The sequence below is a fragment of the Castor canadensis genome, chromosome 7, assembly GCF_047511655.1.
Source record: "Castor canadensis chromosome 7, mCasCan1.hap1v2, whole genome shotgun sequence".
Classification (NCBI taxonomy): Eukaryota; Metazoa; Chordata; class Mammalia; order Rodentia; family Castoridae; genus Castor; species Castor canadensis.
In genome coordinates, this window is record NC_133392.1 from 22,237,874 (window position 1) to 22,382,052 (window position 144,179).

The following is a 144,179-nucleotide window of genomic DNA, read 5'->3' on the forward strand; positions in this document are numbered from 1 at the left end:
TCCAATGTAAATGAAGCTCATAGCTTATGGAGTGCTTTCATAAATACAGTCTCTCTTAAACTTGAGAAAAATCCTATGAAACATGTATTATTATTAAATTTATTTGGCATATGGGAAAAAATGAGAAAGAGGAATCATTTGGTCAGAGTGAGAGAAAGGCCAAACTCAAATCCAGCTGGGATTCAGAGCCCTAAACTTTTCTCATTGTAAAACATTCTTTTCTCATTTTTTAAGACCTCATTCTCTGAAAGCATTCAGATGGCAAATTTTATATGCCTAGTTACCCTTTCATCCCTATATGCTCTCTTCTACATATTCCTCTTCCAAACCCAACACATATAAATATATGTGATTCTTTATTCAGTGACCTAGAAAAAAAACAGAGGCTTATTTATTTGCACATATTTTATTTTTCAGTCGTAGGGAGGTGATCATCGAAGTTACCATGGACTATATGCTTCTTAGTTAAAATAATTGGCCACTCAGCTTATCAGCCAAGTGTTATATTCATTCTTTCTATTCACTCTGGAGAAACCTATGACTCCTTGCCTCCTTAACTAATTCCATCCACCTACCAGGTCAGAGACCACATAGATGTCTCTCTGTGACTTGAGAATAGAGCTTGAGCATGAAGAAATAATTAATTTGGGGTATAGCTTCAACAATTAAGATTGGTGATGTGTATCTTCACTAAGTTATGAGCAAAAGACAGTTGTCATTTTTACTAGCACTCATTGTTAATGTCATGAAACTGAACAGCTTCAAAACCTGATCTTAAGAATGAAAAAAGGGTAAAAGAAACAAACTAGTGAACAAAATAATGCTTTTACTAATAAATACATCTAAGAAGATAAAATTACCCCAATAAACTTTTTAGTGAAATCCGTTGTCAAGTGGAACACCTCTGCAGGAGCACAGGCTGGGAAAAGGACTTAAGGAACTTTATGGGGAACTAAAATTAGTCCATGTTAGAGCAGATGTTTACACTACCTGAAACAATATGTGGAGTTTGAAAAAATTGTGAATTTTATTCAATTTTTAAAATGTATTTCAATGAAGAGGGATAGGGTAGAGAGGAAAAAGATTTTTCATATATGTTGAGGATTTTGTCCTATATGAAATGGAAAGCATTGATATCTATTAAGCAATGAAGTCATTGAATTTGCATTTCACAAAGACTACTTGTTGAAATTTGTAGCATTTATTTAGTAATGTACTTTAGAGGTAATTTAAATAAGCAAAATGAGAAATGATGTTACTGGAAAGTTAAGTGCTGGTGAATACCTCAATTCTTGCATCTAGCAAGAGAAGATTTCAGGCAATTACTTACATTTTCAAGACACAAAAATATAGTAAAAGAAATACTAATGTTTATTAAGAAAGTATAAAAATGAGGAGAAATGGGAAAAAGAAAGGAAGAAACATTTCCTGTTCCCCACATAGAAAATGGGAGTAAAGACTCAAAATGGTGGACCACATCTCTTAGTCTTGCACTTTTTGAGCTGGAGGAATGAATACACATGGTCATTATGATGTTGGAACTGGGTGACTAGGATGGGTGCTAAAACAAGGAGGTGTCATCAGACCTACTCAAGTCCCAGGGACAAAAGGTTGCTTTAGAACTTTTATTTCCTAGACACGTTTTTAGTTCTTTTTGTCTCTCTACTCGTCCAAGAAGCCTTGGAGCTTATTTACATCTGAAAGACAGTCCTAGAATGTAGATAGCCCTATTCTTGTATCTTAAACATGCAAAAAGAAATGTGCAGGGTCAGCTAGTTGCTCTGGCTTTTTAATTTTTACTTTCTAGTTTCCATGTCTGAGCCTGGCCTTTTTAATATTTATTAAAATAGTATAATGTTCCTGTCTCCTCATCTATCCTGCCTATCCTGCCAGTCATGGCTAACTGCTACTTAACAATGAAAACAGAGAAAAAGAGAAAACCATGACTATTAGGAGGTTGAGTAGACAATGCTGAGTGAATATTTGTTTTTGGTTTTGGTTTTTTTGGGGGCTAGGGTTGGATCTCAAGGCTCCATTCTTGCAGTAAGTCACCTTCAAGAGTGAGGGGTCCAGTTCTAACATGGCTTCCTTTTGTTTGTTTGTTTTTCTTGTTATTTTGTGTGTTTGTTTTTTATTTTATCATTTTTACATTTACTTACATGTGTATACATTGTTTAAGCCACCTTCCTCAACCTCACCACCTCTTCTTCTGGGCTTTTTAAGTAGCTTCCACATTGTTTTCCAAAGTGGTTGTACTAGCTTACACTCCCACCAGCAGTGTATAATGCTTTTTTTTCCACATTCTCACCAACATTTGTTGTTGGTGGTGTTCTTGATGATAGCTATTCTAACAGGAGTGAGGTATATTCTTAGTGTGATTTTGATTTTCATTTCCTTCATGGCCAGGAATGGTGAGCATTTTTTTGTGTGTTTTTTGGACATTTGGACTTTTTCCTCTGAAAAAAGTCTGTTTAGTTCAGTTGTCCACTTCTTTATTGGGTCATTGATTTTTGAGGAGTTTAGTTTTCTGAGCTCCCTGTATATTCTGCTTATCAGTTCTTTGTCTAAAATATAGCTAACAAATATTTTCTCCCAGTCTGTGGGTGGTCTCTTCAATTTAGAGACTATTTCTTTTGTTTTGCAGAAGTTTTTAATTTCATGTGGTCCTATTGTCCATCCTTTCTCTTGGTTTCTGGGCTGCTGGAGTTCTACTGAGGCTGTTCTTGCCTCTAACTATTGCTTCCAGAGTATTCCCTGCTCTTTCCTGCACTAACTGCAAGGACCTTATATTAAGGTCCTTAATCCACTTAGAGTTAACACTAGTATGGGGTGATAGGCATGGATCTAGTTTGTTTTCTGCAGGCAGATAAACCACTTTTCCCAGAAACATTTGTTGAAGAAGCTGTCTTTTCTCCATCGTATGTTTTTGGAAACTTTGTCAAAATAAGGTAGGCATAGCTATGTGGATTCACATCCATGTCCTCTATTCTGTAACACTGGTCTACATATCTGTTCTTGTGCCAGTACCATGCTGTTTTTATTGCTATGGCTCTGTAGTGTAGTTTGAAGTTGGGTATTGTGATACCTCCAGCATTGCTCTTTTTGCTCAGTATTGTCTTGGCTATTCACAGTCTTTTGTGTTTCCAAATGAAATTTAAGGTAGATTTTTAAATCCTTGTGATAAATGTCTTTGGAATTTTTTATGGGAATTGTATTAAATACATAGATTGATTTTGGTAGTATAACCATTTTTACTGTGTTGATTCTGCCAATCTATGAGCATGGGAGATCTTTCCACTATCTATAGTCTTCTTTGATCTCTTTCTTCAGTGGTTTGTAGTTCTCATGTAGAGGTCATTTACATCCTTTGTTAAGTTTATTCCTAGGTATTTGATCTTTCTTTGAGGCTACTGTAAATGGAATTATTTTCCTGTATTCTTTCTCAATTTGTTCATTGTTGGTGTATAGAAAGGCTACTGATTTTTTAACTTGATTTTGTATCCTGGTACATTGCTGAAGCTGTTTATGGTATCTAGGAGTTTATGAGTAGAGTTTTTTGGGTCTTTGAGATATAGGATCATGTTGTCTGCAAATAGGGTACTTTGATTATTTCTTTACCTATTTATATTCCTTTTGTTTCTTTTTCTTTCCTTATTGCTCTGACTAGGAATTCCAGACTATGTTGAATAGGGTTGGGGAGAGTGGGCCTCCTTGTCTTGTTCCCGACATTTAGGGAAACAGTTTCAGTTTTTCCCCACTAAGTATAATATTGGCTATAGGTTTGTCATATATAGCCTTTATAATGTTGAGTTACATTCCTTCTATTTCTAGTTTTCTTAGAGTCTTTATCATATGATGACATTAAATCCTATAAAGGTTTTTTCTGCATCTATTGAGATGATCAAGTGGTGTTTGTCTTTGCTTCTATTAATGTGCTGAATTACATTTATTGATTTGTATATGTTGAACCCTCCCTGCATCCCTGAGATGAAGTTGACTTGGTCATGGTGAATGAGCTTCCTGATATGTTGTTGGATTCAGTTTGCCATTATTTCATTGAGGATTTTTGCATCAATGTTCATTAAGGAGATTGAGCTATAGTTCTTTTTGGATGTGCCTTTGTCCAGTTGTGAGATGAGTGTAATACTGGCTTCATAGCATGAGTTAGGCTATGTTCCTTCCCTTTCTATTTCATGGAAAAGTTCAAGACATGTTGGTATTTGTTCTTTAAAAGCCTGGTAGAATTCAGGTCCTGGGGTTTTCTTTTTTGGGAAACTCTTTATTGTTGATTTAATTTCATTATGTGTTATAAATCTATTCAGGTGGTTAATGTCCTCTTCCTACAGTTTTGGATGCTCATAAGTAACTAGAAATTTGTTCATTTCTTCAAGATTCTCCAGTTTATTTGAATATAATTTCTCAAAGAAGTCCCTGATGATTGCCTGAATTTCCTTGGTATTTGTTGTTATCTCCCCCTTTTTCCTTTCTGATTTTACTAATTTGGGTCTTTTCCTTCCTCATTTTAGTCAGATTCACCAGGGGCTTGTCAATCTTTTTTATTTTTTCAAATAACCAGCTTTTTGTTTCATTGATTCTTTGTATGGTTTTTTTTTGGTCTATATTTTATTAATTGTTGCCCTTATTTTTATTATTTCTCTCTTGCTGATTTATTTGGGTTTTACTTGTTCTTCTTTTTCTAGAAGTTTCAGATGTAAGCTTATGTCATTTATTTGAGATCTTTCTGCCCTTTTAATATATGCACTCATGGCTATAAAATTTACTGTTAGGAGGACAACCTTTGCTGTGTCCCATAGGTTATGGTAAGTGGTATTTTCATTTTCATTAACTTCCAGGAGCCTTTTGATTTCCTCTCTTACTTCTTCTATGATTCACTCTTCATTGAGCAATGTGTTATTAAGCCTCCAATTATTTACATACTTTCTGCTGCTGTTTTTGTTGTTGAATTCTAGTTTTATTGCATTGTGATCAAATAGAATGCAGGGGGTTATTTTTATTTTATTATATTTGCTGAGTCTTGCTTTGTGTCCTAAGATATGGTCTATTTTGAGAAGACCATTCTTCTGAGAAGAATGTATATTGTGCTGCTGTCAGATGAAATATTCTGTAGACATCAGTTAGGTCCATTTGACCTATGGTGTCATTTAGTTTAGAATATTTTTGTTTAGTTTTTGTTTGGATGACCTATCTATTGGTGATGGGGGGTATTAAAGTCTCCTGCTACCACTGTTTTGGAATCTATATGTGCTTTTAAGTCCTTTAGTGTATGTTTGATAAAATTGGATGCACTGATATTGGGTGCAGAAAGATTGATAATTGTTATTTCCTTTTGATGTATTGGCCCTTTTATTAGTAAGAAGTTTCCTTCTTTGTCTCATTTGATGATTGTAAGTTTGAAGTCTACCTTGTCTGATATAAGTGTTGCTTCTCTTTTCTGTTTTCAGGGGCTATTGACTTGGTAAATCTTCCAGCCTTTCACCCTAAGCTAGTTTTTATTTCTGTCATTGAGATGGGTCTCTTGTAAACAACAGATTGTTGGATCTTTCTTTTTAATCCTGTTTGCCAAACAGCATCTTTTGATGGGACAGTTGAATCCTTGACATTCAGTGTTAATATTGATAGGTATGTGCTGCTTCCTGTCATTTATTTGATTGTGTGCAGCTGAATCAATGCTACTCTCTTATTATTTGTCTTTTCTTCTCCTGTGGTTCAATACTTCTGTTCTCTCATGGTTTTGTTTGCTTTCACCTTCTGTGTGCAGAATTCCTTATACAATCTTCTGTAGTGGTGGCTTGTTGGTCACACATTATTTTAGTTTCTATTTATTGTGGAAGATTTTTATGGCTCTGTCAATTTTGAATGATAGTTTTGCTGGGTAGAGTATCCCAGGTTTGAAATTATTTTCATTCAGTGCCCAAAATACCTCATTCCATGCCCTTTTGTTTTTAAGGTTTCTGTTTGGAAATCTGATGTTATTTTGAAGGGTTTACCTTTAGACATTATTTGTTTTTTTCCCTCTTACAACCTTCAATATTCTTTCTCTGCTCTCTGTGTTTATTGTGTTAATGATTATGTGCCATGGGGAGGTTCTATTTTGATCAAGTCTGTTTGGTGTCCTAGAGGCTTCCTGTACCTGAAAGGGAAAATCTTTCTCAAGATTTGGGAAATTTTCTATTATTGTTTTATTGAATATATTACCTATCCTTTTGGCTGACACCTCTTCTCCTTCTTCAATGTCCAATTCTCAGGTTTGGTATTTTGATGGAGTCACTTAGTTCTTATGTATTCCTTTCATAGCTCTCCAGTTGTTTGACTAGAATTTCTTCCACTTTTTTCTTTAATTTCTATTTTATCTTTGAGCTCTGAGTTCTTTCTTCCACTTGTTCTAGTCTACTGGAGTGGCTTTCCACTGTGTTTTTTGTTTGACTAAAGGAACTGTGTATTTGCAGAATTTCTGTTTGATTCTTTTTTCTGAGGTTTTCCATATCTTTGTTCAACTCCTATTTTATATTTTATGTTGTCATCCTTAATTCATGTTTTTTTAATAGTGTCCTTTGTTTCACTTTGGTGTTTGTTGAAGTCCTCTCTGATGTCATTTATTTATTTCTGTGTCTTCTCATGTTCTTTATTTTTGGTATCTTGAAATTTCTTGAGTGCATCTTGTACATTCTGGTTAACCATGTCTTGTATCTTCTCCATGATGTTCTCAGTGATTTCTTGCAAGATTTCCTCTTTGAGGGTGTTTTTGTGGGCATCACTGGGTTGCTTAGTGACATTTACTGTGTGAATATTTGTCTGTGCAAAATGATCCAAAAGAAAAAGTTTATTCTCAAGTAACTTGTGATGATGTCATCTGACTTTGTTTGAGATGATCAAATAACTCAACAAATTTAAAGATGATTTAGTCATCTTTCTATACTTACTTTGAAGTGTGTAAATGAATATATGTGTATGATTCATCATGGAAATGTCTTTGCTGGCAAGGTAAGTTTGTGAGTCATTAGAATGTACAAATTCCAAAACTTCACCATATGAATGATTGTCCTGGGATATTACTTGTTTAAAGGGGGAGGTAGAGTAATAGTAATGAGAATTTGAAAAAAAAACATTTATTTAAAAATTATCAAAGCAATAAAAGTTAGAATATGAGGAAAGAAAACCAGAAGGGTAAACTGGAAAGGCCAAAATGATCCAGGTGATTACAAAAGTCCAAAAAGGAGAGTGTTTCACTGATGAACTGGTCAATGATGTCAAAACTACAAAGTAAAAACTGTGTACAGATTTTACATTATCCATCAAATTTGTGTATTAGAGACTATAGTTGTAAGGGAAGAGAAGTAAACAGTTAATGTCGGTACTGATGAATAAATGCAATGAATCATGAGTGGATTTGGAAGAGAGATATAGAAAAATAACCTCAAGGAAGTTTGAATGCCAAAACAATTAAGGTTAAAAACTAGATCTTTGAGATTTTTAATTAATGCTATATTTAGAATATGAGAGACTTGAGGTTAAAATGCAGTTGAACAAGATAATGAAAGAAGACTGAAGAGTATGAGATACACCTATATTTATTACTAAGTTTTGTCATGGAAGTTGTTTACATTTCCTTAAAACTTCCATACTATAATGTCATTGTGAAAAGAAATACTCTCTTATACTAATTGTTGCCAAATATTAGAGCATGAAATTATTTATACTTCCCATAAAGAAATTTTGATTATATCATATTCCCAGATATGAAGTATCCCTCTTCAAAGATTGATGACAAGTCACCTTAGGGAGAGCTGGCGTTACTCTGGTCTAATCCTCCATACTGTTATTTGTGGCCATATGAAAGATACAACTGTTAAGGTGCATTGGAACTTTAGCTTATGGGAATAACAGGCATCAGGGACTTACAGATACTTTGTAGAATGAAATTTCTACTTCTAACAAATAGAAGTAGTATCACCACTTTAGTTCCTCTCCAAGAGAGAACACAACAGAGATTTCTAAAGTATTGTGCTTGTTTATAGTACTTAATGGTACAACTGAATCTGTTAAAATTTTAAGACTAGATAGCCTTATATTGCAGCCCTATGAATGTGAGATGTTTACTACACAGTGGGGAATCCCTACAGGGTTTTTGCTTTTCCCCAATTTTGTCAGGCTCCAGACTGACACTCATGACACATTCTGTTATTTAATAATGAGCTCCATGACTAAAGGAAAAGGGAAACCAATGAGCAGTCCATCCATGTCCAGTGCCAGTGATATTTGCCTTCTGGCTCTCTCTGACCCTCAAAATCCCAGATTTAGCTGCCATGCTTCTGACTCATATTATTAACATCCTTTACCCAAGTAACAGTGAAAGTCAGAAAATGCTGTTTAGAACTGCCTGTTCTCCTCTCCTTTTTTCCAGATTTTGTAACTGTCTGCTTAACAGAGTAACTGTGGAAGAGTAGCAAGGGAGTTAGGATTATAATTAGGACATCTTGAGGTCTAGTCTCCACTGCTTTTGTGATACTGAGCATAGCATATCATCTCTTCAGACATCATTTTTCTTCTCTGTAAAAGAGAGAAAAGTTGAATTAAAAGATTTCAAAAGTATTTTTTCAGTTAAAATGATATAATTTTATGATTACATAGAGATCAGTGAACTTAATTTTCTCAAAGAAGTTTTGCTTTTGGACGTTTGACACCTTAAATATGCCCATGTCATTAGGATTTTAGTGTCACTACTAAGGTGACATGACAGCTACTTAACTTTGCTATTAATGCCTATTAATATACCATCAATTTATTTGTGTGCATAAAGTCAGCAAATCTCACAGACCTGGATTAACAGAAGAGCATGACTCTGTGTGTCAAAAAAATCAAGGAATCAAATCCACATCATATCAAGATTGGTTAGTATATAATTTAACAACTGTATGCCTCAATTTCCACATCCATAAAATCAGGGCAGTCACATCGACTCCCAGAGCTGTCATGAGACTTACATGAGATGTTAAATGTGCAGAATGGAGCATGTTGCCTCAACCACATTTAGTATCCATTGATAGCTTCCTTAGTATTAAATCAAGCCATGTCCATAAGATCAACAATTATCCAGTTTTCAAATAAAATTTTTATTATTAGAATTTAGGTTTAATGAACACCCATTCTCCTGATTTTCTATTCCAGGATTCAGTCATATAAAATCACTGAAAAACATTAGTGGCATTCCTCCCATAAACATGCAAACAGTAAATGCCTTTTAATGTTTTCCATGAAATATGATTAAAGAATAATCTTTGGAAAGCATATATTTAGAATAATGGAATTCAGAAAATTTGATGCAACATTATAAATACTATTCCTCCTTGACAGTTATTAGTTTACTAATTTTGAATATCATTTTTGTTTCAAGGGTCTGTATTTCTCAGATATTACCCAGAGACTCTTTATTTTTCCAATATTCAAATGCATGTTGCATTAGGACATATATTGAAATCGCCCTCTTTTTTATATAAATATACATTTACAAAAATTGAAAGGTATGTGTCAGTGTCTCAGTTGTTAAGTTCCATAGTCACTTTGTGTTATTTATTTTGCCAGGTGGCAAAACTCAGGTTGTGTGACCACCACTACTGAGATTACAATCATCTGAGCCTTCATAACTAAGCCCATTAACCTTGGTTCATGATGTAAATGCATGCATTTCCCATAGCTCTTCCTTTTACACCTCTTTATTCTTGACCGTGGTCACTAACTAACGAGCAAGTAGCGGCTCACAAGTCTGGATGTCAAGTGCAACAAAATTATTCCTTCAAGGGTTTTAGAACCACCTTCACATTGGATTTAAATGTCTTTGTGTCAAATGTTTAGTTGCTCTGGACATTCTCCAGAACTGAAGTTTTTAACTTAGATAACAAACTACTGAGAAAGGGACTGGCAGAATGGCTCAAGTGGTGTAGAGCCTGCCAAGCAAGCATGAGGTTGTGAGTTCAAACTCCAGTACTGCCAAAATAAATTATAAAAAAGCACACTATTGGGAAGGAATGTCACTTTCTATCTCAATCTAGTCAAGCCAATGAAAATAATCTGTTGGAACCATATGGGTCCAACAAATTCTTTCACCCAATTATTTCATTTTTCTCATCAGAAACATAAAGGAACTAGATCAAGTCAAATTGAATCATTCTCTAAAATTGTATAACTCAAAACTAGAAAATTGATAGCCAAGAACTCAAAATCAGTAGCCAAGAACTCTCTGCATGCTAATCCCTGGAGACCAGGACCAGGGACAGGAGACGTTCCAGGAGCTCATTCAATTCAGCACTTCCAGGAGGTCTACAAAGCCCCGGGCCTGACTTGAGCACCGTCCACGTTCCCAGGCCACTGTGATCCTCGACTGGTTGCTGTTTCTGATGATGGCTACTCCCCAAGGCGTGACAGGTGCCAAGGAGTGTGTCTTCTTTGAGTTGACCTACTCTATGAAGTACCAGGGCACACACATGTGCTGTGAAGATGATGAGGACGGCTGCACGGGTCATGGGGTGGCCCAGGGTGTCGGTCCTGTCATCAACAAAGGCTGCATGTACTCCACTGGCTGAGGCCAGAAGGATCCTGTGCAGTCCACGGGACTCACCTACAGCCTCACCACCACCTGCTGCTATGGCTACTTGTTTAACAGTGGCTCCAGCCCCTCAGAGGCCACCACCAGCCTGGCACTTAGCTTCCTGCTGCTCCGGTATTAGCTGTGACCTGCCACCTGGATTCCAACTGCACTACTTTATGTACCTCTTGCCTCCACCCTCTTCTGCCATTAAATGGCCAACCTCTGTGGCCCTAGCTTCTCTATTCAAGGGCTGTTGCTCAAGCATCCAGTTCCCACGTGACTGGTCCTCTAAGTGTGTCCCGGGATGGGCAGCATCAGCACTCGTTTGCCAGGAACTGCGTAACTCTTATGTACCTGGATCCATAGGTTTTTCAAAGTAAATAATGCCACTGGCCAGAGATAAGGAAAACTTCTTACTCAGTGAATATGTAGGGGTACTGAGGTCTTTGTACAGTCGGCCAGGACTGAACATAATGGATGGAACTGGAGAACATCATTCTGAGTGAGGTTAGCCTGGCCCAAAAGACCAAAAATCGTATGTTCTCCCTCATATGTGGACATTAGATCAAGGGCAAACACAACAAGGGGATTGGACTATGAGCACATGATAAACGCGAGAGCACACAAGGGAGGGGTGAGGATAGGTAAGACACCTAAAAAACTAGCTAGCATTTGTTGCCCTTAATGCAGAGAAACTAAAGCAGATACCTTAAAAGCAACTGAGGCCAATAGGAAAAGGGGAACAGGTACTAGAGAAAAGGTTAGATCAAAAAGAATTAACCTAGAAGGTAACACCCACGCACAGGAAATCAATGTGAGTCAATGCCCTGTATAGCTATCCTTATCTCAACTAGCAAAACCCCTTGTTCCTTCCTATTAATGCTTATACTGTCTCTACAACAAAATTAGAGATAAGGGGAAAATAGTTTCTGCTGGGTATTGAGGGGGGGGGAGCGGGAGGGGGTGGAGTGGGTGGTAAGGGAGGGGGTGGGGGCAGGGGGGAGAAATGAACCAAGCCTTGTATGCACATATGAATAATAAAAGAAAAAAAAAATTAAGTAGAGAGTAGCTCAGTGGTTGAGTATGTGCTTATTATGTGCAAGGCCATGGGTTCAATCCCCATCCAATACTCTTCCCCAAAAAAATTAAGGTCAGTGCCAAATAAACGGTTAAAAAAAAAAAAAAAAGGCAGAAGTAATTGTTCCAATAATGTATCTTCTTTTAAAAACATTTTTAGTAGCATATATTAGTTGTACAGGGGTGTTTTCTTGTGACATTTCCATACATGCTTATAATGTACTTTGGTTAGGTTCACTCCCACCATCATTCTCCCTCATTCCCCCCCCCCTTAAAACAGTTGCAGCCAGCTTCATTGTTCTATTTTTATACAAGTACAAAAAGTACATCAGCCATATTCATCCTCCTTCACCCTCTCCATTCCCTCTCCACTCTCACTAGTAGCTACCCCCTAACAGGACCTGTTTTACCTTCTCTCCTCCATTTTTTAAAAGTTTATATTCATATTCAGAGGAGTTTTGCCATAGTGTATGAATATATTGTACTTTAATCAGATTAACTTCCTGTATTACTCTCCCTTACCCTTTCCCCCTTACCCTTTATTATTCAACAGCTTTTAGTATATTTCGTTATGCCATCTTTCTACACAGATGCAATGTATTTCTATATTATTCACTTTCTATACCTTTTTATCTGACTCTTGATTTGAAAGCCACAATAGTACTTAAGTATGCTTGTCCTGTCCTCACAAATAAACATATTTTTATTACCTTGGTGAAAATAGATTGAATAAATTGTCAACTTGAGTGTGAATTAGAGGAATTTAAAGTCTAATTCCCAAATCTAAATATCTTCATTACTCTCACCAATCTCCCTGATTCAATAAACATTTAATAAGCAACAATTTGGACAATTTAGATGATACAGGGCAATGCAAAGTGAATGAGTTCAAAATCTTATTCAAACATTATTCTTGAAGTGGAGTTGGTTTCTGGAAAAGTTAACAGATTAAGCTTTGCAAGTTGAAAAGGCTTGAGAATGTCACAACTTAACACTTTTTCACCTGTATGACTTGAGAACAATTATTGAGCTCTCTTTTATTTTCTTTTTTTAAGAAAGGGAACAAATCAATCTACTTTAAAAGACATTCATTATGCTTTCATACGACGTGGGTATCTTGTAAATTCATCTTGGAACTGAGATTTACCACTCCTGAAATCTAAAGGTAAATGGAAAGTTTGCAAAATATCCTCTACTTCTTTAGGAAACATGAGACACAAGTGCCTGTTTGTCCTCTGGGTTTTATTTCGTACCCTCAAGCTGGTTAGTCACTGCACTTTCTGGTCTTGGAAGGAGTCCTCACCCCTTATGCTCCCAGAGAGGATTAAATGGACATATAGGAATGAGAAAGGGGTCCAAATTTTTTCAGCTTAAAAAAGTGGGCATCAATTTTTCATCACTTTAATCCTTCTTTTGATGAAGTAGCTAAAATTTTCCCTTAACTGTCCATAACTTCTCTACCCTTAGGACCTACATGTTGGTTAGAACTGAACTTGCTTATCTACTGCAAGATAGCTGCTGAATAGATATGATTACTTCTCAAAGAGTGGACTGTGAACTGTATATGAGTATCTCCTGGCAACTATTAGAAATGTAGTGTCTTGGACCCTGAACAGAACCACCAAGTCAGATGAATTGTAGAAGCATGAATTATAGCTCACATCTGAAATGGTGGTTCTTAATTCTGTATATCCACATAATTTTCAAACCTTTGCAGATGATTTTAATTTGCAGAAAATATTTTAAAGCACTGGTTTCCTTCCCACCATCCTTGCCTGCTCCCGTTTCAGTTATTGCTTCAAGTTTAGGAATTCAATCTAATCTAACCAATGGAAGGTGGAGCCTAGATATTTGATTCTCAGTGAAAGCTATTTTCTTTCTCTCTCTCTCTCTCAAGCTGAAGGTAAAGCTAAAGAAATATGAAATTCAGAACTGCTATATACATCCTGGGACAAGGATCCTATATGCCCAAGAGCCAAACAGATACACGGAAGAGAAAAGAGCTAAATGAAATGGAAAAATGTGGTTCTTGATATTTTCCATGCCCCACTCTGAGTCATTCCTGAATCCATTTAACCTTTGCTTTTGTACTTGTATAAGATGGTAAATTCTTTTTGGGTTTTCAACTATGTGGTCTTTTGGTTTTGTGCAGCAGAAAGTGCCATAGTTGATACACAGGTATTGATCTCAGACAGTACCTTCTCAATTTAATCTTCACAACAGTACACAACCTCCCACAATGAAGTAAAAGAATTTTAAAGTTTGGGAGGAGCCGACTGAGTTTTGAGTTCTTAGACTACATATTATAGTTGGTTTCTTACTTACTATGAGTAAAAAACATGGTTGATTGGTAGGAACTGGCTGCAGAATCACAGGAGATTTTTCATTGTCCTATTTGTAAGAATCTTCACCTCCTTGGAATTCCTCTTGATATGAATTTCTTGAATATTTTAAGTACATTTTAGAATCATTATAAAATTGTGCTAAAAGAATCACTTGGAAGATGACTACACAGCAAAAGGAGTCCTTTGATCAAGAAAATTTGGAAAGTACTTTTCAATAAACTTTAACTTTTCTGGGATCATCTCAATTTACTTAAGATTCTGACAAATGCTTCAGTTAAGAATCTTGTTGAAAGTCCCCTTCTCTATAAGTAGACATATAACATAACAGCTCTTTAACTTGGAGTTTTAGAACTTGGTATCTACTTACTGGTTTTAGAAGAGTTTGAGTTGGTAAGAGAGGAAATGCTTGAATTCAGTTTTTCTCCAAGCAGGCTTTGAGTAAAACATTTTGATAAGATGATAGATTTATTTAGGAGATGATATCTGAGAGCAGAGCATGAAAAAGGGAGTGGGTAAAGAAGGTGTGGGAGAAAAAGCCAAGAGTTTATGCAAACTGATGGATGAATTACAACTGTTGGCAACTGAATTCCATTCTGCTGGGATGTTGGGAAGTGGGACTGCAGGTTAGCTCAGTGAATTAAATGTCCTGTGATTCTTGTCCACACTGCAGATTGCTGATCAGGCTCCACATCACCAGGCAAAATCCTCAGCCAGATAAGCAGAAAGATGCAGAACTTAGAAGCTTCCAGTAGTTCAAGAATTGTCCTCTGAATGTGCTGGACACCTTATTAGTATGGGAAAAGAGAAGTGACTGAGTACCAGTATTGAATATTACAGGAAGTGCCATAAAAGATCATATACATTCTCATCTATTTTTGTGTAAATGCACCCCCAAAATAGGTCCTAGGTAAAAGTAATGAACTATTTGAAAATAATGGAAAAAGATTAGCAGGTGTATCTAAAGAATGATAGAAGACAGAGAACTAACTACATGCTGACATGCTGAAATCTTATCAAATATGAGCACTTAAAATACTAAGCCAAATATGTTTTCACAGCTCATTTCACAGTTAGAGGCACCAGGAAGCAAAAAAAAAAATCCTACAAATAATTAAGCATGTTGCCAGAAAGTATTTTTTTCCATTTATATGTTACATTGTGAGAACTGTGTCTTTGACATGAAAATGTCTTTATGAGAGCATCTCTCATCCCTGCAGGAGTTTATTTTATAATAAGTTCTATCAGAAGATGAAGGATTAATGGTCTTCTCTTTATTGCCCAAAGGTAAACTCAGTTTCATTAGTAATGTTCACACAAATTGTTCAGCAAATACTCATTAGTTTACTAACATCATTTCTTTTACCTTGGGGGATATGGTTCAGAGAATAATGGTTCTTTTCTGTACTCTCCACTTGGCTTGGCACATTTTCAAATAATTAGTAGATTCCAGTAGTTTTTGGTGAAATTGACTTGAGATTATTTTAACCCATTTTATAATTCTCCCTCAAACATTGAGCTAAATTATTTTAGAAAAATTTAAAACAAATATGAAAACAAAGATCTATAAAAGCAACAGGGAGAATTGAGGTTACAAGTAGCATTTGTCAGATTCCCTATAGTTTTCTTCAAGGCTCATTTTGGCATGTTTGGTATTATTAATAACATAAATTTAAATATGAAGTATTATGAAGAGTCTACACCAACATCATTTAAAGTTAACTTAGGCAAACTATGAAACTACCCATATAAATCGAGTGGATCATTAAAATAGAGTATATTTACTGAAAGAAAAACTATTCAGTACTGAAAATGAATACTCTACAATAAAAGGTAAAAAGAGAGTTGAATTTCATCAAGAGTATTGATTAAAAGAAGCCAAACATAAAGCAGCATATTTTCTAGCATTCCACTTATATTTATTAAAAATAAACAATAGTTACAACTAATTTATTCCAATTCAAGTGGTTACCTATGGTAGAGTTGTAGTGACTGGAAAAAAAGAACAAGCGGGACTCTGGGTGCTGGTAGTGTTCTGTTTACTGATCTGAATGTTGCTTACATGCAGTGTTCATTTCTTTCGTACCAATGTTGTCTACTTGCACATAATTTATACATTTATAAATGTATACTTAATGCTTATAAAAATACATTTATATTGTATATAGCTAAAGCTGTTTGCCCCTAAATATCCTTGGGGGATTAGTTCCAGGATGACAGATCTTTGGATGCTCAAATCCCTTATAAAATCCATGCTATTTTCATATAACTTATGCATATCCTCCTATATGACTTAAATCATCTTTATATTATGTAGTGTACCTAGTTCAGTGCAGACATATAAGTACGTGAATTAGTTAGGGATGATGACAATAAAATGAGTTTGTGCTCAGTACAAATGCAATTTTTCCCCAAATATTTTGGAGCTGCAGTTGAATTTACAGAATCATGACCTTAAGAAGAAGAGGGCTGACATACACACTCTCTCTCTCTCTTTCTCTTTCTCTCTGATTCATAAAATAAAAACTACCAAATCATGTTTTACAGCCTTCACTATGCATCTGCTACAACACCTTAAAGGACTAGAAATGTCAACCTCTTATCTCTCCTTCAAAAATGAGCAAATACTTTGTCTTTAGTCTCTTACTGCCTTGCTTTTTAGTTCTTGAATCACAATCACTACTAGTACTAATTAAAATTAGTATTTCTTTTCTTCTTAAATCACTAGGGCAGAGATTTTTTTTAAAAAATCTATTCTATGTTAAGAACACTGTATGAGATGAACTATGTATACACTCTTAAAAATTGTAAAATGTATGATATACAACTGTTGACTGTAGGTACCATATCATACAGCAGATTTCCACAGCTTATTTGCCCTACTTGACTGAAACTTTGTCAACCGATTAATAACTTCCCATTTTCCCCTCTTGCTAGCCCATAGCAAATGCTATTTCACAATTTGATTCTGGGTTGAACTATTTATTTAAAATAGTTCGGATAAGTAGAACATTGTAGTATTTGTTTTCCTTAACTATTTTATTTCACTAAGTATAATGACCTTAAGATTCATCTCTGTTGTCACATTGTAGGATGCTCTTTGTAAGGTCGAATAGTATTTTGTTTCATGCATATACCATGTGTTCTTTATCTACTCATTTGTTAATAGACATTTAAATTGTTTCCACATCTTCACTAGTGTAAATAGTGCTGCAATAAATACATGTGTACTAATGACTTCATGAAATCCTGACTTCAATTATATATATATGTGTACATATATAATTTTTATTTATATATATGAATATAGATATATATAGACAAAGAGACAGAGAGGCAGAGAGAGAGAGTGGAATTGCTTGGTCATATGCTAGTTCTTTTTACAATTTTTAGGAGCCACAAAAACCTTTTTGCATTCTCACAATAATATACAATGCACAATTTCTCTACATCCCTGGGAGCACTTGTCTCTTGTTGTTTTGTTTAATAACAACAAATCTAAGAAGTATGAATTGGTGTCTCATTGTGATTTTGGTTTACATTTCCTTAATGACTAGTGACATTGAACTTTATTTAGGTATATTATTGTTCATATTCCTCCCGTATGACTTCTTTCTAAAAATGTCTAAAATCAGGATTTGGTTTTGTTTATTACTATCACATTGCATGAGTTCCTTACATATTTTGGAAAGTAACCCTTTAGTAGATATGTGGTTTGCAAATATTTTCTGTCATATTTTTCCCTCTCACTCTGCCCATTATTTCTTTTGCTGTGTAAAAAAAACCAAATCCCACTTGTTTGTCTTTTTTTCACCTATACTTTTGATGTTAATCAATTTAATTAACATATTACTAAAACATTTGTAATAGGTTATCCTTTCTTATATCCTGAAAATAGACATAATCCCCCCATTTTGATGATAACTTTTATTATAAATCCCTTAATTCTAATTTAAGCCAGGTATAAAATTAAAATCTCTACCTTGAAAAGGATAAGGTTACTAATTTTTATTCTTGATCATATTTAAACATTATTCTCAGCTGTCAGAGGACCCACAATGAGTGATATAACATCTCTTGTTTCTGCTTGATTTCAAGTGGATCAGATTTTGTGCATTTTGGAATGATAATGTCTGTGATGCCAAGAAAGGTTTCTGTCTAGTAATGAATATTATATTAATACAATTGGCAGTAGAAAAAAATCAATGTCCATTTGTTAAGTATGCATGGATAAATACTAACTTTTGGGACTTCTTTCAATGTAAACTTATTATGACATAGACTGTCGAGCATAAAAAATCATCAGTTGCAAAGATGATGTTTCATTCATCCTAATTTCAACAAATTCTAGTATTTGTGTTGTTTGCCTGAGGCCAAGTTGCTGAAGAGATAGGTTTTGAGCACTGGAAAACTCATTTCAAGACATGGATTGTGACCTATAATGACTAAGAGGCATATTCTTGGGAGAGCACTGAAAAGTTGGTATATGTCATTGAAGGGAATAAAAGTGTGGGTAAATTTATCTTGTAAAACAGAATTTCCTGCTTTCTTATCAGAATTGGAGATGGCATTCTCACTTAGAGGCCCTGGTTATCTTTCAGTGACATGACATGGTATACTCCCAAGGACGTCTATCAATAGAGACTGTTTTCAGTCCCCAACAGTGAAGCAGGACTTTACTCAATTTCAGAGGTCCTTGGTGAAAGTTGATAAATTATTCACAGGAAATTTGTAGACAAAATGTGCCTTTCTTACCAAATAATCTTAAAGATTTTTTATTATATGTTAACCCTCAGTAACCTACATATTTTTCTTAAGTACAAAATATAGTAGTTTGTTCATGACAAAAGAGATCAAATTATTATAAAACTAATAAGTGGTATAATGATAGTAAAAATAAGAGTAAAAAGAAAGAAATAAATATTCTATCTGTAAGAACTTTGGTAATTTATGATCAAGAAACAAGTGACTAGGCACTGGCATGGTGGTGCATACCTGTAACCTCAGGTACTCAGGAAGCAAAGATATGAGGATTATAGTTTGAGGTCAATCCAGGCAACAATTAGCAATGCCCTATTTCAGAAAACCAAGCTGGATCCTAGCTACTTTGGAGGTAGAGGTAAGAGGATCCCTGTCCAGCACCAGCCTGGAAAAAAGCAGGAGCTCTATCTAAAGAATAAAGACACTGGGGGTGTGGTTCAAGTGCCTAGCAAACTGATGCCCAGCAGTAGTAAAAAGAAATAAAGAAAAGAATAAAAAAGAAGAAGCAAGTGGAACTACTAGGCATGGTGGCAAATTTCTGTAACCCCTCCTGAGGAGGCTGTGGCAGGAAGATTATGAGTTCAAGGTCAATCTGTGCTACATAGTGAGTCTGAAACTAGCCTGGGCTTTATAGCACAAACCAGTCTCTATTTAAAAAAACAAATAAAAGCAACTGGGGTAACTGCTGTGAATACTAACAAAATATTTTGACATTATTTAAAATTTTAGAGAAAGGACACTAATTTTCTCCAACATTTTATATTTAAATTGATTTGATTCTTTCAGATATAAGGTAGCGTGGAACCAATGAATCCTGTCAATAATTAAATGATGCTTAATTGATTGAAGGGTTTACTAAAATTACATTAAGTTTGTGGTTTTCTAAATTTAGTAATCAAAAGGAAAATTTCAGAAAATCATAAAGCAGGAAAAAAAAGAAAATTCTATTAAATTCAGGGAAAATACCAAATAATCTTCAAAATTATATTAAAAATTTCATTATGGGTGTGAAAAAAAACCTCCTTGCTTTTATCTCCTTGCTTTTGAGAATGGGATGCAGAACTCATGAAGTCATGAGGTGGTATACTTAAATTTACTAAAAATCAATGCCTAAAATGCTCAGATTCCAGGAGGATTTATCTTACTTTAGAAGACTGCATACATTAAAAACTTGTTCTACATTACAACAAACACAGATTTTAAAGTTCAGTGAAAGATATGCTTGAATTTTAAGAGGTAAAATTTTAAAAATATAGAAATGTATTGATACAGAATTTTTAGTTAGTACCTGGGTTCAGACACTAACTTATCAGAGGATTTGCTTTAGAAGCACAGAGAGATATTCTAGTCCTCTGTCCACATTTTACATCAGCAAAAGGTGGAGCTAGGAAATCACATTGGCTGGTCCAGGCTACATGACAATTGTAGGGTCTGACTTGTACCCCATTTCTTTACCTCTACGGTTCTTCCCCTACTGGGACTTTGAAAGGATGCTGAATCTCATACCTCTGAATGCTCTTTCTGTGGGGAAATTGATTGTGGGTAAATGTTTTCCATCTAAGCTTTTAAATCCTTTGTTTCTTCACAATCCTTTGTTTCCTTTGTTAATTTTCTTTTCTCAATGAGCAGTTTGAAGTTGGATATTAGAGTTTTCACAATATCTAGACTTCCATTTTTGTTAATGAGAAATTCTATAATTTTATAGCAGCAAGATGGAAACAGCTCTGTCAAAGAAATATTATTACAAAAATAACAGACACAATTGAAATGAAAATTTACCATTTTTAACCTGGAGTTTTACTCTTAAGTCATGACTTTAGCCTTAATATATTTTATAACATGGACAAACTGGTCTTTGAATGTAGTCTAGTTTAGCAATTAATCTCCTTACACTTACTCTCAAATTCTAAAGGAAAAGAAAGCAACCTTTCTGAAATCAGATCATATGTTAACTAAGCCAGGGTTAAAGTAATAGAGGGCAGGCAATTTATAAACAATAATGTTTAATATATTACCACCACTGGGCCAAAATTGGACTGTTGTAAAATAATATGTAAATAACATTTATTTAACAAGGAGTTCAGTAGTTCAGATTTATAAAGCCCTCTCTGAAGCAGACAAATAAGAGTAGGCTCTTGCCTGTTGTTTATAGCTCAGTTCCAGCTGTTTTGATAATTCACATATATTTTATTAGGGACGGCATCTACTAGATTTATATATAGGGCTACATAGTTGTTTTGAAGCTGCAAGTAAATGTCTGGAATTGTTTTGTTTTGTTTGATCAAGAGATTTAATGAACCATTGCTTTGTTTTAAAGGTTGTATGCTTAATTGAAATATTTTGGGGGGTCACTAATGCAGCTTGGGCTGACCTAACTAGAATTCTTCCAAGTTAGCCACATTAACAACACTGACTGGAGGCCAGTTTTCTTTCTCTCACATAGTAAATGCAAGAGTCTTCTTGGTGGTTAATCACTTACGGTAATTGAGAAGCCATGTACACATCTTATGTAGACTCCAACAATAGGCAACACTTAGGCTTACTGACAATTTTACATTAAAATTCAGTTCCAGTGTCTCCCTCCTGGCTTCATACTTTTCCTGTGTCTATGGAGGACAAACATATTTGTTTGCAAAACTAGATGTCTGCTGTATTGACTGATGGTTTAATAAACTAGTTTCCCCTATGAAGGAATCTGAGACTACCAGATTTGAACACACACACTGAGATAGCTTTGACTATAATAAATTATGATTCAAAAGTTTCCTAACCAATTACATGTTCTGGGATGTAATCCAATAACTTCCACAGGAGAAAAGGAAAACCACTACTAGAAATACCCCAACATAGTTCCTCATGGACATAATAAAGGAATCCTACTGAAATTCAAGTAAAATATAACCTATATGCCGTTATTCTAATCAACTCTGAACAAGTGGCCCTCAGTTAATAAAGGACATGGATTAGATATTGTAGGTTAAATATTAAGAAATCTTTCTTAGCAGCTTCCTGCAAAACAAGTACCTACTATGAAATATTTTAACCCATTAAAATAAATCCCAAAACCATATGAAAAAGGGATAAAAATCGATATGGAGGTAACTCAAAAAACTGAAAATAGTCTTACTTTATGATCCCACTATTCCACTCTTGGCCATAATAAATAATTAATAACTTTATTATATATTAATAAATTTATATTAATATATAATATATATCATATATTAATAATTAATAAATTTATTATATATTAATAAATTAATATATAATAGAGATAACTTCATACCTATGTTCATTGAAGTTCTATTCACAATAGCCAAACTGTGGAATCAGTTGATGAGCTGAGGTGCCCCAAATCCTATGAATGGATAAAGAAAATATGATATATACATATTAAAACCAACCATAAAGAAAAATGAAATTATGTCCTTTGAAGGAAAATGAATGGAACTGGAGACCATTGTGGTGAGCATGATAAGCCAAGCTCAAAAGGCCAAATATCAAATGTATAACCTAGCTCTAAAACAATGATGATGACAGCAAAGATCATAGTAATAATGGCACATGAAGGTAAATGGGGGACTCAGTAGGAGGATGGAGGAAGAAAGTGATACTGTGGGGTGAAGAGGATCAAAGTATGCTACATATATACATATGAAAAGCACAATGAGACTCAATAAACACTTTAAAAGAGGGGAGGAGGGAGTTAAGGAATGAGAATTTAAATGGAGGGATTGAACTTGTTACAAGTACACTGCACACAAGTATGGAATTATCACAACGAAATCCCCTTGTATTATTAATGCTAGGTCAAAAATAAAATAAAAAGTTCATAAGAGGAAAATAAAGAGACAGAAACTACTAATTATTGTTAACAAATTTAAGCTATACCCATACTTATACAGAGCACCTTAAGATAGCATCTAATTTAGTTCTCACCTCATACTTTTTTTCATTCTCTTATCAGGGGTCATTTGCAGAGCAGACATTTTCTTTTTTTTTTTTTTTTTTCAGAGCAGACATTTTTAATTTTGATGAAATCCAACTTACCAATTCTTTCATGGATCGTGTATTTGTTGTCGTATCTAAAAAGCCAGCACCAACTTCTTGAGATTATCTCAGCAATCCACATGTTATATATGAGAAATTTAAGATTTTTAATCAATTAGAAACTGGCTAAGAAATGCTTGTTCAATGACCTGGTTTCAACAGAACTTTACCCTGAAAACATTTTACCACAAAGGCCTTACTTTTAAACAACAAGAAAACATGCTTCCACAGAACATAATGTTTGCTTAGTTTTACTATATAATTTGAAATTCTTGAGGTTCAAATAGATGCAACATTTTTATAGCTTCTCATTGTATCCAAGGCATACCTGATAAGCATTTCGGACATGGAAACATGAACAATCTTGATGTACCAAAACAGTATTATTTTGAACTTAAAAATGCTCTCTTTAAAAAGAGTAGTTGTCCAGTAAATGCCGAGTCTAGTTGTTTTATCAGATTGGGCCCAACAAATTGACTATGCATCTAAATCACTCAGAAGATTTGTTCCTTGACTACAGAGCTATGTGCCCCACCCTCAGCTTCAATGTCAATATATCTGGGCTGTTGCCTCATAATTAGCAACTCTAAGAAATTTCTCAAATTTGCTAATGCTGCTGGTTCAGAACTCACTTTGAAAATTCTGCTTCAACTAATAATTTATTGAACTGGTTCCCATGATTTATTGAACGACTAGCAGCTTTTGTACTTGATAGAAAGGAATTATTATGGTTTAAAGAACATTGCAAGGTAAGGTAGGAAGTAAAAATACACTGAGGGTTTGAAGTGATGGAGAATGAGGGGAAGCAGTGTAAATGGACAGCAAAAGAAGAATCATTCTCCTCAGCTGATAGCTGTAATCCTGGGCCTCAGTTCTCAGTCCTCTTCTTCTTCTTCTTTTTTTTTTTTTTAATATTTTGATGCAGTTATCTCTCATTTTTATTGAAGGGTTGGAATCCAGTATCCTGAACCTTATGAGAAGACAGCAATCTTAAACTAAGTACCCTGAAGCCATGAAGATGATTTTAAATTCAAATAAGACTTTTAGGTAAAAATAGGATATGTTGGTATAGCCAACAAGAGAAATGAAGACTGACAGTTTAATTTCTCTGAATATTGTAAGCAGATGGATTTTAGCTCCGTTGACTGGTAGAGTTATTTAGGTTGAATGTAATAGACAGTGGTGCATAAATTTAATATTAAACATATACTTCTAAGATTTTACCTTCAGAAACTCTTCTGGGCAAGAATTTCTAGCTGTATTTTGCTTCTTACCCTGATCCCAGTCTTTATAGAAGGCTAAAGTGGGTTGATTTATTTACCACAGCTTAAAACCCTAAGCTAATCTTTTCTGCTTGTCAATTTAGCCCTTTGTCTTCTCTATATCACTACTCATACATTTCATATGAAAGGTGCCTGAAAAAAGTGACAGAAGTATACACAGAGCTCATGTCTTTTCTACTTGGAAGTATCACAATGTACAATCTATCAAGCACATCAGTGGGAATAAGAGTCCTGATGTTATTGAGTGAGATAAAGGCTACATACCATGTGTGAGTTTTATTTTTGAGGCAAAGATTGGAATCTTGTAATTAATTTTATAGGCCAAGTTTACTCAACACAGAGAGCACCATGTATTCTACAGACAGAACACCAGAATCCACATGGTAGGGGAAAGAAATAAAGTGAGGAAAGTCAGAGTTTATTTTTCTTAGCTTGAATTTAGCATCTGAGTATAATTGGAAGGAGAATTTTACTTTGAGAATGAAGTAATAAGTAGGAGTATGTTTTAATTTCATGTACATTAAAGTACATAATATTGTCCTTCAACTCAGGTATGTTGTACACTATAATGATAAAATAACTAGAGCTACAATTTATTGTTTTATATCAAAAATTAAGGTGGGTACTTTACCTATGTTAATGCTAATGTTTGCATAGTGGTCAATCTATTGTCATATATACATAATGACAATGAGAGGAAATTAAACAAGCTTATTCAGGGAAAAACACTTGTTTACCACATTTATTATGGAATTGATACTTACTAAAAAAATCTCATTATTTTGAGTTATGCTACTTACTAATGAAATGGCTTAAGAATAAGGATAAAATGTTTTACAAATTACAATAGTTCATTTTAAATGTTAACTCAACTGAGCTAAAGGATGTTTACATAGCTGGTAAAATATTATTTATAAATATAGCAGTGAAGGTATTTCTGGAATATATTAACATTTAAATTAGTAGATTAGGTATAGCTCTACCATTACCAAAGTTGGTGGGCATTGTCTAATTTATTAAAGACCAAAATAGAACAAAAAACTAATTTCTCTTCCTGAGCTGGAATATATATATGTCTTCTCATTTCCTACTTAACAAATGGATGACAATATTCTCAGAAGTTAAGAGGGTGATTATTGTTTAGTCAGGTAAATTACTTCCATAGAAAGCTTTTCTTATTTCCATGGGGGTATGGGGATATGTTTGACTTTTATTCCCATTGCCTATTATACTATTTAGCAGTAGTAATTTCCCATTAAATGTTTTTAAATTGGGAAATAAATGTATTGATTACTTATTTAACAGTTTGTTAGCTTTTTAGCATTGACTAACAAATTATCACAAACTTTATGTTTTAAACACCCATTTATTACCTTTCAATTTCTGTGGATCAGTAGTCCAAGTCAGTTTAACTAGATACTCAACATAACAGCAGAATGAAATCAATGTGTTGGTCAGACATTCAATTCTCCTTTGAGCCTCAAGATTCTTTTCTAGTTCAAAAATTGTTGGCAAAACTCATTGCCTGACAGCTGTATTACCGAGGTCCTATAACTTCAATCTCTAGCCTCATGGCTATTCTTGAGAGTTACAGAAAGCTATTTGTTTCCTTCCCATCACCATTCTACTCAGTGTGCTGCAAGAAAGTCTTACATGATGTCAAATGATCATGGGAGTACTATTCCATCATCATTTACCAAATATAACATAACTTATCATATCCACAGGTTCTTCCTGCAGAAATGAAGAGGGCTATACAATATGGGGTGAGAAACATGGAGACATATACCAATTCCAACTACCCAAAGTGAGATGTATGCATCGCATATCAAGAAGAGAAACATATACACTTGATTTGTATATAAATTTTGCATAATATAATTCAACTCAGTAGTTTGAAGTCATGGTTTGATGTTAGAATCATCTGAAGAGTATCAAGATCTATGTTAAGACCAATTAAATGAGAATTTGTGAAGGGTGCAGTGTAGACATAGATAGTTTTAAAGCAAACAAAAGTGATTTAAACTGGGCATGGTGGCACAAAACCTATAATTCAAGTTACTTGGAAGATGGAGATAGAAGGATTATGGATTTTGGTATGAGGGCTGCCCAAGCAAAAGTTAGCAAGATCCTATCTCAAAAAAGAAAAGGACATGATGGTGTATGCTGTAATCCCAGATACTTCAGTAACAAAGATAAGAAGATCATGGTCTAAGGCCATTCCAGGCAAAATATTGAGACCCTATCTAAAAAACAACCTAAAAGCAAAAGGACTGGAAAGTGTGGTTCAAGTGGTAGGATACTTGCTTAACAAACAGCTGGCTTGAGTCTAAGTCCTGTACCTGAAATAAAAACAAAACAAATGACCAAAACAGTGACAAATGAATAGCCAGCTTTCAGACGAGTAAAAAAGATGATTTTGAGATCTACTTCATGTCTAATATTTTTGCTATCGGAATACAGTAGCCAAAAGAATAAATAGGGCTACCACAGAGGGAACTGAAAAAAGATCAATGAAAATAGTGCACCCCAAATAGTCTAGTTAGTTTGGGAACCATTTATGAGACTGAGCCTAACCTAGAGAAATCAATTTTAGAAGCTAGAATTGTTAATGAACTTAGAAATGATTCTGCTAACAGATTAATTTAATACATTGCTTTGGTAACTATATTAGGTTACCATATTGGGTATTATAACAGTAATAAAAATACATTGAACATTGATCCTACATAAAAAGAACCTAATATTTGATGATGGCTCATTGCATACTTAAGAGAGGTATTAAATTTCTCCCTATGGGCATCTGATAATATTTCATGGAAGAATGAGGAAATATTTGAACTAAATCTATAAGAATAAGTTTAAGCTGGCTGTGGTAGCTCATACCTATAATTCCAGCTACTTGGTTGGCAGAGGCATGAGGATTGTCAGTTCAAACCCTGCCTAGGAAAAAAGGTAACAATATTCTTTCTCAAAAACAAGCAAAAGGGTGAAAACACAGCTCAAGCTCAACACCTAGCATGCACAAAGCCCTTGGTTCAGTCTCTATTAACTGCTCCCACTAAATAAGTGGACACACAGGAATATGTGGAAGTAAAGGCTGGGGGTTGAGGAGATGAGTAGAAGAATATAAGCAGGAGAAGTATATAATTAATGTTTTTCACCTTGTAATCAGTGGTAATAAATTTTGCCCTGTCACCTCATGATGTTTTATAATTCTGTACTATTAATCAAACGAGATGCCATGTTCTCAATACCCCTTACCTATTTCATGTTCAAAAATCAGCAGAGGACTACTTCCTCCAGTAAACTTTCCATGTTACAGCAGGTCTTCTCTTTCTATCCATTCATCTCTTAGTCACCTGCACCATGATTTTTACAATGTAATATTTCAACTAAGTTATAAGTTCTTTAAAGTCAGGAACTTGTTCCAAACTTTCATTTACAGGCCTGGCTCAAAATGATGAACTAGACTGTAGTAATTCTGTAATATTTAAATATATAATTATAATGGCTCAATTCCTAGCTAATCCATGTATTACTTTTTATATACTTAAGATTAAACCTACTACCAAACTTCATTTTTTTCCAGGTAGGATTCATCTCCTTTTCTTAGCCTGTAAAGAACCAAGAAAATTGTCCCCTGAATATATTTCTACTATTGTGTCATGTCCTTTTGCCCATTTTAACTCTGTATGCTGCCTTGTTCTCCTTTCTTTTCTAGATCTAAAACTTGTTTCTTTGCTCTTTCTACATCCTGAAATGATTTTTCTTTTCCCATTGTTCTTATTTCAGCTTACACAACATCTACCCCCAGAAGCATACCTGGACTACCACTTTTCCTTTTTCACACCCAAACCCTGTTTTTCATTATATGCATCATCTTGTTGTGTCATCAGTTTACTAGTTTGCTGTTGATACTTCCTGACTGGACTATAAGCAATGTGACAGCAAAAATATTACTGTTTTATTTACTCTTGTATCTTACTTCTTGACAGGATATGGTTGGTATTGGTATTTATTTTATTTTGATAATTAAAAATAACCATACAGAATAGAACCACATAAGTTTGCCAATTCATGGTTTAGAAAGGAAAACAATAAAAGAAAGAAATGGAAAGTTTCACTCATGACAAATTGGGTCCAAACTTAGATGCTAAATCTCTATATTCATTATAGGCATAATTTACTGCCTTTGACAAAAATAATGACCCAATATGAAAACTTGAATGTACTCTAAGAAACAAATGTAAATTAACTTATTTTCCAAATGTTATACTTCACAAAAACAGTAAACCTTCCTTCTATGTCCTGATTGTGAGGAGGATGTCTAAACCTCAAATGAGTAAACAAGCTAGTTGGCATTTAAACAATGGAAACAGAATCTTCTTTCAAAAATAGGAAATAGAGTAGAAGCATGGCTCAAGCAGTAGATGCCCTGTCTAGTAAGCACAAGGCCCTGAGTTCAAACTCAGTACCACCAAAAAAGTCCAAAAGGAAATGTATTTGTAAACTATAGAAATAATTAAGTATAATTGTCTCTTGGCATTAAATTAATATAGAAGTTAAGATCAGTGTTGAGGAATGTTAAGATAGAGTAATATAGATGGGATGAATTTAACCATAGTACATTATATACAAGTTGTAAATATCACAATGAAATCCCTTTGTACAATTAATTTATGCTAATAAAAATTTTAAAAAGAATAGTGTCACATTATAAAATGTAAGTATCAGAAGATATCTCATATTTTTCCCTGTGTTATTTTTGACATTGCAACATATTTTTTTCAGTGGTCACTATGTTTGAAATTACTGATATTAAAGAGATAACAACATAGTAAAAATTCACTGCTTTTGTCATGGTTTTTATGAGGCTGATAGCAATCTCTTATTTCATAAATGTTTAATATACTTAGCCCTTGAAATATGCTAAACACACCTTTTATTCATTAAACATGACATAGGAAGGAAAACAAATAGGAAAGCTTCAATTCATATTAATCAGTAGGTTGGGGAAATGTTGATGTGCTTCCATTTCCTAGAGGAGAGAAATCAGAAAAATCAGAAAGACAAGTCAGATTTTGGACATAAATCTGAACCCAGCCATTCCAATGAATGGTTAAGTAAACCTCTTACTGTTGTTGTACCCCAGTAGAGGATAAAAGACAAAGGATTTGATTGTGCTTAAGGATGTGGGCTACTGTTGGTATGGTAAAAATGCTTAGGCCCAAGAACCAGTCTGAAATTTACTCCTGACTCTGCCAGAGATAGTCACACAAACATTCTAAGCTACAGTGTTCTCCTCTTTACTATTCTTGAATTGTAACATTGGATTCCCAAATCCTTTCTAGTTTGGGAATTTCACAGGTATGGTCATGCATATTCCCCAAATCCTCATCATTTTTAAAATACTTTATAAAATGTTGCTTGTTTTGACTCCTACCACTTTTAAAGAAATGAACAAACCTGCAGCCCCAAAGGTATAATCTTTATTTGGCAGTTGAATAAATGGAAATTTAAGCTAAAGGACACATGCTAGAAAAGAAAATGGTGGCTCTGTTCTGGAATCCAGCTTGTTTTTATCAAGTTTTATGTAAGAGATAATAAAAGTGATATTGATAATGGAACATGTTTAGAAAGCCCAATTGGTAGAGAACTTTTAAGAAGACCCTTGGATGTATCTAGCCCAAACTTAAACTCTGTACTGAAATCTCTTCCATTTAGTTACTGACAGATGGGTGTTTTATTTCTTCACATTATTCAAGATGAGGTAATACTTATTGGCTGAGTCTTTTATTATTTGTGGGTATCTCTGGATTTTCTTTCTGGATTTTATAATTGAAGGGCAATACGTGAAATTCAGAGGTGAAACATGCCATATTGATGTGAGACTGGGGAGGATTCTAATTGTTCTTTAGTAATGATGTGTGCCTAATGTCTATTTAGCTAAAAATCGTAGAATGAACAAAAATCACCAAAAATAGAATACATTAAGAAGCGTTTATTCACTTTTCAGCATGCAGACCTAAGGTTAGCAGGGATACTTCCCATATATATGTAGGAAGGCTAGCCTTATTAGATGATGCTTTGAGCTGTTCTTTGCAGTGGTTATCAATTGTGTTGATTGCTTTTCTGTTATCTATCTTTTTATATCAGGTTTACCAGTGATTCTTCATTGCTTACACAGGAAGAAAGCAATGCCAATTTGAAGCATCTGCATATTGTCACTTTGGCTCTTTGAAGGAAAGAAAGAGGTTATTAAGTACATTTCTATTATTGTGAAAGAAGGAGGAAATTAGTAAATTGGGAATCCTATTGCCTCATTTTAAAGTCTTATTATATGTATGTCCATGCATTTTTCTCACTGTCTTTACTCAAACTCTTGCTACCTTTATGGTATTCTTTCTCTCCATCTTTCTAAGATCTACTTTCTGATTATCATAGCTGTTAAGGATTCTTTTTGAATCATATTAACTTTTTATAAATATTTAACTAGTATTTATTAGGATATATTCATTGTATAAGGGAGATTCATTGTGAAAATTCTAAATAAGCTTGTATTGTAAATTGGTAGATGACCCCCACTGTCTCTCACCCTAGATTCCATACCAACCCACTTAAGGCTATTGCAAGAGGTTTCTTTGTTCTAGTTCATATAAGTATGTGAAATCCATCAATCATATTACCTCACCTTAATGTCCTTTGTTCATCCTCCCCCTTCCCAAAAGTATTCCCCATACACATTTTACCTATCTTATAGTCCTGTCTTTTGTTCGTAATAAAATCCCTTTGAACGTCCAAATTGTTTTTTCTCATATATTAAATGGTACATTTAACTAGGACCAGTTGTTTTTTTACTTTTTTCAGAACATGAAGTTAGGAGTTTGAACGAACCACCATTGTCTAAACCACCATCATGAGAGGAGACCCTGATTGATACCTTGATTATAAAAGCATTCTTGGACACTAAAAGTTTAAGGCTCAAGTCTTCAAAATATAAGGTAATTATAGATTACTAGTTAGAATCCTTATTTACTTTTCTTTGAGATAACCATGTAATGTACTATTTTTTCTAATATCAAAGCACATTTGTAGCTTTTCTGAGGATACTTTCTCCATATATTTATACGATTTTCTCCTAAAGAAGAAGAAAAGAAAAAACAGGGAACATTTCTAATACTGTATTCCTTCCATCTATCAGGAGGACTTGGCCTTGTTCCTAAAGTATGAATGAAAGAATTAATGTGATATACCTTAAAACCTTCAAAATATGCTTTGTCTGAAGGCAGCATTTTTATTCTGATGCTTTAAAACGTCATTCAGCTAAATATTGAAACAAATACTTAATCATCACACGTGTTTCAAGGCACAGAATATCTATAGTGCTGTGCCATAGATAGATAGAGTACACATTATTCACTCTACGTTTGATAAACTATGAAGATTTGAATTAATGCTTTTAGATAAGCATGTTACTGCAAAAAGTAATACTTATCTAGATATTTTTCATTGAATTTTGAAAAATGCTGTTTTTCTGCACATCTCTCAGAAGATAAGAATAAATCTAGGTGTGGCATACTCTGGCAGCCATAAAGCATCTTCTACATCTTGGATGAATTATTCGTGTACAGGTAATAGTGTTAGGCTGCTCCTTATGGGATATGGCTCACCCTTAAAATGATACTTCTGAGTAACAACTTACTAGATGAATAAAGTGATTTTTCTGTTAAAATTCACAAAGTTTGAAACAACTCTCCTCTACTGTTTTGATTCCTCAGAGGAAGTGCCGATTACATCAAGAACAAGCCAGAAGATTTTCTGTTATTGATTCCTGAAACTGCTTTTTACTTTTATCTTCTATTTGTTTGTCTTTTTAAACTGTGCTTCTGAGGCTTAAAAAAAAAAAAACTGTTGTCTTCATGCAATCCAGTATTCTTATTTTTGTTTTCTTCTCTCATGTTGATCAATAGTTACTTCATTCAATGGCAGATGATCAACTCATATTTATTGAAGAGAAAGAAAATTATTCTATGAAATGTTTTTTTAGGTGATAATTACAATACTGGGAATTAGACATAGACATAGACTATTGAAAACTAAGCATGTTCCTGTAACTGTGAATTTGGTAGTCCATGGGGAGGAAATGCCTTAACAAAGTCATGAAAAAATGTAAGAGAATGTTGTTAAAAATCAAGGTAGTGTGGAAGGAAAGTTTCCGGACCAGAATGTCAGAAGAAAAGGATTAACTGGAAGGTACTAGTGAGGTATATCTACTGAGTGGTGATTGGAAACTAGTTTCTGCAAAACTGACATACCTGTCACTTTTAGTGGACCTGTCACTTTTAAAATGGACTTTTAGTCCATTTTAAGTGAACCCCATGTTCACTCTTTTTAGCCCAATATCTTGTACTACTGATCAGTGGGATGTCAGAGATATTAATTTTCAAAGAAAATAACAAAACAAACAAAAAACAAGAAAGGCAGAATAATTGCAAGAAAATGGCCAGGCTTTTGAAATTTGTTGAAAATCCCAGTGAACTAATTCACTCAGTAAGAGTTTAAAAGATTACGTATGATGAAAACTTCTGTCAAGATAGGAGCCATCAGTTTCAAATAGAGCATACCCCAGCTCCAAACCATACTGCAATCCAGGGTAACCATTATGCTGAGTTGTGCCAGGATATCTGCTGATATTGTGCTGCTCTAATGCTTACAAAACCCCAACAGCATTGGTTTTGCAAAGAGAGAATGCTCCATTTGCTTATCATCAGGAAAATAAATACATATATATGGATATATATAATTATATATGCAAACATGTATAAGTATGTATTTATGAAAATATCTTTTTAGGTATGACTTGGAGACTATTCCTCCTAATTTCTCTCATTTTTGTTTGTTTAAGTTAGCTGTACAGGGAGTTTCCTTGTGACATTTCCATGTATATATGTATTATAACCTGAATCAATTCATCTACTCTATTTTTCTTCTTTCTACCTTACTCCCCTTCTTATGGTGATTTCAACAGGCTTAAAAATTCTATATTCATTCTTGTGTAGAGGATACATAAGCCATATTCATCTTCTTAAATTCCTTCTTTTACTTTCCATCTCTTGTATGTGACCTCCCCTTAGTGTGACCTGTTTTTCATAATATTGCTGTATTTGTATTAGGTCTATATTCCACATATGAATGAACCTGGTTAACTTCACTTACAACAATGTTCTCCAGTTCCTGCAAATGACAAAGTTTCATTATTCTTTGAGTTCATTAAAATTCCATTGTATGAAAGCACCACATTTTCTTTATCTATTCGTCAGTAGTGGGGCATCTTGGCTATTTACATGGCTTAGTTATTGTGAATAGAGCTGCAATAAACATGGGTGTGCAGGTGCTAACTTTCCTGATATCCCCTCAGGTATATCCCTAAGAGTAGAACTGCTGAATCACATAGTAATTTTATTTTTTTTTGAGGAACCTCCATACTGTTTTACATAGTGGTTGTACTAATTTACATTCCCACCAGCAATGTATGAGTGTTCCTTTATTCCACATCCTCGCCAACATTTGTTGTTGTTTGTGTTCTTGATGGGAGTCATTCTAACAGGATGAGATAGAATCTTAATTTTGTTTTGATTTCCATTTACTTTATGGCCAGGGATTTAAAATATTTCTTCATGTGCTTTTTGACAGCTTGTACTTCTTTCTTTGAAAAATTTGTGTTCAGTTCATTTACTATCTCTTCATTGGGTCATTGATTCTTTGGGAGTTTACTTTTTTGAGCTCCCTGTAAATTCTACATATTAATCTTTTGTTAGATGTATAGCTGGCAAAGATTTTCTCCCATTCTGTGGGCTGTCTCTCAGTCTGTTGCCCACTTCCTTTGCTGTACAGAAACTTTTTAGTTTCACTAGTCCCATTTGTCAGTTCTCTCTCTTAATTGCTGAGCCATTGAAGTTCTGTTTAAGAAGTCATTGCTTATGCCTATATGTTCCAGTATATTCCCTACTCTTTCCTGCAGTAGTTTTAAAGTTTCACACTTTATATTGAAGTCTTCCATCCACTTTGAATTGATATTTGTACATGGAGAAAGACATGGATTTAGTTTTAGGCTTCTACATGTAGATATTCTGTTTTTCCCGCAACATTTGTTGAAGAGGCGGTCCTTTTTCTGTTGTATGTTTTGGGCACTTTGTCAAAAATCTGGTGGCTGTAGCTGCATGGATATGTCTGGGTCTTCTATTCTGTTTTTATGTCTGTTCTTGTGCCAGTACCATGCTATTTTTATTGGTTCCGCTTTGCAATATTTTGAATTCAGGTATTGTGATACCTCCAGCTTTGCTCTTCTTGTTCAGTACACGTTTGTCTATTCATGGTCTTTTATACTTTCATATGAATTTTAGGGTTGAATTTTCACTCTGTGAGGAATGGCCTTGGAATTTTGATGGGGATTGCATTGAGCATACAGATGGCTTTGTGTAGTATAGCCATTTCATTATCTTAATTCTGCCAGTGCTTGAGAAATCTTTCCATCCTCTGATGTCATCTTTAATTTCTTTCCCAGTGAAAACTGTTGACTAATACAGAGTAGAAGGAAAAGGATAAGACAGAGGATTTGAGAGGGTTTGACTGATTGAAGTACAGTATATTGACAGGTAAAATACCAAGGCAAAACCCCATTGAACAATCAACAGACACTAAAGCAATGAAGGATGAGAATGTAATACAGGTCATATTAAGGGCAGGATAATAGTGGGATGGAGAGGGTTAATAGAGAGGGTAAGGAAGATGAATGTGATTGAGGTACTTTCTATACCTCAATATAAACCTTCCAAAGTCATTTCAAGAGGGGAGTGTAAGAAGAGAGAAAAGAATGGAAGGAATGAATTAAAAAGGGGTATAATATGTAGAAAGAGATATAGATATAGATATGTCACCCCTATATACTATCATATAGTAATAAGTTTTAAATATACATTTACATAATCTATTTTTAAAAATATGTTTTTCATGTTGAAGCTGTCATTTTCATCATTTGGAAATATCTCCTTAGTGACAAAATAATAGATATGCATCCAAGTTTATCAGCCAAGGAAAGCTTTTTCTAGCTGAGCTTATTTATTTCAAATTATGAAAATTCCTAAAGATTTTGAAGTAAAAGTTAGTCATTGCACAGATGGAGACAATATATACACATATATATAATACCATATATATAATTTATTTCCCCTCAAAATAGATAAAAGATAGAATCATCAAGTTCATAAAGGTCAATTTACTTTCTTAATGCTGTACAGTAAGAAAGTAGTGAAGCTGAAACTCTGTGACCTTTGAGTGCAACCTCTTATCTTTCAAAAAGTTTCTTCTTAACATGGTGTAGTGAGAATTTCTGAATGCTGTTATTCCTATATTGCTCTCTAAATTTAAAGGAGGTTTAAATTCTAATTAGGAAAAAAGTACACACTAAACTTAAGAGTTAATTCTTAATTTGAAATCATTACTTGGCTGAAGAAATAAAAATTTAAAAATAATTTCCAAAATCTGAATGAAAATATAAATTTCATGTGAAAAGGACATAAAGTGATTTTCCTAAATTTTCTAGCCATTTGTCCCCTGTCAGATTGCTTTCTTACACTCAAAACACATTAAAAAATATCTTTCTAAAAGTATAAAAATAATTACCAGTGAAAAATAATTCTGGAGAACAATTGAAGTGTTATGGGCTAAACTGTACCCCTCCCAATACACATATAATAAAATCTTAACCCCCAGAACCTCAAAATGTGATGATACTTGGAGACAGTTATCAAAGTAGTAATTAAATTGCATTGAGGTCATGATGTTGGACCATGATCCAGTGTGACAGGTGTCCTTACAAGAAGAGAGTATGAGGTCACAAATATATATGGAGAGAGGACTACATGAAGACATAAGAGAAGGCTGCCTACAAGCCAAGAAAAGATACTTCTCTAGATACCTAGTTGACATCTGAATCTCTGATTCCTGCCTTCAGAATTGTAAGAAAATAAACCTCTCTTATTAAAGCTAAATAGTCTGTGGTATTTTTATGGCAGCCCTATCCCACTAATACAATGAGGTTTTAGAAAAGTAGGAGTTTCAACTTCACACCTTTCTTTTTAAAAAGGAAACCTTTGAGGAAGGGAGTGCTTAACACAGTGATTATTCTCTGTGCTTGAACTAGTGTTCACAAGACTATGAGCAAGAATTTTACCGCTAGTGGGAAATTGTGGAGAGCAGATTATGAAAAGCCTATGAGAACTGGACGTAAGCAAGGCAAGATGCAGCTCACTTGCTTTTACCTGTAGGACGAGATAGGCACAGTCCCGGTCATGAAACAGAAAAAGCACAACAGCTGCATCTTGTCTCCTATGCTTGCCTTCAGAGAAGCAGGACTGCAGATTTCTCCTTTTACAATGTCGCACCCCTCCCTGAGAGCCTCTGCTCCTCCCTGTTTGCTGCTGTTTTTAAAAGCCCTGCTGAAGGAGGGCTGGGGGCTTCTTGCTTTTTGCCTTTGGCTTTTGGTTTGGAGGGCTTTTGGGGGCTTTGGCTTGGGCTTTGGTTTGATTCATTTGCTTTGGGCTTTTTGGTGTGGGAAGCTTTTGGAAGGGAAGAGAATTACTGAAGGGAAAAGAATTGCTAAAGGGAAATTCCTGAAGGAAAAAGTATGTCTAAAGAGGGGTTGATGGAAAGTCTGCACTGAGAACCTTAACATAAGCCTTAGAAAAGAAAGCCAAAGAAAGAACTTTAACATAGGCTTGAGAAGCTAAAGAAAAGCCAGAAAGAATATGGGACAGTGTAAGATAGAGGACTGAGAATTTCCAAGTCTGAGCACGGAGACTTTAAGAAAGCTAAAGAGAGAATGCTAAAGAAAAGCTGCAAGCCCAGGGACAAAAGACTTTAAGAGCGATTAAGCTAAAGATAAGCTAAGAGAAAACATGGGAAAGTGCTAAGAAAAGAGGTTTTAAGCAAGGTTTTAAAGATGCAAGGAGTAAGGCTGTAAAGAATAAAGATAGAGAAAAGAAGCAATGAGGGTTGGGTGTCTCCACCCGAGCGCCCAACACACCTGGCCCCACTTTCTGTCTGTCTATCCTATGTCTTTTCTGAATCTCCAGTCAACCCCAGTTAAGTCTAGTTAGGTTCAGTAATAACCAGGAGCCAGAGCAAAAGCCCACTCCAACAAGGGAGGGAGCGGCCCCTCCAGGAATTAGAGAAGAAATAAACATAATGGGGCTCTCAGTTTGGAGGGCCAGCTTTATGGAGGCAGAGCGAGGGGGATGGAGAGATGGTATAGCTCTGCTGATTCTCTCTCCTTACCTATATTGATTCAAGTCATTCACTGAAGACCAGTTAACTAAGTAAGGGAAGAGAGCTGAAAACTAGAAAAGCAGAAGTAGTTTAAAACTTCCTATAAAACATGTTAAGAATACTGAACACACTGCAAGTCTAGCAATAATATACCACATGGATATGCCAATGCAAATCCTAGAAATAATTAAAATATATGACCAATCACCAATTATTTTCTATTATTATTCCAATTATTAACAAAAATTGAATGTATTTAATGATCTAGGCATAATGTAACAACTAAAACTTCTGAAAGAGATATAAAATAAAACATGCTTCTCTGTTCTTATATGAAAACCACAGATAGGCAAAGTGAGAGAGATTCTTGTCTTAAAGAATTCAAAGTTATAGATAACTTCTGAAAAAAACTCAGAGGTGTCAAAATTCTGTAGACCAAATCTATAGATTTTCAAAATGACTGAAATTTCTACATGTAGAAACTTTCAGATTATATAAAAATATAAAAGGGTAGGTTAAGCTTTTCCAAGTAGGTTGAGCATACCAAATGGTCAATTTCCAAGAATAAATTATATCTGAAAATTCATCATTCTGTCAACATCGAATATCTTCAATGACACTTGAAATATCATATATTATTGTTTGCATTTTGTAATACTGTTTGGAGACATTTGCCTGAATATTTTGGAAACCAAGTAGTAGGTGTTATCTAAAAACAAGAATTAAAAGGCCTTTGACATGGACTTAAGACTTATTCAATGTGGGGATTTGTCACCACAGTATTATCTAGAATAATCCTTTTCCTTTGGTAGAAGAGCCAATAATAAAATATTACTTTGTGTTTTTGAGTTCCTTTTGATTATAATGAAATATGTTATTTAGAGTATAGAATTGCCTACTTTGAACTTTGATAAGTATCTGTTCTCATAATATTTTGGAAAAAAATATCTTCTGGATAAAATGGGAGTGAAGAGGAAGAGGGGAATACAATGTTTGCAAATCAATGTTCATATTATTTTATATTAATTGCAATATCTTTGTAAATTGCCATCACACTCTTCATTTCCAGAAATTTTTTACTTTAGCAAAGATATTTATAGTGATTTTCTGGGTCTACATCCTCTCTGTAGGAATGCTGGGTAGTCAATTTTTACAAAATAAGGAGGCTTAGAGAAAATAGACAACTTGTGAAAGGTCACACTACAAATAAGTGGACAGAAACAAGAATTTGGGTCTCATTCAGCCATTAATATTTTTGATACTTCTATATCAAAGACTTATATCTTGTCATTATTAAAAATCACTGATACTAGCCCTCACAGTCCTATAGACTGTGTAATGTACTCTCTATAACTACCAATATGTGGAAGAGACAGACCTCCAAAAAAGAACTAGAAGGAAAGGCCAAAAGTCTTCATTAATTACAATGAATTGCCATTGCAAAATTACTCTGTATCATTACAAATGATTTTAAAAATTAAACTCACAGCTGATGTTGCCTGGAAAATCTAGCATTCACCCATGCATAGACTTGCTGTTAGCTGAGCTCTGGTTCATTAGACAGCCTGAATTTGAAGCAAATTACTTCAGATGTAACATATGAAACCAGTCTATTGATTAAGTATGACTCATGGCATAATCAAAACACAATTATTTTTGTCTCTCACTAGTCTCTTAAAAGTTGGTTTAAGGGATAATCTATCTGACCCTGAATGAAAATTCCTAAGGTCTATGACTTTCAGGTTCACTTTTGGTAAAAGAAAATCCTACTTCCTGTCACAAAGCAATCACAAATCAAAAATTAGCATTACCATATCCAAGCTAGTAATGAAAAGTTGGACCTGAAGGTAGCTTTGAAATTTATCCTCTGCCCCAGTTGGAGCCTCTTCTTCAAACTCAAAATGCATAGTAAGAAAGGGAACTGTTGGTTGACTTAGCTATCTCTCTGATGGCCACTATTCAATTCATGCAAATATATTTTGTTGGACTGTCATGCCTCCCAAATCTAATGAAGTTGGTTACAATGGGCCTCCATCTTTGAATAGGCTTTTTCTTTGAAAAAAGATAGAAGGAAATAAAAGCTATTTCTGTTATCTAGGTTGTCACTGTTCCTTAGAGAAACAAATATCCACTTCTTTCACTACCCTTCCTCCAAGTGATGATCCCAAAGAAATCATCATGGATAACTTGTCCTTTCTATTCATTCATCCTGTCTGTACCTTTCATCCTTAGGTTTATGAATGTAATATGTTCTTTATATCTTGGACAGAAAAGTTATAGAGCTGAAGGGGTTAGGTGAGGGTAGTTCATTTCAAAACCAACAGATGAAATGACAGGACTAAATATGTTAGGTCATTTCAAAATAATTTTGGCATAATGCTAATGATTTTAAGACTTCAAAATAAATATCTTTCACATCTAATAAAATTATTTATAAATACCCATAGTGAATTATGATACAAATTTTATTTAATTCTCAACAGTTTAGGTACTCCTGACACATATAAATACATATATACATAATAAAGTTCAACATGTTATCTATATGCAGATATACATACACACGTATAGATACATTTCTAACCACGCATTGACAATTGCATTCTTCCATGATTCCATTTTGTAGCTTCATTTTGCAAGTATTTTGTAAACACCTGAATTAACTGAATAATTAATAAAGTGATATAAAAAGATCAAAATCGTTGTGTGTCTTCGGTACATGTACATACTTACTAGGGAAAGAAGAGAACAATTTAAAAGAAAAAGGGTATTTATTTGGTTTATTTCATTTGATCTCTAAGTCTAAATTTACTTTTATTGTGTGAGGAATAGATATTTATTCCCTACCATCTATTTATCATTTGAACCTTTCATTAAGGCTTAGAAATCTAGAGAAAAAATTGCAGAAACTGTTTGTAGGTCTGAAGGGATACACATCTAATAAATAAAAGGTCATGTGCATAAGCCCCATTGATACTGGTTCTGTGTTCATGAGTATAAATGATAGATACGGGTTATACATGCATTTAGCACTAGGGCTAAACACAGTACATTTTTACAAAGTGATAGTTAGCAATTTATGTGTCCACTCACAACATAAGGAAATTAATTTTGCAGTGCAACCTCAATAATAAATATCTTCTTTTCATGATTACTATTGTTCATGTTTCATTTTTCTAAGATTTAACTTTTTCTATTTTCAATATTGAAGTAGGTGCATTGTCTCAATATACTATAACTGCATTTTTTAAATGACTAATGATGTTGAGCTTATTTTCTGTAATTTCATGTTGCTTGACATATGTACTGTTTAAGTCAGTTGTTGCTTACATTTTTCATACTGATTTGTTAAATATTTTCATATATTCCCTAAATAAGTATTTGTATTTATTTTGAATAATTTCCTCAGATTCTGTCAGGCTGACATATCTTAACTTCATATGGAGGAAAGGGGAGGGTCAGTACAAGGGAATGAACTCAGGGTCTCCTGTTTGCTGGGCAGGCACTCTACCACTAGAGCCACACCCCTGCCCTTGTTTTCTTGATAGAGTCTTTGTAAGCACATGAAATTTTTACAATTTTTTAAAGATATTATTTACACACCACAAAGTTCATCCATTAAAATTAAGACAATTGAAGCCAGGCACTGGTGGCTCACACCTAGGTACTCAGGAGGCAGAGATCAAGAGAGTGGCGTTTGGAAGACAGCCAGAGCAAATAGTCCTCAAAACACTGTCTAGAAAATATCCATTACAAAAAAGTCTGGCAGAGTGACTCAAGGTGAAGTCCCTGAGTTCAAGCCCCAGTACTGCAAAATAAAATAGACAATCGAATTATTTTATTACATTTTTAGGACTGTGCACCCATAACTATATTCCAGTTTTTTAGCATTGCTATTACTCTGTAATGTTCACATACTCCCCTTTGTTCTAGAACCCTACTGGCATCTCCAACTCTAGAAAATGCTTGACCTACTTTCTACCAAAATCTGTCTTTTCTATACATTTCATATAAATTGAACTACACAATATTTTGTCCTTTCCATCTGACATCTTTCACTGAGCATGGTACATTTGTTTATCCATGTTGCATTAAATCTTTCACCATTAAGTACAATGTCAACTGTTGGATTTTCATAAAGCCTTTCATTAGGTAGAACTTGAATTCCTATTTTGTTGAGTTTTATCATTACTTCATACCTTGTTGATGAGTATTTGCCTATTGTTTGAATGTACCATATTTTATCAATTCTCCAATCAAACAACATCTGGATGAGTTCCAGTATTTAAGATACTGTGAATAATGTGGTATGAACATTTGCATACCAGGCTTCATGTGGTCATAGAGTTTATTATTTAGGAGTAGATCTCTAGAAGAATTGCTGTGAAGTATAAGTTTATACTGAAGTTTTTAAAAATTGCCAAAATGTTTTCAAAGGTGGCTGAACAATTTTATGTTCACAGAAGCAGAATATATAAAGGATTCCAGTTTTCAACATCTCTCCAACACTTGGTATTACCTTCTTTTTTAAAAACTTATAAACATTTTGGTGAGTAATAGTTTTCATTGTGATTTTAATATTCAATTTCTTAATAATTAATGTTGAGTTGTATGGACCATGTTTTATGTGTTTATTTGTATATGTGCTTTATTTATGTATGTATATTCAAATCCTGTGTCTATGTTTAATTTGATTGTCTTAATGTTATTGAATTATAGGGTTCTTTCATATTGTGAAAGAATACAATTCTTTCATCAGCTATATGACTTGACTTTTCCCTTGTCATTGTCTTGACTTCTCATGGTTTTAATGAAATCATTTGAAGGCAATTAAAAACTAATGAAGTCCAATTTATCAATTTTTTAAATTATTTAATGGAGTGTGTTTTTACCATATTTTCTAAAACAGAAAGAAGAAGAAATCATCAGTGAGGATGAACATCTGAGGACCTATTTGTGTGTTGCTATTTTAACCTAAATTCTAATCCATAGAATAATTTTAATGCTGGTTAGAAAAGAGTTAGTAAGGCTTATTGAAAAGACATTAAATTGTTTTGTAAATCTTTAAAACTTGTGAGAGGAGAAAGAAAGTCCACTTCTTGGGTTTAATGGGTAGCATTTGATTTGGTGAGCATGGAAGCCTCCTATCTATAGACCACAACTAGCCAGCATGTTTTATTAGTAGGATTCATGTCTATTATCCAAGAGGGAAGACCTTACTTTTGAGTAATGCAGGTGTTTTGGGAATATTAATGTCTGAACTTGCCAGGCTACAATTTAGAACTCTCTCTTGTTTATGGAAGCACTGAAATTAAATAGTTGAGATAGCAATTTTGTCTATATTTGCTCTTGTCTTAGACTAGTCTACAGAAAATACAGAGCTTTTAGAAGTGTCTTCTAAAAGTGCATCTTGTGTAAAAGAACATCCCCTTGGACAAGTTAGAAATGATCTTATAATTAATGAGGAACAGTTACTCTGTTGTCTTCAAAGTGATGTCATCACAGGTTTAGAGACAGTATTTTTCAGTGACATTACCCTGAAAGGAAACCTTACACACACACACACACACACATATATAAAGTTTTATGTATATATAAATAAAACATATATATATACAACTTTATATAGCTATGTGTCATATACATCATATGTGTTAGGTATAATTATGTATGAGAGAACACTGATTATTTTCCTACAGCTATCATCTTTTGTGACACTAATTAATTGACTAGTGGCTCCATGTACATGAAGATACTATTAGTTTTGTAAAGACTACAAGGGAATCAGAAGTCCTTTCTTCAAAGAACAAACTGTTTGCTGGAAAAGGTTTAGATTTTAATAAATAAGTTCCAACATTTAGTGTCCCTTTTCCTCTCTAAAATCTTTGCTAGAACTTTACCAGCAACAGCAGGAGTAGAGCTGGTTTGGCAGATACTGTAATAAGCAATAAGCTCAGAAAAATTTAAAAAGTCATTTAATACAAAGCTTTTACATTATTTTCATCATGCCAAAATTGTTTTCCATTTTCATTTTTAAATAACATCGGACTACACAAAGTGGCAAATACAAATTTCTTGTATGTACTTGACTCAGCTTCTATAAAGATATTTTACACAACCACAGTGCAATTTCAAGGTGATATAATACAACCAACTATTCTATGGTCAAGTTTTGCCAGTTGACCCACTGATTTCTTTTGTCTGGTCTATGATCCAGTGCAGAACCTCAGGATTCAGTTCTTTCCTAAATTTCCTCTAACCAGGGGCAGTCCCTCAGCCTCTTTGACTTTCATGAATGGTAACACTCTTAAAGCATACTGGTGCCATGCTTTGTAGTTCATTCTTCAAGTGCAATGTGTTCCTTTTTAAGGGTAGGCAATTAAATATGGCTATCTCCACAAACTACAGCAACTTAATGCTGAGCACCTGGTGCGTACAGGGCTGACAATTGTATGGAAAGTTCTTCCGAAGATTTAGATTTAGGCACATCAGTTGCTTCCAGGGGATAAAGATGGGAGCTGATACAGGTTAAACCCAGAAACTGCAATGGTGTGCAAGGCCAGTTTCAAGTTTTTTGTTTTTCTCCTCTAAGGCTTTGCATTGTTGGAGGAAGCCACAGTGCAAGTCCACAAAACATTTAGAACAAAACTGAACGCTGTTCAGTAGCAGCGTGCTCTTTCAACGGGACTGTACAAACCTGGTTTCAGTCAGAATGAGGGCTGTTAGAAGGCCGGGAAGATGGAGTCAAGCGTGGAGACTGATGGAAAAGGAAAAGCAAAGCAACTAGGCACACGATCAGAATCATTAATGTCCCTCAGGCAGAACACACTCCCTGCACTGTGGATCTTTTTTAAGAAGCCCAAACTAGGAGTGAAAGGGCAGTAATGCCAGCCTGCCTCTTCCCAAGACCCAGAGTTCATGGCGAGAGGTGGAGAGCAGAAGGGAAGGGTCGGGTCATCAGCGCGCGCAGTCAGACCTCGTCCCGCAGCGGAGCAGAGCCGCGGAAAGCGCGGGTGCTAGGCCGGGGCCGGGGCCGGGGCCGCAGCTCCCGCCGCGCGTGGCTCCGCTGGCGGTCGCGCGGGATCCAAGCCTGCACTGCAGCCCGCGTGGCGGCGCCTCCCTCCGCGCCAGCCGCCTCCGCCTGCCCATCCCGGCTCAACTCGGACAGAGTTTGGGTCTTGAGCGCCTGCGATGTCTGCAACAGAGGGCGCTGAGCCTCCGCCTGGGGTGCAGCACCCTCTTCCGCTCAGCTTTCCAGGAATGGGGAAGTCGAAGGGCGCATCCGCTTCCTAGCCCGGCCGAGAGCGCCCTGGGCGCCCAGCGCCCCGGGCAGCTTCCACAGTGGCTTCTGTGGGTCCTCCAGGCACCCTGGCCCCGATCCCTCACTAGTAGCTGCGAGTCGCTCCTGCTACTCATGTCCCTTCCCGGAGGGCTGCCAGCGCTGAGCGGGACGAGAGGCAAGCGGAAGCCTAATGGAGTAGAAGTCCTTGGGGACGCCGGGCCACAGGGGATTGAAGCAACATTAAGGAGAAGCCAGATGGAGGAGCCACAGCTGACAAACGGCATGCTAGCGGGGTTCAGGACCTCGGCACTGAGGACCACTTCTCTGGTCTGACCAATGCAGCCTGTGAGTAGAGAAGCGCTGATGGGACGGGGTCAGAAGGCTGGGGGTGGTGAGTGTTATAGTGGGATGGAAGGTCAGTGACTGGGGATGTGTGTAAAACGAAGTCCTTACCCAGCAAGATGCAGTCTTTCTGAGACCTCTGCCTTCTCCAAAATCCAACGGTGAAAAAAAAAAACTTCTAAGTGAGCAGGTAAATAGCTACTTCTTGTCACTGTGGCTCGTGGAGCTGGAGACAGGCAGACTATAGTTACTATGTTACAAAGTTCCTGGAAGGTGGCAATGAGGGTTGACTTTTGGAGCAGCCTGACATCCACTCAAATGGTTTCTCTTTACTTGCTTCATCCTTCCCACTTACTCAAGTAGATGTAAAATGACATAATTGTAGGCTAATTTAGAGTGGAGCGAATTTGCAATGGACATTCACTGTCTTTTGGTGTAGTTCCTGTCTCTGGCACTCAGGATTCAAGTTCCAGGGAGAAACCGAACTCTTTTTGTTGGGGTGTGTGCGTGTGTATGTGTGCGCGTGTATGTACATGTGTTCAGAGCTTTCCAGCTTGTTCTCCAATGTGATCCAGTACTAGACACGTCAATATCCAAGTGACAACAGCCGCCTCCCAGTCCACCCCCCATTGCTTTAGCTCCACTAGTGAAGGCGTGACCCTTCCTAATGGAAAGGGTGATTGCCACATCATAAGAGGCCACCGTGGGAGGAGCATGTGTGATTTTCTGCTGGACACAGAAAAGCTAGCAAGCAGGACTGAAAACTGGGGAATTTGGAAATGCCCCAAATAAAAAGTGAACCTAGAAAGTCTTATTGGTAGAAATAGGAAAAGAACAGCTTGGTTTTGTTAGTTAAAAACCATTTTAAAACCATGCAAAAGTTTGCTAAGCCTCTGCCAAGGTAGTCAGAATGCTGTAACCAAACATGGGTAAATGTTAAATGTGTAAATAAGTGGTGACCAACTGGAAATTGAGAGGTTGCTCTTTGAAATATGCACAGATTCCATACCCCAGCACCACTCACAGTATCGTCATTTGTAATGTGATTGCTAGAGGCCTTCCCAGAGAAAAGGTTCTTTAGTTATGCTTACTGGCCTTTGAAATAAAAGTTCTGAATATTTGAAAACAAATGATCAGTGCTCACTGGGAGTTATGTTGGTACACAGGTGTAGATGGTATTAACTCAAATCATGATAACAGCAATCATTATTGATAGCCCTGTCTGAGAACTCCCATACTACTCTAATATCCAGCATTTGGGGGAGGAGTTCTGCCTTCCATCTTCTTCAATATGAGTCTATTGAAACAAATGTAGAGAGATTTCATCCAGCTCCTGACCCTCTTTGTCTTCACCCCCTATCTTAAGAATCACATCTTAAATATGAAAAGTTAATATTGACAAAACCACTAAAAAGTACTCACCCCAGTTGAATTTGAATTTATATAATTTTTTTTTCACTCTTTAAGTAGTTAACTTAGATCTTCTGGCTTAAAACACTTCAAATATACAGGTACAATGTCACAATGGACTTTTGGAGGAGACATATGAATGGGTATTTCAAGCTGCAAATTCTTTGTTTTGAAAGAGTTGGGTCTGAATTAGAAAAGAGAAGTACAAACCACATTTTTACTTTTGAAAATAATGTATTGACACATTATTCACATTATTTCTGATGCATTTGTGTATGTGTGTGTGCATGTTTGCGTTTGTAAATCCAGTGGACACAGTATAGATCTGGTTGTGAGTGGATGGAATGCAGTAAGTCTCCTAAGGCTCCAGAGGCTGGAGACTGCAGTTAAATAATGAGGGGGTGACTTAAGGTTTGAGCACAAAATTTGCTAACTAGTTAGAACTCTCTAAAATCTTACTAGAAACCCCAGATACATACACACACACATACACACAAACACACAATTTTTAAAGTACATCTATACATTTAAAAAAAATGATGCTAATCAATTTCATTCAGCTACATTTCTCTGTCTGCTCTTGGACAGCTGTTTGAAGATGTAAGTTTTCCTTGCACATGATTAGCCCTTTCTCATGTGTGTGTGTGCATGTGCACATGTGTGTATATGTGTATCTGTTGTTCATGTACAGAAGAACTTCCAAAATTTGAGAACGATTACTTAAATCCAATTAATAATGCTTGCAGCCTTGTCGTATGGGATCGACTTCCTTAATGGGAGCTTTTCCTAGATCTGGAACAAAATGGAGACTTTTGTGGCATGAAGGATGCTGAATAGAGATAATTCATTAAGAGAACATGTTTTGTCTGTGCCATTCATTTTATGCATGTTGTATGCTATGATGTAATTTTACATGATAATGTTTAGTGATCTATGCTGTGTGCATGTGCTATTCTTTCTTCTATTAAGTACCAAAATACTAACTAGCATTCACTAACTGATTCTGATGAAATCTGTGTTGGTAGGTGGTGAGCTACAATATCTCTTCTTCACATTTTTATCCTGTGTGTCATTTAAGTGTTTCAGTTTTTCACAGTGGTCTCTTTAGCATTGGCAATGTTATCTAAAGACATATTAGCCAAAGGTAACTGTATACATGAGTTACATCATTATAATGATACTAATGTGGTTATTAAATTGCATGACTGTTTGGTTGTTTGACACGTATGTGATTACCCTCAGCTACTTTTAGACCTGACACAACCATGGTAATTAAGATAAGCCAGTTTTTGGCAAAATGCCTTTTAATCATCTTTATAATTTTTACAATAATTTGTGAGGGTGAGATTATCACTCCTGTTACACAAAACAAGAAACTGAGACTCAAAAAAGGTATTGAACTTGGTCAAGGTTGTATGAGGTGTCAGGGAGAGAGCACAATTTCTAATCTTCATTAATCTGACTCCAAAACCTATGTTTGTCTTATACAATTTAGTGTAGAACTTAGAAATTAAACCCTTCCAATATCTGTCTGAAATATTATTCATGTTGGAAGAATATCAGAGGAAGTTGGGAACAGGCAAATCCTAGATTTGGAAGCCCCTTTGCTTTGTAAAATAAGGACGGATTTTAACATGCACCTGCCATATTTCATTCCTTACCTACAATAGTAATTATGTTATTCTCAGACTCCCTACTTCATCTTTGGAGTCTTGAAATTGACACTTGGCCAAGGTCATGAGGTCATTTGCACATTGTGAGAGTTAACCTTGGAAGTTAATATATCTCCGTGTTAATAAAATCTAATTTTAATTCAAAATTGGCTGTGAAAATTGGGTTTGGTGATCATTTGAATAAGATGTTTTCACCTGATTTTTTACATTTTTGATAGAATTGACTTTCTCTAATAAACTTAAATTTTCCCTTTATGATCAGGACTCTGATCCTAATCAGCAATGCAAGCATAACCTAGCATTTTTCTCCCATAAAAGATATATATCTGTACCTCTCTATATGTTTACACACACACATATATATATATATTTACATATGCATATATATGATGTGGAGGCAGACAGCACTGTATTGAATCTCAAATGTCCTTAATATCTGTCGTAAAGGTAGCAGCATCACCCTACTTTCTGCTTTTAATGGCAGTCAATAGTATCTCTGAAGCCCCACCCACACCTCACCCAATGTATTTATGTCTTCAGCCTGGAAGTGTTGAACACATTGTACGTGAAAATAAAATGCTACGGAAACAAAGATGCCGCCCTGATCTATGCCATTGATTTGAGAGTGAGCAAGCATTGTATATTGTTCATATACATGCATGTCTTCATAAATTACTAAAATCTGAAAGCCAGTAATGTAAATCAGGCACTGATATTTACAATAAGGCTTATTAATTTGTTTTATATCATCATTGTGCTGACAAAAACATAATTTTGTCTAAAAAATGCAGAGTCTGAGAATAAAAATTAAACCACTTTTTGAAATTAGCTCTTACCTTCTAGAAAGGAAAATTAAATATTGATTCTGGGACTAATTCACGTCTTCACTGAAGAGAACTTTCAATAGAATTTGGTATAAAAATACCTGTAGTGCTTTACTTAATAATAATATAAATAATGATATTTATAATCACAACATTTAAGGAGTATACTTTCTGTGTCAGGGACAATTTGGAGACTCTGATAGGCATTATCTCATGAATGAATTCTTCATTCCAAAAGTATTTTCTGAGCATTTAATCTGTTTCAGGTGCTGATTTAAGGGCATGCGTAAAGTTATGAACTTTGGTATGAGGCAGTAGAAGATGCTTATAAATTGGATGCCAAGAGTGCTAGAGAATACAGGTAAGATGGGGATGTTCTAGTTGGAATGACTCTACAGCTTTGTGGCAAGAGTGGTGCTGAAATTGAGTCACAGTAGAGAGAACTTTGAAAGGAGAGTTTTGATATGACTTTACATAAGTACATGATGGGCAAAGCAGAGCAAATGCAGTGAGGGGAGAGATTAAGATTCCCTAATCCATAACATCAGTTTGTAATGAAAGTAAGCATATTTCATGCCCTTCAGACAGTGAAAAGCTATGCCAGAAAAAGAAAATTTGTGTTGCCTCTTAAAAGCGTAATTGGCCTTCTTTGCACATTTAAATTGGATATTGTTGCTTCTTTGTATCATTATTTATTTTTCACAGACAAGTTTCAGCCAAAGATCTTTCTTTTATTGGATAAACTCTATCACAGACATCCTCAGCCAGGTTTCCTAGACTATTTCCATTTATATTTCTAAATTTATTTACGTAAAGTATGTAACTTTAATTTGTTGTCCTTCCTCTAGAGAAAATAGAGTGCACGTATCTCTCCAGTAGGGAAATGGGCCATACAACATTCTGGCAATGAAACCAGATCTGTGGCATGTAATGGTCACTCTTAAGAAGCTGGACTCTGTACTGATCAAATGAATGCAATAGTCAAAAGACTGGCAAGAAACAGAGGTGAATCTTATTGCGCAAGGTTTACAATGAAAGAATAGAGCCAAATTTAAAATGTCAGCAGGAAAAAAAAAGAACCTGAATGCTCTTTGGGAAACCCTACCTGGACTTTTGCATGTACATCAAAGATTTCTACAGATCTGAATGTTTTTATGCCACTTTAGATCAGTATGGTGTCTTTTCACTTCTCAGGGTGCTTCACATTTGAAGATTTTGTCAAGTGACTTCAGTTTTATTTCATCATAGGCCTCAGAGATAAGAAAGACAGATATGATTATTACCTATGTTTCACAGGAGATAAAACCACGGAACTGTTGATTTAACCATGTGATTTGCACATCAGTTGTCAGGGGGAGAAGGACATCACATTTTACTCATACCTGGATGTGCTCAGGGTTTTGTTGTCATTATTGTTTGTGCCATGGGCTGAGGACTGAAACACAACTTGCCTACACAGTGTGTATTTCAGATGAAGCCTATTCTCCTGTCCATAAGGAACCACCACTGAGAAGAAGTGTAGAGACTGGGCACCAGGCTCATGCATTCCAGGAAAGTCTAGGCAACTTATATGTGCTGGGATTTAAAGCAAGTTGCTCAGCCTAGGGAGACTTCTGGATCATTTATTAGCCTTTAAAATATGACCTTATAGTTCACTGATACAACTTACTGAAGTTAGATACCTGGGCATCTATTTATACAACCTGTTTTTAGACTCTGTTGCACCTCAGTAATGACATAAATTATGACTGATGTTATTGCAGTGGGGATTACGAGAGAGTTTCCTTTGCTTCCTCTCTAAAGGCATTAGGCAGGTATAGTCTGGTAAAACCCAGAAAACCTGGAGCATAACATTGGGAGCACTAATCACAAACAGGGTTGTTTTGGAACTCAAGTCCACTTGGAAAACATAAAGCAATAAAGTTATGCATGGTTACTCTCATGGATCAGTAGCCATCAGGAAGGAATCAAAGGCCAGCTCCACCACATCCTCCCCTGACAGCAAGCTGGGAGTGACACACATTAGTAACACCATGCAAACCACTCATTGCCTCATTGATGCAAATGTTACTTTAAGTGCTGACACAATTGTAACTAAGCTATCAATTGTTCCTTTTACTTTTCTTATACCCTATGTTTGCTGAGAATTGGCAATGGTGCAGGGAAAGGTTACTGAACACTTCTACAACTCCAGCCAGGTGGGCCATCATTGTACAACATAATATGAATGTTAACTACACTGAGAAAAATCACCACATCCTTTGAGCATGTCTCTGTGAACACATGATAGGATATAAGTGTATTATTTAACTGATCATTACAGCAACCCTGTGAAATAGGTATTGTCTCCTTTCTAATGGGGTGCAAACTAAAGCACAGAGGAATTGAGAAATCTGCCCCAAATATCCCAAAAAGTGGCAGAGCAGAGACTTGAGTTGTATGGGTTTATTTTGCACTTTCTTAGAAAGAGACTGCATAGTTCAGTTGAATGTTATGTTCTTGTGACATGAACAGGAAAATCTAGGTGAACCCCTTTCCATGTCACCATGTTCTCAGGTAACTGACCTGATTCATTCATTTCATGGCATCCATCTGCCCCCATGGGTGAGTTGCTTATCATCACTGATGTGTATCGTCTGCACATGTTATCTAGGAAGAGTATGTGTTTGAATCCTGCTGGCTGTTAAGCTGGGGAGCCAGCATGGGCATGTATATATTCTCTTTGAGATAGTTCTGTTAAGACATGGTATCCAGTCAGTGGTTAATCTCATTGTGTACTATATCAAAGATTGAATGGTTCTGGCCATGTTCCTTAACCAGGGCTAAAAAAGTATGTGAGAAAAGTAATCTACATGTTTAATGAAATTCCCATCAAAATCCTAATGACATTCATTAAAGAGATTGAAAAATCTACTGTTAAATTTATATGGAAACACAAGAGGCCATGAATAGCCAAGGCAATACTCAAGACAAAAGAACAATGCTGGAGGTGTCACGATACCTGACTTCAAACTGTATTACAAAGCAATAACAATAAAAACAGCATGGTACTGGCACAAAAACAGACATGAAGACCAGTGGAACAGAATAGAGCACCTGGATATGAAGCCACACAACTATACCCAACTTGTCTTTGACAAAGGCGCTAAAAATATACAATGGAGAAAAGACAGCCTCTTCAACAAAAACTGCTGGGAAAACTGGTTAGCAGTCTGCAAAAAACTAACACTAGATCCATGTATATCACCCCATATCAATATTAACTCAAAATGGATCAAGGATCTTAATATCAGACCACAAACTCTAAAGTTGGTATAGGAAAGAGTAGGAAATACTCTGAAATTAATAGGTATAGGTAAGAACTTTCTCAATGGAACCCCAGCAGCACAGCAACTAAGAGATAGCATAGATAAATGGGACTTCCTAAAACTAAAAAGCTTCTGCTCAACAAAAGAAATGGTCTCTAAACTGAAGAGAACACCCACAGAGTGGGAGAAAATATTTGCCAGCTACACATGAGACAAAGGACTGATAACCAGAATATATAGGGAACTCAAAAAACTAAATTCTCCCAAAATTAATGAACCAATAAAGAAATGGGCAAGTGAACTAAACAGAACTTTCTCAAAAGAAGAAATTAAAACGGCCAAAAAACACATGAAAAAAGGCTCACCATCTCTAGCAATAAAGGAAACGCAAATTAAAACCACACTAAGATTCCACCTCACCCCTGTTAGAATAGCCATCACCAGCAACACCACCAACAACAGGTGTTGGCGAGAATGCAGGGAAAAAGGAACCCTCATACACTGTTGGTGGGAATGTAAACTAGTACAACCACTCTGGAAAAAAATTTGGAGGCTGCTTAAAAAGCTAAACATTGATCTACCATATGATCCAGCAATACCACTCTTGGGGATATACCCAAAAGACTGTGACACAGGTCACAGAGGCACCTGCACACCCATGTTTATTGCGGCACTATTCACAATAGCCAAGTTATGGAAACAGCCAAGATGCCTCATGCAGCCATGAAGAAGAATGAAATGTTATCATTCGCTGGTAAATGGATGGAATTGGAGAACATCATTCTGAGTGAGTTTAGCCTGGCCCAAAAGACCAAAAATCATATGTTCCCCCTCAAGTGTGAACATTAGATCAAGGGCAAACACAATAGAGGGATTGGACTTTGATCACATGATAAAGCGAGAGCACACAAGGGAGGGGTGAGGATAGGTAAGACACCTAAAAAACTAGATAGCATTTGTTGCTCTCAATTCAGAGAAACTAAAGCAGATACTTTAAAGCAACTGAGGCCAATAGGAGAAGGGGACCAGGAACTAGAGAAAAGATTACATCAAAAAGAATTAACCTAGAAGGTAACACACATGCACAGGAAATCAATGCGAGTCAACTCCCTGTATAGCTATCCTTATCTCAACTAACAAAAACCCTTGGTCCTTCTTTTTATTGCTTATACTCTCTCTTCAACAAAATTAGAGATAAGGGCAGAATAAATTCTGGGTAGTGAGGTGGGAGGTGAAGGGGGTAAGGAAGGGGGTGGGGAAAGGGGGGAGAAATGACCCAAACATTATATGCAAATATGAATTTAAAAAAAAGTATGTGAGAACCCAAACTCTGGGGCAAGCTGTTCAAGATTTTTCACAGGAAAGTTTAGTTCTTCACTTCCTATCACAGCCATACAGAGGCATTTTTCTCTCTGGTTTGGAAGTACTCTCTTGCACTGTGTTGTGCTGAGCACAGAATGTGATTTTGAACTGGGCAGCCATGAGCTTTCTCACACACTACTGGATAGAATTCAGGTATGACCCTCAGTTAACCTGCATCAGGACTACCAACACTTAGGTAAAGTTCCATTCCGGAATTACTATTTTGTTGGAGTGGGGCAGGGAAGTGAAAGTGAACATTCATGTTTTAACAACTTCCCAGATCATGTACATGAACACCAAAGATTGAAAAACTGTTCCTAGAAGATTTTTCTTTTTCCCTCTTTTATTAGCATATATTAATTTTACAAAAGGTTTTCATTGTGATATTTCCATACATACATATATTTTGATATATTTCACCCCATTGCTTTTTCTTTCCCCCTCCATCTCTTTAAAACAATTGTTTCATTATTCTGTTTTCATGCATGAGCATGAAATACTTCATATTCATCTTCCCTAACCCTCTTATTTTGAACTCCCCCCTTGTTGATTCTCACTCCTAAATCATTTCCCCCATTTTCCATTCATTTTCTTCTTTTAGTTTAGAGTCCACATATCAGAGAGCAAGTAGGATATTCATCTTTTTCAGTGTGACTTATTTCATGTAATATGATGCTATCCACTTCCATCCATCTTCCTGGTAACCACATAATTTCATTCTTCTTTAAGACTGAATAATATTCCTTTGCATAATTTTCTTTACCTATTCATCATTTGATAGGTACCTAGTCTGATTCTGTGGACTTGGCTGTTTTGAATAGTGCGGCTATAAAAATGGGTGTGCACGTGTCTCTGTTGTGTGCTGATTTAGAATTCTTTGAGTGTATGTCCAAGAGTAGCATAGCAAGATCATGCTGTAGTTCTGGTTTTAGCTTTTTCGACAAACCTCTATACGGATTTCCAATTTTCCTACTGACTACACTAATTTACATTCCCACCAACCGTGTATAGGGCTCTTTTTTCCTGCATCCTCTGAGGAGGATGCAGGAAAAATAAATAAACTAAAAAATTTTATTTATTTATTTATTTATTTATTTGATGATAGCTATTCTGACTGGGGTGAGATGGAATCTCAATGACATTTTAAATTGTATTTCCTTCTTTTAAGGGCTTCTGAGTCCATGAATTTCCTGAGATTGCTGGCATATTGTATGCACACGACCGTTTAAAAGAAATAGTTAAAGTCCATGGCTTTCAGTAACTTCTAAAGCTATGTGCAAATGTAACAAGATGGAATCTGCTGAGGCAGATAGCAGTGAGATGATCATGTACACATCACATGTCGTGCTAGCTTTGCAGAAAGAGGAGCCAGTGACTTTTCCTGGAAAGAGATCTTTCTATTGTGGAGATTAGTACTTAGCTTTGTACTTCCTATAATGGAAATGGATTCCAGAGAACCATCTTTTTTAGCTATTCACATAAACAACATATGTGTTGTGAGTATAAAAGAATACAATCTTTTAGCTATACATAATAATTTGTAGCAAAGACTCTGGAAACAGATGCTTTGGGTTTGAAATATTGCCTCCCCATATATGAGTTGTGTGACTTGAGGATTTTAAAAATACTCTTCTTAAAAGTTTGATTTAGATGGGTTGATAAATAAGTACCACATAAAACAATGTCTGGCACAAAATACTTAATAAACATTAGCTGTGGTGTTGTTGTTACTTTGTTATCAGTTTCACCACTGTACTAACAACATCCTGATAACAGAATCATGCCCAAAACACAAATGTGGAAACATGTGGCTTAGAATGTTCCTACATTTTTTGTCAGTATAGTCTTTCCTTTTTCCTTTTCATTTCTGTGAAAACACATGCTTCTTCCTATATTTTTTAAATGTTCTTTGTTTTCTTGTGTTTTAGGTATCTCTTATAGCACTTCCAACTTACACTTTGCTTAGGGTAAATATTTACCAAATTCTTGCAAATATTTTTGGGATTTTTTTTTTTGTTACATTGTAGTGAACAAAAGCAAATATAATCTGTGACTTTGTACATAAATATGATAGTGTATTATATAGCCAATAAATACATTAGTCAAGTATATCAACAAAGTATAGTATTGATATGTACTGATAAGCTATTAAAATAGAAAAACTAAACTTTCATATATTTAATGACTTTGAAAATGTATACATTAAAACTAAAAGTAAAAACATAAGTTTAAAAAATGTTGAGATGCCCGTGAGAGCAGAAATTTTGTCTGTTGAGTTCCCTGATGTTATCAAATTTCTACTTGGACATGTGATCCATAATAGTAGCTCAGTAAGGTTTAAAAATATATTTGAATTTTTTTATGAACAAAAATAAAAACAACTAAAATGTTATCATTAATTATGACTGAAAGCTTTCGTTATAATTTAATTTTTTAATATTTTGATATTTCTTCTAAGAACATGACCTATTTTTATCACTTTTTTATTAAATTTGAAAGGTAAAGAAAAGAATAGTAAACTTAGTTATATTATAGGAATTCAAGGCAACTTAAAATGACCAAAATTACCCCTGTAATAACTTGTCTTGTCAGATAGTTTTGATGACAAAGTCAGAAAGAAAAATCAGTGTTTTTTGTTTCTGAATGTGCGATGACATGCTTTCAAGCCTTTTTCTCACCAGCATTTAAAATAGAGACGAGACATAGTTGAAAGTAATTGCACCAGTAAGAATGTATAGTTCTTAGACATTATGGTTCCTATATTCCAACAAAGAGAGTATATGTGTGTGTGTGTGTGTGTGTGTGTACATACATAGATTCATACAATTAAATGACTTATTTTTTTAAATCTCAGGCATTACCTTATTCTTTTTTTTTTTTTTTTTTTTTTTTTTTTTTTTTTTTTTTTTTTTTTTCATTTTTCTTTTATTATTCATGTGTGCATACAAGGCTTGGTTCATTTCTCCCCCCTGCCCCCACCCCCTCCCTTACCACCCACTCCGCCCCCTCCCGCTCCCCCCCTCAATACCCAGCAGAAACTATTTTGCCCTTATCTCTAATTTTGTTGTAGAGAGAGTAGAAGCAATAATAGGAAGGAACAATCCATCTATCCATAGATACTCACATATGTGCACACACATACACATATACCTGTCCTTATGTATTCGTACTAAGTCAAGCATTCATATTCTATGTATACCTCCTCAGTCATAGAAGTGAGGCATTAAATGGTCTTTTTGTGAAATAGAAGTAAACTGAGAACAAAGGGAGTCTGGGGAGCAGGTGAATTACAGACAGATGGAGAAGGGAAGGACCTGAGAGAGGAAGAGATAGAGACTAAATTTGAAACATGGAGCTCCAAAGAGAATCACCAAAAGAATGAAAGGCAAAGGAAAGAGTGTTGAAATGGTGATCTTAAATTCATTAATGTTTCTAAAAAGTGCCAGAGCAGATTTTTTTTACATTCTTAAGAATTTTTCTTATTTTACTAATCAGCTTTCTTTTAGGATTTGACCGAAGTTCTGTTTTTTGTTTTTTGTTTTTTTATAGATGACATGTCACAGTACTAAAGAATCCATGAGTTGTATGCCAGACTGCAGGGCATTCTTTTGCAAGGCACTGTATATATGATGACTCCTGACTTTACAAAGAACACATTTCAAGTATTTTTTTTTCCTTTTTGCTCAGAATATATTTTACTTTTGAACAATCTTCACCCTAGTGGTTAGAATTCTAAGTCAGCCCACAAAAGGCTCTGCCGTGATTCAGCTGTCCAGCATATTAGACTTCATATCTGGACATCAAACTGGAACTGGCCATTTCTATTCTGGTGAAAACTATATTTTAGAGTTCATACTGGGAAGTGGATGTGATAGAGCCAAAGACTAGAGTATGTTTGCTTTTCTATGACACTCCAGTATCTAAACAAAAAATGGCTAGTAGTTTGTGGTAGTTACCCAAACTACATTGTGCTTCTTGTCTTTATAGAAAAAAAAAGTGATTTAGTGTTGCTTTCCTCTTTGAAGAAACTAGCCTAGTTCAGCCATTGTGTGGTTTTGTGGTCTGTATAAAAACTGTATTTTGGGAGACTGTGAGACAGTATAAAAAGTGGCATGTAAAGAGCATATACAATGTGTGACTGGTTGTTAGTGACTTGACCAATGCCTCAAACAGTAACTCTTCATGCTCTTTTTTTTTTTTTTTTTTTTTGTCTTTACTGGGGTTTGAACTCTGAACCTACACCTGAGCCATTCCATCAGCCCTTTTTTTGTGATGGGATTTTTCAAGACAGGGTCTCTTGAACTATTTGCCCAGGCTGGCTTCAAACAGTAATCCTCCTGATCTTTGTCTCCTGAGCAGTTAGGAGCATGAGCCACCGGTGCCCTCTATTCTTAATGGAAATAAGGAACTTATAATGGAAAATTGAATTAAGAAAACCACTTACCAGAATGTATAGAAACAAAAAGTTTTGATTGAATTAATGGTTTATTAAAACTAATAATATATTGCTGAAAGTATCAGTGCTACTTAGAGGTTGGCAGAGAGGTTCGTTATTGGAGAGTAGTAGTATAATAGTATTGCATTCTGTTTTAGAATATGTGGTAAACTTGTCCCACAAGCTGATACCTGTGTGTTTTGGGATCTTTGTCTAGTAAATGCCTTGCCATTGCAACATGAGGAGTTGGGTTCTAGTTCAAGCCCAATCCTTCTGGAAACTTATGCTTGCTTTGCACTATCATGAAGTTACAAAAATCCTAATGCTGCTGATCTCAAATCATCATTGAAAGTGTCCCTGTGAATGCTAATTCATTAAGTACCAGTGATAGTTTGAGATCTTTCCTACCACGCTGATTGCATGTGTGATATTCTCTCTCCTTCTCATTCTCTCTCCAAAGGTTTGTTTTGATTTAAAAATAATAATCCCTTCTATTCTTCTAAAAAGACATGCCTTCACCAATTTGACCTAGAGTATGACTTTCGTTTCTCAGCCTATGAGAAGTCAATACAAAGGCCAAACATTTAGAGATGCCAGGTTGCTTGGCTAAAGAAGGACATTACTTTTGTGAAAAGTGATTGCAGACATCAGTAAAATTATATGAGGGAGAGTAAAACAGCTCATTACAGTAGAATCAGGCTTACCTAGTTTATGAGCACCATTTAATTGATCATTAAAGGCTAAGACATTTGGAGAAATTGTTAATAGCATTCCATTAAGGTCAAAGTGAGCAAGAATCAAGTTTGAAGGATGTTAGCCATTGTGTTGTTTCAAGAACTCTCTCTTGATTTGGAGGGGGCAGACTATGATATGAAACAAAGAGTCCTGGACTGAGTCAAGAGACAGACTTCATGTGACAGGGCACTTCTTGTAATTATGATAAGTACCCATGTTGATTGTGAGAATTCGTACTATTAGGACACAACACAGGGAGAGAGTCACTCACCCAAACTGTCCAGGAAGTTTTTCTATTATGTTTATTCAGGAAGTTTTTCTGAAACTTTCATGAGATGCAAGAGAACACTGTGAACACTATTACTTTTTAGACTGTGGAATATCTCTGGACCTCATCCAGAAGATTAGAGTTTCAGTTCTGATTTTCCCTTCATTAACAGTGTTTTAATTTTTCTGGAACATTGATTTCTTCCTTGGGCTATGAGCACACTACTGTTCTCAAGTGTACCATGGGCTACGAGTGAGGCAGCCTGAACATGATTTTCAGTTCTGCAACTGATGATGTGGTGACCTTGGAATAGTCACTGAAACTGTGTATGTTTATTTTTCTTAAAGTAAGTGTAATAATGAAAGCTACCTCCTAAGGTCTTCAAAAGCCTAGTATGAATCAGTATATGTAAAAATGCTCTGTTAGAGTGTCTGGCACATTATAGTTGCTCAATAAATATTATTTGGAGTTATTGTTATTTCTTTCTAGGCTTCACTTGAAAGAAAGCTCCAATCATAAAAGCTAGCTTGCTCAGTACACTGCTCAATGTTAACATCGAACTGTTCTCCCAAGAAAAAGACCTGTCTAGTGCTCCCAGTTTTATTTACCTATCATTCTGTTTGTTTGTTTATGCCTCTCTTTTTCTATTCCCTATTTTTCTGTGTAACAGAGCAGCAACTCCAGGAACAACATCTGTGTTCAGGGTCAAATTGCCAAAAACCAGGGATAGAAAAGACCACCTCTTCACACCACCTCGGTGCCCTTGGATTTTGTTGGCAGAGTTGCTCAGCGTTCTCCTTTGGAGCTACCTAGTTGTGAGAACAATCAATTTCTCTAATCTGCTTCTCTGCAACAGTCTCATTTTCTTACTCTGGGAATCAAGCATTTCTTCAACTAAGTATAAATGTACTTCTTTCATTTTACCCAGTTCCCACCTCAATCAACACAATCAACACAAGCGGTGATAAAGGTTTTTTTAAGCCCTCTGAGAGAGCTCAAAGTACCTCTTAGAGAAGAAAGTAGAGGATTCATCTGTGGCCTCAGCTGTGACCCTTTCTCTTGGCAAATTATGGTATCAGAAGAGTATGAAGATGTTCCTTGCAAAGTGTAAATGAGTCACAAAGGTAAAGATTGAGAGACGTTGCAATTATTCCTTCCCATCTAACATTCTAGGGGTTTGTCTCCCTGAATATCTTTGTAGGAGGAATTGATGTCTTGGCTTGGCACATATGCCACATTATTTGAGGTTATTCGAGTATCAGTGCTCACAGAATTAGTTTAGAAATTACTGGTTCAGCAAGTGTCCATCTGCATGAAATTGAACATTCACATGGTCTTTTTAAACTTCAAATTTCTAATGTCATGAGAGTAGAAATGCCAGTCTTGGCCAAATAAAATCTCAACTTTATAACTGTGGAACTTCAGGGTCTCATAACTGAGTAACAAGCTTCTATGTCATCTGACACAGCTTTTACCTTCTTTAGGCATTCACCTCTCTCCATCTTCCCAGACAAATGTTCCTGTAGCTTCAGAGGGAGCACTAACATGGTTGAGGCTGCTGTCCTCAGAAGCTTGGAGTGTGGAAGTTCTTTCTTGTTAGACTCCTTGTTTCCTAGGCTGAAACCTGAATCTTCTAATATCTTTTACTTTTTGGTTTCTGTTTTACTTCTGTACCCAATAATAAGTTTAATCACTTGATATGAAGAATTCTGTAAAAATGTCATCATAATATCTTTTTTAGGTTGTGAAGTTATCTTCTTAGCACCTTTGCTTATTCTGCCTTTTGGGATTCCCATCTGCTCTGAGTTATGAAACAGGGAATGGTGTAGAAAGTTTCGGAACATTCTCAAGGGTCCTTCTGACATCACTGACAAGGTCTCCTGATGGTCCCCATAAGGTGTGCTTGTTAGAAATGGTTTCTGCACACATAGTGAGTTTACATGGGTCCTAAAACCATAATTAGAAAAGTGCATTTCTTAAACTTGAATTACTTTCTTTACTTGAGAGTAACTTCTATTTTTTAACACCTTGAATGATATTTTATACTGAACAGAAAACGAGATATATCAAAGTTTAGTACAGAAACCTTGCAAACTTCTCCTTTTTTTGTTGGTACTGGAATATGAACTTGGGGCCTTGCACTTGGGAGGCAGGTGCTCTCCCAATTGAGTCATGACCTAACTCTTTCCTGCTTTAGATATTTTTCAGATAGGGTCTTGTGCCTTTTGCCCAGGCCCAGCCTTGGACCATGATCTTATGACATTTTGTCTTTCATATAGCTGGAATTACAGGCACATGCTACCATGTATGGGTTTTTTTTTAAAGATGGGATCTTACTAACTTTTGCCTGGATTGGTCTCAATCCACAATTCTTCCAATTACCATCTTTTGAGTGGTCGGAATCATGGGCATGTGCCACAATCCCAACCCAACAAACTTCTAATTAATAAAATGAAAATCATTTGTAACTTAATTATTTGTAAAATAATGAATCAAATTATAAATTTTATATGTTAAATCTTGGTCATGTTTCCATATATATTATTATATATTAATGTGTGATGATTTTTGAAATCATGCAACAGATGTGGATCTGCATTTTAGCCTCTTCCTGATTATTTTGTTATGTATTACCATGTTTGCATCATGATATTTTGCTGAATACACAATAATTTACTAAATGAACCTCTTGTTTCAATCCCTAATTGGCAGCCTATTTCTAGGAAAATAGTGCTGCTCTTTTTGAGAAATGGAAATATGAATGAAAGCAATGCTTCTAAATTCCTGCAACAAGAGTTTTGGTGTACTTCCTTTACCCCTTTTTTTCTTTAAATTAGTGGAGTTACTAGCACAAGTAACTCCTGGATCAAATCCTGTTCAGCTAGGAAGCTGAAAAGTAGGTGTGTATGTAAATGGTCCTTCACAAATTCAAATGTTATACAGGTTATATGTGTAACTAACAAGACTTCTTTGATTTATTTCACATGCCAATACAAAAAGACACTAAGAATGGCTTTAGAAGTCTCCCCTCTGGTGATAAAACTTGTCTTTGAAATTGCTATACTTCTATATCAGGAAGAAATCTTAATGTACTTTAACCTAGAGCTGGAAACTAAAGAACCCAAATGTGTTTTGAGTTAACTTAATTTGTGGACCTCTTGCGTGTTAGCTCATAATTCTGGCAGCACGAATCTTCCATCTTCCTATAATCAAATCAACAATCTAGGGTGTTTTGTAAGAGTAGTAGTATCTTCAGTCCTTTACAAATGTAAAGAAACCAGTCACCAGGAGAATAAGAAGTCATTGTTTACAAATTCCTTAAGTGAATTGTATCAGAAAAAAATTTTGATGTGGGTCATGACACACATAAAACAAAGTATTTCAAGACAACCAACTTGGTGTGTAAATTAATTGCATTTCTCTGTTCTGACACTGATACTTCTAAAAAGTCCTAGTCTCTTAGGCATTAGCTTTACTTAAGGAATTCCCTCATCTTTGATGATTATCAAAAATCACGCAACTGGAAAGCTTTGCAAACCTACAAAAAGGCTGATGGAAGGGATTTTTGAACACATGCATAATTAATTTTGAAAGAAGTTTTCCACAGCTCTCCCAAGGCACTGTAACTAAAGAAAGGCAGCTGCATTCTCCCACCATGTCCCAACACTTCCCTTGTGGAATGGATAAAATCTATGCTACCTCCTATGAGGAGTGGCTAATTTTAGATAGTAGCATATGGTTGACTGTTACATCAAAACAAAACAGAAAGTTATGGATACTTACAGCCAACAGAGTTCTCAAAAGCTAATATGAAAGGCTAAACCTAGATACATTTTTACTCCATATGTGCTATATCTCCAGCCCAGTGACATGTGAGTTTTATTGGGTCTACTATGCAGCAGTGTTTCCAACATACTATTTGTTGGAGCTTTCCTGGTTTCACAGGTTTCTATGTGTTCAGAAGAGAATGCTAGTCATCTTCATTATGTGTGTGTTAAGTAAGATGAATAAAACCTATAAAGATGGCCCCCTGTTTTCAGTAATGAGGGCACCTATATCTGCTGGGCCAATCCTTATTGTAGAGAGCTATGATAGAAAAGAATGACAATCTTTTGTTCTTCCATTTCCTATGGTATCACTTTAATAATCGGGAAGATAGACCTTTGAACTACTATCTTTGGTCCAAATACATAGAAAAATGACAAGAATGATCTTGTGATAAATCAAAAGAGAGGGAAAGAGACATCAAAAGTAAGAGGAGAGGAGAATTTAATCAGTCTTACCTATTCATCTTTTTTCAAAATTCAGAACTATGGACATGCTGAGCTAAAACCCATGTGAGAACAAGATTTGCTTCTCAAGAAGGGAATCTTGACTCATATAAGGGAATCACCATAAGTCTATCAGTGAATTTCTCAGCACAAACTCTGCAGGTTGGGAGAGAGTGAGATGATATATTCACTGTACTAAGAGAAAAAGAATATCCTGCCAACCACAGCCACAGAAAAGAGAGATAAGATAAAGACATTTAAGATAAACAAAAACTGAGGAAATTTATCACCACTGGATCTGCCTTATATGAAATGTCAAAGGCAGTACTTCAAGATGAAATAAAAAGACTATTTATTAATATGAAAAGATATGAAAGTATAAAACTCACTGGTACAGGTAAATATATAATCTATTTCTGCATACTCTAATTCTATAATGGAAGTCTATAAATCACATCTAGTGTGAAGGTTAAATATAGATATATTAAAATAATTGTAATTAAAATAACAAGTTAATGGATAAAATGTATAAAATATGTAAATTTTATTTTACTGTTTTCCTTATTGTTGTGCTGGGTGGTGGTACATTGTAGCATTTATAAAGGTTCTTACAATGTATCATATATATTATACATGAATTTATACCCTCCATCATTCTCCTTTATCCACCCTCCCATGATTCCTGGAACATTTCCAACAGGTATCATTTTTGCATTTACTTACATGTGTACACATTTTTGCCCTGAATTCACTCTGCTACCCTTTCCCCCCACCACTTTCCCACTGGTGCCAACTCCCCCAATCCCTGACAGGGTTCAGTCCTCCTGTTCTCTGATTTTGGAGAAGAAAAAAGATAAAAAGAAAAAAACATGACATTTTTGCTTGTTTGAGATAACGATAGCTACACAGGGAGATTCCTTGTGGTATTTCCATGCATATTTGTATTACACCAACTGGTTCATCTCCTCTAATCCTTTTCACTCCACCCTGTTCCCCTCCTGTGGTGGCCCCAGCCAGTTTAAGATTTCTGTATTCATTCCAGTACAGAGAGCACATCAACCACATTCAAGTTCTTAGTTTCCTTCCCTTACCCTCTCCTTCCCTTCTGGGACCTCCTCTTAGTGTGACCAGCATCCCAGAATATTGCTGCGTTTGTTTTAGGTTTGTATTGCACATATGAGAGAGAACATGTGACTTTTGGCCTTCTGAACCTGGCTAACTTCACTTAAGATGATGTGCTCTAGTTCTGTCCATTTATCTGTGAATGACAAGATTTCATTCTTCTTTGTGGCTGAGTAAAATTGCATTGTGTATAAATACCACATTTTCTTAACCCATCCATCAGTAGAGGGGCATCTTGGCTGTCTCCATAGTTTACCTATTGTGAACAGTGCTACAATAAACATAGGTGTGCAGGTGACGTTGTAACCTGACTTATATTCCTTCGGGTGTATCCTTAGGAGTGGTATTGCTGGATCTTATGGCAGGTTTATTTTCAGTTTTTTAAGGAGCCTCCATACTATTTTTCCATAGTGGTTGCACTAGCTTAATTCCTACCAGCAGTGTGTGAGGGTTCTTTTCCTCCCATCCTGGCCAATATTTGTTGTTGTTTGTGTTCTTGATGGTAGCCGTTCTAACAGGAGTGAGGTGGAATCTTAATGTAGTTTTGTTTTGCATTTCCTTTATAGGCAGGGATAATGAGCATTTTTTCCTGTGCTCTTTAGCCATTTGGACTTCTTCCTTTGAAAAAGCTCTGCTCCATTCATTTGCACATTTCTTCATTGGGTCATTGATTTTTCAGGAGTTTAGTTTTTTGAGAGCTCCCTGCATAATCTGGTTATCAGTCCCTTGCCTGATGTAAAGCTGGCAAAAATTTTCTTTTATTCTGTGGGTGGCCTCTTCAGTTAAGAAACCATTTCTTTGGTTGTGAGGAAACTTTTTAATTTCATGTAGTCAATCCTTTCTCATAATAGCTGAGCCAATTGTGTTCTACTGAGAAAGTCATTGCCTATGCATATTGCTTCCAGTGTATTGCCCACTCTTTGCTATACTACCTTCAAGATATCAAGTGTTTCCTATACTAGCTTCAAGGTATCAAGTATTAAGGTCCTTAATCCACATTGAGTTGATATTTGTAGAGGATGACAAACATGGGTCTAGTTTCAATTTTATGCAGGCAGACATCCAGTTTTCCAAGCAACATTTGTTGGAGGCTTTCTTTTCTCCACTATAAGTTTTTGGTGGCTTTGTCAAAAATTAGGTGGGCATAGCTGCAGGGATTCATACCTGGGACCTCTGTGCTGTTCCACTGGTCTTCATATCTGTGTATGCCGGTATCTTGCTGTTTTTATTGTTATGACTCTGTAGTATAGTTTGAAGTTGGTATTGTGATACCTCTACCATTGCTCTTTTTGTTCAGTATTGCCTTGGCTATCTAAGGTCTTTTATGCTTCCAAATGAACTTTACAGTTGATTTTTCAATCTCTGTGATGAATGTCATTGGGATTTTGATGGGAATTCCAATGAACATGTAGATTGCTTTTGATAAAAGAGACATTTTTACTATGTTGATTCTACCAACCCATGAGCTTGGGAGAGCTTTCCATCTTCTGTGTCTTCTTTGATTTCTTTCTTCAGTGGTTTGTAGTTTTCCTTGTAGAAGTCATTCACTTGCTTTGTTAAGTTTATTCCTAGATATTTTTTTTTGACGCTATTGGAAATGGAATTGTTTTCCTATATTCTTTCTAAGTCTGTTCATTGTTGGTATATAGAAAGGGTACTGAGTTTTGTAAATTGATTATGTATCCTATTACTTTGCTGAAGCCATTTATATTGTCTAAGAGTTTCTTAATGGAGTTTTTTGGGTCATATGTATAAGATCATATCATCAGTGAATAGGATAGTTTGACTTCTCACTTACCTATTTGTTTCCCTTTTATTTCTTCTTCTTGTCTTATTGTTTTGGCTAGGAATTCCAAGACTATGTTGTAGTTGAATAGTAGTGGAGAGAGTGGGCACCCTTGTCTCATTCCTGACCTTAGGGGACATGGTTTCAGTTTTTCCTCATTAACTATGAAGATGAGTATGGGTTTCTCATATATAGCCTTTATTATGTTATGGTACATTCCTTCTATTCCTAGCTGTATCAGAGCTTTTATCATGAAAGGATGTTGAATTACATCAAAGGCTTTTTCTGAATCTATTGAGATGATCAAGTGGTTTTTTACTTTGCTTCTGTTAATGTGCTGTATTACATTTAATGATTTATGTATACTGAACCATCCCTGCATCAGTGAGATGAAGCTGACTTGGTCGTGGTGTATAATTTTTGTGATAGTTGTTGAATTTGGTTTGCTATTATTTTATTGAGGATATTTTCATCTGTGTTAATGAAAGAGATTGGCATGTAATTCCCTTTTTTTGTTGTGTCTTTATCTGGTTTAGGGATGAATGTAATCCTGGCTTCATAGAATAAGGAGTTTGCCAGTGTTCCTTCCCTTTCTGTTTTGAGGAAAAGCTTAGGGAGTGTTGGTATTGGTTCTTTGGTAAAAGTCTGATAGAATTCAGCAGAGAATATGTCAGGTCCTGAACTTTTATTTTTTGGGAGACTATTTATTGCTGCTTCAATTTCATTTCATGTTTCAAATCTGTTTAGGTGATTAATATCCTCTTGGTTCAATTATGGATGGTCATATATGTCTAGAAATTTGTCCATTTCTCCTAGATTTTCCAATTTATTTGAATATAGGTTTTCAAAGGAGTCCCTGATGATTCCCTGGATTTCCTTGGTGTTGTTATCACCCCCTTTTCATTTCTGATTTTATTATTTGGGGTCTTTTCCCTCCTCATTTTAGTCAGATTTGCCAGATTTACAAGTTTGTAAATCTTGTCTGTTTTTTTCAAAGAACCAGCTTCTTTGGTTCTTTGATTCTTTGCATGTTTTTTTGTTGTTGTTCTCTAGTTCATTGATTTCAGCCCTAATTTTTATTATTTCTCTCCTTCTGTTTGTTTTGGCTTAGTTTGTTCTTATTTTTCTAGGAGGTCAAGATGTAGCATTTTATTTGAGATCTTTCTGTGTGTTTAATATATGCACTTATGGCTATAAACTTTCCCTTAAAACTGCCTTTGCAGTGTTCCACAGGTTCTAATATGTTATGTTTTCATATTCATTAAATCCCAGGAACTTTTTTATTTCCTTCCTTATTTCTTCTATAACTCACTGATTATTGAGCAATGTGATGCTCAGCCTCCAATTTTTGAATATTTTCTGCTGCTGCTTTTGTTACTGAGTTCTAGTTTTATTGCTTTGTGGTCAGACAGTATTCAGGGGAAGCATGTTTATTATGCTGTTGCAAGATGGAATACTTTAGATATCTGTCAGGTCCATTAGATCTATGATGACTTTCAACTGCAGAATTTTTTTGTGGATTTTTTATCTAGGTGACATATCTATAGGTGATAAAGAAGTATTAAAGTCTCCCACTACCACTGTGTTGGGGTCTATCTGTGATTTTAAGTCCTTTAGTGTATTAAACATATACTATCAAACATACACATGAATTTTGGTACACTAACATTGGGTGCATTTAAGTTGATAATTGTTATTTACTCCTGATGTATTTCTCCTTTTATTAATATGAAGTGTCCTTCTTTGTCTCTTCTGACTAATTTGGGTTAAAGTCACTTTATCTGAAGTAAGTATTGATACTTCTGTCTGTTTTGGGGGATGATTATCTTGGTAAATCTTCTTCCACCTTTTCACCCTAAAGCAGTGTTTGTTTCTGTCATCAAGGTTGGTTTCTTATAAACAACAGATGTTGGGTCTTACTTTTTAATCCAGTTTTCCAAACTGTTTTTCTATGGGGGAGTTTATTCCATTAACATTCAGTGTTAATATTGAGAGGTATGTGGTGATTCCTGTCATTTAATTGGGTTATTTTCTGTTTAAAAATGTGTGTGTGTGTGCAGCCAATTCTATGCTATTCTCTGAATAATTGACTGTTCTTCTCTTGAGGTTTAGTTTTTCATATTCTTTGTAGGTTATGATTGTTTTCATCTTCTGTTTGTAGGATTCCTTTCAGAATCTTCAGTAGTGGTGGTTTGGTGGCTAACTAAAACTATTGTTTTAGTTTCTGTTTATCATGGAAGACTTTTATTCTGCCATCAATTTTGAATGATATCTTTGGTGGGTAGGGTATACTAGGACTGAAATTGTTTCCTTTCAATGCTCAAAATACCTCACTCCTTGTCCTTCTTGATTTTAAGGTTTCTGTTGAGAAATCTACTTTTATTTTGATGGGTTTACCTTTATATGTTATTTGATTTTTCTCTCTGACAGCCTTCAATATTCCTTGTTCTCTATGGTAGTTGTTTTAACAATTATATGCTTTGGAGGGGCTCTATTTTGGTCATGTCTGTTTGGTGTCCTGGAGATTTCCTATATCTGGATGAGAATCTCTTTCTCAAGATTTAGGAAATTTTCTGCAATTTTTTTGTTGAATATATTATGTATACCTTGTCTTCAGTGCTCATGATTCACAGGTTGGTCTTTTAATGGAATTGCTGAGTTCTTGTATTTTCCTTTTGCAGTTCTTGAATCTTTTGTCTAAGGAGTCTTCTGTTTTTTTCTTTAAAATTTATTTGCCATCAAGACCTTAAATCCTGTCTCCCACTTGTTCTAGTCTGCTGAAGTGACTTTCCACTGTATTTTTTTTTTTTGATTTAAGGAAATTTTTATTTCCAGGAGTTCTGTTTGATTCTTTTTTCTGAAGTTTTCTATATCTTTGTTATGCTCCTATTTCATATCTTATACTGTCTTCTTTATTTCATTTATCTTTTTTTTATAATCTACTTTGTTTTAATTTGGAGTTTGTTGATGTCCTCTCTGAGTTCAGTTATTTCTGTGTCTTCTAAGTTTTTTATTTGTGTTGTTTAAATATTCTTTGAGTCATTTTTGTATGTTCTCATTAAGTATCTCTTGAAGCTCCTACATTAATATTTCTATGAGCTTGGTTTTGAGCTCTTTATTATGCATCACTTTGTGGACCTCATTGGGCTCATTAGACAAACTTACCATCATTCTACTGGGGTCAGCAAGTGGGTACTTATTTTCTTCATTTTCCACTGAATCCTCTATTAAATTGGACTTTATTTCCTTGTCTCTGTCTTCCCATGTTTCTATAATGTGCCGTGCTCCTATGTTGTTGATTGACAACTTAGGGATTTTAATCATTGACTTAATTATTGTGCTGTGACTGGCTTAGCCTTTTTTTAGGTTGATGTGCTGTTTCTGTTCCCTGACCTGGAGATATCAATTAACAATAACAAATTCACTGATTCAATGCCAGACCACTTATTTACATAATACACAAAGAGCCCCTTGTTAATATTATTTATAAGTAATGAGAACTGGGGGTATAACATTTGTTTGGATAGAGATAGATACTTAGGTATTTAAGAAGATGATGATAGAGGAAGGGGTAGAAAAGGGGGATGGGGTGAAGGGGAATGAGGTGTGAGGTGTAGGGGCTATAGGGTAATAATCCCCTCATGTGCACTTAGGTGTAGTTCTGTCTTTGTTGGGGAAGGGTGCTATTGTTAGAGATTGCCAAGGGATAGGAAGGAAGAGGTAACATGTAAAGTTGATATAATAGACTATTCAGTGGGTTGTGATTGTCGAGAATGTTGGGGCAGTGGGGTAAAGGGAGGGGGACATGAAAGGAAGTTAAGGAGAAGAAAGGAAGGGAGAGAAGAAGAAAAGAGAAAAAAATGGGAAAGAAAGGAAAGTGGAGCAATAGAGGCCTGAGTAAATTTGTGTTTGGACAGAATGGAAGAAAGAAGTAGGTAAAAGTAAAATGTAGAAAACAAAAATAAAAATAAAAATTTAAAATAAAAATGTATATATATATATATATATACACATATATATGTGTATATATATATATATATATATATATATATATTCAGTTCAATGAGTGTTCTGGACTCTTCTGATTTCAAATTCACGTGCAGACACTTTGTACAGGGGCTTTGACTGTGACATTGTCCCTTCTTAAAGTTGGTATGCTGGACTGCCTGGCAATGAATGTTGCCCCTCCCTATTGGACAGCTTTGGGGGATTGGCTTAGGATGTTTGAGCCCAGGTTTCCTTAGTGAGATGGGCCCTCTGGTGCAGGTGGGTTTTCAGAAGTGAAGATCTGGTATATGAGCAATTGCCAGCCCCTTCCAATCACAGGGCAAGCCTGTGAGCTAGAATTGAGCTTTTCTCTTAGAATACTGTTAGTTTCAGCTTGTTTGATATTTCTGTAAGGCATTGAAATGTGTAGCTTTCACCACAGTGCTGTTGAGTTGCCCCACCTCCTCAAGGGCTATTTCAGCTCTGTTCTGCCCCTCCCCTTCCAGGCAGGGGGGGAAATGTTCCCTTTGTGTATTTGATCATCAGTTTTGTCTACGGGAGGGTACAATCGGCCTCCCAGCTACACTAGACTGTGTGGGTCTCTCCGTAACAGATGATGTGTTGTGATCACCTGGCAAGATTGCAGACTCAGGTAAAAACAGGTCAGCTCCAGGGCAGTGCAGGCAGACAGCAGTCAGATTCTGTGTCTGTACATATTTTTTCAGGTCCAGGTCATCCTAGATGCTTGCAGATCTCTTTCTGTAGTTCTTGGCATTGCACTGTTGCTATCCTGACTAAGGCCAGAAGGAAGTAAGAGAGACAAAAGAAAAAAAGTGGCTTCCCATCCAGCAGGTAAACAGACAGTCCAGTGGGTCAGCATCTGCCTGACCTAGTACTTGGTTGTTATACATTATAAAAAACTAATTTAAGAGTCAGTCAATGAATATTATGTACTCCCTATGTATTGGTAGTATCTTAGTTGACAGAAAAAGCAACCACCAAAATCTGGAGTATTTGAAATCATGAAGGTCAAGGTCCCAGGTCTATCAGCTATCCACCGTCTTGGTCTTAGATGTAAATTTTAATGTAAACATTAAAACGTAGCATGTCAAATGGGTAAAAAATTTGATTTAAAAATATGATTTTAATTTTAAAATTAAATTAAATTACTACCCTAAAATTAAATTAAAATCAAAATATAATTTTAATTTTTAAAAATATGATTTTAATATGATGTTAAAGTTGCATCATTATAAGTATAAAATAACTATAAGATGATTCATAAAGGTGTCATGATAATCACAAGCATACTTAGATACACAAAAGGTAAAGAAAAAAGAATTGAAGCATACCCCTAAAAAACTATCTACTCACAAGAAAAGAAAGCAAAAGAGAAAAGAGGAACAGAAGAATTACTAAACAGTGATAACTCAATGAACAAAGTAGTAGGAGTAAGTTCTTGCCTATCATTAATTATTTTGAATGTAAGTGGATTAAATTCTTTAGTCCAAAGATTAAATTAGAAGGTTTTAAAAACAAATGTACCCAATGTATGCCATCTACAGAAAACTCACTTCAGTTTTAAGGGCAGACAAACTGGGGGCATGGCTCAAGTGCCTACCATGGGGAGACCCTGGGTTAAATCCCCAGTACTGGAAAAAAAAAAAGGCAAAGTGAGGAGGTAGAAAAAGATATACCATGCACAGTAAGAGCCAAAAGACAGAGTTAGCTATACTTTTATCAGACAAAATAAAATTTAAGTCAATAACTATGAAGGAAGGTCATTATATAATGGTAAATGGTTCAAATAATCAAGAGGATATTAAACCGAAAAGCTTCCACACAGGAATGGAAACAATTAACAAGGTTAAACTATGGAAGGGAAGAGAATACTTGCAAACAATATTTCCGTGGAAGGGTTAATCTAGAAGATCTATAGACTGCATTGTAAAAAATCCACAAATAATCCAATTTACAAATGGGTAAAGGAGGGCCAGGCATGGTGGCCTTTAATCCCAGCCACACCAGTGGTGTACACAGGAGGATTGCAATTGCAGGCCTGCTTGGGCAAAAATGTGAGACCTTGTGCAAAAAAATAAAAAGATCTGGGGCATGGCCCAAATGGTAGAACATTTGCCTAGTAAGCTCAAAGCCCTAAGTTAAAAATCCAAAACTGCCAAGAAAAAAAATAGATAAAGGAGCTGAAAAGACATTTTAATGAAGAAGACATACAAATCACCAATAGGGACATGAAACCATACAAATCAAAATCACGAGGACATGTCACCTCACTCCCAATAAGACCAAAACGACAAGAAAAATATCGTTGGTGAGGATGTGGAGAAAGGACAAGCCATAATTATTGGTGTGAAAATAAATTGGTACAAACATTATGAAAAAAATAGAGTTTCCTCAAAAAAAAATTGATCATTTGACTCAGGAATTCCACCCTTCGGTGTCTATCTAAAGGAAATGAAATGTTAAAGAATTATCTGTGGTCCCATAATCATCATACCATTATTCATTATAGCCAAGACATAGAAACAATCTTAGTGTCACTCATTAAAAGAATGGATAAAGAAAATTACAGATACATATACACATACGTATATAATAAGGCCACCTTATTTGAGGATTTATTATGTGATTTTGACCAACCATTTTAAGAAACAATAAATTTAAAAACAAAGGAAATCTCAAAAACAAAAATTTCAAATTCCTCCCCATTTATTACACAGCTCAGTTGATAAATCTTTCAGTCACTCCTACATTATTTTCAATTGTATTTAAATTGTTGTATGACCTGATGAATGTTTCCCTGTCTTTAATTTTGTGAAAATATGCCTCTTGAAAAACAAATGGTGTCCTCCCCTTCATTAAAAATTATGGCGGTAGTTGCAAGCCAAAATTTAGGGCATGTAAGGAGCTTAATTTATGAGATAAAGTAAAACTTTTAGATTTATTGAAAAACGGCATGTCTTCATCAGAAGTTGGGCAGCATTACAGGAAAAATGAATCAAGGATCTGCAGTACTCTATTAAAATGTTTGCATCCTAAGACTCATGGCTTTTCTTCAACAGCAGTCTCCATGGAACCATATACCTACAGATATCAAGGGAGGGTCTACTGTTTACACAGACATGTGCACACACAGACAGTGGAATATTACTCAGAGATAACAGGGAGGGTTATCTTGTCATTTTTGATATAGATGAAATGGAGGGCAGTATGCTAAGCTAAATAAGTCAGAAAGGAAAAGAAAAAACAATATGCTATTACTTATATGTGAAATTAAGAAAAAATTCATAAAGTAAAATGGTGGTTTCTAAGAAGTGGGTGTTTGAGGGAATTGCGGCAATGCTGGACAAAGGCACACATTCTAGTAATAACATAAGCCAGTTCTGAGGAGTAATGTAGAGCATGATTCAAGGCAGACTTCACATTTTCTCCAAGAGTAGATTAGGCATTATTACCAAAACAGAAAAATGTTAATTAGGTGTGGTGATGGATACTTTCATGAACTAATTACCTTGATAATGATAATCACTCCATAATGTACATGTATATTAAATCATCACAGTGTGTACTTTAAATACATGCGATTTTATTTGGCAATTATATCTCAATAAAGCCAGGGATTTTTTTTAAGAGTAGCTTTTAGTTGTTTGTTTGTTTGTTTGTTAGGTCTCCTGAGAGATTCTATCTTGTTCTTTATTCCCTGAGCATTTTGAGGCAGTTGGATAGGGTGGGAGATACAGGCACCTTGCTTTTAGCAGAGCAAGAGTAACAGTTACATTTGTGCATCTCTCCGTGGAAGTTTTATCCCCCACAAAAGTATAAAAAGAAGTCAGGCCAACCCAGGCATCGTGGCACATGCCTGTAATCCTTGAACTTGGGAAGCTGAGGCAGGAGGATCTTGAATTTGAAGCCACCTGGGCTACAAAGTGAGAGCTTGTCTCAATGGGAAAAAAAAGAAATCTCAGAGGCATTAGCCTATTGTCTATTGCAAATATCAGATTATTTTGCTTCATTTCCTAAAACATCCAGGAGGGACACTGTTTTCTTTATCATGTGTCCCGTTGTCTCATGAAAGAAGAGCAAGGTGGAAATGTTACCTGTATGGTAGCTGGCATTACATCATGATATGCTCATGCAGTCCTTCACCAAAGTAACTGGCCACTCACAGAACACAGTGCTAGTCAGATGCTAGGGTTATGGGTTTTGAAACCCCACTCAATAAAGGGTGTATAAGGACTGAGAGATGATAGGCAGAGTGACTTGAAACACAGCTGAAGGGACAGGTAAATGTTCCAAGTAAGAGCAAACACACAAATTAGAATCAGGGCAGGCAAAATCAGCACAGAAAAAATAGGCTCAAATAGTTCAGACAGGAGCCAAAGACGGAAAAATTCAAAGAGAAGAGCAAAGTCAGTCCGAAGGTCAAGAAGCAAATGACTATCAAAAGTCAAAATGGCAGGGGCCAGCAAGCAGAGTGTGTTCAGGAATGAGCAATCTATTTTAATCAGAGGTAAACACTTCATTTCAAAAGTCTTTATTTACCTCATAAGGCACTTAGGGCCCATATGGGCCTTATGTGTGGTGGTATAATTAAATAGCAGAGTGGATAACACTCTGCTAATTCTCAGGTTATATTTATAACCAAGTTGGGGAAGCTTGAAGTGACGTTTCACATTAGCAGTATACATTTTAATCCATTAGAGATCATTTTTCAGAAGACTTTGATTTATACTTACTCATTTCTCTAATTTACTTCATAATATCAGGTTTTAAGGGAGAATTCTCCTTGAACATTTAGGAAGAACAATTTATTATTTGTTTGACACCCTCTCTAAAAATCTGGAAACTTTCCCTTTGAGATTTGGCAGTTGTCTCTGTGACATCCTGAATCCCCTCCTTTCCCACCTGTTCACAAAATGTGAGCTCAGAATCACAGCTGATTTAAAGTTTCAACAGAATGTAACTGAAGTGTGACAGCAATGCCACTGTTTGTTCACCAGACTGTTAAACCTGTCATTTTCCAAGACAGTCTCAGAGCAAACTTTCACTTAATTGGTAAGCATGAGAAATGAAAATGCCCAGGTACCTTGCTTGACTGGAGGTTTTTTTGCCTGTTTGAAGTTTAAGTGCTCACCATTAGTTAGCATTTAAGTCAGAGAGAACTAAACCAGGTGAGATAACCCCATGAAAATTGAAGATCACAATAAAATCATAATATGCAAGATCTCAAGGGGATGATTCCGGAATGGGATGTAGCAACAAATGTTCTTGCACATTCTTTTGACTAATAATATTTTTAAAGTTTTTGGAGAAATTGTCCATTAGGCTAAACTTATAAAATAAACCTAGATAAGCAGTCCCTAATTCTTTGACCTTTATGTTGTCTGTTTTTCATCACTGTGAAAGAACATCTGAGAAAAACAATTTAAAAGGAGGAAGGATTAGTTTTGGCTCAAGGTTTCAGATGATTCAGTCCATGGTCAGTTGAGTATGGGATTGAGGTGAGGCAGACAATCATGTTGTACAGGATGTAGTGGAGAAAAGCTGCTCACTCTATAGTGGCCAGGAAGCAAAAATCCAGATAAAGAGGGGTCCAGAAAAAGACGGCCCCAAAGGACACCCTGTAATGACCTACTTTCTTCAGCCTGACCTCTGAAAGTTTTTCTCATCTCCTAGTAATGCCATCAAACTATGAATCCATCTGTGGATGAACCCAATGATTATGTCAGAGCCTTCATAATCCAATCTCTTTTAATGATTTTACCCAGGAGACCAACCCTTTGACATAGGATCTTTTTGGAGGGATACTTCTTATTCAAACCATAATACTACTTTATCCTTTTCTTAAAATTTTATTTACAAGACTAGGAATTAGTACTTGCCTAGCTAGCATTAACCATATTTGCTTCTGAGAATTATTATGGTCATAATTTATCAGATTTATTCACAGTGGGAATCTGTTACTAATTATTAAATGGCATCAACATTGTAATCACCAACCTTGAGGAAGATTTTTGTCCTTTGGTGTTCCTTATTAATTGGTAATTTTAAGTTCCTTGGTGGGCAATGGTATTCCCATAGTGATACTATATGAAGAGTTGGACAGACCTCTAGCACTGTTGGCTTTTCAGAGGTTGGGTAAATTTGAAAGGAAGGTGTACTTGGCTGCTTTCAAGGTTATACAATCATGGTTAATTATAATGATAGTTAAAATTATAGATGATAATAAGTAACTAATAGCCATAGTCTGTGAAGCCATAGATGATAGGCAGGTAAGGTTCATGAATTAGGCTGGCAGGGTCAGGAGGAGGTAGGCTGCCCACTCCAAAGGACACAGCCAGTGTCTATATCCTGTATCACAATAAGGCAAAGAGAAGACAGAGAAAGAACTGAAAATCTTCAAGTTTTGTTTGTAAAGCTCACTCTGGTCTCATGTGAGTGATTTGCTTTGGCAGATGGAATGTTAACAGGTATTGTTCATGCAGGAGCTTGAAAAAGTGATTCAGGAGTCCACTTTCTGTTGGAAATCTGCTACCATGAGTGCAAGTCAAGACTAACCTGCCTAAATCTTGTCACAGGAAGACAAGGTTCTTACTCAACCAGTCTATGATCTGGCAGGTTCCAAACACAAGGGAGCCTAGCCAATACCATCAACAGAAACACTTATGCAATCTCAGCTGTGGAGGTACAAAGTGTGCCCAGATGCGCCTAGCTTGCATTAAAAGAATTGGTTGATCACCACCTAGATGCATGAAAGATGGTTAATGTTGACTCTTGTGTAGTACTGACATTTTGTTGTTGCTGATTACATGGCATACATGGCCACAGACACATATATGAGAAACGCTAGCCTATGAGCAATGGTCAATAAATGTTAGCTATATATACTCATATTTCATTGAAAGTAACATACTTTGATATTAGTAACTTCTAACATTTTCCAGAGCATCTATAGAAAGATTTCACACAATGGCACTATAATTGCCATCTGGCAGACTTTTACAGCTTGCACATTGAATTCAAAGATGGTAAAACGCAAAAATTCCTACTTATTGTGGAAAATTTCATTAAAACCCTTCAGGATGCCAGTGAGCTGTGATTGTAGATGAAGCTAGCTCCTTGGAGTCACAGTGTTCTGCAGAAATGAAGCTTCCATGGTGGTACAGCTCAGTGTCACAATTCCAGATCCATGCAGGAGACCAGTGTCTGGCATCCTCTGCATTAAGTCAGGTCAGTACTGTGCTCTTTGTTTGCCCTGGTGACCAAAGAGAAGTATGGGACACTCATCAGGGCTTCTAGTTTCCCTAAACATTGCAAGGGATTAGAAGCAGATCTTTCACACTTTCACTTTGAAGGGATAAAACATGAAGAGACATCAAGTCTCTTCATACCAAATTAGAATAGTGTTTAATTATGTTGAACATAAATGATGTGGAAGACAGCCAGGGAGAATTTAAATACTACAATTATAGTGATGGTCAGGAAGATTTTAAATATCACAATTAAAAGCATTTATTGTGTGTATTCTATTGGATGTTTCATCAAGGTTTATGTACCACAAAAAGATAAATTACTGTTATTCCATTATCTCAATCTTTTATAGTTTGTAAGGGTAAATTGGGTTTAATATTTGGCATTAATATTTTTAATGAAAGTTTGCAGTTATTCCAAGAAAATATGACATTTCATTGTTACTCATAATTTTGTCTAAAAACAAATTTAAAAAACCACCCTGTTTGAGTTCTACATTTGACTCAAAATAACTTTCACCTGCAAAACAAGTTCTCAGATATATCTCTTCTTCAAAAAATAAATAAGTAAAATAAGCTTCTCTAAAGAATCTTTTATAGACTGAGAGCCTTTGCAAGAATGAGTGCCACCAAAATGATTGAAAATTAATGGCACTACAGAGTCCAGGTTGACCCAACAATGTTGGAAGCCCTAAAGGGTAAAATTCTCAGTCAAGAGGACTTAGTGTTTGGTACCTGAGTAATGAACTAATTCTGAATCCTCTTTCTACTAACAGATTCCTGTTGCTCCCCTATGCCTGTGTCTTAGAAGCAGCCTTTGTCTTACAAACAAGATTGAGAACTAAGCTACCAAATTATATCCTTTTTTTTCAAAGATTCATTGTAGATTTCCTGCCCAGAAGTCTTATGTTTCTCTGGGAGGTCAGACTTTGCTGATCAGGTAGATTGGAGCATGTATGAGTTTTGGGTTCCTGGAGACCTTAACTCAAATTCTGATTCTACCATATACCAGCTATAATGTCTAGCATAGAACTTTAATTTCTTCTTTTCTTTAAGGGTGGTTAATAAGCTACCTTGTACAATATGATATAAATTAAAAATAACAGGATTCAGTAAACAACTACATAGAGGGTTTAGTTTCCATTCACCAACCTTTCCCTTTTGTTATTTTATTATATTGCAGTCTTAACTTCCCTGTATGAACCTGGGTATAGCTGCTACAACTACCTGAGTGCACAGGTTTCTCACCCTCAGATGACACAACTCCATGTTCCTCCTACTTGGAGTCTTTCTTCTTGTGTTGGACTTCTCTGAAGTGACTACCAGGTTAGAGCTCCACTGTTCACCTCACTCTTCATGATTTCTTTCTCTAAGTTTTTGTGCTGCTGAGCTTCTGGGTAGGTGAACTGTGGTTTATTACTTTCCAGGAAAGTCACTAGACAACAAGGCTTTACCTCTTCAGCACTGGAATCCATGGCAACCAGGTTGGGAGTATGTAGCTGAATCTGTGCAGCCCATCAAAATCCCTGGAACCTCATTCAAAGAAAATTTGGTATGGTAGGCAGTCACCTATACTATTTTTATATGACAAAGAAAAGGGGTGACATTGCTGGTACTGGAGCCATTCAGGTCCATTAATATCACTGCAATATAGACATGAAGGTTTCTAGAAAGGTGATGTGTTAAAGAACAAGAGTGAACATTTATTGAGCATTTTTATGTGCTAACCTTTCTTCAAAGGGCACACATTTGTGATTTCGTTTAATACCTCACAACCATCCTATGTTGGAAGCTATTAATAACTATTTTCCATATAGAACTGTGGAAAATTTTGGCATGGAGAAATTATATGCCTCATAGAAGGCTGTGTAAAGGTTAATGAGCAGATTACTCTAGGCAATGTAACAACACAGCTTTCTCTTCTTCCTTCCAGGTGAAGCCTTCATCAGTTGGGCATAGGTCATTTCCAGATTTAGAGATTCAGACACTTTTCAGATGAGCTGCATGTGTTGCAGGAGGAAGAGCCATTGCCATTGGTGGTTCTGTCATAAAGGTAACTGCATTCACCATCACATGTAATCAAATCCGGGGTCTTAAGGATTTCTCACAGGTCTGGGATAATAGAATTTCAGGCACACAGTGCCAGTGTCCAAGGGCAGCGAGGAAAATGAATTTCCACAGAAGAATCTTTGGTCCCCAAAGGATTAAATGTCTTGTGAATATAAAGACAGGTCTGCATCCACTTCCCTCTCTTGGAATTCATCCTCTACCTATAGCATATGGAATGAAAGGACAATCTTATATGAAGTAGAACTAGAACTGATGATAAGTAGGAAGAAATGTCCCCTCATTACTATGTGAAGACAATGTTCATTAATTAAATGTGTATTCTCTCTGTAGCTGCAGAAATTAAATAAGGGGATTGTGAATATTATCTCCTAAAGCAGAAACACAGTACGGTTATTTCTATTCTTGTACTTCAATATCAGAACTGCGTTATTTGAATCTAAGTCATGCTAGGAGATTTAAAGGTGATTCTATCTCTTCCCCAGGAAACAGCATGCTTAATTTTACACTTTTGAGTTGTGAGGTCATCTAATTGCTTCCCTACCTGTTAGCAATGTCAGCTTATTGTTTTGTCAAATTTATTGTTTCATCATTCATTCCATGGATGAAATGGAGATTATGTCAAAGAAATGGTACTCTTTACCTTTGAAATATTAAGATGTTCTGGGTAAACAAGTGGTTACATGCAACATGTCTCAGAAACTGTTTGCAAGTCAAAGAAACCACTCTACTCATATTTTTCAAAAAATAAAATAGTCAAGCCAATTAATATGCCCCTCACCTTGTGTAGCTATTTTTTGTGGTAATAGTATATATATATCAAAATAGCATTTTTATACCTTGAATTTATACAGTTTTAATTTGTCAATTATACATCAATAAAGCTAAAAATAATAGTAATGATAAGTAATATATAATTGATAAAATATGTGCACACATTCACACACACACACATATATATATACATATAAATGGTGGAAAAGAGATCTTTCAGAACTCTACCATAAGCTATCATTTGCCACAGGTATAGGACAAGATGTACCACAGCTAAAATTCTACAAAAGGACAGTATGAATCATACACCCCTTCATATATTCCCTTCCTCTTAGGATCATTTAATAGGCATTCAAAATGCTTTAGAACATAAACTTGACCAAGATTGAATCTCAAAATAACATGGCTTCCTTTGCTCTTACCAGGGAGAGGTAGCAGATATACCTTGAAGCAATCATCCAAACAACAGATGCAGATGCTACAGAACTAGAACAGAGAAGTGTTGAAATAAACATTTTTCCCTTCTGGAAACAAGTTTTGAAGCAAAAACTGTGTGTGTATCTGTGTGCCTTGCCTTATATAATGTACAGGTTTCTGAAAAGCTGTATTTGCAATGCTTCTTTTATCAGTTGTAAAACAGTAACCATCTATTTGCACTGATTTGGTTGCTGCATCTTTTTTACAGCTAGTAATGCAAAATGGAGTCTCAAATTGATTCTAAATTGTCTCATAGCAGCTTTCATATAGGAAAGAATCTGAGTACATGAGCTCCCTTGGGAAAGGAAATTCAGAATACTGTCAGCAGGAAGCATCTCCCTTAAATGTATGTTTATGAAAGATTCTGTCACAGGTCCTATTACTTTCACCAGACACTCTTCAAGAACTGAATGTACTAGGATCCCCTTTGTTTTTAATGTGCCTTTCATGTATGTGAGCATGTATGTACCTCTCTTTGTAACAACACATTCCATTTCAACCATGACTAGAGTGATTGATTTTATCCTCCAAAGAATTCAATAAATAATTTTTGTTGATTGCCTGCTATGAGCTCCTACATCCTCTTTGAAACCTATTTCTTGTGATGAAGCTCTTAGGGGATCAGCATCCCAGAGCACATCCAAACATTTCCAGAATCCCACTTGTGGAGCTATGTCTGAGGCACAAACTACTGCTTGATATTTCTGTTGTTTCCTGTGGGTGTCCCTCTCCCCCCAGTCCAGAATTCCTGGCAATCCATAAGGACCTTCAAGAAAATGTAATACTCAGGGAAGTAATACTGTTATTTGCCATTTATGGATGTGCATTTCAAGCTAAAAAAAACTCTGCTCTTCCCTTTTTCCCTCTCAGTACATATCAATAATTACTAACTGTGGCTGTATGTGCACCTCTGTTAATCTACCCATATGATTAACCATTGACAATTTCTTTATAGCCTAGAACTTCAACATGGCCTGTATATCAGAGACAAGAAACTTATAAAGCTTCCAGCCTCATGGAATGTAAGCTTAAAGATTTTAATGGCCAGAGCATGATTTAGGATGTTAATATTTGGAGCTCAGTTTGTTAAGTTAGCATGTTAAAATGAAAACCAAGCAAAAATAACTGACAAACCAAGCCTCTAGCAATTAACAAGTAACTTAATCACTCTGATCCTCAGATCTTCATCTGATTGAAGGGAGTAATGCTAGTAGTACATACTTCATAGCGTAATAAGATAGACTCAACAACTAAAGAAGTATCTGAAGTAAATTGTGTGGTGTCTGGCACAGACTTAGCATTCAATAAATGAAACTATCTTCTCACTGGGTCTTCCTTGTTGAATTTAACTACTGCTTTCCACTGACTGTTAATGTTAATTCATGTATTGGTCAGTTTCTCCATCACTGTGACCAAATAACTGACAGAAACAACTTAAGGGGTGAAAGCTTTTTTTGGTTTATGATTTTATAGGGCTCATTTCTGCTTAGGCAGAACACAATGGTAGTAGGAGTGTGTGGGAAAGGAGATTTTTCATCTCATGGTAGATAGAATGCAACGTGAATCAGAGCATGGCATCCAGGAAGTAGAGAACAGTAATAGGAAGAGGTCAGAGTAAGAAATAGTTCCCAAGGTCACAGCCCCAGTGACCAACTTCCTCCAGCCAGTCCCTGCCTTCCACAGTTCTACCATCTCCCAGTAGTCTATTCAAATTTTGAATCCATCAATGGATTAAATCACATTGGATCAGAGCCCTCATGATTTAAATGTCCCTGGAAATGCCCTCACAGACACAACTAGAAGTGTGTTTTACTAATCTCCTATGTGTTTCTCAATCTTATCAAGTTGACAGGATTAGCCATCATGGTTTGGATACTTCTGTTCTTTTACCCTTTACTCATAGCGTAATCACTGTCTACTATTTCTATGTGAAATAGTAGTTCCTTATGGTTAAGTAGGTGGACTGTACAACCAGCTCAGTGGTTCTCAATCTCAGCTGTGCCTCACAACAAGTCCACTTGAACAAGTTATTTCACCTTTTGTTGCCTTGGTTATCGTAACTGTAAAACGAGGTTTATAGCAGAATCTACCTTCATAGCTGCTACCAACTTCAAATCAAGTATTTTATTCAGTGAGGTAAGGCTTGTATCATGTACTTAGGCAGAATACCTGGAACAGAATAAGAGCCCACCAAGTGTGAGTCATTGCCATTCCCAATCATCAAATTAGAGATTTTGACTCTGTATTCATTCTTACCTCTTCCCTGTCCCCAAGTAAGAATCATGTTATTGCTGTGCATTGTCCTCACAAATCCTCTCCTGTTGCAGCCAGTGACTCAGCTAAACAGATACCCTCATGTCTTACTTCAGTTCGCCCATCAGGGCCTTTGTTTCTGTTTTGTCCATCTCAGTAAATTCCCTTCTGTTAATGACAAATCATAGCCACTCTTTGAAGTTCAACAGAGATGCCATCTCAACCACAACTGCCCTGATAGATCCTTTACCCACAAATGCATGGGGTACACTCTTCTGGAATTTTGTTTGACTCTTCCCCATGGCTGCCACATTTTTGACCCCATGCTGTATCTGAAAATAATTTGTATTTTCCTACAAGAGTGAATCTGCAAGTATGCACTCTTTTTTTCTTGTCTCCCTGATTTCTGCCTTTCACCATAATATAGTTTACATCTGTATATCCTGGGGAGAGAGGTGGGTGTCTTGGATTAATTAACCCCACTGTGCATGAATTGAATCAGGCTCTGTGGAGACCACTATAAAAACCAGAACAGGCTCTTTTCCTATCTTACAAGAACATAAAGCTGAAAAGAAAGAGCATGAATACATGAAAATGACTCAGTAACATTCTCAGAGCAGCACATAAACGAATGCCATTTACCCAGTGTCTTCAAGTTAGTAAATGCTTCAGGATGTAGAGGAGAGAGAGCACATCAGTCTTGCAGTACAATGGGTGAAGGCTCAGCAGAGAAGGGACTGTAAAGAAGGGAGGGAGGAGTATTGGCAGAAAAAGAAAGGAAAGCTATCCCAGTGGGTAGGAATGACTAGACAGAGTGCATCAATGTGCTGCTTCCTCATTTGTCTGAGGGACAAGACTGCCTCTATTTTGAAATATTTAGGACTATTAGTGTCCTAAGTTGAAATACCTTCAGGTCCCAATTTAGAACATCAATGAAATCAACCCTAGCAGTAGAGGCATGCATGCACTTGGAGTCAAACATGATGAGTTTACATCTGTTATTTACCAAGTGAGTAATCCTGGGCCTGTGACTCTACCTCTCCAAATTGCAGATTGCTCAATTCTCTTTAGCACAGCTTGGGCCTCAGAAAAAAGTTCTGGCAGAGGTTAAATTCCACTTTCTTAAGTGCTGGCAGTGTAACTTTGAAAAAGTACTTTACTCATCTGAGTTTTTCATGTACATGTAATGATCATAAAGGTGGCTGAAATAGTGTATAAAATGCTCTGCTGCATCAAAAAGACCAATGACTATGAGACAATATTATCAATGTTATTCATAACAATCTGAGAATGCATATCCTCATCTATTAAGTGGGTAAGCTAATAGTTGTTTGGTAGGGATGCTATGTGAATTTAGTAGTTCAGAAGCCAGCGTACAGGGCACAGAGTAAGCAGCCAATACATGACAGACTGATATTATTCCAAGACAGTCTGCCTGGGGTTAACTAGAAACATCAATCTCCATTCCACTTAATTGATTGTGTAAGTTCATGTTTAATGTGTATCTTCCATGTTAGAATGAAATCCCAAAGTTCAAAATTATGTCTATCTTATCTACTATTCAATGCCTAATCCTAAACACAATTCCTGACTCATAGTGTGAACTAATGCATATACAAAGAAGATGATTTAGGGAAAATAAGTTTCAATGGTAATTATGGAGACATATGCAGCTGGTAAATGGTAGATTTTTATGAACTAATGAATTGTGCAAACTATTCCCAGAGTTGTTGAATTAGGTCATTTGCATTAAATATGCAGACTGTTAGTAATTAAGCTGTAGATTCTAGCTCTTTCCAGTCTGTGTTCTTCTGTTTTATTCTTCTGTTTTCTCTATTATTTTCACATGTTTATTATATATTCTGCCCCCACAATCTCTAATTTTGTCCATTGAGTCTTCTGACATTTTTTGATGTATCCTATTACTCATTATAGTAAAGGGAAAGATTGTGGTCAAAGAAATAAAACATATCATGATTGGAAGCTTTAATTCGATTCTAGTATAGGGAGAATTTCCTTGGAGTAAGTTCCACAGAGAAAATGGAAAAAAATGAAAAAATAAGAATGAAAAGAGTTGAACTTTAGTCTTCAAAACTTAGCTAGCCAGGTAAACTAAGCTTATGTTATAAACTTGCTCTTGTGAAAAGGACTACCAACTACATTTGTAAGACATTTACCAAGCACCTATTTGCGTGAGATGTTAGGAAGTACTAGACGGATACAGAAAAGAAAACGAGCAGTCTGTTTGCAAATATCTTCTTAGTTATAGAGGAAAACCAAAAAATCATGTTTTTAATTGTTAATACACAGAAAGCATTTAAAAGCATTTATATATGTAAATATATATAAATACATTATCACTTACTCTAAGTCATGATCCATGTTAAGTTCTGGGAACACAAATCTAAACATGGGAAATGGGCCCCTGTGTGCATATAACTTCCGTTGTGGTTGGAGAAACACAGTGCTTAATACTAACATTTGCATGAATAAACATAAAAGTTTCTGGTAAAGATAAATGCGAAATTTTAAATTTTAGTATATAATCGTGATAACAAGAATCTGAATGAATGTTTTTCCGTGTGTGGTCAGGGAGAGACTTTCCAGGAAGAAATATTTGAGCTGGGATGTGAGAGAGGGCACAGTGGCATGGAATTCCAACTCTCTCATTCTGAAACCAGCACACTCATTCATTGTTCAGTTGTTAGGAGTGGCGGCAGCTGAGATTTTGCAGGTGAATTCCTCCTTCTAGAGACTGTCCTTAGCTGAAGAAAGTTGCCTCACAAAGATTATGTCACCTTCCAGGGTAGGATAGGAGGAGTCCAAATCCAACGAATCATCAAGTGAGGATTTGGAAGTCTGCCCACCTCGTCCTGAGAACAGGGCCTGCCTAGCTCAAAACTCTCCTATGGGCTTGACTGAGCCTCTCCCTGAGATTCATTGAATCACTACTTCTCCTCACCCAGCTCTGCTTTCTTCACCCTGACAGCATTCGATTCAGGATACTCCCACTGCATTTCCTGCACACAGATTTCTGTTACAGAATCAGTTTCCAGAGTCTACGTTTATATAACCTGGGGCAGATGTAATTGGTAAAGAGTGACCATGCAAAAAACTCCTTGCACCACTGCAGTCATTAAAATAAAATATGAAGTTGATGACAATAATTGTACCAGGATTAATAGATGGCAGTCCAGGAAAATGAATCTGTTTTTGGTTCCCAAAACAAATGTGGGACAACTACTTGCTTAGGATGCTGTCTCCTGAGGAAGACCACCTTCAGTTTGACCAAATGTTGACAGGCTTCTTCCTGAATCTAGGACACTGACTTCCTTTTTCTGAGACTATTTACTTTTAATTATAAACTATTTTTCTGTCCCTTTGATATTTAAATCTTCTCTCAGCCCCCTGACAGTTTTACAACATGAAAATGTCTATGTCAAGGACTTGAGAATCATCCTTTTAAAATGCAATAAAGAAAAGTCTAGAAATAACACCTTTTTTCCAGTCTCTGTCGGAGGGTAGGAGTTAGAAAGCAGGATCCTAACTTTAGTAAGCACCACTAAGCAAGTACAGCACCCAATTTTTGCCTAAACCTCTCCAGTACTTTTCCACTAGCTCATTCCAATGCTTAAAAATTTCATTCCTTTCATTTCAGTGGAGGGATGAGTTCAATCTCTTTTACCTATTGTGAAAGTCTGAAATAAAGTTTTCCTTGCCTGTTTAATTCTGTCTGGCACAATATTTCTTTGACACTGCCTTTGTCTATTAGTGATTTTTTCAAGCAGGGATGTTGGCAGAGGAAAGGTGGCTAGAGTTAGTAATACCTGGTTCTGCCCAGCAGTAAACTCATGTCTTGGATTATTCTTTTGAATTTCAACTGGTCAGGACCTCAGGAGACTGCAAGAGTTCATTTAGTTAAACTTTTGGAGGAACAGCAACAACATACCTGATGGTGTATCAGAAACTCAGTTTGGTAATGATCTGGCACAGAACTTGCCTTGAACAGTGAAGCATGAGAACTAAGCCTGGAATCTAGCATGAACTGAATGAGCAATTGTGGGTTCAGACCTCAGGAAATGCATTGGCAAGTTCCAAAGCAGAGACTGGGCATCCTAAAGTTTGATGACTTTGGTCATTCCTAAGGGCTCTTCCTGCTCTGATAATTTCCTATCGACTTCTCTAAGCATCAACACAGTGTTTCAAAAAGCTCAACTTTTCTGGCTACACAATGGTCTATTGAGCTGATGTACTGAAAAGTACCTTACAAACTCCTCTTATTTGGTAAACCTCTAGATTTTTTTTGCCATTTTTGTTTTTATGCTTTGATGTTATTTTTCATTAGGATAAATTCCCAACAGCTGGAGTACTCCATCTAAAGTCATATTCTATTCATGGCTCATGTGACCAGTGCTGACTGTGTTTCAAAAGATGGAAACAACTTTCATTGCTGCCAGCATTGGTTGAATGTCCCCCTACTCCAAAATCTTTCTCATTTTTTTAACCAATTTAATTTTATTTTTTGTCATGTCTTTGATGGTATTTGGTAAATATTTTAATAGATTTTGAACATATTTGATTACTACACAGTCTTTAAACCCTCCATTCATCATGACAAAGACACTTGAAGCTTTTTTTTTTTTTTTTTTTTGATGGGACTGGGGTTTGAACTCAGGGCTTTGTGCTTACAAACCAGGAGTTCTACCACTTGAGTGCACTTCCAGTCCAAACATTCTTGAGATATTACAGGTCTCTAGGCCCATTTCTCCCATTTCTTCCTCGGATTGATTGGGTTAAAAGGATTCCTTTGGAGTTCTTTAATCCATGGGGTGTGAAAACATGGGAAAGCAGAAATCACATTGAAGCAATTTTCAAGCATAGAGAATGTCTTTAAAGTTAGTTCCTGAGCTGACAAAAAGGGCCCCTCTAGACCTAGGGAGATGAACATTGAGCCTAGTCCTTATACTCTGTCCCTTCTAAGCCCCACAACTTTGAGACATTGAATTAAAATCTATTAAGAACAGCTCAAAAAAATAAAAAGCCAGGTAGAGGTAGTTACACTGTATGACAGCCAGGTGGGGTTGGGAAGAAACATATTGACATAATGTTCACAAGCTAACTTTATGAAATAGGACGTGATTCCATTGTATTGAAGGAAAACTATATTGAGTTTGACATGCAACATTTTGCAAAAAAGTACACATATTTTGAAACAATATGCAAGTGTATAAATTTTAAACTGATGATTCTTTTCCAGCTTTATTTTTGAATGGCATCCTGTGTTAAAATTTTAATGTTCACATAGATTTTTAAATATTACTTAAATATTATTAAGTGTTCTAAGAATATAAAGAACAATAGAAAATAATGCAATAGTCATTTCTATACCTTCATTACCCACATATGAAAAGTTCCACATTTCATATTTTTTCTTTTTGTTCTATGTTTTATACAAATCACTAGGTTGGCAAATTTTTTATTCTCTTTCTTCTGGGTACCATGATCAGAGTCTAAATACACATTTATTCATGCACTGATATTATCCCAATTACAACAGTTTTCAAACTGACTGTATATAATAATACCATGGACAGCTCCTTGTAATGTAATGGAGACCATTACATTGAATGAAATAAGCCAGGAATAGAAAGACAAATACTGTATGATCATACTCATATGTAGATGCTAAAACAGTTGATTTGCTAGAAGTAAAGAGTAGAATTGTCATCATTAGATGTTAGAGATGGGCAGTGGGTAAGAGGGAGTGATAGAGGCTGGACAGTGGGAAGAGTAACAAAAGAGGAAGAACTTTTGATGTTCTATAGCACAGTAGTCTGACTATGGTTCATATTAACTTATTATATACTTTATAAAGAGCTACAAGAGTAGAGTTTGAAGTTTCTCAATACAAAGTATGATAAAAATGTCAATGCTAATTATCCTGATTTGATCATTACATATTGTACATATTTATCATATTATCACACTGCACCCAATGAATGTGTATAATCATGGTGCTTAAATAAAAATACATCTTAACAGAACTACTGGGTAACATAGAATTGAGAGGAATGCTTTTCAGGATCATTTATCTCTGTTTCAATGTTTCTGCAGCTAATTCAGCAGTGAACAACTGTTATACTCCAAAGGGGATTCATGTTGTATCCTGATAATCACTTTAATCTTTTCTTCCTCCTCTCTCTAACTTCTTCAGTTCCTTCCTTCCTTTCTTCCTTCCTTCATTTATTTCCTCTATACACTTCAAACCATCTGCTTAGTAACTAAGTTCTGAAGCTTTCACAAGTGGTTTTTAAATGACTAGGTAGAGTAAGTGCATGTTTAATGATTAGAGAAGTGTAGTTGTCTGATGATGATAATGTATGTCCAATTATATTCATTATTACCAGTCTTGTATTTGTCTATTAGTACTTTGCTTTTCTGCTTAATAAAGCTTTGGATATTCTTAATCATTCATAGGATTAGACCCCAAAGAGTAGAGTTGAAATGTGGTTATAAATCATTCTGCTCAATGTTGGAATTTTTCTTTAATAGGATTTCTAGAGATAGGTAATGACTTCAGTAAAGCCACAGGTTAGTCAGTTATAGAGCCAGAACTAGACAACAGCTCATTCATATTCTTAGCATAATTTTTTTCTCAACTTTCTATTCTCTGCTCGTTGACATTTTACTTATCTCAATTATGATTGGGTAAATAGTTTATACATTCCTTAGTCTATTTTTCTGATTTCAAAATATATTGCAAAGCAATATTATTTTGGCTTAAACACAGACATATAGACCAATGGAATAGAGTAGAGAACCTGGAAATAAATCCACATATTTATAGACAACTGAGATTCAGCAAAATTGTAAAGAACACACAATAGCAAAAATGACAGTCTCTTCAATAAACAGAGTTGGGTAAGTGATATTTACATGAAGAAGAAATGAAATAGGATATTTATCTTACAACATATACACAAATTAACTCAAAATGGAATAAAGACCTAAAGGAAAAAATAGGCTGGATACAGTGGCTCATGTCTAAAATCCTACCTACTTAGGAGGTTCTGTTAGGGAAGATTATGGTTTGAGGCCAGTCTGGGCAAAAAGTTATCAAGGCCCACTTTAGTCAATAAGTTGAGCATGTATCTACACAAGCAGCAAAAGTAGGTTGTAGTTGGAAGTTAGCCCCAAGCAAAAATGCAAGACCCTACCTTAAAAAGAATTGAAGCAAAAAATGGGCTGGAAAGTGCTCAAGTGGTAGAGCACTTGCCTAGCAAAGTGCAAGGCCCTGAGTTCAAACCTTGTAACACCATCAACAACAATAAAAAAACCCATAAAGCTCTATAAACTATTGGAAGAAAACATAGGGATAAAGCTTCTTGACGTCAGTCTAGTAGTGATTTCTTTTTTTAAAAAACACAAGCAAAAGTAATAACAAAAATGGACAAGTGAAATTGCATTAAACTACAAAGGTTTTACATAGCAAAAGGAAATAATAGAATGAAAAGGCAATTTACAGAAGGGTGGTTAAGTGGTTAATATTCAAAGTATAAATGGAACTCATACAACTTAGCACTTAAAACCAAAAATAACTTGATTTAAAAATGGACAAAGGATCTGAAGAGATATTTCTCAAAGGAATACACACAAATGGCCAAAAGGTGTATGAAAAAATGTTCAACATTACTAGTTATCAGGACAATGCAAATCAGAACACAATGAAGTATCACTTATAGCCATTTTATTTTATAAAAATAAAAAAAGATAAGGTTTAGCAATGAAGAAAAGGGAACCCTTATTCCTTGTTGGTGGGAATAAAAATTGGTAAACAATTTTGGTAAACATAATGAAAATTTCTCAAAGAAGTAATAATATATCTGGGTACATATCTGAAGTAAAAGAAATCATTATATTGAATACATTCCCATGTTCATTGTAGCATTATTCACAATAACCAAGATAAGGATTTGGCATAAGTGTCCAACAATAGATAAATGAACAAAAATAATATAGTATATATACACAATAAATGTTATTCAGCCTTAAAAAAGAAGTTAGTCTTGCCATTTATTGCAGTGTGGACAAACGTGGATGATATAATGCTAACTGAAATAAATCAGAACAGAAAGGCAACTACCACTTATATAAGGTTTCTAAAATAATGATGCTCATGGGAACAGAGAGAAGAATGGTGGTTACCATGTGCTGCAAGAGGGAGGGAAAAAGAAGGTGTTGGTTAAACTATATAATGTTTCTGTTTTACAAGATGAACGATTCTGGGAATCTACCATGTAGCATATTGCGTATAGCCAATAATCCTTCTTTATGCACTTGAAACTGGCTAAGAGGATAAATCTTTGGTGTTCTCACTAGACACACAAAAGAAGTAATAAATAGTCTAACTTGAGTCTGATAATCATTTCACATATATACATATATCAAAACATCAAGGTGCACACCTTAAATATATACAGTTTTTGTCACTTGTCAGTACAAGTACAGGAAAATAGAGCTTGAAATCCTCACTTTTCTATATCTATTTATTATTTTTTATTTTATTTTTTCTGCCATTAAACCACAATTAAGTAGACATAATTTTAAAATATCTTTATTATTCTTTTATTTCTCTTGGTTTTTTTTTTTTTTCTGTTCTCTGTCTTTCACTGGAAAAACAGAAGAACCCCAATGTGGCCATGGAAAACTTCAGTTGCAAAGTTTGTTCTCAGTTCTGTTTTCTCTTGATTCTACACAGACCATTCTGTGTATCATCCAGTAGCATCTATTTGAGTCCACCACATGGAATATAGCACCTGGTCTCCAGTTTCCCCTTTGGATGCAAGCCCTACACTTTTCCACTTTATGACAGGCAGAAAATGCTCTGCAAATTTTAGTCCTAGAAACTTAGAAAACATGCCCCAGTGCTCAGTGCACATCAGCCCCTCTGCTAAGTTGTTTTCACATGCATTCTTACCTTTAACGCAATTTGCACAGCACTCCTATGAAAGATATGGTATTTTACCTCATTTATAGGCATGAAAAACTAAGCATAGAAAGAAAAGAAAGCTTAACTTGAGTTTCAGAAATAATGGCAGATAATCCATAGTGGACTTAGGATGTTAATATTAGTCTGATAGAGCCAGCAATATTATAGGACCTTATTCCTTCCTTCTTGAGTTTTTGGGGTGTGTATGTGGGGGGGGTGGGGGGGTGTGCATGTGTATCAATACATGTCTCTGAGTCTGTATATATGTGGTTTATTCCTGAATATATGCAGGTGGGTCCATGCTACTGAACAGGTATGACAAGATGATCTTGTCCTTTCAAGAAATGCAGTTTCTGATGGGGAAAGGAAGAACCCTTTCAGTAGTCTCAGCATTTCTCAATTCAAGTAGAGCAATTCTTTTCCTGAATCTTTTCTAAGGAACGAATGGCCTCTCATTTCATTTTTTAATAGGTACATCTATCCCCAGGCCACAGTTTATGAGTAACATTCAGTCAGTAGGCAGGAGTGGTGGCACTCTGTAATTAATCCCCTTCTTGTCCCATACTCTGAGAGTGAGAAATGAAAGGGCATTAAAGGAAATGCAGTTACAACCCACGAAGGGACCACATAAAATCTTACCTTTTGGCTCAATACATTGCTCCATCCATGCATCCTAGTCCTCAGTTTGTTTCCAGCTCATCTGGGCAGATAGGGCTTACTGCTGGCTGAGACTGGAGAATGAGAAATTTCTTAGGAGTCAACTGCATGATATGATAGGAGTATTATTTAAAATAATTAAAATACTGTCACAAGTTTTTTTTTTCTTATTCTATATGTGGTATATGAAAGATACAAAAAGGCAAGGAAATAAGATGAACTATTACTGGAATTAACAGTTGAGTTTGAGCTCCAGCATTTCTATGTACCAGATAGGATTAAGTTACTTTTCTCGGTTCTCACATCCCACTTTGTAGCATGAGCATCTTGATTCAGTTCTCTTAATGTTTGGGAAAATGGCAAGTGAGTTAATAATCTACACTGAATAAATTTTCAAGGGTGATAATCACATAAATTGAACATAATTAAAACTCCTACAAGTAATTTACAAAACACATAAACACCATGTCACTTCATCCTCAGAACAGTCAGTTAGGGTAGGCACATGCTTGTTTCCATTTGCACATGTTTTGTAGGCTGAATAGTGCTATTTCTTTTTTTTTCCCATTTATTCACATGTGCATACATTGTTTGGATCATTTCAATGGTGCTATTTCTATTACAAAATCTTCCACTTGAAGAAGGGATCCCTTCTAACCCTGGGACATGCTGGATGGCTCTTGCAAAGGATATGGATTTACAATTTAGCTCTTTCCTCACCAGACAAGTGGCCAGTGCTTCCTGCTTCCATCCAAACTTTAGATCCCGGGGCAGAAGAAGTAATATTTATTCAACAGTGCAGAAGACAGGTTCGCAAAACAGACCCCCCAAAAAAGCAAGGTTTAAGAAAGAAAGCCATGAACTTGTAGCTTCTTTTTGAGTTTTTTTTTTCCCTTTTGACAAAGAAATTGTAAGATTTGGTATTATCCAACTGGGGGGTTAAATACTTCCCAACTAGTACAGAGCAAACAAAAAGTTTTTTTGGTAGTCGTTGTTTTCCCTAGTCAATAATACTCAGAAGGGACTTAAAACCATCTACCAAACCATAGGACATGTTTAATAGATGTTACCATATTGTCAAGTAAGGAATTTTTGTGGTGATGTTGTTATCAGATGCTCACTCTTTTCTTCAAAAATATGAGGAAGAAAAAGAGATGTTTCCCTTGCATATTGACCTTACAGTTTTTCCTAAATACATATTGTATAATTATCAGTAGTACAGGATTAATGTCATATGGAGGTTCAAGGCTGCATGAGATTAAATTACAGGGAAAGCTAACCCAGTCTGGGGCAGCAAAGACAAATTCCCAAAAGAAGGACAGTTTGAGATCTGATGAATAAGATAGGTAGAGGGTTGGTTAGGGAATAGGCATCAGGATAGCCTTGAGGCATTCTAAGGGTAGAGATTCTTCAAAGGAAAATATTTTAAGTTTAATTTTATAGCAAATTATAGTTTTCACCCTATCAAAAATTAAAGGCAAAACATTAATAAAAGAAATAGTCAGTGTTACTTTCTTACCTATCTATGGCAATCTGCCAGTGAGAAATTCAATCCTCATGATGCAAATGTTTGGAAGGGGATCTTCTCTCAGGTGATCTTTATTTTAATATGACTATAACTCCAGTCAACAGCTGGATAATAGTTTTTTGAATGACCTTTAACCAGAGGTTCCTAGAGAAGGTACCCCTAGATTATTGTACCACAGAAATAGTAAGAAAATATTGTTCAAGTTGCTGGTGTTTGTTATGTAGCAACAGCAATATTACCTGTTGAGATCAAGATATATTAAGCCTCATTATCATATGTTCTCCTTTACAGTTTTGTCAAAGTCATGAAATTCTCCTCATGATTATATTTACCTCATAATTTGTACCAGTAAAGACAAATCAAGCAAAACATGAATCACAAAACTTCAGATGTATTAGCTTTGTTATAGTCACAGAAGTCTAAATCTGATGTTGCTTGACATGGAAGCATCTAGGGTTTGAGAAATTATTCCTTAACACTATCGAATGCCTCTTGATATAAGGCTTTTGGGTGTTCCCAGCCTGTGGTAGCATTTTGGGCTAAGGAAGGTGTGCCGAGAAGGTTGGAAGCCAGTCCACCAGGAAAGCAGAAGCTGCTGCCATATTAATGTTTTCAACACAGCCTTTTGCACTCCTGCAGCTTCTGATGGCTTCCTCAGATGCAGCATTGTACACAATGAATTTGTTTCACTGGGTTTTTTTTTTCTTCCTTGAGGGTCTCAAAAACAAAACTTATAGGGCAGTGATTTCTAATCTCCTGCCCTACCACAGTCACTCTTAGGTTAATAACTAAGAGATCTTCCTTTCCTTAGAAATTCAAGCTCCTTCTTCTGCCCTCTTTGTCTAAAGGGGAATATTACTGCCAAGTATATTATAAGAGTCCTTAAAAACACATACTCAGCAACATGTTCTGGTAGAAAGAAGGACATGAATGAGGATAGGCTATTTCTAGACAAAAATATCATAAATGTGTTTACAGAAGAAAAACCAAGCTTAACAAACCTCCTACTTCTCCCATAGCATGAGGCACCAACATATTAGGATTTTTATTTTGTTTCTGTTTGTTTGTTTTTTTTAATATTTCAAACTCACTTGAAAAAGATGAGAATATTATTTTTTAATTTTATTGTTTTATTATTCATATGTGCATACAAGCTTGGGTCATTTCTCCCCCTGACCCCACCCCCTCCCTTACCACCCACTCCGCTCCCTCCCTCTCCCCCCCACCCCCTCAATACCCAGCAGAAACTATTTTGCCCTTATTTCTAATTTTGTTGTAGAGAGAGTATAAGTCATAATAGGAAGGAACAAGGATTTTGCTGGTTGAGATAAGAATAGCTATACAGGGAGTTGTAGGTCCCTGTTTTTACATGCACATCTATTTTAAACTGTTATCTATTCCTGAAGGATTCATCCAGTTTTCATTGCAAATTTTGCTCACAAATGACATTGTCTTAGAGTAGATACTGTCTTAGATTAATAAAACTACTCCACAAGTTTTTAGTCATTTTATGGTATAAGTTTTTACATCCATTTAACTTCAATTTGTTTATTTCTTTAAATGGAAAGTATGTATCTTATATGGGGCAATTTTTTTCATTTAGTGTTTTAAGTAGACTCCAAATTTTTTTCCAGAGTGGTTGTACTAGTTTACATTCCCACCAACAGTGTATAAGGGTTCCTTTTTCCCTGCATCCTCGCCAACACCTGTTGTTGGTGGTGTTGCTAATGATGGCTATTCTAACAGGGGTGAGGTGGAATCTTAGTGTGGTTTTAATTTGCATTTCCTTTATTGCTAGAGATGGTGAGCATTTTTTCATGTGTTTTTTGGCCATTTGAATTTCTTCTTTTGAGAAAATTCTGTTTAGTTCACTTGCCCATTCCTTTATTGGTTCATTAGTTTAGGGAGAATTTAGTTTTTTAAGTTCCCTATATATTCTGGTTATCAGTCCTTTGTCTGATGTGTAGCTGGCAAATATTTTCTCCCACTCTGTGGGTGTTCTCTTTAGTTCACAGACCACTTATTTTGATGAACAGAAGCTTTTTAGTTTTATGAGGTCCCATTAATCTATGCTATCTCTTAGTTGCTGTGCTGCTGGCGTTTCGTTGAGAAAGTTCTTGCCTATACCTACTAACTCCAGAGTATTTCCTACTCTTTCCTGTATCAACTTTAGAGTTTGTGGTCTGATATTAAGATCCTTGATCCATTTTGAGTTAATATTGGTATAGGGTGATATACATGGATCTAATTTCAGTTTTTTGCAGACTGCTAACCAGTTTTCCCAGCAGTTTTTGTTGAAGAGGCTGCTATTTCTCCATTGTATATTTTTAGCTCCTTTGTCAAAGACAAGTTGGTTATAGTTGTGTGGCTTCATATCTGGGTCCTCTATTCTGTTCCACTGGTCTTCATGTCTGTTTTTATGCCAGTGCCATGCTGTTTTTATTGTTATTGCTTTGTAATATAGTTTGAAGTCAGGTATCGTGATACCTCCAGCATTGTTCTTTTGACTGAGTATTGCCTTGGCTATTCGTGGCCTCTTGTGTTTCCATATAAATTTCACGGTAGATTTTTTGATCTCTTTAATGAGTGTCATTGGAATTTTGATGGGAATTGCATTAAACATGTAGATTACTTTTGGGAGTATTGACATTTTTACTATGTTGATTCTACCAATCCACGAGCATGGGAGATCTCTCCACTTTCTATAGTCTTCCTCAATCTCTTTCTTCAGAAGTTTATAGTTTTCCTTGTAGAGGTCATTCACATCTTTTGTTAGGTTTACACCTAGGTTTTTGATTTTTTTTGAGGCTATTGTAAATGGAATTGTTTTCATACATTCTTTTTCAGTTTGCTCATTGTTAGTGTATAGAAATGCTAATGATTTTTCTATGTTGATTTTATATCCTGCTACCTTGCTGTAGCTATTGATGATGTCTAGGAGCTTATGAGTTGAGTTTTTGGGGTCTTTAAGGAATAGGATCATGTCATCTGCAAATAGGGATATTTTGACATTTCTTTACCTATTTGTGTTCCTTTTATTCCTTCTTCTTACCTAATTGCTCTGGCTAGGAATTCTAGTACTATATTGAATAGGAGTGGAGATAGTGGGCATCCTTGTCTGGTTCCTGATTTTAGAGGGAAAGGTTTCAGTTTTTCTCCGTTAAGTATAATGCTGGCTGTAGGTTTGTCATATATAGCTTTTATAATGTTGAGGAACTTTCCTTCTATTCCTAGTTTTCTTAGAGCTTTTATCATGAAATGGTGTTGATCTTATCAAAGGCTTTTTCTGCATCCATTGAGATGATCAAGTAGTTTTTGTCTTTGCTTCTGTTAATGTGGTTTATTATGTTTATTGATTTTTGTATGTTGAACCACCCCTGCATCCCTGGGATGAAGCCTACTTGGTCGTGGTGAATAATCTTTTTGATGTGTTGGTGAATTTGGTTTGCCATTATTTTGTTGAGGATTTTTGCACCAATGTTCATTAAGGAGATTGGCCTATAGTTTTCCTTTTTGGAGGTGTCTTTGCCTGGTTTTGGGATAAGTGTAATACTGGCTTCATAAAATGTGTTTGGCAGTTTTCCTTCCCTTTCCATTTCATGGAACAGTTTAAGGAGGGTTGGTATCAGTTCTTCTTTAAAGGTCTAATAGAATTCAGTAGAGAATCCATCAGGTCCTGGACTTTTCTTTTTTGGGAGACTCTTGATTGCTGCTTCAATTTCATTTTGTGTTATAGATCTATTCAGGTGATTAATTTCCTCTCAGTTCAGTTTTGGATGATCATATGTATCTAGAAATCTGTCCATTTCTTTAAGATTTTCAAATTTCTTTGAATATAGGTTCTCAAAGTAGTCTCTGATGATTTCCTGGACTTCCATGGTGTTTGTTGTTATCTCCCCTTTTGCATTCCTGATTCTACTAATTTGGGTTTTTTCTCTCCTCATTTTAGTCAGGTTTGCCAGGGGTCTATCAATCTTGTTCATTTTTTCAAAGAACCAACTTTTTGTTTCATTAATTTTTTGTATGTTTTTTTGGTTTCTATTTCGTTAATTTCAGCTCTTATTTTTATTTCTCTCCTTCTATTTGTTTTGGGATTTGCTTGTTCTTGTTTTTCTAGGAGTTTGAGATGTATCATTAGGTCATTGATTTGGGATCTTTCAGCCTTTTTAATATATGCACTCATGGCTATAAACTTTCCTCTCAGGACTGCCTTAGCTGTGTCCCATAGGTTCTGGTAGGTTGTGTTTTCATTTTCATTGACTTCCAGGAACTTTTTAATTTCCTCTTTTATTTCATCAATGATCCATTCTTCATTAAGTAATGAGTTATTTAGTTTCCAGCTGTTTGCATGTTTTTTGTCTTTACTTTTTTTGTTGAGTTCTGCTTTTACTGCATTGTGATCAGATAGTATGCATGGTATAATTTCTATTTTCTTATATTTGCTGAGACTTGCTTTATGCCCTAGGATATGATCTATTTTGGAGAAGGTTCCATGGGCTGCTGAGAAGAATGTATATTGTGTAGAGGTTGGATGAAATGTTCTGTAGACATCTACTAGGTCCATTTGAACTATTGCATATTTTAGATCTTGGATTTCTTTATTGATTTTTTGTTTTGATGACCTATCTATTGATGATAATGGGGTGTTAAAGTCTCCTACAACCACTGTGTTGGCGTTTATATATGCTTTTAGGTCTTGCAGGGTATGTTTGATGAAATTGGGTGTGTTGACATTGGGTGCATACAGATTGATGATTATTATTTCCTTTTGGTCTATTTCCCCTTTTATTAGTATGGAATGTCCTTCTTTATCTCGTTTGATCAATGTAGGTTTGAAGTCTACTTTGTCAGAGATAAGTATTGCTACTCCTGCCTGTTTTCGGGGGCCATTGGCTTGGTAAATCTTCTTCCAGCCTTTCATCCTAAGCCTATGCTTATTTCTGTTGGTGAGATGGATCTCCTGTAAGCAACAAACTGTTGGATCTTCCTTTTTAATTCACTTTGTCAAGCAGTGCCTTTTGATGGGTGAATTAAGTCCGTTAACATTAAGCATTAGTACTGATAGGTATATGGTAATTCAAGTCATTTAGTTGTCTTAGTTGTTTGAAGGTTTGATTATGTGTACCTAAGTTGAGGTTACTCTCTACTGTCTTGCTTTTTCTTTTCCTGTGGTTTGGTGTTGCCTGTCTTTTCATGGTTGGTTAAGTTGGGTTTCACTTTCTGTGTGCAGAATCCCTTGCAGAATCTTTTGCAATGGTGGCTTTGTGGTCACATATTGTTTTAGTTTCTGCTTATCATGGAAGACTTTTATTGCTCCATCTATTTTGAATGATAGTTTTGCTGGGTAGAGTATCCTGGGGTTGAAGTTATTTTCATTCAGTGCCCGGAAGCTCTCACCCCATGCTCTTCTTGCTTTTAATGTTTCTGTTGAGAAGTCTGCTGTGATTTTGATGGGTTTACCTTTGTATGTTACTTGTTTTTTCTCTCTTACAGCCTTCAATATTCTTTCCTTAGTTTCTGAACTTGTTGTTTTAATGATGATATGTCGTGGGGTAGTTCTATTTTGATCTGGTCTGTTTGTTGTCCTGGAGGCCTCTTGCATCTGTATGGGAATATCTTTCTCTAGAGTTGGGAAATTTTCCATTATTATTTTGTTGAATATATTATGCATTCCCTTCGCTTGCACCTCTTCTCCTTCTTCGATGCCCATGATTCTCAAGTTTGGTCTTTTGATGGAGTCAGTGAGTTCTTGCATTTTCTTTTCACAGGTCTTGAGTTGTTTAATTAATAGTTCTTCAGTTTTTCCTTTAATTACCATTTCATCTTCAAGTTCTGAGATTCTGTCTTCTGTTTGTTCTATTCTGCTGGATTGGCCTTTTGTTTCATTTTGCAGTTCTGTTTCGTTCTTTTTTCTGAGGTTTTTCATATCCTGGCTGTTTTCCTCTTTAATGTTGTCTATTTTTGCCCTGAGTTCATTTATCTGTTTATTTATCATGTTCTCTCTTTCACTTTGGTGTTTATACAGTGCTTCTACGGTTTCCTTTATTTCTTCTTTTGCTTTTTCAAATTCTCTATTTTTGTTGTCTTGGAATTTCTTGAGTGTCTCCTGCACATTTTGGTTGATCATATCCAGTATCATCTCTTTAAAATTCTCATTGAGTACCTGTAGTATGTCTTCTTTTAAGTTATTCTTGTGGGCTTCGTTGTGTCCTTTGGCATAGTTTATCTTCATTTTGTTGGAGTCTGGATCTGAGTATCTGTTTTCTTCATTCTCCTCTGGTTCCTGTACTAATTTTTTGCTGTGGGGAAACTAGTTTCCCTGTGTTTTCTGTCTTCCTGTCATTGTCTTTGGTGTTGTTATTGTCCCTGTACTGTGTGCAATTAAGTATTTTCTAGCTTGTAATAATAACAATGGTAATATTTAGAATGGAAGGGTGAGCTGAGATGGAAAGCAAGAAGTTAAAGAAATGGGAAAAATAAATAAACAGACAAGAAGGAGAAAACAGAACAAGGAATCAGACAAGAAAGTTTCAAAGGTATAAACAGGGAGTGTTAGTGTACTAATTGACAGTAAGCTGAACAGACATTAGAGAGACAGAGAGAGGATTGAAAATAAAAAATAAAAAAAAGATAAGAATAAAAATAAAAATAAGTAAATGAAAGAAATATATATAAATATAAATAAAATAAAATAAAATGAAAAATAGAAAATTTTAAAAAAAAAACAAAAAACCAAAAAACCTCCAAGTTCAAATGCAATGAAGTTTCAGTCTTAATAATTTGGGTGTCCGTCTCAGTCTCCAGTCCTGAAGATAGTGCCTCAGATGTTGTTCTGTAGTTGTCTCATCAAAGGGGATGCATAAAGTAGAACAAAACTACACACACACACACAAAAAAAACCTCACCAAGTGTCCCAAGTTCAAATGCAATAGAGTTTCAGTAAGTTTTTCAGCATGCAGGTGTAATTCGGTTGTTCTCTCATCAAAGGTAGGGAGAAAAAGAGAAAAAAAAAAGAGTCTGGAGACAGTTCTGAGAATGGTATCTGCAGCTGTGGCTTGCCTGCCCTCTGCTGTCAGCCTGCTGTTGCTGTAGGCATTATTTATGCAGATCTCTGGGGTGAGCTTAGCACTCACCTGGCCCTGCAGGTTTTGTTTACTCAGAGTTCTCCTGTGCGAGAGAGCCTCTGGTACAAGCTTACCCCTTTCCAAGCACACTGGGGAATGTGACACTGCAGCTGCTTTCTCAGGCCTGCCTGTTTATTTACAGTTCATGTGGGAAGTGGGTCTTCTCCCCTCTCCTGTGCAATTTCCTCCCACTGCCACTTTTACAAGCTTTCCTGCTCCTGATTACTGGGTGGTGCTGTTGCTCTTGCCAGCCACCATGTTTGTTTATAGCTCACGTGGGAAGTGGATCTTCCCTCCTTCCCTGTAGAGTTTTCCTCCCTCTGCCGCTCTCTCAAGCTTTCCAGCTCCTGGTTGCTGGGTGCGCACCCCTGCTCCCGCCAGAGCCTCTCCAGCCAGGCCCGGCTTGTTTATTTACAGTCCCAGGAAGGATTCCCTTCCCCCAATCTTTGGAGCTCAGTGCGCCCCACCCTCTTTCCCGCATGTCTTTATTGTTCTTATTGTTATTAGTCAGTTTCTCTTTTTTTCCCCAGGTGGAGGTCAGTCTGTCCAGGGAGCTATGCTGCTCTGGTGCAGGCTTGTCTGTGGGAGTACCACGGTACTGCGAAGCTCACCTTGTCCACGTCTTCCCAAGCCATCTGGGCACGGGCGACTGGCGGCCTGGGGGCCCTCCTTGTTTCTCTGTTAAACGTGAAGTGGAGATTCTCTGCGCCAGCTGGAGGTGTGGAGGGGTCAAAGTTTTGCCTCTTCTCGGTGATTTTGCCTGCAAAGTGTGTCTCCAGCGTCTCTCCAAGATTTCACTATAGGAGGCTCGCTTTCTGCTTCCTCCCTCTAGCCGCCATCTTGGAATCTCTCAAGATGAGAATATTATGAACTCCTATATATCTTATTTCACTATCAATAATTTTAATCAATTTATATTTTATCCTTATCCTTCATCTACTACTACCTTCAATATGCACAGTAGAGTGTATTTGATGCATCCAAGAAAAATACCATTAATCTGAGAAGGCTTATATAATACCTTTCAATGATATTTCTTTTTATGGTCTAAGGGGATTCCTTGTGATATGACTTTGCTGAGATCATCTATTTATGAAGCATTATTTTGTTAAATCCTTGCAAAGATCCTCTAAAGTCAATGCTATTATTAACTGGATCAAATGTAGAAACTAGTCTATTGAAATAAAGTCACTTTCTCAAGGTCATGAAATTGGTTAGTGACTAGCCCATGATTTGAAAGGAGGTCTATCAGAAAACAGAGACAGAATACTTTAATTTATTTCTAGTCTATTCCTTCAAATTAGTGGCTCTCTTTTTGCTTAAATAAGTTTGCTGCTTGTTTTCCTTGCAAAACAAAGCAACACAAGCCCTCATGTTTTGCTCATTGCTAAGGTAAGAAAATGAAATGCCCAAGAATCTGGCAGTGCTTCTGCTGAAAGCACTTTGTAACCAACAGCCATAGGTCAGCTCAGTTTGTCCAACTTGGATAATGGGTGAAAAAATAGCAGGATGAGAACAATTTCTTTTAATTCCAATCAGAAAAAGAGCAAAAGGATCAATGTTTACCAAGTGAAATTTTTCTACAACAGCACTTATTTTCTAAGTCACACAGGTATTACAAATGGAAACAGGAAATGAAATACTATTAATATAAATGATCTTACAGCATTTTTAAAATAACAATCAGCACTTTGATAAAAAGGAAACCCTTACCTCCTTTTTGTTTTATATTCCCTACATTCAAACTCAAATATCTTTCTGGGTGGCTCAGCACTAAGTGGGGAAAATGGCTGCTATATCTTAGATACAACTATTTCAAAGGAATTAAATGCTAAAACAAAAAAATGGAGGTAAACAGGAAGGATTTTCAATACATGTGGGTGTTGTGCTTTAAGTACTCTGTTGCTGGGTCTAGAGGAAAGTTGAAAATGAGGCTGTAAAATAAAACTTCATACTGGCTAAATATTGCATTTTAATTTAATGCTCTGAATAAGTTATTTCCTGAATTTTGTTTTTCATTTCACCATGAACTTTGAAAAGGACTTTCTTGATTTTTGTAATCATTTTGAATTCCTCTTGTTCCAATAAAGCCTCTGGGGAAAAAGGAAGGAGAAGAAGAAAACAGTGAAAAGTACAAATCAAAGCAGCAAACAAACGAAATAGTGATCTCTTTTTCTAATATTATCCTCATTGGTAGCTGCTAGAGTTTTGACTGCTCTGTAACTTTTCAGGACTCCACACTATACAAGGGGTGTTGCAGATATAGAAGGAGGGATTATTTTAATAGGTATTTAAAAATATATGAAGAGACCTGAGTCATTATAAAATTTTATAATTCTAATTTCATAATTTTATGATTTGGGTAATTCCTTTTGTATGTTTGTGGTATGTATTTTTTTGGATGCATTAAAGTGTTCCTGAAAGTGAGTCACAACTTTTTTAAACAATGTTTATTGCTCATGATCCTCTAGGAACACTTCATGCTAATCTTTTCCTCTGCAATTTTGCCTTCTCTACTTACTTTTTTTCTTTTAATTTTTTATTCATTTATTCACATGTACATACATTGTTTGGGCCATTTCTCCCCCCGCCCTGCCCCCTGTCACTTCCAGGCAGAAACTGTTCTGCACTTACCTCTAATTTTGTTGAAGAGAAGACATAAGCAATAATAAGAAAGACAAAGTGTTTTTTCTAGTTGAGATAAGGATAGCTATACAGAGAGATTCTTAGAGCATTGCTTCCATGTACAAAAGTGTTACAAACCAAGTTGACTCATCTCTACCTTCCCATACTGACCTCTGTCATTTTAAGGTTTCTGTATTAGTTCCTCTGCAGTTGGGACATCAAACACTTTCATGTTTTGGGTTTCCTACCCATCCCCATACCTCCTGTATGTGCTCTCCTCTTAACATGTGACCCAAGTCCAACAACATTACTGTATTTGCCTTAGATCTAAAGTCCACATATGAGGGAGAACATACGATTTTTGGTCTTCTGAGCCTGGCTAACGTTGCTCAGAATGATGTTCTCCAGTTTCATCCATTTACTTGAGAATAATAAGATTTCATTCTTCTTCATGGCTGAGTAAAACTCCTTACTTACTTTTCATGGAAGAAAGAAGAGTTAATTTTCTTGTACACTGTTGGTGAAAGTGTAAATTATTGCAACAATTATGGAAATCAGTATGGAGTTTCCTCCAAAAACTAAAAATCAAACTACCATATGATTCTGCTATACTACTCTTGGGCATATATCCAAAGGAATATAAGTCAATGCAGTAGAGATATCTGCATGCAGCTCTATTTACAATAGCCATCTATTTATTGTAATCTATTACAGCTCTATTCACAATACCCAAGGTATGGAATAAGCGTAGGTGCCCAAGAAACAATGAATGAATAAATAAAATGTGATATATACACACAATGGAGTATTATTTGGCTCAAAAGAAAGTGGATGAAATTGGATTTCATATGTTGAGCAAAATAAGCCAAGTTTAGAAAGAGAAATATCTTGTTTTCTCTCATATGTGGATTCTCCATGTAAATAATAATGATAATAAAAATTACTGATACTAATAATAATATGACATGAATGCAAAAGGAGGATTGTTGGGTAGGAGGAAAAGAGGGAGTGATGGGAAGAATATGATAGAAGTACATTATATATGTGTATGAAAATAGCACAATGAAACTCATTAAAATTATAAATATGGGGGGAACAAGGGAAGGGATAAGAAAAGTAATAAAAGGGGTGAGTTTCTTCAAAGTACAATATATGCATGTGTGGAGCTAGCACAGTAAAAATCATTTGTACAATGAAAGTAGGATAATATAATATTTTTAAAGTGGTTAATTTACATGCCTGCTTAAAGCAGTGTAAAAGTCTTGAATATGCTAAAAGTAAAATTTTCATAAAGTACATAGTTATATTAAGAAGGACCAACAGTTCTAAAGGAACTTAATGCTTCAGTTTTCCAATCTGTGTGTGTTTTTTCTGCAACTAGGGTCTCCTGTTCTTCAAATTTGCATCTCCCAAGGAAGTCCAAATCAGTCCTTTCCCTCAAAGAATGGTCTGACTTATCCCTAAGAAAGGCTCACTCACAGGAATTGGGATTTACTCACTAGATTGTATTAGCAAATATATATTTATCGCATTAGCAAAATATTTGACATTTAATGTTTATTTAGCTGAACTGTTAGTAACCATTGGAGAGAGTTGAACAGAAGTAGTTGTCACTGAGGAAGGAGGCAGAGACTGCTGCTACAATAGCAATTTCTTAAGTTTATTTTAGATTGACATATAAAAATTATACATATTTATGGGATAAAATATGATGCTTGAATTCATGATGACATAATGATCAAATCAATAGCATATCCATCACCTTAAACATTTATAATTTCTTTACATTAACAATATTCAAAATCCTCTCTTCTAGTTACTTTGAAGTACACAATGCATTGTTGTTAGCTGTATTCATGCTACTGTACCATAAAACACCAGAGTTTACTTCTCCTAATTCACTGTAATGCTGGTTTACTGACAACCTCTTCCTATCCATTATCCACATTACCTACTGTCTCCAACCTTTGGTAATCACTATTTAACCTCAAGTTCTTTGAAATCAACTTGTTCTTACTTTCCAAATATGAGTAAGATCTTGCAGTACTTGTCTTTCTGGTTCTGACTTATTTCATTTTACAGAATGTCCTCCAAATCTATCTATGTTGACACAGATGACAAGATTTCATCCTTATTTCTGACTGAATAGATTTCATAATTTATATGCACCAACATTTTCTTATCTATTCATATGTAGATGGACATTAGGTTAATTCTACATTTTGACTATTGTACACCATAGCCAAATATTGCTGCAATAAATATAGGAGTATAGCTGCATCTTCCACCTGTTGTTTTTACTTCCTGTTTTGAGCACTTAAACTACTGTCTTATTCAGGCATTGCAATAAACCCACATGTTAATTCATGATATTTTTGTAAATACACACTTGTACTTACCATACTAGTCTGAATGTAATTCTTGTCATGAGTCTCACACTCCTATGTACTCTATTAAGAATGTAGTAGGCTTTAGATTTAGCATTTGGATTGTCAAGTGGAAAGTATTTACCCAAATATGACCACAGTATAGCTTAGGAACATATATTAGACAGTCAGGACATGGGAACGCTGCTTGCAAAATTAACACAAAACCCTTTCCTAAAACTTTTCACACAAGTGACATGAATCCTCCTGTTTAATAATTTCATCTGAAAACAATTGGTCATTTTCATATTCTGTTGCAAATTCTGTTATTGACATGACTGAGTTCAAATGGTACAACTTGCTCACTTGCAAAAATAATAGTACTATCCAGATAGGTCATTTTGGGATTGCATAACAAATACCCTTTTCATTTTGAATTCTTCTCTTGTTTGAAAAAGTCTTCCTATTTCCTAAAGCTCAATTTCAGCAAATAAGTGTTTGGGGTTTTTTGTATGTTTGTTTATTTAGGATATGGCTAAATTATGGAAGAGAGTTGGCATACAACAATGTCTAAATCAGAATTTTGGTGAAATAGAACACAGGTCACCTTTAGGCCTTCGATGACTTTGTGTTGTTTGAACAAAACAGATCACAACTTTCTTAAACTTTCTTTGACAGAATATTGAGATGATACATTAAATTTTTAAAATAGACATCTAATTGCTAGCTGTGTAAGTCATTTTCTTAATAAATATCAAATCACTGATGATAGTAATATATTGATAACCCTTAGTGTATTACTGATTTGTAAGATATAACTTGCTCTGATATGGTGGGTGGGTGTGTGGAGTGATAATGAGAACAGCTCTCTCTGTTTCTCTTCCCTAGCATCCTGATTGCTGAGAGTTGGGTGGTGATGAACATTTGGGGTATTATAGGTATTGCTCAAATATGCTTGGGCAATCTTAGGTATATATCATTACCAATATATCAGACATTATATTAAATCTAATATTTGAATTAAGCTTTAACAACTGAGATTTATGAAAGGACAATATTGATAAATATTTAATCTATTAATTTGTTTTTTTATAATTGGGTAAAGTGCAGTTTTAAGATGACACCCACAGATTATCTCAGTCAAGTTTCTACATGAACAGAAGTGGCTAGCACTATCCAGTCTTGGAGGTGGGGTCAAAATGCCAGCATTTACTTTAACCAGGATTGCTATTTGCACCATAAGAAGAAACCAAAGTCTGAAAAGCACCAATCATTGTCAGCAGAGCTATTCATAGATATTCTTTTCCCTTCTTTGCTTCTTTTAGGTATATTACAAGACTGCACATAAAGTTCATTGTGCCTAGCAACTTGCCGTATTCAATAAAGTTTAAGTTTACTGTGTGTGTGCGTGTGTGTGTGTGTGTGTGTATGAGAAAGAGAGAGAGAGAGAGAGAGAGAGAGAGAGAGAGAATGAGAATACCCTCATTTATTTAAGTAAATATAAATAATGAAAATATCTTGGTCATAGTTATATGGCAGGCATTGTTTTTCTTCACAACTCTCAAGAATTATGTTGCACCAAAATCACTCAATTTACAGATGAAAAACCTGAGATTGAAAAAGCTTTAATCTTCTCATTTGTGGTGGCTTATGCTTATAATTCCAGCTACTTGGGGGACAGAGATAGGAGGATCTTGGTATAAGGCCAGGAAGTGCAAAAATATAGTGAGACCCTATCTCAACAAATAAAGATGCCTGTAGTACCAGCTACACAGTGGACAAAGGAAAAATTGTGGTCTAAAGTCAGATCAGACAAAAGTCTACAATCCTTTCTGAAAAATAGCTAAAGCAAAAGAAATGGGGTAGGACATTTATCTAGCAAGCACAAAGCCTGAGTTCAAATCTCACTATCATGCACAAAAAAAGGTTTAAACTATCACCCATGTTGTTTCAGATAGTAGTTCTCAGTGCTGAATTTAAGTCAAGCACCACCTAATACTCAATTTTTCTATTTTTCAGACTGTTTAGGTGATGTTTGACTATCTTAAATTATGTACTGGGTTTTGGAAACATACCATTATTTAGCAATATTACATTGAAATACTTCTGTGTCAGGTGCTTTCTAAACATGATGGAGGCTGCAAAAATTGAATAAAGTGCAAAAGTTTTCAGGAAATCTGTAATTTGTTAAAATGAACATCTTTAAAGTAAGAAAGATTATAAATGAGAGATTATGGGAATAAACAAAGGACTATAGGATTTCAGAGAACAGAAGGACTCCTTCAGGAAACTAGAATAGAGCTTGTGAAATGGGTTATGACAGCAATAAAAAGTCTCCCAAAATAGAAAGGTCCATGACCTGATGGATTCTCTGCTGAATGCTATCAGACCTTTTAAAAAGAGCTAATATCAACTCTCCTTAAACTTTTCTGTGAAATAGAAAGGGAAGGAATACTGCCTAAATCATTCTATGAAGCCAGTATTACACTCATCCCAAACCCAAACACACATCCAAAAAGGAGAACTGTAGGCCAATCACATTAATGAACATTGATGCAAAAATCCTCAATAAAATAATGGCAAACCAAATCCAACAATGTAGCAGAAAGATCATTCACCACAACCAAGTCAGCTTCATCCCAAGATGAAGGGGTAGTTCAACATATGCAAATCTATAAATGTAATATATATAGAACACATTAATAGAAGCAAAGACCAAAACCACTTGATCACCTCAATAGATTCAGTAAAAGCCTTTGATAAGATTCAACACTATTTCATGATAAAAATTCTAAGAAAACTAGGAATAGAAGGAATGCACCTCAACATTATAAAGGCTATATGTAACAAACCTATAGCCAACATCATACTTAATGGAGAAAAACTGAAACCATTTCCCCTAAAATCAGGAATGAGACAAGGGTGTCCACTCTCACCACTCCTATTCAACATAGTCCTGGAATTCCTTGCTAGAGCAATAAGGCAAGAAGAAGAAATAAGAGGAATGTAAATAGGTAAAATATCCCTATTTGCAGCTGACATGATCCTATATCTCAAAGACCCAAAAAACTCTACCCAAAAACTCCTAGACACCATAAACAGCTTCAGCATTGTGGCAGGATACAAAATCAACTTACAAAAAGCAGTAGCTTTTCTATACACTAACAATGAATAAATTGAGAAAGAATATATGAAACAATTCCATTTACAATGGCCTCAAAAAAAAAACCAAACATCCAGGAGTAAACTTAATAAAGGATGTAAATGACCTCCACAAGAAGAACTACAAACTTCTGAAGAAAGAGACTGAGGAAGACTACAGAAAGTGGAAAGATATTCCATGCTCATGGATTGGTAGACTCAACAGTAAAAATGGCCATACTACCAAAAGCGATCTACGTGTTTAATGCAATTACCATCAAAATTCCCATGACATTCATCACAGAGATTGAAAAATCTACCCTAAAGTTCATTTGGAAACACAAGAAACCATGAATAGCCAAGGCAATACTCAGCAAAAAGAACAATGCTAGAGGTATCACAACACCTGACTTCAAACTGTATTAAAAAGCAATAGAAATAAAAACAGCATGGTACTAGTACAAAAGCATATATGAAGACCAGTGGAACAGAATAGAGAACCTGGATATGAATCTACAAAGCTATGCCCACCTTATTTTTGAAAAAGGCACCAAAAACATACAATGGAAAATAGACAACCTCTTCAACAAATGTTGCTGGGAAAAGTGGTGATCTGCCTGCAGAAAACCGAAACTAGATCCATGTTTATCACCCAGAACTAGTAACAACTCAAAATGGATCAAGGACCTTAATATCAGACCCCAAACTCTGAAGCCAGTACAGAAAAGAGCAGGGAATATTCTGGAAGCAATAGGTATAGGCAAGGACTTTCTCAGTAGAATCCCAGTAGCCAGCAACTAAAAGAAAGGATGGACAAATGGGACTACATAAAATTAAAAAGCTTCTGCACAACAAAAGAAATAGTCTCTAAACTGAAGAGACCACCCACAGAGTGGGAGAAAATATTTGCCAGCTATACATCAGACAAAGGACTGATAACCAGAATATACAGGAAGCTCAAAAAACTGAACTCCCCCAAAATCAATGAACATAACTTTCTCAAAAGAAGAAATTCAAATGGGCAAAAAACACATGAAAAAATGCTCACCATCTCTAGCCATAAAGGAAATGCTAATCAAAACAACATTAAGATTCTACCTCACCCCAGTTAGACTAACCATCATCAAAAACACCACCACCAACAGGTGTTGGAGAGGATGTGGGGAAAAAGGAAACTTCGTACTCTGCTGGTAAGAATGCAAGCTAGTACAAGCACTCTGGAAAAAAATATGGAGGCTTGTTAAAAATCTAAACATAAATCTGCTATACAATATAGCAATCCCACTCCTGGGGATATACCCAAAGGAATGTGACACAGGTTACTCCAGAGGCACCTGCACACCCATGTTTATTGCAGCGCTATTCACAATAGCCATGTTATGGAAATAGCCAAGATGCCCCACTATTGATGAATGGATCAATAAAATGTGATACTTATACACAATGGAATTTTACTCAGCCATGAAGAAGAATGAAATCTTATCATTCTCAAGTAAATGGACGGAACTGGAGAACATCATCTTAAGCAATGCTAGCCAGGCTAAGAAGGCCAAAAATCGTATGTTCTTCCTCATATGCGAACTTTAGACCTAAAACAAATGCAGTAATGTTGGACATGGGTCACACGCTAAGGGGAAAACACATTCAGGAAGAATAGGGAAAGGTAGGAAACCCAAAACTTGAACGTGTTTGATGTGCCCACTAAGGAGCAGCTAATATAGTAACCTTAAAGTGAAAGAGAAACCTTAAAGTGACCAGAAAGTAGTGAAGAGGTCTGGTAGGGATGAATCAATTTGGGTTGTAACACACATGTGCATGGAAGCAATGCTAAGAATTTCTCTGTATAGCTATCCTTATCTCAAACTAGCAAAAACGCTATGTCTTTCTTATTATTGCTTATGTCTTCTCTTCAACAAAATTGGAGAAGAGAGCAGAACAGGTTCTGCCTGGAAGCTAGGGGTGGGGGGTACAGGAAGAGGGTAGGATGCAGGTGGTAGAAATGGCCCCAAAAGTGTATGCACATATGAATAAATGAATAAAAAAATAAATGGGTTATAAAGACTGAGCACCTTTAGAGTAAATGAGAAGGAAACAATATGATCTGAATATTGAGCTACTATCCACCCCTGAGAAGATTAGTTTGATCCATATTTTTAATTGAAAAAATATCCTTGGAGCATTTTAGTCTTTCTAAAGGTTAATTAATGGATGCATTGAATGCTACCATAAGTTATTTGAGGTGGTGCTGGAGTGTTGAGGAGGAATTGATAGTATTATGTACATTTTCTGCTAGGTCATTTCCCTTTGAGGCAGCTTCATTTGATGGCAGCAATGGTACCACATTCCTGTTGACATTTCTCAGTAAATTATTTAAATGTTCGCTCATTTTTAAAAACTCATCACATTTAATAAGTAATGTCCCTAGAAAGTACACAAACATGAACATGAATTCTACAGATAGTGATTTAAGGTGTTTTGCTTTGATTTGGTTTTTGTATTTTTAAAGTACCTGAGTTTCAACTCAGAGCCTTGATCTAACACTTATGACACACCCCCAGCCTTGAGAATGTGTTTTGATACAAGAAGTAGCTTGGATATCTGAAGCAAGAAAGGAATTAAATTTTCTCTTGAAGAAGAATCTCCCAGAAACCTAAAAAATGACTGGCATTTGTTGAAAAGCTAATAGTTGCCAGGAATAAATGTAAGATGATATATTTTCCTGATACTTTTTTTCACACAAACATGTCATACTGAAGTTAACATGTGAATCTTGCTTTACAGAATCATTTGCTTATGCATGTCCAAAATGTTGGCTTAAAACTTCCAATAAAACCAGTAGTTGGCTGTCTATAGAGAGATTACTATGAGGAACTCAGATTACTTTCTCTTCAAGTCCTTCCTTTGCCTACTTCGACAACATTTCAGTGATTCTAAGCTGAAAAGTGGAGAGAACGTGAAAGTAGATTCATTTCACTAACAAGAGTCTGAAGAACATATCTAATGTCCTCTCTGCAAACCACAGAAATTATTCATTAATGGCACAGAGTCTACTCTTAGTCTGCTTTAACATTTGCATCTTATTTCACCTCTATAATGTGGAACAGTCAGAACATTGTTGCTGTTTGAGAGAATTAGGACAACAGATAGACACTGGAGTCAGACAACAGAGCAGTGTTCAAATCTGCACTCTGCTACTTAGTAGCTGAGCATCCTTGGATGAGTCTCTAAACTTTTCTGAGACAGGGCTGGGAAAGCTGGGGGAGACCATGTGGAAAGATGTGGAATACCTAAAATATGGAGGAAATTCCATAGCATATTGATACTCCAAGGCTGCCTTTGGTAACATGATTTGCTGAGCTTGCCCAAATGAAAATTTTTTGTGAACTAAAATTAGAAAAGAAATTCGGCTCCATCACAAAAAAGAAAAGAATAGGAAAGAAAAGTTGAGAATAGCACTTATCTGCAGGATTTCTCTCTCACACATGTATATGTTCACTAGACTTCTCAGAATCTCCAGGATTTTCATACTTAAATGCTCTCCATTTAGGCTATAACATTCAGTGTGAGAGTTTTTCTATGTGAATGTATGTATATGTGCATATATGAATTTATTAGAGAAATCTGAACTTTAAAACACAGATATGCCTGTCTTTTTGGTACTCAGACTGCACAGTGAAATGCAGCTAGGTCCTAAGACCTGATGTTTTCAAGAACCAATGCGTTGTAGGGTTTGTGGGGTGAAGGTCACCAGGCAGCACTATGAAAAACCTGTCTCTACTAAAGAATCCAAGTATCAAAGCTCTGTCTTCTGCAGAATCTTTAGAACGTGAGGGAATTTTTCTGGTGATTGTGATTGATTCTTATCATTTTCTTGTTTTCATTCCTAAACCAAACCTTTGCCTCACTCTCATAACAATCACATTCCTAGCTCCCCCAATCCATTGAAATATAGTCAGAGTATTCAAAAGAGAACATATTTTATGCCCACTAGCATAATGTGCCATTGGTATCAATATCACTGAGCTCCAAGTCTTAGCCTGCCTTTAGTTTCAGACTTTAGTTTAGCTGCCAATTGGCTCTTCTAAATTATCGTACAGTGAAAGTCAGATGGAGGGAAGTGGGAGAAAGATAAAATGAAATACTATCATAGTTCCTCTAATCCATCACTTCCTTCTTTCCCTAAAATAGAGCTGAGGTATATAAAGGGTCATATTTAAAATAAGTTAGATGACATTTTTTATCTGAATAATCACAGATTATCCAACTTTTTTGTGTAGAATTGTTCAACATATTCTCTTATGACTCTTTATTTCTGTGATATCAATTATGATGTCTCTTCTTTCATCTTTTGTTTTTCTCTTCCTTTTTCTTAGCCTACGTAAAACTTGAAATAATATGCAGATGCACCAAAGCATCGTGGCACCTTTAGTCCCACATTATTGGGAAAGTGATAGAGGAGAATATCAACTTTGAGGCCAGCCTGGGAAGCATGGGCAACATTGGGAGATCCTGTCTCCAAAAATGCTGAGGAAGCTTATGGGATGGTACACAATGTTTGCCAACCAGGTATTCAGTAAGATGTTAATATCCAAAGTGTATAATGAACTCAGACAAGTCAACAGCAAAATTAAATCAAACAAATAATCAGATTTAAAAAGTGGGCAAAGAACTGAGTAGACATTTTTCCCTTCAAAATATGCAAATAGCCAAGAGGCATATGAAAAAAATTCAACACCAATTCAAAACCAAAATGAGATAGCATCTCACACCTGCTAAAATGTCTATTTTCAATTAGTCTAAAGATAAGTATTTATGAAGACGCATAATGTTGGCAAGGATATAAGTTCCTTCCTTCCCCCCTTCCTTCTTTTCTTCCTTCCTCTCTTTATTTCTTTCTGTAGGAAAACAATATGGAGAGTCTTCAAAACATAAAAGTGGAATACAATTTGATACAGCAATCTCACTTTTCAGTATATATCCAAAGGAAATGAAATAAGTATGTTGAAGAGATAACTCCACGCCATGTACATCGCTGCATTATTCAAAATGGCCAATATATGTTTAACAATGTAGGAGTCTGTTGATGGATGAGCAGATAAATAAAATATGTTACATACATGCAGTAGGATATTATTTAGCCTTTAAAAAGAAATCTTGCAATTGGTGACACTATGGATGAAACTGGAGGAAATTGGGCTTTGTGAAATAAGCCAGACAAAAGAAGAAAAGCAGTATATGATGTCACTAATGTGAGAAATACAAAACCAAACCACCATAAGAAAGGGACTACGGTAGAATGAAGGAAAATACAGGAGATGAACCAATTAGGTTTATAATATATATGGACATGGAAATGTCACAAAGAAACTCCCAGTGTAACTATCTTAAACAAACAAAATGTCATTTTTTTCTTCTACAAAATCAGAAAACAGGAAGGTAGAACAGGTCCTGTGGACAGAGGGAAGGAGGTTGTAGGGAAAGGGTGTAGGAGGGTGAATATAGTGCAAACACTGTGTACACATGTTGAAACTGTTCCAGCAATGGGGGTGGGGGAAATAAAGGAGAGCAGTGGAAGGGGTGAACTCAAGTATGATGTATTGTAAAACCCCTTGTAAATGCTATAATATGCTTCCATCCAGCACAACAAAGACTGTGTGGTTTTAAAAAAACACCATCAATTCAATAAATTGTACTTCTGAATGCTTGATGTCTAAAATCCTTCAGGGCTGTGTTCCCTATCAGTTCTCCACAGAAGAAACCATTCACTGCTCCTCCCAGCTCATGGCTACCCTGCCCCTCCTGGGAATGGGTCTTCTTTCTGCTCTCTCTTCACACCACCTTCTCTTCTATGTGCCAACTCTTTGTATCCATCTTTTAAAGATTTGCTTATTATATTTAAGGTCACCTAGAAAATCAAAGACAAGGTCTTCTTTTCAAAATTCTTGATTTAATCATACCTTTTGCCATATGAAACAATATTCACAGGTTCTAGGGAGTACTGCATAGAAACACCTTATTGAAAAATGACACATTGCTGTTTTCATTTGCACATCTGACTAATAATGAGAATTAGAGTATTTTATTTTGTTTGAGTAGATGAAATTGTCACTTAAACATTTGTTTATGAGGAAGAAATATTGCAGCATTTAAAGAAACGATGAACTGCTGAAGGACATATACATAACATTCTAGAAGTGAGTTGGACATGGGCTAAACATCTGCTTGCTAAGAATATGTTAGACATGATTAAAAAGTTGGAATAAAAGACCTTCAAGTCTCTTTGAATCTGGACAATGCAGTTGAGGATAAAAGGCTGCCTAGGAATGAAACTCACTGCATCTCAAATACAAACATATTTTTTCCTTTTAGATTTTGCCTCTGTTTCATCATTTCTACTTTATTCTTCCTTCATTTTACCCACTAAAGAATAAGTTAGTAATATCTTCTATCGAATGTTTACTTTTAGGTTAGCACATTTTACAGCCTGGGAAGTGTTGACACAGAAGTTGCTGAAAACATTTTTCTTTTTTTTCTTTCCAGGGAAGATTTCTTGCTAATAAGTTGAAATTTTACTTTAAAGCTATGTAGCCACAAGTGGTATTAAAAAGGAAGAAGTGTGTGTGAGAGAAAATAGAAAGTGTTGATAAGATAAAAGTAGATCTAATTGAAAGCATCAACTGAGCAAATTCCTGTGCTGCTTTCTAAAGATGACTTGATGAAAACTATATAAAACAATTTGGAAATTCTAAAATCACTTTTTATCAAAAGTTTTGAGGAAAATTAAGTTAGATGAAAAAAAAGCTATTTGCTTTTATTTTTCTTACAGACCATGATGTGGAGACTTGATTTTGTTAGAACATAAGTATAAATATCCCTCACAAAGCCCTAGAAATCCATTACACTAAGTCACAGGTCACAATAATGATGTAGTCTTTCTGAAAGGATTAATTTTAAGGAATAGGATTGGACAACACATGTAAACACGTTAAGATCCAAAGAACTACAACATTATTCCCATTTGAATAGAAATGATCTTTCCATTAAGATTTTACATTGAATCAGTGGAAAAAATATCTTGAGATATTTTAGTCCAGTAGAACTTAGATATGTTTTTCCTCCTCTATAAAGTTCTCAAGAAGAAGCTTAAATAGCTGATATCATGAAAAGTTGTATAGATGTTGAGATGGAAGAATGGAATTCTCACCTTATTTTTATAATTGACTAATTTTCCTAGTGGACAATTTTTTCTGTATCTATTGGTTCTTCCACTGTAAAATGACAGACTCAGAACTGAACAGCTTCAAGAGCAGCAATTATCTGCTGTGAGACAGCCATTCTTATATATTTTAAAAATTGTTAAGAAAAGCAACCTCACACCATGCCCAATAAGTTATTCCCAAATTTATATAAATTGCATGTACCTTAAGTTCTATTTAAGTATCTTAAGTCATTAAGAAGGTGGATCATATACATTTCAAGCAGTCTGCATCTAAGCTTCTCTACATAGTTGATAATTATTCATTAGTCAATATCTCAATAGTTGTGAGAGCAGTTGGCACCTGTACTGATGTTGTGGAGAAAAGCACAGTTATTGATCATATGGTGTGTAGTCAATGGGCCTGAGTTAGAATTTTCAATTCTACCTGATTAGTCATATGAAATAATTTAACTTCTTGAGTTTCAATTATTCTCACCTGTAAAACTATACCAAACCAACCCACTTAGGCAAACAAGAATATGAAAACAGGCCTTCCATGTAAAGCACAATGATAATAGATAAGGGCAATCCAATAAATGTGAATTGTTATTTTAAAACATTGTAACTCCTTTAACTGAAGTATATTTAGAAACCACAGTATTGTTTAAAATATGACTCATTTTTCCAGATGGGATGAGTATTAAGATGTTTTTCCACTTCATTTTCCACCTAATGATTGGCATCATTAAACTCAGTTGATAAACACTGATTTGTATATTTTTATCTCTACCTCTATTTTATTTGGGTTGTGAATCTTTTAGAAATACTTATTTCACAATATAGTTTCCTTCTGAGAAATTTAGAGACCTAAGGGAATTTTCCTATTGGTTCTTTGGCTTTTGTTCTAGAGTCCTCCAGGTAGCTTTTCAGATCTACCAAGTCCTTCAAACCAACCTGTCACTTATTTGTTTCTCAAATACTTAATGAGCACTTCTAGTAGCAGTAGTACATGGTTAGAATATTAGGGAATCTAATGTTTCTCTTGTTTCAATGAGTGAAAGTCTATATACTAAATTTGTCTTTAGTGTCAAAATTGGAATCCTCAGAACCTGGTAGAGGTCTCCATGGGGAGTCACTGGGTTTGACAGTTTTGGTAAAAATCAAAACTTAGACTCTCACTCCAAAGATTCCTGCAAGCTGCAGGAAGGGAAATATTTCTTTACAAATTCTCTTAGTTACTTTATATTTCATGCATGTACCTCTCTCTCTCAGGGCTTAAGTCTCTCAGGTTTTATTCTTCCTAGATTATTTCTCTCTTTTATTTTTTATTTTATTTTATTTTTTATTCATTTATTCACATGTGCATACATTGTTTGGGTCATTTCTCACCCATGCCCCCCACCCCCACCCTCTCCCCCCCACCCCCCTCCTTGCTTCCAGGAAGAAACTATTCTGCACTTATCTCTAATTTTGTTGAAGAGAAGACATAAGCATAATAAGACAAAGTGTTTTTGCTAGTTGAGTTAAGGATAGCTATACAGAGAGATTCCTAGCATTTCTTCCATGTACAAATGTGTTACAACCCAAGTTGATTCATCTCTAACTGATCTTTACACTGGTTTCTGCTCCCCTTCTTGTGTTGACCTCTGTCACTTTAAGGTTCCTATATTAGTTCCTCTGGAGTGGGGACAACAAAAACTTTGATGTTTTAGGTTTTCTACCTATCCCCATACCTCCTATATGTGCTCTCCCCTTGTCACATGAACCAAGTCCAACAGCATTGCTGTATTTACCCTAGATCTAAAGCCCACATATAAGGGAGAACATATGATTTTTGGTCTTCTGACTCTAGCTAACTTCGCTCAGAATGATGTTTTCCAGTTCCATCCACTTACTTGCAAATGATAAGATTTAATTCTTCTTCATGGCTAAGTAAAATTCCGTTGTGTATAAATACCACATTTTTTGATCCATTCGTCAGTAGTGGGGCATCTTGGTTGTGTACATAACTTAGCTATTGTGAATAGTGTTACAATAAACATGGGTGTGCAGGTACCTTTGGAGTAACCTGTGTCACATTTTTGGGTATGTCCCCAGGAGTGGGATTGCTGGATCATATGGCAGATCTATGTTTAGATTTTTAAGAAGCCTCCAAATTTTTTCCAGAGTGGTTGCACTAGCTTGCATTCCCACCAGCAGAGTACAAGTGTTCCTTTTTCCCCACATCCTCACCAACACCTGTTGTTACTTGTGTTTTTGATGATGGCTATTCTAACAGGGGTGAGGTAGAATCTTAGTGTGGTTTTGACTTGCATTTCCTTTATGGCTAGAGATGGAGAGCATATTTTTATCTCTCTTTTCAATTTAGATTTATTCTCTATTTTTCTTTTTTAATTTTACAGTGTTTTATTCACAAACATTTTTTATATTCAGGATGTACAATGTGATGATATGTGTTTATTGTCTGATGAATATCACAACTGATCTAACACTTCTCACACCCACACTACACAATAAACCCTAGAACATGTTCACCGTGTTACTGAAAACTTTTGCCTTTGACCAGCATCTCCCTGTTTGTTTGACCTTTCGTCCCCTGGCAACCACTTAATTTTTGCTTCTATGTGAACAAATTTTTTATGTTCCCTGTGTAAGTGAGATTGCTTTCTCTTTCCTGCCCTTCTTCCTGGAAGAAATGTTGAAAAACATGCATTTTTTTTCAACTAAAACACTTTGTTTATTAAACTCATAAATCCTCTTTGGGTTTGCCAAACATCCCGAGAGGCTCTGAAGAATTTATATGGAAATTAAGGCAGTGCTACATGTGCTTAATTAGACAGATGTACTCATAAAGGAAACAAGTGTCTGCTGGAATAGAGGGAGGATTGAGTTGGGAGGAGAATTCCTTTTCAGCTGCTTTCATACATTAATTTAGCAGTTGTTATCCTATAGTTTCATCTCATGGGACTCTTCCCTGCTCCATAGAAAAGGGGAGGATACATTTTCTTTCACATCCAATAAAGTATTCAAATTAAATTCCCTCCCCCTGTGATATAATTAATGTCAAATTTAAGGAAAACAGGTTGCAGATTTTCAGAAGAATGACAAAGCCCTAACACATTTACTGGTATAGAGCTACATGTTAAGTCGCCTGGGGAGCATTAAATATTCTTATGACTAAGTCCACCTAAGATCAATCACCAATATACTCTCCTCTCAAGCCAAACAGAGGAGTAAGGTATGGATCTCAGTGTAAAAATAAATCATAATTTTAAATCGCTGGTCTATATTGTCCATGGGACATCTTTGAAAAATTTAGTAACATTAGCAGGCCAAATTAAAGTTGCTCAACCATGTATTTTGTAATACAAGTACACAAGTGTTCCAAATTAATATGGACATTCACATATACTTCATAGAGGAGGCACAGAACACTAACACGCTTAGAACTGACACCTGGCAGATTCACACACAAAGACTCATTCCTAGACCATAATAGAGAGGCTCACAGTCAAACATTCACTTAGACACTCACAGACACATAGATCTCACAAAAAATAGATAAACTAGGTGCAGGTGACTCATGCCTGTAATCCTAGGCACTTGGGAGTCTGAAATTGGGAGGATTTTTGTTTGAAACCAGCCTGGGCAAAAAGTTAGCTAGATTCCATCTCAATCAATTGGTACAGTTGTTGTGCCACTGGGTACAGTGGCATGTGCCGTCACCCAAGCTATGAAATCAGGAGGATGGCAGTTCAAGATATCTTAGGCAAAAAGTGAAACCTTATCTACGTAATAAACAGATCAAAAAATGGCTGGAAACATGGCAAAAGTGGTAGAGAATCTGCTTAGCAAATGCAAAACCCTGAATTCAAAATCCCAGTACCACCAAAAAGAAAGAGAAAAAGATAAAGAGAGATAAACAGGCAATAGACCAACACACAGTGTTAGATATTGATGGTACATAAAGAAATAAACACAAATATATATTTGGACACACTAATAAGGATGTTTGTATAAACTTACCCTGATGTGTGAATAAAGACCATGAGAAGTACACAAAAGTGAGAGATTTACAGATTGAACTTCATGGTTTATAAATTATATATGTCAATAAAGTTGCTAAAAAATGAGAAAAAAGAATCCCTAATATACATTTATACACTCAACAACCAAAAATGTAAGAGGAGACACAAGTACTCAGAAATTCTTCTTTAGTATTTATAGCACATGCTTGCATCTGTGTGTGTGTGTGTGTGTGTGTGTGTGTGTGTGTGTGTGTTCTTTGAGTGCTACTTGGTGTTATTTGCTACCTGGTGGGAAATGTGCTTTTGTCCAGCTTTCTTATAAGCTCCTTGGATAATGAGCAAGGAAGGGTTGAAACTGTAGCCTCCAAGGGGTAAATTTATACATTTGTATTGGGAAAAGAGATTCTGCTGATATTTTTCTCTCATGTAAACCTGAGAATTTAAGCTCCATGTAAAGAATATTTCACTGTATTTTGATGCTGACATAGATTGCAGCAGTAGGCTAAAACAGCCTACAATAATTATAATTAATAAATAATGTATCTGTGGCCTTTAATAATATAAAAAGTTCTCTTGCACCTTCTAACTCAGTTAATTATATCACAGAGTTACTGTGAGCTCATTTGATCTTCAGATCAACCAAGTGGACAAGAATTATGATTACAAATGTTTTACACTTGTCAAGACTGAAACCCGTAAGTATTGTATAATATTGTTGAGGTTATCTAACCACTAAGTTGCACATTCTCAAGTCAAAGACGTGTCTGATGGACTCAGGGTGTGTGTTTTCAGAAACTCTGTAATATGGCCTGTGCATCACTGAGTTTGTGGTTGGCAATATGGTCAATCTGACGTTCAGGATGGCAACCTCTCAGGGGCTCATCAAATTTGAATAGAAGGTTCCAGTTCCTGTTTCAGGCATTATTTCACCAGAGAAATGAGTCTTTTGACCATTCTACAGGCAATATGTTAATTGGACTAGGTGAAGAGATTGAAATTTAGGAACTATGACTGAAATAATGCTGCAGTGGCCATATCTTCAATATCCTTGGAAGGAAACTGGACTTCCCTGAAACAATGGTGTCAGAAGTCCTCTACATTTGTCAGCTTCTTTGTTTCTTCTTTGAGGTCTATGAAAGTTCTCTCTGCCATTTGGGCTGGAAATAGCTTATAATACTCCTGGAAGGGATAGCGTCTTAATCATAAGAGAAATTGAACTGCCTTGACTTCAGAAAGAGATTCTATTTGCCATTTTCTTAAGGTGGAGATCTGGCAGGAATAATAAATTCTCAATAAGTCCAAAACTATCTTGATTAGATTATAGAATTTCCTCTAAATTCTTTACTCAGAGTCTGACTGTGTGATAAGCTCTGTGTGTATCAAAGTAAGAGTCCTGTTTTCAAAAAGCTCTTTATTTAACTGAGAAGAAAAATGACTGACTACATATAATTTAATAAATACAAACCATTAGACCATATGTTCTCAATAAGCCAAGAACTGGTTCTATGGATATGGGTAAAAAACATTAGATAGTACAGTAATTTGTGGTCCTCACTCTGAATCTCAATCTTATCTGATAAAATTTTATTCTTTTTAATTCCATTAGAGGAAAAAAAGTTGTTTAAATCCACTCAGCAAAATGAAAGTGAAAAGAATTTTGCTAAATGCTGTTTACACTAGACATCAGAACTCACTTATTCACTTGACTACATTATTCACTTTAACATTTCAAATTGTTGCTAAATTTAAAAATCAGGAGATTTTTATCTTAAAACCTAAATTCCTTTTTTGTGATTTTATTTTTTTTCAAATTTTCATTAGCATATTATTGTTGTACATTGTGACATTTACAAAATATATCATAGTTAAACTCACCCCTCTATCGTTCTCCTTTATCTCCACTCCCCCCAGTCTCAGAATAGTTACAACAGGTCTCATTTTTTCATTTTCATACGTAAGTATATAATACTTGCATCACATTCACCCTCTTATACCTTTTCCTTCTATGATTGTTTATATTAAAAACAAAAATAACAAGATCTGTCAACCCTGGGTACCTAGTTCCCATGACAATAATGGCCAAATTTGTGTAGCTGTCACATCCTTTGTATAGTTCATGTGCTCCATTCTCCACAACAGTCATTCATTCCTATTTCACCATGTTCATTTTGACCCATTTCACTAATTTATAGCACCTGTCTGGACACTTTAGATATTTACTTATGTTCTCAGTTTTCAAGAAAAAAAATGACAAATTCAGTAACAGATGTTTGGAGAGGGCAAAGTTAGCAAGAGCTTAAGTGTGAAGTGATGACATCATAAAGGAAGTGGGAATTAAGCTTTCTCATATCAAGTCAAGATTAAAATGAAGTAGGATACTTGAATAGAGGGTCCATAAGAAGGGGAAATATTAATTGCTAAATAAAACTTTGGTGCACAAAATACAAGTTGTGTGAAAATACTTTCAAACATTTAAAATGAAATATAAGATATTATATTTAAAATCGTAGGCTTGGAGAAAGACTCTTTATAACATGACACAAAAAGAGCACAAGTCATAAAGAAAACAGTGGATAAACTTGAATTCATTAAATTAAAAACATCTGTCTACCCCAAAGACATCATAAACAAGGTAAAAATACAGGCAACAGACTTTCAGAAGTTATTTGCAATTTGTAAAGCTGACAAAAGATAAGTATCCAGAATTTATAGAGGACTCCTACAAATCAAAATGAAAAAGATAAACAGCCCTGTGGGGGAAAAATGGGCAAAATGTGCAAAGATATCATTCACAAAAGTTAAAAGGTCAGAATAATGTGACAGTGTATCAGGAAAAGACAATTTAAAACTGCAGTAAAAAAACCATTCTATATCTATTATGCTGACTTGAATCTTAAATCAAATGACTCTTAAGGGCAATGTAAGGATGTTATAATTTTGGGAATTTGGCACAATTCTTTTTGAATTAATTATATTATTTACATGACTTTTAAACCAGCAAATCTGCACTAGGTATGTACATTGAAGAAAATTTCAAATACGCACAATAGGTGTTTACTTGATGGTCCATCATACCATTGCACATGATCGCAGAATAAATTAACAATATCTCAACAGATCCTCAGCAGGAAAAATTAGAATGATTAAATAAATTGTGAAATATTCATAAATTGAGAAACTATAACATAGTGAAAGCAAATGTGCTAACAAAATACATATCAACAAAAATTTCTAAAACCTTGAAAAATGTAGAGAAATACATAGTATTAAAATATTTATCAAGTATAAAAGCATGCAAAACAAAGATTGAATATCATGACTGTGGGGCACCTGATGGACTAGACATAAGTTTACATCAGTGGGGATAAGGTTGTCCAGTTACAGTCTAGAGTGCACTGGGTCCCGCATGGGAAAAACTGTGCTTTGTTGCAAAATTCTGAAATTTGCTGACCTTCACTGTCTGATCACTGTTGACAAGGACTCTTCACAAGGCTGTTACCTAGGCAAAAATAGCTGCAGTCAATGCATAAGGAAGACAGTATTTTCTTGTTTCAAAAATTTTATTTGAGGACATAAGGCAGAGTTTTTTTGAGCAGCCAGTACATATAGAGAAAAACATGGCGGATAATCTCTTTAATATACAGAAGGAAAAATTTAACTTAGTATAGATCATTTCATGAATTTGGTAAACTTTGCTTCTATGCTCACGTGCTGGCAATGACCCCACTTCCCTCCACCCTCTGTTCATGCCACCATCTCTGCCTTTTAAATACCCACAAATCTTCCCAAGTCATGTCTTTTCTTGTCTTGACAATTTTGCTTGCCATCTGAATATTCACAGAACTTTATTATTCTCTGAAAAGAATTGGATCCCATAGTATCTGAGGGTTCTTCTCCACATTTCAAGCATAAATTAGTTTTTATATCAGTTTCTGGTTCACAGAGAGACTACATTGAAAAATCTAATCAAATTCCAGAGTTTACATTAGAGTTCATTCTTGATATTATTGTACATGCTATGGGTTTTAACAAATTATGACAAGCATTCTCTATTATGTATCATATTAAAATCTCACTGTCCTAAAAATATTCATTGTTCCATCCACTTTTCCTCTCCTCTGCCTCTAAACTCTCGATTATTTTTAACCGTATCCACAGTTTTGACTTTTAAAACCTAAAATGACATAAAACTAAACGTTATAAATTTGAATAATACAGTAAGTACCATTTTCAGTTGGCTTCTTTTACCTAGTAGTATGAATCTAAGGTGACTCCATGTCACTTTAATAACTTGATAGCTCATTTCTTGTTCATATTAAATGGATGAAAGACCTCTTGGGCACTACCACATTTTGACAATTAAAAAGAAAGCTGTACAAACACTCATGTGCAGGTTTCTGCATAGACATAAGTTATTAACTCATTTTGGTAAATGCCAAGAGCATGACTATTGGGCTGAGATGCTACATAATTTGCAAGACATTATCAAACTCTTTTTCCACAGTGGATGTACCATCTTGGAATTCCACCAGCAATAAATGAGAGTTCCTGTTGCTCTACCTCTTTGTCAGAATTTGGTATTGTCACGATTCTGGATTTGGGGCATTCTAGTAGGTATGTAGTGCTGTCTCATGTTAATTTGAATTTCCTTAATGATATATGATATGGAGTGTCTTTTTATGCTTACTTTTCATCTGTATATCTTCTTTGATGAGATATCTTTTTAGGTCTTTTGTTCATTTTTTTTAATTGGGTTGCCCATTTTCTTATTATTCAGTTTTAAGAGTTATTTGTACATTTTGGATAATGGTTTTTTATCAGATATGTTTTTTGCAAATATTTTCTCCAGTCTGTAATCTGACTTCCATTCTCTTGACAGTGTCTTTTCAGAGCATAAATATTAAATTTTAATGAAGTTCAGCCTATCAAGTATTTATTTCATGGATTGTGGTTCTGGTGTTGTATAACCTCTGACTTTTGACTCAAGATTTATTTTGTACACTTTCTTTTCTATTCATCTATTCTCTTGACAGATGTCTACTGTGAACCCTGTTGTGAACAATGTGGATTGAGAGGCAGGCAGTGTTTCTGTCTACATGTACCTCATACTCTAGGGTAGAGACACCTCATAGACACTTTAATAAACAAATTAGATAACTTCAGAAAATGTAAGTGCTACCTTGTCTATAAAACAAAAATATTATAGAATATGTGGGGACAGTAGACAGGTGGTCAGGGAAGGGTATTTTGGGGAAAATTAATATGCACTGATACCAGGAGGATATGAAAGAGTCAGCAGAGCAAGCATCTGCAGGAGGCAATGTTCAGTCCTCATACCTGGGCACATGATGCTTTCTTTTCTGCCAGAGCATTTCTCCAGTGATATCTGTGTATTAGAGCCCCATCCTGCTTTGAATGGCACCTCATCCCAAATACCTTACCAATACCTCCACCTTATAGTGTTGGTGATCCTCACTATAATAAGGCCAACATATTCTCTCCATTAGTCTGGGCTATTTTAATTACATGTGATTGAACCACTGAAATGGTCATAAGAAAAAAATGTGGTGGTATATGTTGAATTTGTAAGTATGCTCTTGGAAATGGGCAACTTACAAATTCAATATATAAAAGCTTCTAAACCCCCACTTCCTAATTTGGTGCATGTATTTTGAAGGCAGAGGTTTATTATCTCTGGCACAATCTATCACTGTGTCTTACACACAGTAGATACTAACAAAACATCTGTTGTATAAATCTTTATATACTTTCATTGTTATAAATGATGAATATTTTTCCAGTACTTCTTATGTGCTGAGCTCTGTGTTAGGAATAACTTACTCATGGTCTCAGGTAATCCATGTAAACAATCCGTTTACATTAGATTATGTAGCCATTGCAGTTATTTCAGCTTTATAGATGTTTTCAGAAAAACAGCTGGCTACAATAATGACAATAAAATGAGGAGTTATTCTCTGGATCAAAACAACTTAATTAAGCACTATTTTTTTAAAAACTTTCAACTAGCCTGCCCTTTTCTGTTAATCAAATGAAACAAATTGGTAGTGTCCAGTGCTGACATGTTGAGTTATAGCTGTTAGACCTAAAACTGTTTTCTAATCCATTGTAACCCATGAGTCATGTGCAACATTCTACTGGCTCCTATTGATTACCTCGTCCTTGATCCATTTTCCCCAGTGCAAGTTTCCAGATTTCCCCAAAAATGTGGAGTTTATTCATCACTGATTTTCTTTGTATGTGACATTGTTACCTGCTTTGGACAATGGAGCCTAAGAAAAGGTGATAGGATTCCATTTCTAAGTCTAGACTTAAGAGTTCTGGTATATTTTCACTTGTCCACTTAGAATCCTGGGAAGTTTTTCCTGGGTATCTGATGCCCCCTGACCTCAGTCACAGCATGACCTCATGGGAAGTAGGACTGACCATGACCACCTACCAGACTACAGCACAAAGTAGGGTGGAGCAGCCCCAGCAGTTTCAAGGTGAACCATACTGTGAAAATACTGTTTTTGTACATTATTGTTGGTGTTTGTGAATTGTGTGTGTGTATCAGTATCAAACTACTACTGATCAAAACAAAATACCTGCCTCACCCCATGATCTTTGCCAATTCTCCCACTCCACTAAAAGATTCCAAGAGAAAACTCAACTGTCCAGCTAATGATCTCATTTGGAAAGGAGGTAGAAGTGTTTGGGAGGAGAGACAATCACCAGAATTATTATTTTACTTCATCACAGCTTATTTGTTCTCAGGTCCAATATCGTTTTCCTCTTTTGTTAAGGTTTTCTTCTTCATTCTAGATTGTTTTTTCTTTTACCTGAATTGGTTTAAATGATTGTTAACTTATGTCAACAGGGTGATTTTTTCCAATCAATAATATCACCTTATTCTGAATTAAACCTCAGAAAGGAACATAGACAACAGAAAGATATGAAGTCCCTGTGGATTACAATGATTTATTTGCTTTTCCATCAGGGATGTGGTGAGGAGAATGGTTGTATGTGAGGGGCAAGCACAAATTACTTCATCCACTCTCCTCATGGGCAGGTCCTGTCTGCTTGTCCCAAAATTAGAGTTAGAGGTTCACAAAGCATTTTTGACAAAAAAGAGTACTTCTCTAGCACTTGTCTGTTATAACTACTAGAGCGTGGCAAGATCTTACTAGATGAACTATCATAAATGAATGACTGAAAAAACAACCAATAGACTGATGAATACAAAGGAAAGGAGGTGGGTTAGATGAAAGATTTCCAATTATAACACCCATAAAATTTGAAGAAGAAACACCTTCGACATTCTGGACTTGTGGCAGAGGGAGGAGGAGACCAAGTACAGAACAATAAAATGTCTCTATCAATTAATCCTTGAACTCAACATGACTAGTCCACTCACATTACTTTTTGGAAATCACAGGGTTAATCCTGAAGTCAATCAGGGGAGAACTATTATGCTATAGGAGGGAAGAACAGTAAATAATTGGAAACAATATTTCAATCTAATTGGAGAATGCAGGTATTTGTTGTAAGTTCTGCTGTGATTGGAGCCACTGTTTATACTATCAGCCAGACTCAACTTGGATATAGTTAGCTACAATGAGAAGTAAATTTCAGCACACAGAGAAACACACTATAAAAATAAAGATGAAGGAAAATAACTCTATTCATAGAGTTCCAATTGTATGCCCTGGCCTCTATTTAATACACAGTGTATTATCAAATCCCTCCAAAGGGAATTAATAGTTCTTTATCACAAGAAAATGAGAATTAGACAGAAATTTAAACTGAATAGAAGTTAATTACATTTAATGTAAAATGAAAAAAGATATCTTTTATAAAAATAATAGCATATCCATATACTTGGTTATTATACAACTATTTAATGACATGAAAAGGGTCATAATACAATAACCATTGGAAAAAATATTGTATTACTTATATGCACAGTTTTCTAGAATATGGTTTGCTTTTTTAGTATTAAGTAAAAAAATGCTTTAAGTTGGAAATCTTATGTGCTGTATAACTTTTCCAAGTTCAGGTAGCTTCAAGCAAGTAGTTCAGTTGAGATATGAGCCCAAGTCTTTATATCTCCTTCGTTATGCTGTACTGCCTCCCAGTAAGAATGCTTGGTGACGCATGTGTCTTAGTTTAATGATGCATGTAACTCTCTAACTCTCTTTCTGATTTCAAATTACAAATTGAAGGCTCTTGTTCCTCCACATAAAGTTCTTCCCTAAAGCAGGTGTTCATTTTCCTCACCTCCTGGGCTGTCGTGGGCACAGACCCAGATACTTTGTTGCCTGTTTTTACCTGAAATGCTCACTTTTACCTGAAATGCCCATGTGCCTCTTCTTTTCTTAGTAAACATCTCTGTATTTGACTTTTTTCACAGCAATCACAGTGTCTGCCAACTTTTGGATCAATATTTACCTGTGACCCTTTCATGGCACAGATCTTTTCTTGATTGTGTGTCTTCATTCCACCCCAGACTGACAAATATAAAACACTTCTTTTAAGAATTTTTAGGAACTCAATTTTAGAAGGTAATAATTTAGCTGAAAGGCTAACAACACTCTAAGTGAATTGTCAACAATTTATTTTCCTTAAAAGATGGAGTACTCAGTTATTGAACCTCCATTAAAGACTTAATTGTAAGGTGCTAATAGATTTGCGAAAGAGGCAGTTTTCCATTACTTTAATTAAAGAATGGAGATTGAAATACAGATCTGTTCATGCTATTTCAGGCTGTAAGTGTTGTGTTCATCCATTTTTACAAAACTGCAAAGTTCACTGGGTCTTTGTCTATTCTTGAGGACCCCCTGTCCCTGCAGCAATCTCTTTCACCTATCTATCTTTCCATCATTTGTATCCATTTTGCAAGATAACTGATTGGCCCCCACATTCTCTGCAAGCTATTTTTTAAAATATATTTCTTCATATTTCACTAGTTCTATAAAAGAAAAATGCCATTTTGACCATGGAAATATCATATTTTGCTCAGATCATGTTTCATTGATGAGTCCATTAGCAACTGGAAATGATATCCAACAGGAAAATTCTCCTCAGGAAAGGGATTGGTGATTTATTACTGACAATATTTTCACTTGAATAAGAGAGTTTATTTATGCTGAATATTCTAAGATGCTATAATAAATCTGAAATATTCATATGTATTTGTCTTATTGTATCTTATGTGAGTCAAATTTCCATTCCTTTATATTTATCATCACTCTTCCTTATGCATATCAATATTTTCAGTCATATAGGATCATGAGTTTTGCTAAGCAGATATTATCTCTATCAGAAAACTGGGGCTCAGAATGGTTAAATAACTTGTTCACCTTTGGTCACTCTTCCCATTCATCCCTAAATGATTGTCTGAGGGATGATATCACCGTAGGGATGATGTAACAAAGTATCACAAGCTGGGTAGCAGACAAAAACAGAAATTATATTGTCTAATAGCTCTGGAACCAACAGTTAGAAATCTAGGTATTGGCAGGGTGGGTCCCTTCTGAAGGTCGTGAGAGAGAATCTGTTCCATACCTCATTCCTTGACTAGAGATGTCTGTGTATGTTCACCTGCCTTTCTTACTGTGAGACTTTATCCAAATTCCCCTTTAGCAAACACATGATAATTGTACAAATTCATGGGAAACAATATGATAATTTGACACATGCATGTCATATCAAACGATCAAGTAAGAATGATCAGAACTTCCATCTTCTTATACATTCATCTTGTCTTTGTGTTGAAAATCTTTGAATTCCTCTCTTTCATTCTTTATAAAATATACAATAAATTGTTATAAACTATAGTCATCCACTGTGCTCTGGAATATTAGAAACTGTTCCTCTGATCTAATTGTACTTTGGTACTTCTCCAATCTCCCTTTATACTCTCTCTTTCTACCCTTCTAATTTCTAGGGACCACTATTCTGCTCACTGCTTCCATGAGATCACCTTTTATCTTCTGCACTTGAGTGAGAACATATGGTTTCTGTCCCCTGCCAATCTCCAACAATGAAAAATGGACAGATGGGAATAGTGGTCTTCTTGGGCTAAGTGGATGCCATGGGTCTTGCCTCTGCTGGGACCCCTTATTTGTTTTCTTCATTGTGATCTTGCCTTTTGCAAAGCCTTTCTCACTTTGTTTACCACTGGCTCCAGGCATTCCTCTAGGACACTACCCACAAGCAGATCAACTCAGTTCGGTTCCCCAACAGGCCCACTACAGTCGTGTAAAGTAAGAAGACCCTGCCAAAATCCCCTCCCATAAGAGACCTTGACACCCTTGCTCAGCAGGAATTAAACAGAGGAACATCCAGTGCTCCATTCCTTTATATATATATATATATATATATATATATATATATATATATATATATATATATCAAAAGGCAGGAATGTTAGGGTGAATAAAAGGAAGCCATATTAGAAGTGGAATTCCACCCTCTTGAAGGTGACTTACTAGAGAATCTCCGCCTGGCCCTAAAGAAAAATAGACATTAGCCTTTAGACATTTACTTGAAACTCCCCACCTGACCCAGAAAGAATGATCTGCTCTTAAGCCATTGTCTTGGGAAGGTCAGAAGGGACATTGAGGATTATCCTTCCCAATGGCCTCCCTAGGATTTATCCATTCACCTCTCTGTAAGCAGCTGTGGACTCAGTTCTCTTGCTAGGGACCCCCTCTGCAGGACCACTTCTCCACAATAAACCCTGTGTTAGTGCAATAAAGTTAATAAATATAAAATAAATGACCCCTTTCCATAACCGTTTTTTGTCCCATTGGATTTGGGTCAGTCCTGATGACTGCATTTTAACCAGATCTCCTTTATAAAGATTCTATTTCAGGATAATGAATTTTGGAGGGCACAATTCATCTTATACTAGGTGAATTTAGAAAAACAAATTTGATTAACCACTCCCCACTGGTGATGGAATAAAATAGAAGTTTCTTGTTGTTTCACAGACTTCCTTCTTGTTTGCCTCAGCCTAATTTACTACACAGCAGAAACTGTAGCTACACTGAATCAGTTCATTAAAATAACTAATATTTATTGGCACTTAAGGCACCACAGTATGTGTTTTGTATAAATAATGTAAATTCATTATACAGATTCTCTTATTATTACCCTATTTGACTCATTTATCCTTCATTCATTCAATCATTCATTTAACAAAATTTTAAATGCCTGATTTTTCAGTTTTGATCAAGTTTCTGGGACAATAGCAGTGTCACTAACAAAATGGGAAATAATCCCTAGCCTCACAAGCAGATATTCCAGTGAAAAAAAATCACATAATAATAAATTAAGCCATTATCTAGTTTACTCAGTAATGGAAAGTGCTGCAGAGACAATCAGGATAGGAATGAAGATGCTATAGAGGCAAGATAAACTTTTAAAAAAATTATATGAAGTAATTTTATACTTATGGGAAAGTTGAAGGAATACTCTAGATTCCCCAAGTGTTATTCTGAGATAAATTCAGACTTACAAAGAAGCTGCAAGAAGAGTGTAAGAAGTCACATGTTCTCTTGTTCCAGAATTCCCAAGTATTCATTTACCAACATTTGTTCAATTTATCCTTCACTAGTCTGTCTCATCTCTCTCTCTCTCTCTCTCTCTCTCTCTCTCTCTCTCTCTCTCTCTAATTCCCAGTGATGATTCCATCTCCCACTTTCCAATTGTCCTTGGTTTCCACATACCACTCCTGCCTACTCCTTCTGAGTACCCTACCTATGTGCTTATCCAATTTTTCTATAGCCTTCTGAGGAAACTGCCTTGACACTTAAACTCTGGAATCCCCATCTCTCCCCTTAGATGACAACCTCCAAAGGAATGGGAGGAAAAAGACATGAGAAAAGAAGAGCCTTTTGAAATTTTAAATACAGATGTGGAAATCAAAGCTTAAAAGACTGATTTATGCAAACCCACTTAGCCTGTAGGTAGTAGAGCCTTCCTATCAAACATGAGAAATACAACTAATTCTTGGCCGCTGTGCTGGATTTCCTCATGTGAAAGTAAGAATGAGAAATAACAGGATATTTTCTAGCTATTTTATGACCTTCTGCTCATATAATATCCTTTGCCTGAAATCCTGTTCCTTTTCTGTTGCCCCGAAAGTACATACTTTCTGAAGTTCAGACCAACCATTGCTTTTGTATGAAATTGCTTCTCATCCTCCACTTGGATAAAATTGAACACTCCTGTGTCTTCTGTTCTGAGACTGTGCAGACTATTAGCCCATCACCTAATAAATTTCAGGATCTTCACTAATGCCCGGGCCTGTGTCCAACTACTACACACATGGCCTCCTCGTGGCAGTAAGAGGGTTTGTCACAATCATTCTTAAATCTCCAGTGCCTAGTACAGAATAGGATATAAGAAATAATTGTTGAATAAAAATTGAAGGAATTTAAAAGAGTAGCCAGGTCTTTCAATTTCTCTTTCCCTCCAAATTATTATACACTTAATAATAAACAGTATGTTGTATAATTAATGTTTTAATAAAAAACACTATGCTAGTGGTCTCCTTTGATGCACTTAAAATAAAATTTTATTTTTTAACCAAAACTTTCTTTAGGCATAAAACTTTTCACCTTTAAGTCAGAAGAAGAAAGTATCTAAAATATTCTTTTTGAGATTTATAGGAGAGAAAGAACAACCTCTATCACAAGAAACAGGACACACCTGTCAGGGCTGAAGCAGTGACTTCCCATAAAGTGAAAGCTTCAGAGGTTGTGCTTTGCCAGTGATGGAGGTAGCAATAAAAGGACAAAGGACATAGTACCCACACGACTCCATGCCTGCATCCTTGTACTCACGTCAGTCTGACTTTCATCTCCATGTGAGCCCCTTAGGCCAAAGCTTTGGCACCTTCACTAATATTAGTCAAATATTACAGCATGCACACTGATATTTATTTTGTATACTGGTTGCTGTGTACAAAAACCCTTTTGTGCATGAGAAACACATGGGAAAATAAGAATGGGTTTACTGCAACCCTATTAATAGGGGGATTGTGGAGTAAGATTGCTGCTGTTTGAATACAGCTTCTGCCACCTTACACAACTGTCATATATAAGTTGGGTGTTATCATCTCAAACTTATGAATGAGGAAACTGAGGCATATCCAGGTTGAGTATCCTCCGGCAAGAGGCAGAACTGGGATAGACCTAGGCTTTCCTGAGCCTAGCCACATCTCTGCACATGATCCTGAATAGACACTGCCTGAGGCCCACATTTGCTACTCAAAACCCTTTCCTTCTGTCACTTCATCTGCATATGGTTCCCCTCATGATAAAATATAATTTTGACTGCTCAAAACTGTTTATAATGATCACAACTGAGAAAAATAAGCACCCAGCCCTACCATGGGGAAAAACTCTGATGCAGAATGAGGGGTTTAAAAAGTTATTATCCAATTTCATAAAGATATCTTGACCAAATTTATTCATTACATTTCAAAATTCCTCAATTCATAATTCAAATATTCGTGTATTTTATTTCCTTAAGCATACTATGAAATTATATGTTAATAAAATTTATAATAATAATCCTGGACTTAATATAAACAATGCAATTACAGTTTGTGTTGTTGGGATTTCATTTCTGTTGACATTTCCTCCAGAACTTTACTGCCCTTTTATAGTAGTCTACTTTGGTTATGATAACAAAATAGCACAGGGTGAGTACTTTATAAAGAAAAGCCATTTATTTAGCTAACATCTTGGAAGCTGAAAGTCCTAAGTAATGTGGCCCCATCGGTGCATCCACTGGTATGGACATCATGTTGTTATTGAGAAGTGGAGGAATATTTCAGAGGAGGTGCTAATGCAAGGTGATTAGGTTATTTCCCTCAGAATGGATTAATATATTTCTTACAAGTCCCCAGTTAGTTTCTCCAAGAGAAAGTTGTTATACAAAAGAGCATACCTGGGTCCTGAATTCCTGGGCTTGCTGTTTCACCATCAGATGTTTTCTGCATTTGCTCCTACTGTGTGGTGCCATCCAACATGATGAGAACCAAGCTTCTAGCACATGAAACTATGGGGTGCACATGAACTTTGGGGTACACATTCAAGTATATCCAAAACATAGAACTTTCCATCTCTCACACATGTGCATTATACTATAACATCCTTCCTTCTTGGTGGATGGTACTAATGATGATGCGTAAATAATATATACTGGTTCCTTCAATAAATCCCTATTATTGAAAGTTTTTATTAGGGAAATATTAATCTTATCTCGACAATACCTTGACTATGCTTTCACCTTATATATCAGCATAAAGATTCAATTAATTTTCAAAGTATTCAGCACTGAACTCTTCCATTACAAATTAGATGCTAATTAATGCTCCTTTGCCTGCTCATTTATTTAGAATCTTCTTTTTTCCTTTCCTGTCAGAGCTTCTGAAAGTGTGTAAATTCTATTAATTGTTTTTACCAACTCATTATATGAGTTGTAGAATAAAGTAGTAATTTTGAAAATTATAGTCATCCAACACCTACATTTGAAAAGGATGCGACATTCTAAAGGATATTGTTAACTAGACAGTAATTAAAAACTGCAATGAGAACACATCACGGCAAAATATGTAATGATTTGTTTTAATGAATTTCTGAAATGAGATAAACAAATTCTTTAAGGACACATCTAACCTTGAGATGAAATTATAGCCAGTGAAATGCTGAAAATTATAGATTATGAATGGTGGAAATTAATATATCATTTAATATGTTTTAACATGAGCACTACTAGAAAACATCTAAAAAGACTTGAGTATAGGTAGAGAAACTAAAATTTATTTATGTATAATATTTTATTTCATAGTTTTAAGAACTTTCATCTCAAGTTCATCCATTCCCATTTTATACGTAGGACAAACTATAGCCTGGAGTTATTAAGTAATTTATGCAATGGTCCTTTGAGGGAATATTCCAGTGGATGCACCCATGTTATAATGTGAAGCTGAAGGAACACGGAGAGTTAAAAGAACTAGGTGAATTTCTGTGTGCCTAGAGTGGAGGAGCAGGGGGAAAGTGGTCTGAGCCAAGGTCCCTGCAGTATTCAGGACAGTACATACGGGGCTTTTCTTAGGGAATATAAAGTATCCGGAACTTTATCCACTATGTTTTTAAAAGATCACTGTACCACAATAGGCAGAATTGTTTGGAGGGAATGAATGGAAGACAATATGCCATGCTATTGCAAAAATCCTGTAGAGATCAATAGCATGGACTGCAGAAGGAGGCAGTTGAGCTTCTGAAAAACCAAGGAAGTAAGTATGATAGACATCCCTCACTGGTAACAGCAGAGGTTGGTAATGAGGGAAGGAGCCATGTGAGGATAATCAGAAGGTTTTCAGACTTACTCAACTACATGGACACAGCCACCCTTCTTGAACACTGAAGAAAGATTAAAACTAGCTGCGGTTTTCTGAGTTTACTCTATACCATGAAGAACTGAATTATGACTTAACAGAAAAGGTATTTAAATATATAGAAATGGAATTCTGAGCAGAAATGAATACTGAGGATATAAGTTTGAAAGAAAATGTAAAGTACATTGCAAGAAATTTAGTTATTTCAGAGTTTTTCAATGTTTTTTTAGACCACTTATTTCAGAGCCCTTGCATACTCATAAGTCATGACTTGATAGTTCTCAATCTATATTATGCCTCAGAATCACCTGAGCAATGCAGACAAAGGCTCTAGGGACTATTTGCTTCTGTTTAAATCAGTGGTGGCACTTTCTAGAATGAACTTGGGCTATGTAGTACTTGAACCTCTGTGTTTTCCTTAGTAAAATAGAGATAATTATATGTACCTTATTGGAGTTCTTAAAGATTAAATAAGAAAATAATAAAGTAAATCAAGTAAGTTAGTTTACATGAAGCCTTTAGAAAACTTACTGGCATTTAGTAAACAGTGAAAAAGGTCCAGACTAATTATTGCTATTTTCTATAAAATTCTTTAAAATGTATATTCATGAACTGTCTCCCCTAACAGGGTTTTGATGTACTCCTTAAGTTACAGAATAAAATTGGTATTAGAGTATAGATTTGGTTGTGTTTAGGACCCGAGGTAGATGATGAATTAGAATTAGTAATTCCAGGCAAGATCATTCTGAACATTATCATACTTACTAAATCAATAAACCAATATCTTGGTTCAAAGAACAAGGATCTGTAGCTTAAATAAACTCAGGTTCTGATGATGCTGATTTCTTGCAAGGCTTCAAACTGATCTCATTAGACAAGATCTGGTGATTTTTGTTGTGCCAGGTATGCATGTCCAACAAAGTATTCAAGTCCCCTTACACAGTAGATATTAATTTTCTGGGATGTGGTTGGATAAACCAGTGGACACAAAGGGTATACTGTGTGAACAAATGCCTAGTACTCACCAATGAATATTAAGTAAAGAGTGATACTTGTCTCTTTGGGGACAGGACCTGTAAGAAGCAATCATATACCTTCCATGCTCATTACTCTTTGGTTCACTAGTACCCTAATCACCAACTCTCAGTGATGCTACAGCAAAAAGGATCCAGGTCATTAAACTGATTGCAGTGGGTTAGTCTGTTGTGACATGAATGAGCAAAAGGCCAACATGAATGAGAAAAAACTTCTAATGTATTATGTTAAAGAAGTAATCAGAAACACAATAGCCGGTGTTATCCTAAAATTGCTCTTAAAAATGAGACTTCTCTAGGGAAGTATTTATCAGAAGCATATTGATGATGGGAGTCAGTCTTCTACAATAAGAGTGCTAGACATTTAGGATACAAGAAACTAAAAACATTCCTTTTTGAGGTGCATTACTTGGAACATAATGTTATATCTGAACAATTTCCATATTTTAATTATCACTCTTTGGCTGTACGTTTAATTTTCCTTGATTTACAGTATTCTAATTAGACATGTAAATGCATTTGGGTGAATCTTTAAAATTTTTCTGAAATATACATATAATTTACATTAGTGAAAACAGTTTCTTTTTAGTATCACTGTTCTTTAATAGCTTAGGAAAGATTTCAGTGGTTTTGTCTGTCTAAAAGTAAGATTGTTTGTTGTTTCATATCTCTTCAGAAAACTAAGCACCTGTTTTTGTAAAATACAAGAATATGGTTTGTATTTAGATCATTACTTAAAGTAATAAGAAACATTGCCAAGCAGTGTAAACATCAATACTCATGAATTATTATTCTTTTTTAAAATGTTGGCTAAATTTACATATAGATTAAACTTAAAATTTATGAAATGTGATTCTTTCATTCTGGTGGCTTAATGCCACCATATTTTATAAGTTAGGTTTCTGCACAAAGTGCTCTACATTTTCCCATGCTATGAAGAATATGGAAGACCCTGTATCTGGCAGACCCCATGGTGTTAAATTACAAATTGAATTCGAGATGGCAGAGAAGGATGTGCTGGAGTGTGACTGAGGCATGGAAATTAAAACAACATACAGCTAACACATGTGGTTTAAGAAACTCATAATAAATCTTTCTCCTCTCCAAAGTGAGTTTAGAAGGTCAAGTTTCATTATTGCAGCCATATGTTTGATGTCACCCCTTGATGAGCACCCACTCAACTTGTTTCCTACATAGAGAAGACCTGGCATTCCTTTCTGGAGGTTTATTTCTTATACACATATTCACACACGTAAATGCACCTGCACAAACACATCTGTAGATTGAGACTTTATTCCCACATTTCTGATTTTAGGTAAAATTGGATCCAAACACTAAATTGGATCCACACACTAAAGACTTTTACTTGCAACTTTAATTAACAATATAACTTCTTTGGTGGATTCTGCAACATTATGTTGCAAATTGTTTTTGAAATGCAGCAAAAGGTTAAGGCAGAAAGTGATCAAGGGCTGAAAATCAGAATGATGTTAACACATGAGATCTAAGAAACTGGTAATGACCCTTCCTGCTAGCTAATGAGGATTTACAAATAGCAGGTTTAATTATTGAGGGCATATATTTGATGTCAGTCTTTGAACATCACTAACTAAGCTTGTTCTCTGCATGGAGAAGACACAAATCTTCTCCCTGGTAGTCTGTTATACACACACACACACATTCACACACACACACACAAACACACACACTTCCCACAGTTTTATTGTGGATAAAAGAGAAAATAAGCTCTCATGTTTTCACCTTATTTTTCCATGCATTACATCAGATGAGTTTCCCATGGAGGCTCTAGTGACAAAACCTAACTTCTCCCTTCTTTGTATTTTTTTTCCACCAAAGGACACATGATTTTACATAGTTAGTTTCTTAATGTTCATTGGTACTTCAAGAAAAAAACATTGGTAATAAACCCATTTGTTGGGCTCTTTCTACCACTTCCACTCCTGCCTGTGACATTGGCCTAATCCCTTGACCTTTCCAAATGCTAATTTCATAGGCTAACCGCAGTTCATACTGTAATACTGTCCTTTCCAAACGGTTTGGGTCATTAAACAAGATCATAATATCTCTTTCTCCACATCTGCATCAGCTATCTTTTCTATCATTATCACTCAATGATAAGAAGAACCAGGAAGAGATGGGGGACTTTTCCACTAGCAACCAGTTTAACTTGTTCAAGTGGTCAGTTTTAGGAGGGTTGGAATCAGAGTTGGAGTAAGTGGGAAAAAGAAATAGGAATTGACCAACAAATCACACACAGAATATTAATAAATCAGAGTTTGATCACCATGTTATTTTTCAAAGTATGCTTTCCAGCCTAGCAGACACACCTTAGGTTCTGTTTAAATATTCAGATTTCTAGACCTGATTTCAGATCTATTAAAAAAAAAAGTCTGGAGTTAGGCCTGGGACACTGTTTTTTGAACAAGATTCCCGGGTAATCCTGGCATACATATAAATGTGAAAAGCAGCAGTCTAGTGCATACCCATCACAGTGAAAACTTCAAACAGGTTGTAAATTACAAAAAATACTCACAGTAAATGATTTTCCATTCTGACAAAAGAAAATATAAATGGAGGTAAATTCTCTCTCCTTCTCCTCATTACTACCACATCCAGACCTGTTCTCTGCTGGATCTCAATAGAACTGCTTGAACTTTTCCCCCAGAGCCAGGAGAGTGATAAAACATAGCACCATTAGGTAGAGAAGCAGATGTGCTTCATACTGTAGCAAATGTCTCCTATAAATAAAAAAGTAAAATTTATGAACAAATAAATGAGAAAATCAACACCAAACCAGTGAGTTCTAAAAGGAGACTTCATTCCTCAAGCCGAAGAGCAGTACCGAATTGTCAAAGCAAGTCACAGTTCACACAGCCTGACTCAGCATTCTCTCCAGCCCCACAAAACTGCTAGGAAATGAAAGTCTTTCCTTGAGGGAGAATATCATGTTTTACCAGTTTCAAGCAAAAAGCTACAGATAAAGCTCCTTAGTCATTTTCTCCAGTTTCACATGTGCTTTGAAATCTGAATAATTCAATTCTCTTTGACTCCCATGGTTCATGTTGATCAGTGATGTATTATTGATTTTTGTTCTATTTTATCAAGTTAGTAATAAGCATCAACACAACTTATGAATTTGTTTTCATTCACCAGGAGCCAGGAGTGAAGTTTTGTCTTGTCTTGTTTAGCTTTTCTTTTTTGAATACAAATACCTTCAAAGTCTCCAATTTTTGTGATAATTCTAAGCTCTAGAAAGATTGCCAAGGACTAAGAGCATAGCTAATATATTCATCTTGGTCACCATGTTCATATTCATTCTATAGATACCATACCTTTTCCATATGGTTTAATGAGCATGTTTTTACCATAGAGCCTATACAAACACAGAACTACATTCTCATAGGACCCCATCTGTGTGGAGACTAGATCATCATGGGAAAGTAAACTCCATAGCTGGATTAAGAATAAATGTGTAAATACTAATTATGCTTAGTGTAGATCTAATTCCTATTATTTTTCTACAAGGAGAATCAGGGCCCATAACTTAATGATTTGGCTTGGATTTGCTTTCCTTTGTGTGTTAAGTATGGTCCTAAACCAAAGGGTACTTGGTACTTCAAGGCCGTCTACAATGTTTTATGAACATTCTACTTCACACACAAAACTATTCAGAAGATATACTTGAGTTCAGAAAAGGAAACAAATTACACAAAATCATAAAACAAGCAAACAAAAGGGTTGTCTTACTCTTTGGTTCATTCATTTATTGATGTCACCAGTAGTTATCACATATCTATTATGTGCCACTGTTCTCCATCCTGGGATACAACAGTGAATTAAATAGGCTTTGTCCTGACCTCTTGGGTATTTCATCCTATGGGAGAGGTGGACCCATACACAGAAGTATATAAGTATGGAATATAGTTACTATATGTAAAAATGGAACAAAATAGGGACTAACATAGTCATACGTTACATTAGATGGATGATCAGAGAAGGCATTTAGGGGACTACAACATGTGAATTAGGGAAACTGAATAATGGGAAGTGGGTCATGTGGGTATACTGAAGGTGTTGCAAAACTTAATAGGACCCTGTACAATGGGTTCCTTGTCCCTTCTGGTGTTTCCTATTCTACCCTTCATTCTAAGCATTCCTGAGTTTTATTCTGTTCCCTAGGGCTATGCACATTCTTAGTTTAGAATTTTCACCTTTTCCATTCCTTTTTCCTCCTGTTAGAATTCTCTCTACATAAAATGTTTCTATTTTCTGCTCCTATGTCACAGGACTTTGTGTAATTGTGTTAACAAATATTTCAAGTTACCATTTGTCCTCTCTGTATTTCTATTAAATGCTAAGTTCTATGGAAGAAATAGTTATATACACAACATAATTGAAAATGGGGACTCCTTTAAATGCTTCCATACCAATAATCACAGTAGCATTTTTCACAATGGCCAAAAGATGAATGGATAAAGTAATGCAGTATATAGTGTGTATATATATATGTAATATAATATTATTCAGCTATATAAAGAAATGAAATTCTAATACATGTTACAATGTAGCATTCAAATACATGAAAAAGGTTAAGTGAAATAAACCAAATATTAAAGGACAAATACCATGTGATTTTACATATAGGAAGCAAATACATAAGGACAAAAAGTAGCATAGAGATTACCAGGAATTTGGTGAGATAGGAAGGGAAATTATGTTGAATGGGTACAGAGTTTGTTTGGGAAGATGAAAACATTCTAGAAATAGTAATAATGATATAAAACATTGTGAATGTACTTTATGTCACAGAATTATAGACTAACAACTGAAAAATAATAAATTTCCCTTTGTCCTCCTAAATGACAGGTGCCTTTCTCTGTGTGCTCTCTGCCTGCCAGTCACCTTTTCTGGCCTGTGTTCTCTGTCTGCTCTCATCTCTCACCTCCCAACATGATAGCTCTCATGGGGCCCTTGCAGAGCTTTGTCATTCACATCATGGCTAGAGATGGGAGAAAAGCATTGATGGTCTGAGAGTAGCTCTGCAAAGGGGATCATTGTTGTTTCTTTGTTTTGGATAAATCCCGAATGAACAGTTTATAGATGCCTTCTGCACTCACCTCGTCCTACTCTTTACCAAAAAAGTTACCTAGAATTCTGCCAACTTTCTTTAATTTTCCATATTGGTTCCAAGTGAGTACAATGAAGGGTTTCCTAAAATAGAAGGGCAACAATTAGTATCATAGGGTAATGTTATCTTGACCTGATATGCGTTTATTGGATTAATCTCTTCCACACATCCCAATACACACACACACACACACACACACACACACATGCATACACACCAAGACACTGTTTTGCTTATAATTTGGCACCTAAAGCAACCCACTTTTTGAATATCACCTGAGGTGGGTAGGCAGAGATGATAAAGTGAGTCCTCCATTGGAAAGGAGACCCAGATCATTTCTCTTAGGAGTGGAATCAAGGAATGGGATTCAGGATGTGTGTATGTGTAAGAGTGTGTGTGCATGCATTATATTGCTATTAAAATGTATTTATCCTTTTTCTTCCTTATTTGTCCTATAGAATCTTAACTCCAGCACAGCTCCCTAGCTTTCTTTCTTCACTGTGTTAAACAAACTGAATTGCAAGGGAATGAGAATGCTTTGACATCTGTAAGCTCTGCTTCTACTTCCATGATATATTTCACCAAACACCTTCATGAAAAAAATTGTTTTTAAAGTACAAAGTGCAAAGATGTATGTGAACTCAGGGAAGAACTTATGTAGATATACAAAGTGGTCAGACACAACACAAAATTCCTAAACCTGGACTTTTTTTCTCCAAAAAAACTCATTTCCAGAGAGAAAGAATGTAATGCACAGACACATTTTGAATTAATCTCCAAGGAGAAAGCTTTCAAGCATCACTGCAGACATCTCCTTGCAAACAGGCTTTACATTTCACAAGAATCAAAGCAATCAGCAAAGCCCTGGACACACTAGGCACCCTCCTCTTCTCCAGGAAAGAGCTGTGATGAGTGAAGGGAGAGCAGTCCAAGCTGCTAGGGTCAGCTCCTGCTATTTATTTGTACACATTATTTTATCAGTCAGCAGCTCTCATACTATTCACTCCTAATCTCACTTTAGTGAGACAAATACATGGGTTGCCTCTGCTGTTTCCCAAAATCTCAGCATTACCACACCACACCTGACTTATGTCCCACTAATTCCAGTGTGCTCTTTCTTTAGATATGATAAATGAAACGGCATCTCTGTCACCCTTGCAATATTAGGGCTCTGTCCTACTGATGTTAAATATCTCTTAACCGGTATAACTTAATGTCTCAGTTAATATTTAAAACCATCATGAATAAATTTGTATTTCAACCTGTTTTAAATCTTAGGTCAGTAACTTTGTGAGTAAGAATACTTTTTCTTCTTGCCTTTTGCATTGTAACTATTTAACTCTTTGATGTTAAACAATATATCTGATGAGGAGAACACTAAACTTTGAGCTGGGGACCTCAATTCTCTGCTACTCACTAGATTCCCAACTTCTGAGTGATTCTGGAGGAATACCTAATCTTTCTCTGAATCTCAACTTTTAATTTGAAAAATGAAATAATAAGCATTGCCCTCATCATGTGATTGTTACTGTAAGGTCCCAGTTAGAAATTGAGAGTGATTAGTTAATGAAAGTAGTTTATCTTCTACATAAAATATGTTTTTTTTTTAAAATGTTATGGTCACATTTTATAATATCTTCCTTAATTAAATGGATCAAAGTAATATTTGACATGGTAAAAATAACTGTGGAGTTGTATTGGAAAGAAACAATTCCTCACCCCATTGGTGCTTGCCTGAAAAGCCATTCCCTGAAAGCTACTATTTTAATAATTTATGGTTCTTAATTTTGTTGATTTCTGTTTCTAGGTATTTTAGTTTTTAATTCATAAGTCTTA

The 144,179-nt window shown here is 35.6% G+C and overlaps 1 protein-coding gene across 1 annotated transcript; it reads left to right on the top strand.

Annotated features, from left to right (window-relative positions):
* Positions 1 to 21,875: 21,875 nt before the first annotated feature.
* On the top strand, positions 21,876 to 82,161 carry LOC141424850 (uncharacterized). The gene is made up of 8 exons (XM_074079504.1): positions 21,876 to 21,881; positions 44,353 to 45,072; positions 49,243 to 49,337; positions 77,350 to 77,498; positions 78,702 to 78,844; positions 78,946 to 79,075; positions 79,452 to 79,571; positions 80,785 to 82,161. The coding sequence occupies exons 1-2, from the start codon at positions 21,876 to 21,878 to the stop codon at positions 45,058 to 45,060; spliced, it is 714 nt and encodes a 237-aa protein (XP_073935605.1). The 3' UTR covers positions 45,061 to 45,072; positions 49,243 to 49,337; positions 77,350 to 77,498; positions 78,702 to 78,844; positions 78,946 to 79,075; positions 79,452 to 79,571; positions 80,785 to 82,161.
* The last annotated feature ends 62,018 nt before the right edge of the window (positions 82,162 to 144,179 follow it).